The 104,167-nt window shown below is 41.2% G+C and overlaps 6 protein-coding genes across 10 annotated transcripts; 2 read left to right on the forward strand and 4 right to left on the reverse strand.

Moving 5' to 3' along the window:
- Positions 1 to 291: 291 nt before the first annotated feature.
- Positions 292 to 25,629, reverse strand: PCGF6 (polycomb group ring finger 6). 2 transcript variants are annotated; one of them, XM_081006221.1, is made up of 10 exons: positions 25,172 to 25,627; positions 23,997 to 24,096; positions 22,428 to 22,524; positions 21,840 to 21,895; positions 20,138 to 20,197; positions 18,471 to 18,579; positions 15,887 to 15,914; positions 14,891 to 14,989; positions 6,580 to 6,666; positions 292 to 3,690 (listed from the first exon to the last, which is right to left on the reverse strand). In XM_081006221.1, exons 1-10 carry the CDS (start codon positions 25,460 to 25,462, stop codon positions 3,622 to 3,624), a joined length of 996 nt encoding a protein of 331 aa, XP_080862347.1. In that variant the 5' UTR covers positions 25,463 to 25,627; the 3' UTR covers positions 292 to 3,621. The 2 variants fall into 2 exon arrangements, with proteins under 2 accessions (XP_080862347.1, XP_080862348.1); XM_081006222.1 differs by lacking the exon at positions 14,891 to 14,989 and having other exon boundaries at positions 25,172 to 25,629.
- Positions 25,630 to 26,567: 938 nt separating this feature from the next.
- On the forward strand, positions 26,568 to 39,880 carry TAF5 (TATA-box binding protein associated factor 5). The gene is made up of 11 exons (XM_081006162.1): positions 26,568 to 27,183; positions 28,281 to 28,515; positions 29,840 to 30,155; positions 30,823 to 30,986; positions 31,908 to 32,043; positions 33,098 to 33,218; positions 33,982 to 34,111; positions 35,410 to 35,574; positions 36,704 to 36,881; positions 37,301 to 37,478; positions 38,568 to 39,880. Exons 1-11 carry the CDS (start codon positions 26,610 to 26,612, stop codon positions 38,783 to 38,785), a joined length of 2,415 nt encoding a protein of 804 aa, XP_080862288.1. The 5' UTR covers positions 26,568 to 26,609; the 3' UTR covers positions 38,786 to 39,880.
- Positions 39,881 to 41,014: 1,134 nt separating this feature from the next.
- Positions 41,015 to 44,428, reverse strand: ATP5MK (ATP synthase membrane subunit k). 2 transcript variants are annotated; one of them, XM_081006239.1, is made up of 5 exons: positions 44,304 to 44,428; positions 43,585 to 43,652; positions 42,769 to 42,866; positions 42,201 to 42,298; positions 41,015 to 41,300 (listed from the first exon to the last, which is right to left on the reverse strand). In XM_081006239.1, exons 3-4 carry the CDS (start codon positions 42,853 to 42,855, stop codon positions 42,206 to 42,208), a joined length of 180 nt encoding a protein of 59 aa, XP_080862365.1. In that variant the 5' UTR covers positions 42,856 to 42,866; positions 43,585 to 43,652; positions 44,304 to 44,428; the 3' UTR covers positions 41,015 to 41,300; positions 42,201 to 42,205. The 2 variants fall into 2 exon arrangements, with proteins under 2 accessions (XP_080862365.1, XP_080862366.1); XM_081006240.1 differs by having other exon boundaries at positions 44,265 to 44,350.
- Positions 44,429 to 44,574: 146 nt separating this feature from the next.
- On the forward strand, positions 44,575 to 74,857 carry PDCD11 (programmed cell death 11). Of its 2 annotated transcripts, none has more exons than XM_081006138.1 (36): positions 44,575 to 44,668; positions 46,215 to 46,329; positions 47,191 to 47,322; positions 47,659 to 47,826; positions 49,426 to 49,587; positions 50,218 to 50,341; positions 50,755 to 50,936; positions 53,687 to 53,794; positions 54,006 to 54,212; positions 54,633 to 54,757; positions 55,438 to 55,498; positions 56,247 to 56,393; positions 57,573 to 57,824; positions 58,297 to 58,440; positions 59,293 to 59,487; positions 60,079 to 60,249; positions 61,113 to 61,332; positions 61,950 to 62,102; positions 62,405 to 62,520; positions 63,307 to 63,821; positions 64,316 to 64,378; positions 65,566 to 65,674; positions 66,006 to 66,095; positions 66,710 to 66,812; positions 67,968 to 68,145; positions 68,385 to 68,441; positions 69,088 to 69,210; positions 69,523 to 69,645; positions 69,998 to 70,148; positions 70,285 to 70,401; positions 70,499 to 70,639; positions 71,029 to 71,279; positions 71,585 to 71,753; positions 72,166 to 72,319; positions 72,930 to 73,095; positions 74,333 to 74,857. In XM_081006138.1, the coding sequence occupies exons 2-36, from the start codon at positions 46,225 to 46,227 to the stop codon at positions 74,496 to 74,498; spliced, it is 5,448 nt and encodes a 1,815-aa protein (XP_080862264.1). In that variant the 5' UTR covers positions 44,575 to 44,668; positions 46,215 to 46,224; the 3' UTR covers positions 74,499 to 74,857. The 2 variants fall into 2 exon arrangements, with proteins under 2 accessions (XP_080862264.1, XP_080862263.1); XM_081006137.1 differs by having other exon boundaries at positions 44,616 to 44,775.
- An 837-nt stretch (positions 74,858 to 75,694) lies between these two features.
- On the reverse strand, positions 75,695 to 85,092 carry CALHM2 (calcium homeostasis modulator family member 2). Of its 2 annotated transcripts, none has more exons than XM_081006227.1 (3): positions 84,869 to 85,092; positions 79,391 to 80,025; positions 75,695 to 77,968 (listed from the first exon to the last, which is right to left on the reverse strand). In XM_081006227.1, exons 2-3 carry the CDS (start codon positions 79,931 to 79,933, stop codon positions 77,552 to 77,554), a joined length of 960 nt encoding a protein of 319 aa, XP_080862353.1. In that variant the 5' UTR covers positions 79,934 to 80,025; positions 84,869 to 85,092; the 3' UTR covers positions 75,695 to 77,551. The 2 variants fall into 2 exon arrangements, with proteins under 2 accessions (XP_080862353.1, XP_080862354.1); XM_081006228.1 differs by lacking the exon at positions 84,869 to 85,092 and adding an exon at positions 80,895 to 81,403.
- Positions 85,093 to 94,807: 9,715 nt separating this feature from the next.
- Positions 94,808 to 97,705, reverse strand: CALHM1 (calcium homeostasis modulator 1). Its single transcript, XM_081005888.1, has 2 exons — positions 97,084 to 97,705; positions 94,808 to 95,318 (listed from the first exon to the last, which is right to left on the reverse strand). The coding sequence occupies exons 1-2, from the start codon at positions 97,630 to 97,632 to the stop codon at positions 94,860 to 94,862; spliced, it is 1,008 nt and encodes a 335-aa protein (XP_080862014.1). The 5' UTR covers positions 97,633 to 97,705; the 3' UTR covers positions 94,808 to 94,859.
- Between the last annotated feature and the right edge of the window lie 6,462 nt (positions 97,706 to 104,167).

Raw genomic sequence — 104,167 nt, forward strand, 5'->3', positions numbered from 1 at the left:
ATAATTTTCCTGAGAAATCAAGTGACATTGAAGAGCCAGTATAAAAAGACTCTCACATCTGCAGCCTCCCCTTAACACGGACAATTTATTGCTGAACAAAAACATGTGATCCTTCCTCTCTGCCACCAGACAATCAGCCTTAAAACAGTCTGACACAGGGTATGCTCAGCTGTCCTCAAGCCTGAGGGCCTCATGCATTACAATTTAGTCTTGAAAGAAATGTGAAAGAGAACTTTGGTTTCTTGACCATATATGAATGAAGTTTCATTCTACAATAAAAGAGAGTGGGAATTCAGGTGTTACCAATTTGTTTATTTTAAAATATTTTTAGCCTGCCCTTCATTACAAAGCAACCCCAGGTCAGGATATAACAGTTAATTAAAACCACAATTAAAAACAAAGATCATAAAACAGGAAGAACTACTATATCAGTGATAAACAAATCCAAAACTTAGCAGGGGCTATTAACATGCTACAAAGGCTCTTACATCTGCCATAATGATTATACCACTGTATGGTATACTCACATTGGAGGTAGCAGTATCAAATAGACAGAAACAGTTGGAAAGCACTAGAAAATTTCATTGCATTGTTGATTTGGGTGGGGGGAATTGTTTCACTATTTATTTTCCAGAAATAAATAAATACTGGTGTAAAGCTTTAGCAGCACTGGTACTTACAAAGGTGTACCTAGGGTCCCTTGTGTCTCTGGCAAGGAGCTCTATCGGTGCCCCCACTCACCCCCTCCCAAATCACTTTACCACAATAGCCACATTAGAAATTATGACATTTTATGGGACCCAATTACTTGAAGCATCCAGAATGAAGGCGAGGCAGAAGGATGAAAACAAATGCACTGGTTACCCATTTGTTTCCAGGTTCCTGTTAAAGTCCAGAGCAGCTGTTTCTAGGTTCAATTTAAAGCCCTTTTGGAGAAGCCATGTTGATTCTCTCTCAGCAAGGCATGTTCTTCTATGTTGCATAATAATAGCTCTAATATATTTAAGGCAATGGCCTTTCCTCTTAAACCCTTTTACAAATCAATGTTTCATTAGTTACCTTCCTGTCAGCTGAATTTTAAACAAATTTAATATTTTTGTTAGAAAATATTCAATTGGACCCAGTGATTTGTAGATAGTTCTACAACTTCAGTTTTCGTAACTTCTATTTAGCTTTGTTTCTCAGATACCCTTCTTGGGGTCAGTGGGGGAATCAGACATAGCACCTGCCCACCATCTTCCACACTGAAGTTCAAAGCAAATAATAGAATTAATTTCTCTACCTTTCTTTAGTAATCCTGTTTTACTGTATCTTTGCTATGTAATGATTCAAATATCACCCTGGCTATTTTCCTGTCTCTAATGTACTTCAGTGTTCTGTTCATTGTTTTGAGTGGGATTCAACTAACATGTCACACTAATGGAGGCCCCCACAAGTGGCTAGCTAGCAAAACAGGGCTTTTCTGCCTCTTCCACTGCCCCTCCAGCTGGCTCAGGGGGAGTGTTGGGAGAAACCCCAGAATAACATGCAGGGAAAAGATACGGGGTATTGTTCTGTCTGGCAAACTGAAATGTTTGTGCTGACAGAACTATTGCCATAGTGCTTTGTTGAATTCCTTCTTTTAGCAATATGCGCCTCAAATTCTTTTTCACTTGCCTGCTAGTTTTGCTTTTCCAGCATGTTTATTATACTTCCTCTTTTTTTTTTAGTTTTGGAAGGTTTCTACTTTTTAACACTTTAAATATTTCATCCCATAACACATTAGACAAAAATATTTACAAAAATAATTTTTTGTTCCATTCTGTTGTTTATAGAAATACTGAACACAAACTGGATATTTTGAATATAAAGCAGGTAGATATTTATGAATATCCCTACATCAAAAATTTATTGTAACAAAATTGAATTCATAAAGGCATTTTCAAAAGCAAAACCCTTCAACACACATTTGGTCTAAAAACTAGCTTTTCAGGTCACCATAAATGCACATCTAAGCCTCTTTAAGACTATGGAGTAGCAGTTCCACAATAGGACAGAATCTTTAAGTGCACAGGCAATGAATTAAGAATTTGCGAAAGAAAATCTGACACCTTCTATAGAGGCACGGGAGTTGCATCAGTAATGTGTCTTCCATCTATCCCTCCAATTGCATAAACTTTGTTTGCTGCCTATGTGATAATGGATTAAGCCATTGATCTTCAACTGGTGGTTTGGGAACCACTATCACAGGGGTGGGGAACTTGTGGCCCTCCAGATGTTGCTGGATTACAATTCCCACCATCCGTCTCCACTGGCCACATGGGCTGGGGCTGATAGGAGTTGGAGTCCAAGGTCATCTAAAGGGCCACGGATTTCTCACACTTGCACCATTATATCACAGCTTGGTCTAAGGGAGGTCACAACAGCAGCACTTCTAGATAAATTTTTGGTTAAAAACTATGAAATGGATCCCCAGGTGCATGTCTGGGTTAATGGTGGATTCTGCGTCTGCAAAAGTTGAAGACTAAGCATTGTATAGCAAGGTTTAATGAAATCTTTGTAATAAGACCACTGCTGTGGCTATGTTACAGGAAATGTTAAAAACGAACTCCTTCATTGTGTTGTTGTTTAACCAGAGCTTTTTTTATTGTTCACAGGGTAGTACTACTACTGGCTGGGAAACACAGGGCGTTGTCTCAAGCTCATATGCATGGAAGGGGACAGACATAGTCATTTTCTACAAAGGTGGCAAAACAAAAGCTGGGGGAGGGAGTAGAATATAGTGGAACATCTGCAAGAAGGGGAGCTATGACAGAGGCTGCAAGGGACAAAGGCAAACATGGTAGTGACTGCAAACCAGAAGAAGAAGTGGGCTTAAAGGAAAGTAGCAGGGGATAGAGAAAGGTTACTGCTGTTCTTCTGATAGATTTTCATAGAACAAAGTCTGGTTATTGTCTTCAATAGGAATATAATCAGTTGCATGATGCCTTCCAAAGGGACCTCAAAGGCAGCCCTGTGCAATCTACTGTCACATCCACGCTGTGTGAGTAGCATTGGTATTCTGGTGTCTAGTTAACATGCACACAATTTATCTCCAATTTTAACTAATTTATAGGATATTGCATATTTTAATGCTATTACTCACATAAACCATGAGATACAATGCTTGCGGTTTTTTTATTATCTCTCCCCCCCCCCCCCCATTTTAGGCACACAACTGAAAGGTTTCCCTTTCCTATTTTCAAACCAAGACCATTAGTGTACAATAAACGTCTCTGAGAAGAACACATCTTTTCCAATAAAACACCGCACACTGGAGATAATCCCTGAGAACACCAGTGAAACTGTCTTTCAGATAAATACTGGTTTCAAGCTTAAGTCCTGGGAGTCAGCTGGGAGTGCTGCCAATACACAAACCGCATTTAAGACAAATCCAGTCATCTTGACACATTTGCTTTTCCCCGAACTAGCTAGGTGTTAATGACATAATAGCACTGCAGTATTTATAGCTGTACTTACTGTACAGCATTCCTTTTTCAGATTCTAACTTACTATGCAGAGTGAAAACTGTGCATTAATGTTCATCATGCACTTCCCAGAATGAGGATCATTTGTTTCTTCAAAGCCCCTCCATGTTGGATTTTAACAAATCCTTGAAAGTGTGGGATCTCTGCTAAGAATCAGCCCATAGTGAAGTACAAGTAAGCCATCCTAGAAAGTAGGAAAGAAAAATCACACTTGTAAACAAGTCAAAATGAATGCAAAAACAAAGCCTTGCCACACCTAAGTTTCTTTATGCTACCTAATGAAAATTTGCTCTTGATTGTGAATAATAAAATGCAGGATCTCCCAGTGTGCTATTTAATGAACAGAGGATCAAGGGAGTCAACAGCTGAGTATGAAGCCCACTTGTAATTTCTTTGTGAGTACAGTCCCATTTAGAGGTGGTTTGAAAACAACTGAACAAGTCATTCAGTTGTTTGCCTGTGTCTGAACACTTTTAAAGAGAGGCTAACAGTCAGAATGCACAACCCATTGTTGAACTGTTCCACATCATATTGCAGCCACTTTGTCTTTTGACTCAGCTTCTCCATCAAGCCACAGTTATTGCAGAGACTCCTTAGGATCCAATCCTCCCTTCAGTAAGTTTGAGGGCTGCTTTGCACTTTACAAGGCAGTGTTTCCGGCAGTAAAACCAGTGTTTAGCTTAGCAAAAATGCCAAGTGTTAATGGCAGATGCATCACCCTGAACACCTATGTATGTATTGGAGAAACCTGACCATCTGCAGATTCCCGCTGTATGCACAGTACATTATATGCTTTTTTTGAAGACGACAAACACACTATGAGTCATTCTCAATAAGCAAGCTTCAGCTTTCGATCCCAGGACGAAGTGTTACAGAAGGCAATTTCCCTGAAACAAACTTCTGGAGTAAATGAAAAAGCAGGCACTGCTTTGGGCTTATATATAGGGTTGGTCCATACTTATTGGCAAGTCTTTACAAAAGCCATAGGGAGTTAACTGGCAACCTCCATTTGACTGCATAATTGAGCCATTGAAATCAGCCAAATCACAACAGTTTTATATGCAGCCCTAGCATGGAAGTTTGGATATACAGAAATGGTGCCTTATGATAGGTTTAGCCTTGCCATAAGTCTGTCACAATTTCTTGACAGGCTACTATTAGGTGTGAAAGGCAATGCTGTGATTGTGACTTCTTCTGACATATACTGTGTTCAAATGTTGGAGATGTGTTGGCTAGAAAAGATCTACAACATCAAACAAAACATCACCTATGAGCAAAATAAATTTTAAAAAATGTACTGCTGTATAACACCTTTCTCTACTGATTACACTTCATTCTGACACCTTGTCTAGAATGCAAAGTTAGCACTTATGCACCAAAGTGAGAAATGAACAAGTCAACCTGTAAAACAGGTTATTTTAATTCAGTAATTCAGCAAGCTATCCTTAGATTTGATTAAAAGAGCCACCAGATTATAAACTGTATCTTATTTTTTTATTTTCAATTGTCCTTATATTGTATGATTTTAAAAAGTGGTAAGAATTCTACATTACTGCTGTGATCAAGCAAAGACAATATGTGTGTAGAAAGAGGCTTCTACAATGACTGCTGTTCTAGATGTGACCAGAGTATGCAAAATAATCGTGCCCTACAATGGGCAGCGGTTGCACCCAGCACCTGCTATCACTATGTGCACAATACTCTTGAATGCTAAAGTACAAGATCAGCATTGTCAGTTCTGATTCCAGATGCACACTCTACCCACCACTGTCCTAACAAATGATTAGTGCATACAAAGCAGATAGAGGCAACCACCTGTTCAGCAGGGTTGATCTGTGAATGCAGAAGCACATGCTTAGCCTGCAGTATGCAAGGATGCCTAGATCACAGCACATTCACCAAGGATAGCAGAGTTGGTGAATTTTCCTTTTCCTCAACCTACTAGGAGATCCATGATATATCCTTTTGTGTCTTTAGACTGGGAGAGACTGCTTTCATTAAAAACAACAATGCTCTAAACCATAACAGCCTGAAATTTAGATTCAGGTAGGTAGCCGTGTTGGTCTGATGCAGTCAAAATATATTAAAAAATTAAAAAATTGTCCAGTAGCACCTTAGAGACCAACTAAGTTTGTTCTGGGTTTAAGCTTTCGTGTGCATGCACACTTCTTCAGATACCTGAAATTTGTTTATTTTTTTAAAGTAATGTGCTGGTAGAAGCCATTTAAACACTACATGAAGGCTCAGCTAGACTTAAGAAGCAGTCCTATACTTAAGTTCTGTTGGCTAAGATGCTATAGGATTTGGCTGAAGGTTTGCTATCCTGGCCAGCTTCTACGTATGCCAGCAGCACAACAGAATGCTGTCAGAGCAGATAAAATGGGGTGGAGTCATGGGCAAGCCAGACTGGTAGAGAGGAGGAGCACGCTTGCGCTGTATCCTATAGCCCTTCAATCAGACCTGGCCTAAGATTTCCCTCTGTGCTTAAGTCAGTGACCACTCTGTCCACATCAAAAGAGCATTAGATGCACTTGGCCTCAGAACACACATGGGAACCTGAACGCATTGCTAATGCTTCTTACCTCAGAATCCTAATACGTATCTCACCTCGGTACTCCGGACACATACTGTACATCCAGCCCCATTCCACTTCAACAACTACACCTCACACAGGTAAGCAAGAGAAGGAGAAACACATGCTATGATGTTTAACTGGTGCACCTGACACCTGTCTCTCTTCACCCCTTTTTGCTATACTTGAATACTCTTGTCCTGCCTCAACAGTGCTGCTGAAACATTCCTCCCCACAACAGTGGGGAGCAGTGTCTTCCACACAAAAGGGAGGTGCTCATCCATACACACAGGCAAACTTGCTGTTGGTAAAAGCCAGACGCTCCACTTCAGCCTTTGCCACTGCTGGCAATGCAGACTCATGCACACTTTTGCCTTAAAGGTTCACAACTCAGAAGCTTTCCCGGCAAATGCAGTGCTTGGCTATATCCCCAAGGGGTGTATGGGAGGCAGAGGCAGGAGCACCAGGGGCAATTCCCTTGCAGCAGTGGCATCAACTTACCTGCACTGCACTCTCCCCTAGAGCTCGCTGGATTTCCCTCAAAGTCTGATAGTGTTCCAGCAGGTGATCACCACATATTATGTCTACCTAGAAATAAACAGAAAAAAGTATCAAAATGTGTTTTCTTTAGCTGCAACAAGCTAGGGGCTTTAAAGTTTTAATTCAAAGGCTGTTTGAGAACACATTTTATGTATCTATTTCATCTCCAGAAATGCTCTCCAGGACCTCAAAACTACTCTTTTGTAGTCCCAATTTCAAAAGGCAATTTGAGGATTTGGCAAGGGATCTCTTCAAAACACAAGTTGTTATTGCTATCAAGAACCCACTGCCTGCAATAGCACTGTAAAGTAACAAGCCGCTATGAACATGTAAAGGACACTCCTAAACAGATTGAGTTCATTTGAAGACAGCACCCCGTCCCAGCTTCGTAAGACTTATTGCTTCTCTGTTAACTACTTTAAATATCCTTTTCCTGTCTTATTAACTCCAATGACTTTGGACTTTGTTCAAATATTAACTTCATTTTGTACTGTTCAGTGGATGTGTCAATAAATATCTCAAGAAATTCCACGTTCAAAGCAAATATCCCTTCAGAACAGGTGTGGTTAAACTTGTTAACATGAGCAGGTGTCCAAGTATCATTTTAATTAAATAACGCAGGAGCTCCTGGGTGCCAGTTCTCTGTGGACACTGTGTACATGCCATTTGCAATCTGTATCTCATTTGACACTAACAAGTCCCAGAGATCATTGGCAACTCTCTGAATGATTCTTTAAAACTAAACAGAGGTGCACAGTCCATTCATGTAAGAATTGCATGCAACTATTGCATGATATTGCTTAAGTCATCCGCACCATCAGCAAACAGAAATCTCAAGTGATGCAACTGAAACAAAGATAGGATCAACAAGTCACAATCATGTCCATGTTTAATATCCAAGTCAATAGAGTTTAGCCTTTCTAGTGTCAATGAATTGTTTCTGTGTTGATCAATGTGCTGTGATTTTGTTACCTACAAAACACTTTTGCACTACAGGGGACTTGGATTGTGTTCTAGGGTACAATTTTAACTCCTGCAGTTTCAGGAGTTTGCAAGAAGGTTTGCAAGAAGCAAGTGGCAGCAGCAGACCAGTTGTCTTTAGGTTGTTTTGTTTTTGTTTTATTATGCATTTTGTGTTTTCATTTTGTATTTTTATGTTGTGAACTGCCCTGAGATCTGTGGATATTAAATAAATAAATAAATAAATAAATAAATAATTTTTTTACTGACAATTTCACCATCAATCCTTGACAAAAGCTTCCTCAGTGTGAAAATAGCCGTCTGGGTTCTTAACAATGAGTTGTGCATCTTTGACTTATCTCTGGTGCTCTTCTATGGTGGGTAATAATCTGTTCTGAATAACAGGAGGCAAATTATACTCAAGATGTTTCTGGATATTTTCAGAACCACCTCTCCCAGTCAGCAGATGATTTTTTTGAAAAAATAATCAACAAAAACAAAACACAAGCTGAAAACCTATAGGGAGTTAGATATACCTTCACTGTTTGAAATGTTAGTTCTGTTTCCTTCACTGGGGGATTGCATTGACTTAGTCTGCTAGAGGATGTTCGCCTTCCTAGGTTTCATAATTAGGATTTTTAGGAGGAAGGCCTCTGGTATAACACCTATGCTTTACACCACGGAATTAACTTTCTTTTAAGGCTAGAAATTATGACATGTGCTCCTCCCATATGAACAGAAATGAAGTTCCTTGTCTTGTATTGAAGAGCATGTAGCAGTGTTGGTATTCTCCAATAACTCAATACGCTACAGGTGTGGGAGAGGAGACCTTGAAATTTAAGATTCAGCTGGGTAGCTGTGTTGATCTGACGCAGTCGAAATAAATAAAAAAATTTAAAAGTTGTCCAGTAGCACCTTAGAAACCAACTAAGTTTGTTCTGGGTATAAGCTTTCGTGTGCATGCATGAAGAAAGCTTATACCCAGAACCAACTTAGTTGGTCTCTAAGGTGCTACTGGACAATCTTGAAATTTGTGATAGTCTGTTTTAGTCAAAAATAGCATCTAGGGGCAGAATTTATCATATTTAGACCTACCAGGCATACATTTCCAAATTATCTGCCCGGCTTGCTCAGTATTTATTCCTACATATTTCCCCTTTATCACGCTAAATTACTACAAACATTTTTACAGTAGTAGAAATCTCAAGAATCTTTAGAGGAGTCAACAAAGTTGGCCACGTTTGGCAGAAGCAGAAAAACATCTGATTGCTAGGGAAGCAGAAATCCTAACAGACATTTCAGGTACATCTTTTGAACAGCCTGTCTCCTGTTTGTCAGAGTGGATTACTGCCCTTTATCTAATGACACTAGAGATAACAGCAAGGACCTTGGATTTAGATAAAACAGAAAGAGGGAGCTAGTAAGAAAAGAAAGGCAAAACAGAATATGATCAAGTGAAATGTCCTAAGTCCAGTCCATAAGAAACGAGACATTAGAGCTGCATTTATTTCTATGTATTTCCCCCACTTCCCCCTCTTTATCTTCCTAACTTATTACAAACATTAAAAAATGGCAAATTAGCATCTAATTGAAACACCAAGGTGCAAACACACACATTTTATCTGCATTTCAGGCCACCTGCCTGTTTCCTATGGGCAGAATCCGAGGCTGTGCTCACTTTTCTCTCCTTTCCACTGCAGTCCTGTGTGGCCTCAAAATCTGCTCTGCAGAGCCCAACCCTCCAGAGCACATTTTGAGGGTGCATGGAAGGCTACAGAGGACGATGAAGTCCCTCTGCACAAGTGGAAGCCTGTTCTGCGCATACAGACAACACTAGATACAACTCTATGTATCCACACCATTAAATGCCACAAATTATGATCAGATGGAACTTATTCCAGTTTATTAACACTGGAAGCAAAATGTTAACCAATTCCATTGCTGTAAAACAATTCTTCACAGTCCTGAGATAATTCAAAAGTGACTGCCTAGAGATATCCTGATGTGACCTTCGCTGCTGCAGTTCTAGACTTCAGATATTAAATGTTTCAGTGGCTTTAAATAAATGATTGCAAAGCTGCTTCCCCTCTACCTCAAAGTGCTTGGAATATTAAATGCCTAATTCTGCTACTTCAGTGCTAAGTTCTAAAGCTTCAATACTAATTGTTCGGGTGGGATTCAGGTGATAGCTGTAAAACTCAAGGGAATAGAAATACAAAGAAAAGAAGCAATTTGTTCTCAACCACCCTTTTAAGAAGCGTCTGTAGCATTTGTGATTATATCCATTAATCCCTGTGATGTAAGGAAATATATTACAGATAAGGGGGTGGGAATCCCATCTGCCAGCAGTGTTCTAAATCTATTTTAGACTTTTAAGTTTGGAATCAAATCAGTGTTACACTAGTGTTGCAACAATGAATATAACTGATTTGACCCTTCCTGGAAACAGGAAGATCATTATATTGCTGTAAATATTCCCCTAATGAACACACTAAAGTCTAGTTAAAGCAAGAGAAAGAAACCTTTCTGATGTTTTTAAAGAATTACATGCCTTGATTGGGTGCATGCCAGTTATTTCCCTGACACCCCAATCCAATACATATGTTTCTCAGACGTTCCACAAAGTTCTATGCAGCTTACTCCCAAGTAAGCATGCCTAGAATTGGAAGGAAAAATAGATGAAAATGAGACATAAGGGATGCAACTTGTGCATTAAGCACTGGATCTGTCCAGAGTTTTTGTCAGGCTCCAACACCTTGCCCTCCTGACCACCCGGCAGCATCTTTGGCAAGAGTTGCACACTAACTTATGTTATACTGAAGTGTCATCCCGGTTGCATTACAAGCTCCACCAGCTGACACTGTACCGCATTAGATGACTAAGGGGATGAATGCAACTCTATCTGGCTCTATAAAGTCTCAGCCTCAGGGCCTGTTCTTCAGTCTGAGAAACTTTGTCTCCTTGTAAGCAGATCCTGTCAGGCTGACCTCCTACTCACCAACTGCCCTTGCTGGAACTTTTGTCCGCCTGAGACCATGATGCTTTTCTTTGGCTCCCTGCCTTGCAAACAATTTGTTCTTTCTTGTTTTGGGGGTTCTGATACTGGTTCCACTTCAGATGCTGAGCATTAACTTTAGATATACAGTGGTACCTCGGGTTACAGACGCTTCAGGTTACAGACTCCACTAACCCAGAAATAGTACCTCGGGTTATGAACTTTGCTTCAGGATGAGAACAGAAATCACGCAGCGGCAGCGGGAGGCCCCATTAGCTAAAGTGGTACCTCAGGTTAAGAACAGTTTCAGGTTAAGAATGGACCTCCAGAACGAATTAAGTTCTTAAACCGAGATACCACTGTACAGTGGTACCTCTGGATGCGAACGGGATCCGTTCCGGAGCCCTGTTCGCATCATGAGCAGAACGCGACCCGCGTCTGCACGTCCCGCGATTCTCCACATCTGCGCATGCATGTGACATCATTCTGAGCGTCTGCGCATGTGGCGAAACCCAGAAGTAACCTGCTCCATTACTTCTGGGTCGCCGTGGGACACAACCTGAAAAGATTTAACCTGAAGCGACTTTAACCCGCGGTATGACTGTACACGGTAAACACAGCTACTGAGGAGCCAGTTGAAAAACTGCATGGGCTATTTATACAAATTTTGACCCCAATCCTCCCTTTGTTTATAAATTGCTCTCATTGTGCCTTTACCATGCACCAGATATTATATTGGGCCCAATCACACTCTGATTTCTAGCAGAATATGCATCAAACCCATGCTACTTCTAATTATCTCCCCAAAGCCCGTCTTCATTTACAATAAACACTTTCATCTAAGAGATTCCTCTGACAAGGGAACACTTCTGTAAGCTATATTAGTACATCTAAAGCAGTGAAATAGCAAATTCCTTTATAACTGTCGCTCTCTCCCCACACTAATTCTCACTCAAAAGGCAGGCAGAAAGCAGCTTTTGGATGTCCTGATATTAGGATGGCAAGGCACTTACTATTTCAAAAAGATATTTTTCAGACATTACTACAACAGTCTTATCAAGTCTTATCAACAGCAGCTCACAGGCTGATTTCAATAAGAATATGTGAGTCCAGGGGGCAAGATGGCAACTAAAGTGTTGGGAAGATGTGGTTTATTCAACATTTTAAATTTTTTTTTTGCAAATACTTAATGTAACACTTCTCAGTCTGAAGACTTTTAGACTGCCTCAGCAGATGTCTAAAACAACAGCAGTCATAAAAACTTTAAAACCAGGATAGCTGGGACTACAGAATGTAAGCCTAAAAAGAAAAGAACGTAGTCTAAAAGGCATGAGCACATAAGGTCTTTACCTGGTGTTGAAAGGACATCTAAGCTGGCACCAATAGCAGCCAAGGCCCTACCCCTAATAATAATGGGGCTCATAAATTTACACCGAAAAGCATGGGTGGCCAACCACTTTTGGTCCAAAGGCTGCAATTACCTTTGGCCAACCACTTGGGGCAGGTCACCCGCCCCCCCCCCCAAAAAAAACACCAACCCCATCCTCAGTGATCTATGCAGATGAGAAGGGAGAAGATTGGAATCTCCACTGTAGTGCTGGGAAGAGAGGTTTAAACTTATCTTGCCAGCCTAGTATTCTGGTGCAGATGCAAATCATTCCTTTCCTGCTCATCCAATTTGTCTGATGAGCAGGGACAGGGTGATTTGGACCTCCAATGAAGTGCTTCTCCCAGCCCAGCACCATAACTCCTTTTTTCTTTTGCCATTGCCAGAATCAGTGTGGTTGGAAGGACAGCACACAGAAGAAACTATTTGACAGGCTGTGTCAGGCCCTCAGGGTAGGGGCTTCCTGCAGTACAGCAAAACTGAAGAGGGATATGAGAATAGTAACATCAACAATATGTTCTGACAAGTAGTTACTGAAACTGGACATTTCAGATATACTTCATTGCAATTAGTGAGCAAACATGTATGAAAAGGAGAAATATTGTTTTCGAATTGACCATGTTAAAATTAAATAACACCTGATAACATTCAAAAATCATGTTGCAATTATGGCTCTTTGCTGCAGGCATAAAACTAATCATTCCCTCAGTGACCAAGACCAGGACTTTCATGCATCAATAACAATAATAAACAAACTGCCAGCCTATGGGAAGAGAGAAAATCAAGGCTCTCTAGTGCCGTGTCCTAGCAAAGAACTCCTTTGGACTCAACCACAATTAAGTAGGGAATCCTTAGGGGCCTACTTCCAAGTAATATATCTAGGAAACAAGTGCAACATCAACTTTTATGTTCAACTGAAGTCTGTGGCAAACAAGGCTTTTAAAGAGAGTGCTGCATGTTATAGTAACAACGACAGAAGATGGAAGTTTTGCAGTTACTCTTTTAGCATGGGATGGGGTTTAAATATGCATTGTCATATCTTCTGTCTGCAAATTAATCTAGGCACACTTTGAAAATGAACAGAAGGTATATCAACAGAAACAAATAAACCTGAACAATCAAAGGCATTTGCAGACACAGTTGAAAACACATCACAACATATCACAAAATCAGTTCTGTAGGTTTTACAAATGTGCCCAATGAATTCACTTAGTGTACATTTTCATTACAAGAGAGCAACAAAACACACACTGGAGTCTTAACACATCAGACCATTTGGGCAGATTAATGTTTTTAAAAGGCAGAATCAGAAACCTTTCTTTTAATTAGATGTGCAAATGCATCATGTGTATTAATGCAACTACAAGGACACATAATCCTTGAATCCTTTTCATCTTGCACATAATTGCCATTAAATCCTGTATTTTATAAAATGTGAAATTCAATATCAAGTTGTACCTGCTGAACAGCTGCACAATTTGGCAGAAGCCATGCTACACTCTCAGAACAAAAAATATGCCACCACCACGATGACAGATGTACCAGTGCAATTTTTCTGCCAGTGAAGATGGACGGAGTCATCAGTGGCATAAGGGAAGAACATCAGTACTTACATAGTCTTATAATCTTAAAATATCATGACCACACCCCCATTTATGGTGAAGTTTTAGACTAGACCTAGAGCTGTTGACACAGAATTTCCTTTCTATTGACCTTCCAGACTACAACAGAGCATAAGGTATGGTGTGATCAATCACAGCATAGAACTACCAGTATATAAACCCTGGACAGGGAGACCATAACTCAGACAGACAAGATGCAGGCCTGGGGTTGTACAGAGAGAGTTCCACCTCATTAGCAACAGCAGTGATGAGGCTCCTCCTAGCTGTTCCTCTGTAAGAATATCAACCTATTTGTTCCAGGCATGGCTGCTGTATCTTTTGTTCCTACCATGGAACAGAGTGCCATCATGGACACTGCAGCTGATATTCAGCTACATTTCAAGCAATGGCCCACTGTACAAGAGTTCTGGTGGGCTGTTGGAAACCCTAAACATGTGTACTTCTTCAGAATTGCCTCCATTTTGGAGGCTGTTCAATAAAGGGTTATGACTTTGCCACATTGGTTGCTATGGTGTGGTAGATGGGGATCCCTTTCTCACACTCTAGAAGGCTATGGCTTCATTTGGCTTTGGAATGACACTATAAGGTGGGAAGATGGTGTCAATATGCTTGATGGGCTCAGGACAGTGGTCACATCTCACTACTCATTCAGGTTCCCTGGACTGAGACGGAAGCAGGATTTTCAAGGTACACAAGTGCATAGCTGTTGCCACCAGGATGTTAGAGGGAGGGATGCTGAAGGGGAGAAGGGCCAAATCTGAGTGGCTACATGGCAACATGACACCTTCACGTTGCCTATGTGATCCTGAAATGGATTGCCATAGAAGGAAGCTATTTTGTTTTTAAAAATGGTGCTAAAGCTGCAAATCAGAGACAGCAAACAGCACATGTAAAAGGTAAACAAAAATATATGTTGTTGAACATTTCACTGAAAACTCTGTTTTGCCCCTCAAAACATCACAGAGAGAAATACGGCAAAGTGCTATTAAAAATCTATGTGGAGGAGTGGAAATAACTTTAAAACTCTTATAATCCAACACATTGGCTTGCCCTCTTACATTTGACTTTTCTTCCTTGGTTTCTTCTTCTGTGCTTGCTTGCTATTGCCTCAGTGTGTGTTACATAAATTCTTTGATGCAACAAGTGTGGCTTTTCCAAGTTACATAATGCCTTGTGAAATGCACTGCATGCAGAACGGTAAAAACCTCACTCGCATACTTGCTGCCAGGAAGCAGACTTTCAGTGTGAGCAAGAGAGTAGAGGAGTGTCATAGCCAACGATATGGTGCGAACAATTAGCACAGCATACCTGGCAGCCAGGATCAAGGTCCATCTTTCTTCTAAGAAATTTCTCCACATGTCCAATTGTTGCCTCTCCTGAAACCCGTACAAACTTCTTTTCCAGTGGCTGGAAGGAGGAAACAGATTTCACACTGTAAGGCTGTTCAGTAATGAAGGGGGCAATTCTAATCAGGTTCTTTAACAAGGACTTTATCCCATATTGTTGTTGTTATTATTATTATATGAAACCAGTAAGTCATTTTCACAAATTTCCCCCTTAAACACCTTTTTTCAGCAGTAAGATGATGTTGTTCAGCTGCAACCCACAGTTCCACTATTTTTCCTCTTCCACCCACAATCTCACTGCACATGTATCTTGTGTATTTAGTTCTTAGCTAAAGGAGGCATAGATGGTTCTCCCTGTTCCATGTTATCCTCACCACAATGCTGTGAGTTAGGCTAGGCTGAGAGCTAGCAATAGGTTCAAGGGTCCCAGTGAGCTTCATGGCTGAGTGGTAATTTGAAGCTGGGTTGTCTCAGTCTGAGGTGGTAATCACTACACCACATTGGCTCTCAAACACATATATGTACCATTTTTATTTATTTCTTTACAAATTTCTACCCTTCACAGATAACTCACAGACATAATTAAAAACATGATGTTCTGGGCATTGTTTAATCACTAGCCCATTTCTATAGAATACAGTCTAGTTGTTCACGCTTTAAAACAGGAGCGACTAACCTCTAACTCTTCAGATGTTGTTTGACTGGAGCAGCTGAAAGGCTACAGGCTGGCCACCATGCTTCAGAGGCAGTCATAATGTCCAGTGTGCCTGGTCCCTCAAACTAAAATATTACATCCCTGCCTTTGCAACATTCCTTTATCTTTATAAATTACGGATTTGCAAAAAAGCAGTATATACTCCATGACAGAATCATTAGCTTTCTCAATGCAACATTTAGTTTTACTTATGCATGTCATAACAATGAACCAAAGGAAAATAAATTTAAGCAGTATTTGTACCTTAAATTTCCCAGACAGGTCATTAGCTCTGAAAGAAAAAGAGAATTAACATAATAAATATGTCTGAGCTACATCTGGATTTGCAGGCTCAAACTGCTAAATCAATACAATGCCATTAGTTACAGAGTTTTTCTGTGATATATGTGTGTGTAATTTATATGCTTATCAGGTCCTTGGATTATGCTTGGAAGCTTAGAATATTACCAGTTATCGTCATTATCATAATCTCCTGTTAAAGGCAGGCAGCAGCACTCACCACAAGTTGTAGCTATTATACAGGCTTCAAAAGTAGTGAAAGGAAAAACTGCAGTAGTTGATTCAAGTAGTTCCTAAAGCATGCACCACAGGGGTAAGTTTCCTAGCTTCAAGGAAGAGGAAACATTTTCTGAATCAGATGCAACCCATAAGAAAAGCTATCATCACAGAAGTTCCTTAGACTGGATTCAGGAACAACCCTAATTAACAAGGCTTCTTAGAGAGTGTGGATGACCCTACCAGGAAGAGCCAAGGTCACCTCATTTAAGTCAAGCAGGTCGTTAATCACCACCATTTCAATTCCATCTGCACTCCATAGTTAATCCTCATCCAGTCTGGTACAGCATTTAGATACTGCTTTACACTTGCTATTGCTGCTCTGCTGAGAATGCATATTGGTGTAATTAGAATACTGATAACACCATTCCTCAAGTTTGAGATTATTTCACCACATATTTCATATATATTTTAGATCAGCGCACTATGAGAATTGGTCTCAAGAGAAGACAATGGCCCAGTTCAGACAAACATATATTGGCTTCATAAGCACAAATATGCAGTTTAATATCCTGGCTTGCTTTGATCCAGGTAGGCACAAGCTTCCTGGTTCAGGAGCAAGTGGAAACTATTGAACTAGGCCAGTGTATTTAAAATATACATGCATATTTTTAAAAGCTTCAATGACAAACTGCTTTCTTTATACTGACACAGAAACAAATAGAATTGCAGCCACTGTATTACCTTTATATTGAAGAATTCTGTATTAGGAAAAACAGTGAGCTTGACTTTAGTAGAACTAACCATGTAATTTAAGTCTACCTTTAGACATCAATCTAAAAGGTATATAGTGTGCAAGATTGGGTGCTGAGCAGAACAATCATATGCACAATCAGCTGTCAAATTGCATTTCAGAGGACTGACTGCTTTTCCTTTAGATACATGGAGACAAATTCACTTGCAGACAAGAATTTTATCTTTCAAAAAAATGTAAGTCAACTCTTTATCTTCATGAATGTCTAAAAGGTTAACAAAGACAGATGGAAAAACCATGTTATTTCCAAGGCAGAAGATATCACAGTTTTTCCATTCCCAGGATTGGGGTCTCTGATACCCTTTTACTACCATAGGAAGGACTGGACCATTTCAAGATATAAATTGAATGACATGGAAGAGGTAATAAACAAAATTGCTCCCGGAAAATGACAAAATGTAAAACAAAACAAAACATGTAACAGATATACATATACTACTACTACTACTACAACAACCATTGGTAATTAAATTTGTAAACAACCCTTCCTCTGTAGATCTCAGGGCAGTTCACAACATTAAAAGTTGCTCATTAAAACTACTGTTAACTGGCACACACACCATTACAAACAGCAATTCTGAACCAGGGTGATGCTGGATTAAGGCCCATTGAGACCCACGATCAGCACAGTTGCTCCCTGAGCCAGTCACAATCTCTCAGCCTAACCTACCTCAGAGGATTGTTGTAAGAATAAAATGGGGGAGGGACCTAAGGAGAACCACCTATAGTATTCAAAATGATTTTTGACTTATTGGGGGGGGGGGAATTATAAGTGCTAAAACTAAGGTTGCAATAGTTCATACTAAGCATTACAAGTGTCTCTTTAAAAAAAAAGGGGGGGAGTGCAGATCATCATTCTTTTAGATGACAGTATCCAACATGACGCCCTCAAGAAGTCTGCAGCCGACCTCTACCATTGATCAGGCAACTTTGCAAAACAGATATGTTAAATTAGAGAAAAACTATTACTGCACATGTCCAGAAACACATTGGCTTGTCTTTTAGCAATAATCACTTCAGTGTTTGTCAGTTGTCACTGCCACCTAGTGGTTAAAAACAGGCAAAGACGGTTAGGCACCCCAAGTTACAGAACGCTTGGTCGGGCACGGTTTGATTAAACAGAACTGTCTTTATACATACTGTACACTTCATCGGAAAAGGTATAATGAGGGTTCTACATGTGCCTACTATAGAAAATCGCAGTCTGTTTCTGCAAGAACTGAACTTTTATTCAATAAATCAATCTGTAGAGATAAGAAAACCTTTCAGAACAGTGCAGAAATTCAAGATGAATCTACATCAATGGGGAAAGGAGAGATGGTTTTTGTAAGCCAAGAGTTCTACAAATAGAATTGCTAATCTGAATGTCTTCCATTAGCTCTCGATCTAATTACTGAAACAAAAAAAAAGCTAATGTTGCAACTGAATGCCAAGGCCAACAGATCCTTTTACGTCCATGTCTTTAAAACACTACTTGTAAGTTAAAACTCAATCTACTAAAAGTCTGCTTTTACTTACCCAATGAACTCGAGGAGTAGTGACATGTCAAGCTCTGGAGGGATACGGAAAACTGAGCCTACAACTTTACGGGGCCTCCCCCTGGCTATAGCAATTGGCTGTGGAACAGCTAGGATAGTAGAAGAAAAACAAAACTAGAAAGCAAAGAATCTATTTCCCACCTATAAGTATACATGATGAAATAACAAGTTACACAGATTCGTATCTTAGTTCAGAAATGCACCACCTAATTGCTATTGGGGCTATTTAAATGTTTTTCCTAACTCAAGAGGGACAACACTGTTTTTTCTCTGATTAATGTAGCATTTTGTTACAATTTTTTAACCCACATTTTCTTTCAACCCACTGGCCTGGTTCACATGACATGGTAAGCCAAACCATGCTTACATGGATTACAATTATTACATGAGCTGCTGGAGAAAGGAGCTTGCAACCACTTTGTTCCTTCCCAATCTTTTTTACTTCTGTGCTATGCTGAGCTAAGCCAAGGTTTGGCTTAGCATGTCATCAAAACTGGGCCTTTTGTTTTAGATCTTATCTTACTAAACCACAAGCTATAGCCAAGAACCTATAGTTAACACAATGCAAGTAGCTGTTACAAGGAAGATGGAGTGAGCTTGCTTTCTTCTGCTCCGGAGGCTAGGACCTGAACCAATGGATTCAAATTACAAGAAAGGAGATTCCGACTAAACATCAGGAAGAACTTTCTGCCAGTAAGACCTGTTTGACAGTGGAACAGTCTTTCTTGGAACTCTCCTTCCTTGGAGGTTTTTTAACAGAGGTTGGCTGGCCATCCACCTGTCATGGATGCTTTAGTTGAGATTCCTGTATTACAGGGAGTTGGACTAGACTCTCAGGGTCCCTTCCAACTCTACAATTCTGATTCTATGATACAGCATGAGCACAGTTCTCTGCCATTTTAACAAGAATCACTGTTAACTTAGTAACTGGATGCAAGTATTCTCCTATATTAGATGAATTTGGACAGGCCTTGATGTTATCATAAATGCACAGGAAGCGTTCATAAGCAATGGATATCCCAAATTCCCAAAAGGTGCCACAGACAAGAAAGTGGCCACAATTGCTATGATGGTCTGATCTTATCATATTTATTGTGCTGTGCATGCATGATCTAGTAACATCCCTTCTCTACTCTTCACTCTATTTTGAGCCTTAAAAACCCTAGCTGTCTTTCACAGACATGAACAAAATCACTACAGAATTCTTCCTAGCAAAAAATGCTGACTACATAATTCATTTGTGAATATCACAACTCTAAACTGCCCTGCTGTCTTATAGCACATTAATAAGAGAATCTTTAAGCTAGTTGATTAAGCTTAATAATTCTCTTGTGGGGCAGATAAGTTACTATTATTTTCATCTGAGGGGGAGAGAGAAAACATTAAACAGCTTAATCAGGTTCAATGAACAATGAGAATTCTATCAGTCAATCATCTGTCATCCTTCTAAATACTGTACCAATTACACTGTCCAACTTGGAACATGTTTCATGATTGTACCCATGGAACATCCCCTAGCATCAGCCTGACCATATCTGTGGTTAGAAAGCTGAACTATCTGATCCACTGGAATAAAGTGGCATGACACTTCTTACACACATATTTTTAAATAGCAATGCTGCTACTATAGTTGTTATAAAAACTTACCAGGCTTAGGTATTTCCAAACCTCTCTCTCGGTAGAAATCATGCATTTGCTTTTTCTCTCCTAAAAATATGCAATACAAAATATTTGGGTTTGCTCCACATAGAAAATACAATGCATAGATGTGTGCAGAATCCGTGGCTCTCAGTATGTTATTGGGCTCCAACCCCCTCCGGCTCCAGCCAGGAAGGCGAACTATCAGGGATGATGGGAGTTGTAGTTCAACAACAGCTGGAGAGCACAGGTTCCCCCAACCCCAGTATAGATATATTTTCCTCAAACTAGTTGGTTAGAGATACAAAACATGCTAACTAAAGAAACCACCATTATCATTCAGCAGGATTTTTAATACATTTATAGTATTGTGTCATCTAAAGAGTCTTAAGTCAGCAAAAAGAGAGGAAAAGTCTTAAAACAGCAGCAGTTAAGATACATAAGGTAAAGGTAAAGGGACCCCTGACTGTTAGGTCCAGTTGTGGACGACTTTGGGGTTGCAGCACTCATCTCGCTTTACTGGCCAAGGGAGCCGGTGTACAGCTTCCGGGTCATGTGGCCAGCATGACTAAGCCGCTTCTGGCGAACCAGAGCAGCACATGGAAATGCCATTTACCTTCCCGCTGGAGCAGTACCTATTTATCTACGTGCACTTTGACGTGCTATCGAACTGCTAGGTTGGCAAGAGCAGGGACCGAGCAATGGGAGGTCACCCCATTGCAGAGATTTGAACCGCCGACCTTCTGATCGGCAAGCCCTAGGCTCTGTGGTTTAATATGAGATCTGAAATGCCCAATGCATTCTTCAAGGTAATTACATCTTAAAATGTATATTAACACAATTCTAAGGCTTTGATTTTCCCCATCATCAACACCTCTTAGCTTATTGGTGCTATCCCTCTCCCTTTCTGCATTCAAAAGACAAGAGTTTTGTATTGCACAAAGCACTATTTGGCATTCATAAATTTAACTTGTCCCACTGGCACTGATTATGGTAGCCAAGCTGTGAGCACACTGGTCTACAAATGGCAGGTACAGTATGCATTAATGAATTCAGTGAGAAGTTTTAGGGCCTTAAAAATATTAAAAAGATTCAGCAAGCCTTGACTTGATCCAGAGCTGACATTAAAAAAAGGATATAAATATTACACTTTAATGAAACTGAAACTTATTATGCAAGTGATCCCCCCTCCCCCCCCCCAGCTTTTCTGTTTCTTAAATGTATTATTTTCAAGGCATGTGGAATGTTTTGACAAAGACTTTGAGGAAGGAAAAAACAAAAAGTATGGAAATAGAGACTACATGGGCTCTAGAAAGCAGCCACTAAATGACAGTGACCAGTAGGGGCAAATGGAAAGGAAGAGTGAAAAGGAAGGAGTCCCTGGTGGAAAAGGAACTATGCAGGTCAAAGAAACCAGCACTAGTAGGAATCAGACTCCTTTGTCCAGCCACTGTTCACAATATTTAAAGTTCTTCTCCACAACCAAAATGCCTACAAACCTTATAAAATGAGAGCTGAGGATCTCAGATGGTTGTATGACAAACTACATGGCAGGGTTCATGCTTCTGCAGTCACAGAAAACAGACACAGCCCTTATATCAAGAACCAAGGCAATTTAGGAATTATCACCTAATTCACAGCTAACACATTCTCTGGTGAATCTTATCTTTAATTTTTATAAATAGCACTAGGCTCAAAATAAAAGACTTACTTTCTTCCAAGCTAACAACTAATTTATACACTATGTCTTGCAACTGTCGATCCAGCCTGTGGAAGTAGAATAAAAAGATTAATTAAATTAGTGATTGAATATGGGTTGTGGTAGTGAACTGGTGAAGAAGAGCCACAGGAGAAGAACTAGAAGCTATTTTCAATGGCATACCTAGATTTGCAGGTTTCCCTATCTTGGGAAAGATTTGAGGTTCAAGCCAAAATATCTCAATTACAAAAGCAACTTTACAACTATCTTTGGAGCAAAGCACTGGTGCACCAGAGGAGATAAGAAGTCTCAAACAACCCTTGTGTGGGAAGGTTTCAAGACCAGGGAAGCAAATGTTTTGGATATGCAAAACTTTTGTTGGTAAAGAATAAAGGGAATTAAGAATTGTGTGAGGTGCTAGACCTTTTATGAGACAGCAACGTTTCCCTCCAGTGCATATAGCAAGTTAGAAGTATTTTTCAAGTTCCAATAATATATTTTAGTCAAAAATAGAAATATCAGTGTTATCTGAAAACCATTGCTTCTTTTACATACACACACACAAAATATAGATAAACAATTATAATTAAAATATATTACCTGATATTATAAAGGGGTTGCGTCTGATGTACTACAATGTTGCATTTTGGGCATCTGTTACTGTAGTAAAAATGTCTTACTATGCAGCTTTTACAGACTGTAGAAGATAAATTTTGCAGTTACAGGCCTATAATGTAGTAGTACACAAGTTCCAAAGATAATACAGAATATATAGCATGTGTCACCTAAAATGCGGAGCAACTGTAGAAATAAAATGTGTGTGTGTGGAGGATTAAAACTTCGCATACGTTTTTCAATCGATTTCTGCCCTACTTTTCAATACAAAATTTCAAAGGCTTACTAAAATCTTACTGAAAAAAGTTATTAAGAATAAGTCTTGAATAGCGGTATGCAATATGCATTTACTTGATATTAATCTCTCCCTTTTCATACTGAAGGATCCACAACATGTTTACATAAAATAATACAATTTTTATTAAGGCTGATTCTAGGTCAGGCATAGGCAAACTTGGCCCTCCAGATATTTTGGGACTACAATTCCCATCATCCCTGACCACTGATACCGTTAGCTAGGGATGATGGGAGTTGTAGTCCCAAAACATCTGGAGGGCTGAGTTTGCCTATGTTTGTTCTAGCTGCTCCAACTCCCAATGCTACTCTGAGGTGGTATATAACCCTCTCCCTCAAATTACTGCAACTCTTCCCACTGTCTTTTATCCCTCTTACTTTCCCAGCTGCTGCAAACGGAATGGACTGTTGCCTGGCTGGGCACTCCTTATTCCTTTCACTGTCAAAACGCAGATCATCTCACAGTCCAAGAACCGAAAGGGAGGAGCCAGGTGCAGCAGCTGCACCTAAAGCAAGCGACTTTGAGGTAGAACATGTGCTTTCGTGCAGAAAGCCCTGGGTTCAATCTTTTGCATCTATATTGTGTGTGTGTGTGTTTAGGATCAAATACCAGAGCATGTGAAACACCTCTACCAGAACTTAGAAAGCTGCTGTCAGGCAGAGTAGATAAACAAATACTCTGCCCCGATTAAAGGCAACTTCCTAGGTTCCTAACCAGCAGGCAATATGAAGACTCTGGGCTGGGCAAGTATGGAATAAATACAAGGAAAACTACTATTTCTTGGTCTGCACAGCAGTAACATCTGTGTGCGGTACCTCAGGCTTCAGCTGTCACCCAATGACTCCAGCGATTTTGGATTACAGAACACACTCCAGATCTGCATCTGGTCATCTACAGCCTAGCCATGACAATCAGGTTAAGGAGCAGCAGAAGCTGAGGTCAGGGTAGAAGTAGAAGAAAATGTGCTAAGATCTATTCAGGAAGCTGAATATGAAAGGCAAATAAAGGAATGGTTTATTTTAATTTATTTCAGAACATGATCATGGAGAATTTTGGGGTGGGGGTAGTATAATCCAAGACATACTGTAGATGGATTGTTTAAAATTTCCAGGACCCTCTTAAAGGCATCCACCTCCATGGAGTTACCACAATTAATACAACATTGTTTTACATAATCACCAAAATGTACTTAGGCTTGATATTTCTGCATAGATAACGTCAAAGCTTCTGTTGAGTAAGAAATTAATATTAGTACTTACATGTATGAAGGCACTCTGTGATGGTTGTGGCATCTATGAAGTACCCTTTGCAGATAGAACACATTATATATGGTGTCAGCTCAGAGAGGTTAATCATGCGCTGCAAACGTGAAAAAAGGAGGGAAATAGCAATTTTTAAAGTTTTGCTTGTTACCAATACAATGATGTTTATTGTTTGATTAAAACACAGTATTAGAAGTGAAGTGGGGATTTTCCTGAACATGGTCTTTTTAATTTTGTTGTGAACTGCTTTGGGAACCATTTGAGTGAAAGCATATGTAAACATATAGAATAAATAAAATTAAGAGCATAAGAAGAGCTTCCTGGAACAGGCCAATGGCTCATCTTGTCCAGTATCCTGTTATCACAGATGCTCATGGGAAACCTGCAAGCAGAACCTGAGCATCAGAACATTCTCCCTTCTTGCAGTTTCCTGCAACTGGTATTCAGAAACATGGTCTCTAGCCATGGGAGATGGTGAGGAATATTTCACTGGGGACACACAAAAGATGTCACATTGTGAGAAAACACAGAGCAAGCAAAACGTATATAGGAAAGGGTCATAAACTCTGCGGTAGGTCATCTGCTTTGCATGCAGAAAATCACAGTTCAATCCTCGGCATCTCTAGGGAGACCATTGCTCGAAACTCTGAAGAGTTGCTGCCAGTCAGTGTGCACAATATTGAGCTAAATGCACCAATGGTCTGACTTGGTATAAGGAAGCTTCCTATGTTCCTGATCCCACCTTTCCCAAGGAACTCACAGGGGAAGTTTAGGTAAGAGAAAGAAGCCCAAGGAAAGTCAAAGCTGAGCAAGCATCTGAATCTGAAATCCCTACCCAGCTCTCCAGCCACTGCACCACATTGGCTATATTTGGCACAGGGCATCATAGGAAGCAGTGTTTACATATTTATATCCCCATCCTTTCATCAGTGAGTTCCAGGAAAAAGTATATGTGTTGCCTGCTCCCACTTTCATCTTCACAACAAGCCTGCGAGGTAGGCTAGGCTGATAGATGGTGATCGATCCAGGGCCACGCAACGAGCTTCCCAGCGGAGGGAGGATTTGAACCTGCTTCTTCTCCATCCTAGTCCGACGGAATCTCACCCCATGGTGTCTGCTTCACCCAAGGGTGCCCCTGTGCTCCCTCTTAAGCGCACTGCCTCTTGTTTTACCTCATCCTCATCTTCGCCTTCCTCCATCCCAAAACCCCCGAAGGGGTCCGTGGACCCCCCTCCTAGAGCTGCTGCTGCTGCTGCTTCTTCCTCCACCTCTTCTTCCTCTTCCTCTTCCTCCTCCTCCTCCATCTCTTCGTTGCTGGACTCTGAGCGGCTTCCCGCTTCGAAGCGGGAGTTTTCCCCGGAGCAGCCCGGGGCTTCCAGACCCGCTATCGCTGCTTCATCGTCGACGTCCTCCTGCTCTCCCTCGCCCAGCCCCTCACCGGTCGCCTCCACCTCTTCGCTCATCGCCGCGCCTTTGAGGGAAACAAATGCACGGGCCGCTTCGACCGACAAGGAGCAACCGAGGAAGTGCCTGGGGGGCGGCGAGGGCGAACGCAGTTCACACCCAAAGGAGCTATTCCTGTCCTTTCTTTCCTATCTCTATGATCCTTCCCTAAACGTGACTACAGCTTCAAGGCGCGTGCGCAAAGCCCTATTGGCGCGCACGCTTCTAGGGCATCTGCCTCGTTCACATACAACCCCTATGTACTCTGGGAAACTGAGTTTTTTCTCTCTCTCGCAACGGTGAGCCAGTACTCAAGGTGGTTTTTTTATCTGTAAGCCGCCTTGAGTTCCAGTTACGGGAAAAGGCGGGGTACAAATAAATATATAACAACGACATCAATACAGCAGCACTTGGTCTTAAAACTGAATTTTGATTCCTATTGTAATAAAATACATAAAATGGTTTTCTTAAACTTAACGCTGGCTACTGCTTAATAGCAGTTTTGATTAGACAATTGAAATGGGTGCATAGTGAAATCATTCTGATGCCGGTGTTGGTGAAAGGGTCACTATTTAGTGCTTGTACAAATCATTATTGTTACATATTTGACTTTTTGGTCACTCGCTACGAAAAATCTATGCAATTTACAGAAGGGGATTATATAATATCCCGAGGTTCAGCTAAATAAATTTTAAAATAGCCAACACGTTGTTTAGAATTGGCTTTTAAGTGTGTGAGGGTGCAGAAGACAGAAATACACCACCATTCGTGTGTCACAGAACTCTCTCAAAGACATCTCAGAATCCTGCTTACTGATGAGTTCACTGTCAACTTAAAATGTGGTATACGACACACTTTTCACCTGTTATATAGGATATATACAACTGGAGAATCGACCCCTCTGGGCAAGCCGCATCCATAACCTCTCATTTCGCAAACTTGTAAACGGTCGCAGAATCATCGGGAGCATTTACTTGCGCTAGCTAGTTCTCCTTTTATTTTACAGTATTTTATTTGAAATCATTTCCCTCCAGTGGAACAGGAAGTGCCGTAAAGCGCCGCCCTAATTGTCGCTAGCAGCCCTTGGCCTCACGGCTGGAGACCGTGCCCTCACTGTCGCAAAGCCGCGGGCTGCCTGAGTTGGAGGCGAGGCTGTCGGGTTCCATTATGGCGGCTCTGCCGGAGGAGCCGGCCGAAGCAGTCACAGTGAAGCCGGACCCCGACGCGGGAGCGCCGCCGGCGCCACCCCCTCCTCCTCCCGCTCTCCCTCAGTCGCCGGCAGCAGCAGCGGGAGCGACGGCGGCAGCGGGAGTCGCTGCCGCTCCCTCTGCCCCCTCGGCCGCCGCTCCTCTAGCGGAAGGGGGCGAGCCGTTGGCGGCAGGAGCCGACGCGAAGCCGCCGGTGGCGCCCAGCCCTGCGCCGCCAGCTTCGCAGCTGCCCACCGACCGGCAGACGCTGCTGGCTGTGCTGCAGTTCCTGAGGCGCAGCAACCTCCGCGAGTCCGAGGAGATCCTCCGCAGGGAGGCCCGGCTGCTCGCTGACGAGGTCGCGGCGGATCCCGGCTCCTCGGCGCCCGGAGTCCAGGCGTCCCATGGCGGGGAAGGGCAGGAGCCCGGCGGCGGCGCCCCCGGCTCTGGGGATGTGCTGCTCAGCTCGGTCACCTTTGGCCAGAGCGGGGCCACCATCTCTCCGGGCGCTGCCGCGGCGCCTCCCGCAGTGGCCTTGGGGCCACCTGGGAAAGGTGAGCGAGGGGGTCGCTCGCAGGAGGGACCTTTCATATTTGCACTGGCTGCTTTGTGACAGCTGAGGTCAAAATCCAGTTTTTAAATTCGCATGCTGTTCTATGTTGTGGTCACCTAGTGCTATTGCACAGGATTCGTTCTGCGAATGGTAATGACTTGACCAATTTATCTGTTTAGGGAAGCTTTTAATGTTTGACAGACTATTGTATTTTAATATTTTGTTGGAAGCCGTTCAGAGGGGCTGGGGAAACCCATCCAGATGGGCAGGGTATAAATAAATTATTTATTATTTATTATTATTATTATTATATTGGAGTACATATTACTGTGCGGGAGGCAACGGAAGACAGGAGTGCCTGGCATTCTCTGGTCCATGGGGTCATGAAGAGTCGGACACGACTAAATGACTAAACAACAACGACATATTACTGCATACATAAACTTTTTTTTTGTTAATCGGCTTGCTCTTTTGGGGCACACCTATAAAGCTGTTGTTTATATTTTTATTCTCCCAAGCAATCAAAGTTAAAGTCTACAATAAAACTAGATTTAAAACCACACATAATATGTACAAAGTGTAGGCTACAGCTTCGGTTTCAAAATAACTAGGTGAGAGACTTAGTTATCACCTTTTATAACTACATTTTGGGAAGTAGTATAATAGGAGGAATTGACGCCACTAATAGAATATTCTGTAGAGCAGAACTCCCATCAGCCTTAACTAGCATGACCAATGGCATGGGATGATAGGAGTGGTAGGTAAGGGGCTATACTGACTGCATAACCTGCTTATGAATGATATTTGATCCTGGATTGTAATAGTACAATTGAGCTTAGGGTATGATTGAATGATGTCAATTTTTCATGTAAACATTTAGTTGAAAAGAAATTTGTTGCAGCATGTTTCTTAGTCATTTTCTCCGTGTCATTACTTATTAAAAGTGATAAAAATAGCACTGTTGCTGTACATGAAAATTTATGCAGCAGTATAAAGGGGAAAGAGGTTATTGTCTCAAGAAGCTTACACAGTTTAGAGCTGAAATAGTTACACAGAGTGCAAACATTGATTTACCCTTTATATGTTAATGCCTTGCAGTTGGAGTCTTTGTGGAAGATCAGCCAGATGTAAGTGCAGTACTGTCTGCCTACAATCAGCAAGGAGACCCAGCGCTTTATGAAGAGTACTACAGTGGACTGAAACACTTCATTGAATGTGCTCTGGACTGTCATCGAGCTGAGTTATCGCAGCTTTTTTATCCTCTCTTTGTACATATGTACTTGGAGCTAGTCTACAATGGGCATGAAAATGAAGCAAAGTCCTTCTTTGAAAAGTAATACCATTTTGTTCATTTAGCCTCCATTTTCATGTCCTCACTATTAGCTAGATAAATCTATAAATTTGTTGGTTGCAGATGTTCACAGTTAAAGTGTGTGAACTGGAAGTAGAGTCTGTAACATTTACACTAAGGCAGGCATCCAGAGGAGGAACAAAATAATCCTGAGATGCTGAAAGATTTTTAAGCCCCTCTCCTGGCAGTTAGGTCTTTCCTGCAAGTGTGGGCTACTGGATGCCTGCAACCACAAAATGTATGCAGTATTTTAGGAGGATATTTATAGATGCCATATAACACGACTTAAGACATTCCCAGTTATTACATAGATTATTGCATTCCAATGATTAATTATTATTCTTATGAGGCAGCTTTTGTTTATGTGTGTGCTAATTTGTTTAATTATGAGGTTAAATGCCAGTTCTAGTGATGTCTGTAAAGTTCTGAAACTTCTAGGCCTGAACCATTTGATAACATTGCTCATTTCAATGACTTAAGGGAGTTGAACCAATGAAATATTCTGCATTGTCTCCTGTTATGGGCAGCAAGCGAATACATACATGGCCTCTTCAGAGGAAATTTACCTGTGCCCAAGGCTGGAAAATCCTAGGTATTTGGTACTTGAATTCCTAAACATTTATGTGGTTACTTAGGAATCTGAAATGTTTTTTCCAGCCTTGTCCATTCTGGTTTTATGAGCTAATACAAAAGGTTGCTGCTTGTAAAAGCTAGCTATTTCTCACAGCACCTGTGCTTCTGTGCTTTAGAATTGTGGCTTTCTTCTGGTATAATGAACTATGTTGTAAGGGTTTACCTTGAAAGTCAAGTAGTTTATTAAATTACTGCTATTTCAAGATGTTCTGCTAGACTGACTGCACCAGCAATTGATTGAGAAAGATCTGGGACATTAAGGGTGACGTAGAATGATGTCCGCTTGCTTGTGCAACAGGACTTAGTTTTTCTTCTCCTCAGCCTCCAGAGCAGATTTTGGAGGGGGGGGCGCGGAGAAGAGACAGGCAGATGTAGACGAGGAAGAAGCACCCACTTGCACTATGTTGGATCTCACCCTTAGATAATCAAAGAAATTACAAGATAAAAGCAGTTATGGGAGTGAAAAATTCAATTGAAATGAATTTTTAACATAACTGAACTATTGATAAAACATAATTTTTAGATACATTAAATATAAGATGGTGATAGTACATAGATGTCATGTGCAAATATAGAAAAATAAAAAATGTGTTCTGCTGAAGATCACAGAACTTAAGTTGTTTAGACAGTTGTCCCCCTATACATCTTTTGTATGATTCTAACCTTTTTCTAGGTTTCATGGAGATCAGGAGTGTTATTATCAAGATGACTTGCGTGTACTATCAAGTTTAACCAAAAAAGAGCACATGAGAGGGAATGAGACAATGCTGGATTTTCGAACGAGCAAGTTTGTGCTGCGAATTTCCCGAGATTCTTATCAGCTATTGAAGAGACACCTTCAGGAAAAACAGAACAATCAGATCTGGAATATTGTTCAGGAACATCTTTACATTGATATCTTTGATGGAATGCCTCGCAGTAAACAACAGATTGATGCTATGGTGGGAAGTTTGGCAGGAGAGGCAAAACGGGAGGCTAATAAAGCAAAGGTATGAGGTTAATAAATACGTAACATCATGAACATTTTGTCAGGGATGTATAGGTTGTCAGTTCTATGAGAGTTCTTGGCTTCTTTAGATCTGCAGTTGGTTAACAGTGTATGCTTCTGGATAAGGAAGAATTAGCTAAGCACTCTTATCATTACTCCTGACTGCAGCTCCTTGTGCTAAACTGGATGTTGTTCTGGATAGATCTCCAATTTTCCAAAGCAGTTTAAATTTATGTGCCCCTTACTTGCCAAAATGGCAAGTATCTCTCTGACCATTGTCTTGGCATTAGAGATGACTTACATTGGATGTTTTCATATATTCTGCCATTGTTCAATATACGATACAGAAAGGCTAAGGAGTTACATTTGTCACTGACATCTGTGACAGATTAGTGTTCCAGTTTACATGTCATTTTAAAGCACAGTTAAAACTTAACTGTTGTTCCCACCCCCCAATTACTTGAAAATAGCTGAGAATTTTGGTGGACCACTCTTCATGGAGATGTATGTCTTAAATGAAAGCGGTTGTGGTCCACAGAGAAACATTCATATTTTTAAAAGTAATTACATTGATCTAATAAAATTTATTATTCTGCTCTACCAGTTCTTTGTTTCATTAAACTTTCCTTTTTTTAATTACATGACTCTTTTCTTCTTTTGGCTTGTAGGTCTTTTTTGGCTTATTAAAAGAACCAGAAATTGAGTTGCCTTTGGATGATGAAGATGAAGAGGGGGAAAATGAGGAGGGCAAGCCAAAGAAGAAGAAGCCAAAAAAAGACAGCATGGGATCAAAAAGTAAAAAGCAAGATCCAAATGCTCCTCCACAGACTAGGTAATGCTGAAAGTAGAAACGTCTCAATTCATTTTCCATCTTGCTTTTTTAGTCTGCACCAGTTCAGACTGAAGTGGGCAGCTGACATTGCTGAATAGAAAACTAGATATCACAGAAAAGGTTTCTACCCCAGTCTTTTACCTGACATCTAGCTTTGTTTGTGGAAGGTTGGCTTTTTTTCCTTCTGCATGGAGGAGCATTCAGTCATGTGAGCCCTCATGCACTCTGATGTGATACAGAGCAAAGGAAAGTTTACCATCTAGGAACTAGACTATAGTCAATATTTTGATACGCATTTTCTCAGTTAATTTGATTCTTAAAAAACGTTTTGGAGGTTCTCTTTCTATTAGGATAGGGGTCAGCAAACTTTTTCAGCAGGGGGCCAGTCCACTGTCCCTCATACCTTGTGGGGGGCTGGACTATATTTTTTGTAGGGGTGGGATGAATGAATTCCTATGCCCCACAAATAACCCAGAGATGCATTTTAAATAAAAGCACACATTCTACTCATGTAAAAACATGCTGATTCCCAGACTGTCCGTGGGCCAGATTTAGAAGGTGATTGGGCTGGATCCGGCCCCTGGGCCTTAGTTTGCCTACCCATGTATTAGGAGATGCATTGCACTGATGTAAAAAGCTTGTATCATTTGAAGGAAAACCTTCCTCTATGAATATGGAGGTGTACGTAAAAGTAACTTCCCTTATATTGTAAAAGAATTGGTAGAGTTAGGATTTTCCTAATTTTGTCATCTTTTAGTTATTACTACTCAAGGAGCTTGTTCTCTGGGTTCTTTCCTCCCCAGACATTCAAAAGTTGAGTTCTTTTTCGGCCTCTGTTCAGTCAGTGTGCAGGTGTGATTTCCTGACATCAATGAATCTTTTGTTTAGTTTTTGGTTTTAAGTATGTTCTTCTGTATACAGAATCCCGCTTCCTGAGCTAAAGGATTCGGATAAGTTGGACAAAATAATGAATATGAAAGAAGCCACTAAACGTGTACGTCTTGGTCCAGACTGCCTGCCTTCCATTTGTTTCTACACATTCCTTAATGCATACCAGGTCAGTTGTGGGATTGGTAGTGATACCAAAGTATGACATTAGGCGGAGGGCAACTGGAGGTGGCTTTGCCAAAATGGCCTCAACCAAACGGGGGAGGCCTGGTGAGCTTAATTCTCCACTCCTTGTCTATAGCAGTGGCTCCCCAGTTTCAGACCATTCTCTCCCTGCCCTACCTGCAGATGTTGAGGGTTAAACTTGGCATGCAAAATATATTCTGTATAATCCAGCCCTTCCCAGATACCTGTTCTATCAAATCTTGGCAAAGTTTAAAAAATGGATTGTGCCCTGACTTTGAATGAGTGGGACGTTGCTTGCACGGTGCAGTTTTTCATCCTCTTTCCTCTGGCCCTCAGGACAGCTGTGGAACTAAGTGTTGTGGGCTGAAATGGGAGATGGAAGCATAAGAAATTGGACAGAGACAACTTGCCTAATGCAGAGCCGGAAGGCCACTCGTTGTAGTCAGGATACAACACATAATTAATACCAAAAATGTGGAAGTGCCTTGTGCAGGCTGCTTAAATAATAGGGGGCTGCAAATCTTTTACTTTTAATGATGGCTTGTGGTTGCCCCACATGAAGCAAGATTCCTTCCCTTCTCTGCTTTTCACTTATTGAACAAAACATGGGCAGGAAGGCTTTGTCTTACTTCAGGTTGGGAGGCAGAGATGGACAGCAAGGGAGTCTCACTATTTCGAGTGTCTCCAAATCCTGGTGTAAAGTGGAAAATTAACCTCTTCCCCTTCTTTCAAGTCCTCTGCATTTGCCAGAGGACTCAGGGGGGTTGGGTAAATGGTGACTACAAAAAATCAGTGCCAGCCAAAAGGTGGATCCTTTCTTTAAAAACAAAAAACTTCTGCCCCGGGTTAAGCAACATTTGCTTTGCATTTTTTTTTTTAATGGCTATACAGTATAGTTAATTTTGTAATATGGTAATTCTCACCTCTGTGTTCAAAACTAATGGTAGATGGCCAATTCTCGGGGAACAACACTGTGTGGTGATTACATTCTCAGCCCATATATAAAACTTCTTCAATGGTGATTTTTGCATGAACAGGGCCTTACAGCAGTGGACATTACAGATGACTCTAGCATGATCGTTGGAGGCTTTGCTGACTCCACTGTCAGAGTGTGGTCTGTGACACCCAAAAAGCTACGCAGTGTGAAATCAGCAGCAGGTAATCAGAATGAACTCTCGTCCTAATTTACACACTAACTGTTCAGATAGAGGATCGCATGGAGGAAGGTTGCTCAGTTTAAATCCTTCCTTTGGAATAGCAATCCTGAGCTAATGAAATGAAATTTAATGCATCACAGCTTTAGCATTCATATGTATTTAACTGCTGACAATAGAACCTACCCAAATTAAGACAAATTGTTTTTGCATATAACTACTGACATCAGGGGAAAAACTATACATAAGGATCAATGCTCTATTTAGGGAAGATGTTGTGATACTTTGGAAATGAGACAATGTTTATTTTGTGTTATTGTACTTCCTTATTGTAGAGTACTGTGTTTTTGCCAAGGAAGATATGCTAATGCAGAGATTTTAAAAATCAAGTGGTTCCAGGAATGGAGCAGAAAATACAATTGAAAGTGTTCAGGCCTGTCAGCCTAGCAAAATGGTTGCCAGTGGTACTCTGGTATAAGCATCACAGATTTCAGATTTCAGTGAAGGCCTTTCCCAACCAGATGCCCATCAGTTATTTGGGACTGTACCTTGCTTCAGGCATAGCCAGCACATCTCTGTTGGCTGGAGCTGATGGATGTTATAGACAAACACATTTTGAGGGCATCTTGATCTGTATCATTGAAATTGACAGAAAATCATGACTTAGGCCATGGTGGTATTCTGATACAATCAAAAAGGCATTTGCACTTTGGCAAGCACTACTAGCGATCTACATGAAGATAAACTTTAGGGTTTTTTCTTTTCAGATCTCAGTCTCATAGATAAAGAATCAGATGATGTTTTAGAAAGGATCATGGATGAGAGAACAGCAAGTGAGTTGAAGATTTTATATGGTCACAGTGGACCTGTCTATGGTACCAGCTTCAGTCCTGATAGGTAAAACAATAGTTATTTGTGGGGGGATCTCTTAATACAGTATTCTTTAAGCAGAGTATCCACACTTACAAAAAGTATTTTTCTGGAGACTTTTGTACAATTTGAGTGTACCACCTCAGGATAGATGAATGAGACCTGATCCCATGGACTATGTAATTTATGTTGAGCATCAGAAGGAACCTCATGAGCTAGAAGCCTCAAACTGCTACAGGCGGTGGCCATTTTAGGCATGTCCAGTTAACATGTGATTGCCGACATATGAGTCCTTTTGGACCTGGGAGAGAACGGAACGAGAGGTGTGGCATGCTTATGTACACTCAACCAAAGCATGCAGAGGCCAGGAACAGAACCCCCACACGAAATGTTCCGTCTGTACTAGCATATTTTTAATCTGAAGGTCCCATCCTTCAGCTGAGCTATGTACAATATCAAAAAGCTTAGAATTGAAACAGTACTGCACAATTGTTGTTTACAAAAGTGCAGTGGGTTAAGCCAATGTCCACTTAATATCTATGAATCTCAAACCCACCTCTAGCTATAGTCTCTGAAATGTTTTTGTGTTTTGGACAATGAAATATATACCTGTCAAAATAATGGTTTTATTTCTTCAAAGCATGATCAAGCTTTCTTAGATGCAGGAGGCTTTTCGCATATTTTAAACTAGTAAATTATATATGGGGCAATAGATCTTCACATGCACATGAATAGATGAGTGTTCCATATTTCATATTATATCACTGTTTAAAAAATATTGTATGGAAAACATGAATATGAAATAACTTCTAAGAAACAAGGGGGATAACATTCTGAGGAGCATGTTTTAAAGTGGGCAGCATCCCATGTTGCTTGAGTGGACTTGAGCTCATGTAATTGGGCTTCAGCTACCTTACCCTTCCCTCCAAAACCCCTCCATCATCTCTGGACAATCCTGTAATTCTCCAGAGCAGTTTGAGGGTGTGTGGAGGGTGGGGGCTACAGGCAATGTTGGATACAACCTAGTAGTTTATAATTTTGAGGTTATATTGTTAAATTTTAATTCTTAAAAACAAATCAGGTGTCAGCCAAGCATCAAACAGTAACCAATCAGTGTGATGGCTAAGAGGATGTAAACATAAGAAATCCTTAGTTCCTGTGTCATCTCAGCTGTGATCTTATTCTTTTAGCTTCTTAAATGCAAAATGGGGATAATACTCTCCTGAAGTGTATTAAAAGCTTTGATGTCTTGAAATGTGTTATTGAGAGGTTTAAGATTGAGTATAGCTTAAAAAATACCTTTTCTGATTTATTTTTTCTGTCAGGAACTACTTGCTATCATCTTCAGAGGATGGCACTATCAGACTGTGGAGCCTCTTAACCTTTTCTTGTCTAGTCGGATACAAAGGACACAACTACCCTATATGGGATACACAGTTCTCTCCCTATGGATATTACTTTATATCTGGAGGTCATGACAGAGTGGCTCGGTAAGAGTCAGCATGAGTTTCCCATCTCAATGTAAATCTGCAGTTCTGTCTTGTCAGTTGGTGACATCTCCTTGTTGCTGTCTGCTATATTTTAGGGCAAGGGTAGGGAACCTCTAACCCAAAGGCCAATCTTGGCCTGCAAGGTCCTTTCCCCCGAACAACACCCACTTGTATCTCAACCGATATCAGTGGGTGATGTCAGCTGATGAAGGGGGGGCAGGGTTCAATCCTGCAAGGATCTGTTTTGCCACCGTGTTCCCTGTGGGGAACATGCTGGTGAAGCAGACTCCTTCAGCCAGTAGGACTGAACTCTTTGCTTATCAGCTGGTGAATGGAGAGTTCAGTCCTTATAGTTGTTGCTTTGCCAGTGTGTTCCCAGCAGAATGGCACTGGTGAAGGAGACCCCTCCCCCTGCCTCAGATTAACTTTGATAGGTGAACCCACCTATCAGTCACCTGACATTAGATGATTGATGCCAAAGTTAACTTATTTTGTATATGGTATACGACCCTTCTCTTGCCAACCTAGCAGTTCGGAAGCACATCAAAGTGCAAGTAGATAAATAGGTACTACTCCGGTGGGAAGGTAAACGGTGTTTCCGTGCACTGCTCTGATTTGCCAGAAGCGGCTTAGTCATGCTTGCCACATGACCCAGAAGCTGTACGCCGGCTCCCTTGGCCAATAAAGCAAGATGAGCGCCGCAACCCCAGAGTTGGTCACGACTGGACCTAACGGTCAGGGGTCCCTTTACCTTTGCCTATACAACCCTTATATAAGACAACCCCTACTTTTTAAAACCCAAAATTAAGACATCAGGTTTTGGGGAGGACAACATGCAAAAACACACACCCCATTGCATGTCTGGCCTGCTGTGCCAAAAAGGTACCTCATCCCTGTTCTAGGATATATCCTATAAGACATTTGACTAAAAATAGTACTAATTGCCATTTAGGGTTTTTTATACTAGAGGGAGAATTAAATTTGCCCCCCCACCCCCTATCTCTCTTGACTCTTCAGCTTAGTTTGGAGGCACTTGTGAAGCACACATTCCCTTGCCGTCAGGACATCAGCAGTCTTGTTATGTATTTCTTGTTTCACATTTTTGAAATGTTCTTTGTACTGGTTTAAGCTTGTGGGCTACGGATCACTACCAGCCTTTGCGGATCTTTGCTGGCCATCTTGCTGATGTCACATCGACGCGTTTTCACCCAAACTCCAACTACGTTGCTACAGGCTCAGCAGATAGGACTGTGCGGCTGTGGGATGTCCTGAATGGGAATTGTGTCAGAATTTTCACAGGACATAAGGTAAATTAATCTGAGATTAACACTGAAATACATTAGTTGCACAAAAATGGTAACAGGAGATGGCTGAAACCTTTGCACACAGTACTAGAAATTAGTTAAAAACTGACCTGTTGTTCAAAGTTTCCTTTTGAATAGATACTGTTTCTCCATAGGACCACAACCTATCTTTTAACTTCCCACTGGGAAGTAAGAGGTCACCTCAGAAGAGGTGGTGCAGAGTGCTCTGAAATGACATTATTTATTTGAAGGGTGCTTGCTAAGTAAAACAAGGCATACTGTTGACGGTTTTGTTTTTGGATTTTATATATAGGATTTTCTGTAGCTTTGAATTGTTATCATTTCTAGTGTAATTTACCTTGAGGCTTCTTGTAGAAGGTGATGCATAAGTGTTGTTGTTAATAGGCTTATTTTTGTTCCAGGGACCAGTTCATTCATTGGCATTTTCTCCTAACGGAAGATTCTTGGCAACTGGGGCAACAGATGGAAGAGTGCTTTTGTGGGATATTGGGCATGGTTTGATGGTTGGAGAATTAAAAGGACACACAGACACAGTCTACACACTCAGATTCAGTAGAGATGGAGAGATCTTAGCATCAGGTATTGAAGTCAATTTTGCTCTGTTTAGTGGAACAATACTATCATCTGGAATCATAGACTTGTCTCTATTTTGACATCTCAGTCTTCCATTTAGTGAGCAATTGTTAAAGCATATTCATTTAATACTTTAATTTGCTAGCATTGTCTGTTAACTTGAAAAACTGAACCTAAAGGACAAGATGGTGCCACACCCAACTTTCCATGTATAGAAGCAGACATGACTTGCAAATGGTGAGGGGAGGTATCGTGTACTGCACCTGTGGGAAGCCAGATAGCTTGGGGGCTGCAGGAGAGGCCGCATGGCGCACAGCTTTGTCCATAAACACGCTGCTTCTACACTGCATCCCCCAGCATCCACCACCTGAGGCTAATAGGCCAGGCCCAAACTTCATTTTATGCAATTATATACCTTTTGAAGCAAAGGTACTATTTATGTATTTACCAAAGTGGGCATGCTAAATTCGAGCAGGCTTTGCAGAATACCTTAAATATTTTCCCCCTCAGAATTTGGCTTTTTTTTTTTAACCTATTATGAACAAGGTGTGGGTCTTTTTGAAAAAGTAAATGGGTTTAGAAGTTTTGCCTTCCTGCTTATTCATGCTCCCCCACTGTAATTTTATTAGCATCAGCCCCCAATCTATCCAGTGAAGGGATTTCATACTACAGAATACAAATATAACTTAATTATAATTCCATTTATTTTTTACTATTACGAGGGTTTCAGCTTGTATCTTTTAAACTATAAATTGTGAGAGTGGGACCTGCATTTTCTGTCCTGTTACCAGAATTTTAGAAACATTGGGTCATATTCTACATAGTCCATGCATGAGTGAAATGGGTTCCGACTCATGCATTGGGACTTCCTCTCCTCCCTGCAAGCAGGTTGAAGGATCTTTAAAAAGGCTTTATCTTTGAAAGGCTATTAACTACTACAGAGTACTTAGCAGTGAATATAAGAAGTGATTAGTAGTTTTGTAGATCCTCAGCTTGACGAATGGGTTGTGGTGTAATAGCAGAAGTTTTTTCTTTATATTCAGAATTAAATGTTATGTCCTGTTAAATTAGAAGAGTTGTTTTCATTTTTCCTAGGTTCCATGGATAACACGGTAAAGCTATGGGATGCAGTGAAAGCCTTTGAGGACTTAGAAACAGATGATTTTACCACAGCCACTGGACATATAAACCTGCCTGAAAGCTCTCAAGACTTGCTGTTGGGTACATACATGTCCAAATCGACCCCTGTCACACATCTTCATTTTACTCGCAGAAATTTGCTTCTTGCCGCTGGAGCATACAGTCCTCAGTGAACTACCAAACTACAAGACTTGATTGTACAAGTCTCATGTATATCTTAGAATAACTTGAATTAATGAAGACCACAATGTACATATTATACAAATGAACTGAACTTGTCTGCCAGAACAAATGGTGCAAACTGATGATGATTCAAGCCACACCTTCAGAAACTGCTATTTTAAACCCCACCCCAACCCCAGTGTTAGTGCTGAGACATTGACATCATAAAAATAGGGGAAGAAACATATAATGTGGTATGGCTTTTTAAAAGAAGTAAACAGTATGTGGGAATACCTTGCTTAACCTTGTCCACAAAATGACAACAGGCACTACAAAACTGTAGTGCCAGTTGCATAAAGCAAAGTTGTTTGAACAACAATTTAAAAGCACTTAGTTTGGCATTAACACAGGTTTAATAAGTACCCAAAATTTTCTTTCGGAATAGGTTTGTTCATATAAGTTCTTCAAGAGTGGAATTTGTCTCTATGGAGCTGTTACTTCTTTATAAAACTGTGAAGAGGCCTAAGTAGTTATCTGACTTATGTGAGTAACCTAGTTTCTTCAAAGCTGAAAAGCACAAATTGAACAAGATTGAACAGTTCTAAAACTTCAATTACCAGTAAGCGGCATTTTAGGAAACGCAAACAATACTTGAAACCTTTAAAACTGAATTTTTGCGTTCCTAACTATTTTGGATACAAAAAGTAGACCAACCTCCCACCACAAGAATCTTGATTCACCCCCCCCCCTTAAGTATTTGCCAGGGGGAGAAATACTTTTTGAGCCCTTTCTATAATGACAAAGCATAAGTGTCATTTATGCTTTCTGTGAAAAATTGTGCCACAGCTATACACAATTTGTTGAAAACTAGTATGGATCCATTAGTTTAAAAACATACTGCCATGGTTTTGCATTATGTACAGTTTTATACTTTTGATATTTTATAATAAAATCTATTTTGTGCCTGTCTTTCAGTTTCATTTGCTCACAAGGGCCTTGTTTTTACCAGTCTGAACCTATATTCTGTAGTTCCAGCAAAAGCAGCCCTTGTACTACAAGCTTTTATCTTCAAAGACAAAGCAAATGAGAGAATCATGATTTTAAAGGGGGGAAAAGTGAGGCTGTTAAATATTTCTTGTGGAAGATTTCCACTTACATAATTCCAGAAATGGTGTAATGCTTTGTCAAGTTTACAACTGGATTTTTAAAAGGGTTGTATGTATAGAAATCAGTGTTTCAGGGAAGCCAGTTAGTCACATCTTTAAAATGGGGGTGGGGAACCACAGGCCTGAAAGCCAAATGCAGTCATCTGGGCCTCTCTGCTTGCCCTTTGCAAGTCCTCTCAGGCCACAAGCCTACCACAGCCATATTCTAGTGGCTGTGCTTTGTACTCTTGAACAATGCCTCTTTTTATTCCCTGGATGGAGGCTAGAGGGATGTGTGTAGAAATTAGCAAACTGTACAAAAGTAAAAATTGCATTCTTTGACCCTGCTCACTACTAGCCTCTAGGTGACTGATCAGAACATTTGTCCATCAGAAGGGGCCTGCAGGTCACTGGAAGTACATCATCTGGGATGAAATGTATATGCAGCATCATAAAGGGTGTTTCCTAAGAGGCAAACGGCAGAAAGTGGTGGAATTTAGGCCTGGTTTGAGTCTCAACACTAAATTATGTTTTTGCATTACATAAATAAGCAAGCCACTTCCTGCAGGACTGCAAGATTAGAAGCTTCCCTTTCTAGTTTCAATTTAATTACATGTACTGTTACATTTGAAGTCTAAACAGTAGTTAATCTTTGCTATGGATTGGTGAATGACCAGTTCATAAACCATAGTTAAGACTGCCCATTTTGTCTGCATTTGGACATAATAAACCACAATTGGTTAAAAGCAAGTGAAAGCTTTGTTATCCCACAATGGATGCAACCCACGATCCCAATTACCTATCTGCATTTCACTTTGGGTTGAATTAAGGCTGTGCAGAGTGGTGCAGACACATATTTGCTCAGAAATAAGATCAGTCAAGTAGTCTTAACACCTATCATTCAGCATTATCCTCAATGTAAAAGCAGCCCTGCCAGATCATTGAATTCCGTATGTTGACGAATGCCTGTAGATTAAACAGGTTATATTAACATGTAGTATTATGCCATACTCTGCTCAGCACCATCCACATGTTTAAGACACAGGAAATAGGATCATGTTTGTTCCTCTCTTACTACAAATGGAACACAAATGGTTGTAATGAAAGCCATAATTTACTTTTGGAACAGAATGCAGTGTAACATTTATCCCAGAGATACAGTAATGCCTAAGGATGTATCCATCATTTCTCAGCACAGATTGAAAGGGCTCCTTAACTGAATTGTACACACTAGAACTCTGCACACTGTTTATATGTAGGACCGTCACTTCTGTAGTGGCAATGTGTACAGATGACAAACTTCATCACTGTTCATGATTTATTGAAGTGTACATCAACTTCTAGTTATATTATGTGCATGGTCCAGTGTCAACATGTCAACCTGTCAAAAAAATAAACATTCAGTTACTACATCTTGCACAACTTCTATTTATTAACACACAGTGGCAGTATTTTGCCCAAACCAGGAAAAATCATATACTGGCTTGTTCTGAAGCCATTAACCAGTTTCCTGGCTCATACAAAATGGGAAATTACAGTTAACAGAAGACTTCCTGGTTGGTTTGCTGGCTCACACATTTAAGGCCTATTAAGCAGATATATGATCATACAAATGGGGATACACTGCTGACATGAAATAACATGCTATTTAGTTGGGCAGACTAAATATGCAGACTAGGTATGCTCACAACTGGATGTCAAGAGGATATGAAAGCAACCACTTCCCCTTATTTCTGCATTTAGAAACTCTTGCCATGCCACTCAGTGAAGAACTGAGTGACATAAAATAGGATAAAAATGCACATGCTGAGCAATTGCTGCTATCTGAACTATCAACTTTTCCTTAGTCAACTCTATTAAGACATCTATGAAATTTAAACTCATGGCAAACATCCCAGGTTTCAAAAACAAGCAAATTAACCTTGCATATCCTGTATCAAAATTCTGGTACTATGCATCTGCTCCTGGTGTTTGATTAGCTGAAGAACAGAGTGTTACACAAATTCAAGATCACTACACTTTGTTATGCCATTTAAGAAAGCCCTTCTATGTTCAAGTTGAGATTAGAGAGACAGCAACATATGATAACATTCCTGGTAAGAAATAACTTCATTCATGTTGTAATCTGCTTAAAGCCCTATGAAATGATTTACTCATAACAATACAAGTGCTTAAGATCCTAAACTTGCATTTGACATTTCATGTACAGATACAGAGATTTACCTGGATCTCTGGAGGTTTTAAGCCCTACTGGCATCAGTAAAATATGGCAGACACTTACCCATCTTATTTCTGTGTCACGGCTGGAGTTTGCTTCTTAGGCCTCAGTTTAAAATACAGGATGATAGTTGCAATCGTTGTATATGTAGCTATAACATACTAAAGACAGAAAAGGATATTATTCCTCAGATAAAACACATTTCAAAGGGTTGTTTTTCTGTTATTTAAGTGCAGGAAAGAGAGAAATGGATTATTAAAAGTACCTGAGTTTATTAAAGCCCAAATCTGACAGGAAGGCAGGGCTGTCCACCTGTCAAATCACCTAATGTAATAATGTTGTCAGGTGACACCACCTTGGGTGCTAAGACATCACCTTCTGAAGTGTGTTCCAAGGAGATTTCATTTAAACTTCTTAGAAACGCATTTCAAAGTGAAGGCCACACCACAGGATACCAGAGGCAGGGCAAGTGGTTTGTGGAATAGAGCCTTGCAAACCAAATTAGGATCCCTGCCAAGCCTAATTCGGTCTGTGTGCCAGAGGTTCCCACCCCACACATTCCCAAATCAATTCAGGAACTTTTGAGAATCAACTTCTTTGTTTCTTAGCAGTTATTTAACTGGACACTTACATTTCTTCTGCCTGTTATGGTGTAGGCATTGAAGTATTTATGAAACCCTGTGAATTGGTGTTGTGACCCAGCATCGTGTCCTGCCATCACTATTAGTCCTAGATTTTAAAAAAGGAAGTTAGTACTGAATCTTTTTTAAAAAATCTACAGTATCTTCCAGCCAAAGTAGACCAACTTCATTCCAATTATTTACATTTGAGCATGAAAGCATTAGCTACTAAAACTAAAACTACATAGGAGGATCTACTCAAAGCTGTTATTCTGAATTGTTTGCTACATCTAATACCAATATATTTTACAGTGCTGACCTTCAAACAATAATGGTTACTTCTGAAGTTAAGAGCGATGCTTCAAGAAACGTAATATGGGCTTGTAAATAACGAATTATTTAGCCACCTGAGCCTCCATAGAGCAGGTTACAGATTTGCCACTATTCACATGCATGGGTAATAATAATAATAGATAACCTAATAAGAGTTGCATGTCCTATTTGTAAGAATGATGTAATCCATAGTTTTAACTGACATTAGAATACTTCATGCAGTAAATTTATCTTATTGTTCCAGACTACAACTCCTGTACCACCTATACCTGGTTGAGTCAATGACCAACAACTGTAGTTTCCCACCCCAAGGAGTCAGGCCATCAATGTCATAGCTAAAGGCATAAGTCTGGGCAGAAAGCAAGCACTTTCAAACAGACCTTCAATCACTGTTGTTCAGCAAGAAGTGGAAGGGAATAGGCACCAACCACTGAAACATTCAAATCAATTCACTGAGGAATACTAGTTAGATCTAGTATAGGAGACCAACTTACCAAATGTTTCTCAACTGTGATTAACACAGGTATCTCCTCAACAGGTGGATTGATTTTACACTGCAAATCTGGAAAACAAGGAAAGAGACGGCTCATCCTCTTGCAGATACAGGGACACTACGGAGTCATAAGCAAAGCCAACCAGTCTGGTGCTATGCATAACCCCAGAACTTCAGAAAAAGGAAACCACTCCGTTTTGCATATTCCCATTGGGATATTTCACTAACCAGAAAGTTATTTTATGCATCATTGAAATAATAGCCTTTAAACAGTTCAAACTGCTCAGTACTTTTCAATCAACATAACAGAAGCTCCTTTAGACCTCGGCTACCTATTACCATTGAACTAACTTTAGTTATTTCATATGAACAGCAACATGCGTATAAAGAGTATCAAACGCTAAATTACTCTATGTACCAACCAATGACATTCATATCGAGTTTTGAAGACAACACAAAGAATAGAAAATGACAGCCTGGATCCCTCGGCCCGGTCGGAAACAGCAGCACAAAAATGCTGACCCTTTGGACCTATGCAGGAGCTATTGGCTTACGAAACTGAATTTCAATTGCCATAGCAATCCTTGAAGGTTACTCCTACCAGGGTCTGTGTGTCACAAGACACTAACAGGACCTCTACCCTTTTTACAGATGCTACTCAAACTTCCCAACAAAATTAACCTTCTGCCGAGCCAAGTCAGCGCCCGCCGCAGTTATTACCCGCTTTCTCCTCCCGATAACAACCATTCAATGCCCTTCGCGTGCAAGATGGCGTCGCTCAAACAGCCGTCCTTTCCGCTTGCCTCTGATTGGCTGAGGCGCGCCGCCCTGACGAGTAAGGCGGCACCGCCTCAGAAAGCTATGGTGTGATTGGGCAATTTGCGTGTTTGTCAAAGTTACCGGATTCCTTGCGCTCTGTGACGACTAATAAACCGTCCCGCGAGTTCTACCACGGTCCGGTTTCCGTAAAGCCCACTTCCGGTTCTCCTTTGCTGGCCTTCGAATTCGTTTCCGGGTTACGGAGCAGATGGCGGCTCTCACGCCCGAGGCGTGCCAGTGAGTTGAAGAAGCGTGGGGGACATAAGGTACATAAGCTGAGCTCTCTGGAAAAGAGGGATAATGACGGAAAGGAGGGTGGCCTAAGGAGAGGGGGCCGAGTCCGGGTAAGCTGAGGATTGAGAAATACGGCAAGGTGGGTTGCACGTGTAGAACTAGCGTGGCTGTGTGAGTGCCTTGCGGGTTCGCCGCCGGAGTGCTTGCTGTGACGCGCCTCCGCTCTTCTGTTTGCAGGATCTCTCACAGAAGACATGGAAGGGGGGCTGTGTGGCTTGATTTAACTTCCGTGCAGAAAATTGAATAGTCTGTAACCCTAGAAATCAGGGTGTGGGGTGATCATACCGCTTCCCACCCTCAAACTCTGTTTTGCTAAGGGGTTGGGGGACGGTGGAGTGTGAAGTATGGAGTATGGACGACCGTCAGGACCCCACTTTCTTCCCACTAAAGCCATTCATCCCGTTTTTGTAATATTTTTTTTAAATATTGAAAGCTGCTTTATGGACATAAAGGCAGAGTGAAAATAGTGCTCTTATCTGCCTCAGCTTCCACTTTGTGCCTTCTGAGCTATATAAAAATGTTTATATTTTAAAACTAGTAAAAGATTGCTAGATTTTTCTGAATGTATGTGGGGGAAATGATTAAAATACTGGTATGGTTATGAAGCAAAGTCATTTAGAATAGTGCATATTGTTCATATTGTTTGTGAAATGCTCTTTTTAGTTTGTCATATTTTAAAATACAAAGTTTCTGGGTTTATAATAGCTGCACAACAGCCAGAAATCAACAGGTGAGTTTTTTTCTTGGCTGAGAGATAGAATCATAGACTTGGAAGAGGACCCAATCATAGAGTTGGAAGGGACCCTGAGGATCATCTAGTCCAACCCCTGGGATGCACCCATGCAGGGATCAAACCTGTGACCTTGGTGTTATTGGCGCCACGCTCTAACCAACTGAGCTAATGGTAGAAAAAACTATTTATTGATCTCCACTTATGTAGGCATTGAATACAGTGGTACCTCAGGTTAAGTACTTAATTCGTTCCGGAGGTCCGTACTTAACCTGAAACTATTCTTAACCTGAAGCACCACTTTAGCTAATGGGGCCTCCTGCTGCTGCCGCGCCGCCGGAGCACACTTTCTGTTCTCATCCTGAAGCAAAGTACTTAACCCGAGGTACTATTTCTGGGTTAGCGGAGTCTGTAACCTGAAGCGTCTGTAACCTGAGGTACCACTGTACTTAGGATCTTGGTTCATGAAATAACTCTTTGTGACTTAAGAACAAAGGAAGGACTAGCTTATTTTTGCATCTCTACCAGTAGACATTCAGTTTGAGTAGGTGTGGTACAGTGTTTGCACATCATAGATTAACAATATTTATGAGCTCTTGGTGTCCTGATACTCTCATGAGTGTTGTCTTGTTTTAGAGAATGAATCATCTTCAAAAGCACAACAATTACTTTATTCCTGTTATTTTAAAGTCTGTCCTCATTCTTTGCATATAAGAAAATGTTTGTGTTGGTTTTGCCCTTTTGAACACAATTTGTATATGCAAATAACTTTGTTGCTTCCATTGCAGAAAGATAACCATGTCATCTGTAGAAGAGAATTTCCCTCGAGGTGGCCCACAAAGGAAAAGTCAAGAAGAAAAAGCGGCCAGACAGTCAGCAGTAGAGCAGGATAATTTATTCAAAGTATGCAAACTGTGAACATATTAAGTTGCCTTCTACTAAGTCAGATCATAGGTTCATCTTGTCGCTTATTATTGCCTATTCTGCTTGGTAGCAATTCTCTAACTGCTTACAGAGGTGTTTCTCAAACCCTATTTCCTGTAGCAATTTTAACTGGAGTTGCCAAGGATTCAGCCCAGATTCTTCAGCATTCAATGCATATGCTTTATCACTGTGCTATAGCCCCAGATTGATGCACTGACATTGTTCTTAACACAATAAGTGGTTCTGGGAACTCTTCAGGATAGAAGAGAAATGCCTGTGCTGTATAAACAAGTTTCCTGCCGATTAAACTGTAGCTTCTGATTTTGGCTCATTTCAATAAGCCAGAGTTTGGCCTGGTTTGGGCATAGCAACAAATTGTGGTTAGTTTAGTTTAAACTCGGAAGTGAATGCTTCAAAATTCTTCCTTTGATGTGTGCCAGAGGAAGAGAGAGGAGGTGGAAGACTTCAGCCTCAATTTTGAGCTCACTTGCTTCCATAACACTAAACTGGGTTAGTGCAGGAACTTGTCGATCTCAAGATGTTGTTGGTTTCCAACTCCCACCAGCCCTAGCTATCATGGCCATTGGTTAGAAATGATGGAAGTTGTAATCCAGCAGTATCGGGAAGGTAACAGCATCTCCATTCTTGTTTAACTTTAGATCTGTACAGCTCCTTTGAGTTTCAGACCAGGCCTTCCTTAAGATTAAACTCTCTTAAACATGCTTTCCTGCAGGTTACGTTCATGGGTCCCTTTGCAGCTCTAAAACTAAACTATTGTTTTAGGGAAGCAACTGTCTTTTCAAAATCTTGAAATGTCTTTCTTTTTTTTAACTGTCTTAGACGCAACATGAAGAAGTGACCAAGAAAAGAAAGAAAAACCATCAAGATGAAACAAAGCCAAAAAAACTCAAGATTGAGAAGAAAGCCGTTGTAAAAATCGGTGTTAAACATTTTGAATTTCTAACAGTTGAGGTTGGTCTATAATTTGTATTATGGCTTATTTTCACACTGTGGCAAATAACTACACAATAATAAGTAGTACCACTTCAAATAGTAGCATATGAGACAGGAGTAGATTGTACATCATTGTGGTATTGAGAGATAATTCATAGCATGCAGAAGGCAGTGGTGTAATTTTCCCCTTCCGCTTTTCTTTGGATTTTTTTAGGTCTTGTTAAAAAGGGGACTTACAGCTTTTATTAACATTATACCTTTTTCCCCTGTGGGGGACAGTCCAGTTGTGTAGAACACAGGAGAAAAAAAGTGATTCTGAAAGTTGCTTATTACCTGTCCTTGTTTTTTAAACAGTCCCTCACTGCAGGGGTACTGCTCTTAGGATGCGTGAAAGAGTCTAATCAGTTTGAGCTGGTGATCAGCTTGCCCAATGGGCTCACTGGATTTGTGCAAGTGACACGTATAAGTGATGCCTACAATGAGATGCTGAATGAACAGGTGGCTACAGATGAGCACTTAGAGGTAAGACAAGGTGTGTGTGTTACGTAGTTGTTTGGTGGGTTCTGCAAGTACCACCAAGCAGCAGGTTTCTTCTGTTCAGGGCATTCTCTTGCCTCCTCTGTTTCCTGCTCTGTCCTGAAGAGGTCTACATTGTAGAAGACCATTTAGAGCTGCCTACAACACCTGACTTGCTTTGGTGCCAAGATGGGGAACTTGAGGCCATCCAGATGTTGTTAGCCATCCGCAACAGCTACAGCTAGAGTTGATGTGAGTTGTAGTCCAACATCAGGAGTGCCCTGCCTAGTGTTTTGCACACTGCAAGAATGGGAGGATGTGCATTGAAATTAATATCTTTGGAATTGAATAAAAACGAAAGAAGGTAGACCTTTTTTAAAAAGCACTTCTAGATTTTGATTGACACATCCCATTCCAGTCTGGAACAACATATGCTGTGGTGTTTGCCCATTCTTTGGGGATATGTTTGTATTGAGGGAGAGAAAGGGTTAATAGGTTGACCAATAAGAAAGTCCGGAGGCAGAGCCTACCTGATTTTGAGGCTCAGCCCAGAGGTTTTGACAGTTAGTTCGCTTGGTTCTTTTTTTGGGCAGGGGGGATAGAGGAGTCAGAGACGGGGACAAGACTGCGAGGCAATAGAGTGACAGCGTTTCGAATATATTTTAAAACTTGTTTGTGTTTGAAATAAACTTTAATCTTCATTGTTAACTCTACCTGACTGAAACTTAATACTTCACCGGGGAACCCTGGGTTTCCTCCCCACAAAATTGGTGGCAGTGGAAGAATAAAGTAGTGGTGTACAGGTCAATAGTCGGTGAAATGACCGGGGGCTCTGTACGAATGCCACAAAATTGGTGGCAGAGGTGTGATGAATACATCGTGAGGGGAAAGGTAAATCTGGGAATGATTACCTTATCCTGGGTGTGAAGACATATTGGTGTAGTTGTGGAAAAACCCAGTGTATGAGGCGAAGCCAACGTTATAAATTGAAAAGAGAACTTGAAGCTATTCTGGCAGAGGTTTTAGACTTGTGGTTGGGTGAAGGGATCTTGCAGGGTCGGTGTGGAGACCCAGTGCAGACTGTGGGGACAGAGTCTAAAAGGGAACCTAGCCAGAGGGAATAGCAGTGAGAAAAATTTCTTATCTGACTCTGTTTTGCTGTCAAATCACACTTGACATGCCACCCAAAAAGCCAAGAAATCCTGTTAGGGAAACAACATATGAAAAGTCTGAAGGAGAGGGAAATGGGAATCCTCAGGGAGAAGGGCAGAATTTAGAGGAAATATTAGAAATTCCCTCTGGCTAGTTCCCTTTTAGACTCTGGCCCCGAATTCCTGCATTGGGTCTCCACACAGCCAGTAACATGAATTTCTTTTGGCTTGCCATCTGTATTTTGGAGGAAATAAGCTTTGAATAGTTAAATGGCTGTATCACAACCCCTTCAGTAATCAACATCCTCCGTAGCATGTTCAAAAATTCAGTTGTATTGCTTACAGCAGAACATTTTGTTTGGCCAAAGTTTCAGAGTCAGTGACTAGATATTGCTGTTGCCGTTTTGATATGTTTCTTATTTTAGTCTTTATCCATTAAACTATCTTTTTGCAGGATCTGAATTCTCTCTCAGATCTCTTTACCCCAGGAATGCTGGTCAGATGTGCTGTGGTTGGTGTGGAGAAGACTACTACAGGTCGTCAGAGTATACAGCTAACAATCAACCCCAAAGATGTCAACAAGGCTTTGAATGCTGCCACTCTGAGACCAGGCATGGTATGAAACATATGAATTATCTGTTTACGCCTGCCTTTTCAAAATTATGTCATGTTGCTTACAAAAAATAAAATATAATAAAGCAAAATAAAAAGCACAAAACTACAACAATTAATAACACTTTAGCAGATAAATAGCTTTGAAATGTAAAGTAACAATTGAAAGAAGCAGTAATAAAAACTCAGTGTGATGAATTAAGATGTCTGGATAAATAAAAATGCCTTTACTTGGTGCCAGAAAGTCATCCATGTAGGTGCCAGGTATACAGACCTAGAGAGGGGTTTCCATGGAAAAGAACCTCTCTGGTATCATCACATACCCTAACCTCAGTAGCTGGGGAACCTGGCAATGGGCATCATCAGATGAGCTCAAAACATATCATCTGTTAATTTTTTGTGATTTGATATGGGAAAATGTTCTTGTGCCTTTTATAAGAATGCAGGGAATAGAATTTCAGCAGGTGCAGGTGCAGATATCTTGTCCTAATATTGCTGTGAAGGGTATAGGTCTCATTTGTGGAAGCCCAAAGTCCTGTTTCTTTTCAGGGAAACTTGAGTGCTTGAGGAGGGAGGAACAACAACAAGGAGTCTGATAAAATTTCCTTTAAGCTTACACTTCTTCTCCAAACAGCTGCTCTCTGGCTGCATCTCTAGTGTGGAAGATCACGGCTACCTTATTGACATAGGCATCCAAGCAACAAAAGCATTTATTCCTCGTCAGAAAGCCAAGGCCTACTTGCAGTCAGCCAGCAAAGGTATAACTATACTTAGGAGTACTGGGTTTAAGGCAGGGGGAGAAGCAAATGGGTGGTTTAGAGAACTGTAAAATCTTAGATTTGGGAGTTACCAGAGGCAGAATTTACTGCCCAATGTTTGTGTGTGTGTGTGTGTGTCTGTGTCTGTGTGTGTTTGAGAGAGAGAGATTCTTGAGTACATATCATTGTACAGTAACTTATAAGTGGCCAGCTGTTGCCTGGCTTCTCTTGTTTAGGAAGCTTTTTATGCAAGGTGGAGTATTTCAGTCTAGGATGAAAAGCCTTTTAATGTGATGAACATGTGAAAGGATTTCAGAAGTAGCTGGTGCCAGGAAATAATGGCCATAGTGATAGAAAGGTAATGTCAAAGCTTTGCTGATAAGTGATGATAGTTGCATGTGTTGGTCTCTTAGGGACTGAGCTGAAGATAGGCCAGTACTTCAACTGCCTTATTGAAGAAGTAAAGAATGGTGGGCGGATAATCCGCATGGCCATTGATCAGTCGGAGGTTGCTGCAGCTATTGCCACAGAAGAACAAAACTGGTCCCTTGGCAATTTGCTACCTGGGCTGGTGGTGAAAGCCCAGATTCAGGAGGTAAGCTGTTTTTTACGAATTAATTTACTAATCTTATTTTCTTCTCTCTTGGAAAAGTACAGTGAAATTAATAAATTCTCTAACACATCTGCATTATTTTTTTTAAAATGATATTTATTGAATTTTTTTTTTAGAATTACAAAAAAAAGACAAAACAGAAAAATAAAAAATAAAAATCCATCATTCTCAAATTTTCAACTTTCATTACCTTCTTTCTTTGACCTCCTCCTCCTCCCCTTTTTTGTATCCTAATTAATAATTATCGCAGCAAATCCTTTCCATAATTCATAATATTCTGTCATTACATTACCTTAATCTATTTTCATCTTATCTTATAGAAAACCTTAAAACTTAAAACTTAAATCTTATTTTTACCAACTTCTCATAACCATAATATTCTTACCTAATTCTTTAAACATTTTTGCTAGAGCCAAGTAATTTCATTTCAACATCTTTCCAACATTCATCAATTTTATAAAACAATCCTAATGACAAAAAATAATAAAAAAAAATAAAAACAATCCAATCTTCATCCAGCGTCCCTTCCTCCTGGTCCCGGGTTTTGTCAGTCCTTTTTCCCATTGATCTAGCGCATTAACCTGGTAACCTTATATCCGAGGCCCTTAAGTCTCTTCCATGTCCCTTCCGCGGCTCTTCTTCATATTTTCCTTTCCCTCGTGGGAACTCCAGTTTGGTAATGTTTTTGACCCTTTTCAACAAATCAGCCCCTTTAAACTCCATATGGTATTTAAGAACATGTTTCAGAATCCCTCCAAAATTGAGAGCCCCCACAGCTCCAAACATCTCACGGCCCATTGCCAGACTCGGAAAGTCCAAACATCCCTTCATAGGGGGGTCAATCCAACCCCCCATTTCCAAACCAATCCAAACTTTATCTTTCCAAATCTGGTTTTTTCCAAGTTCATTTGTCAAATCCAAAAGCTCATGTTCCTGCAGGGCCACAGCTCCCTCCATCTCTGGCGCCCAAGATTCAGCAACGTCCTCTCATCTGTTCTGTCAGGGCACACTCCTGATTTAGTTCCTGGGTGGGCTCCATATAGTTTCCCACTGCCTGTTCAAAAGTTCTGACCGCATTAGTCATCAAATCCGTCTTCTCATTTAACTGAACCAGTAGGGCATTTGTTTTACAGAGAGCACGCAACAGAGCTTCTGAATACATTGTCCTACAAGGTCACAAGTCTATTCCCACGATTGTAATCTGTGACAGCTGCAAGCTCCCTGGAATTAGTTACAGTTTCACAGTCTCCCTCTAGGGGGAAAACTTCTATTTGTTCTTTCTTTTAAGGACAAATTTAGCAACAAAGTCTCTTTTTTAAGATATTTTGTCAATATTTATTCCTTTAAAATGTGAAAGGAAACAGTGGAATCACTATGTTACTCTTCTTTTAGCTATCTGTCAAAAGCATTTGTCTCTGGTCAATGAGCTTCAAACATCAGTCCTGACACCCCGCTCCAGGATCAGGACGGTGGAAAGTTACTTTACTTTAAACCCACTTCTGCAGGTTTAAACAGTCCAAAAAAGATCCCCCTTCTTCTCCTGCTACCGAAGGGGGGGGGTTCAACAATTTTAAATGATGAAAGCCAATCCTTTAGAAGAGATTTTCTGAGCTCTAGTTTACGTTGTCTTTGCTTTATTCTGTTTACAAAGAAACGGAAGGCTGACTTCCTGTTTAGACCTTCCCGTTTCAGTACCAAATTGAAGTAAATTTTTAAGTCCAATTCCTTTCTACTTGCCAGTCCTTATTTAAAGTCCAATTGTTCAAAGTTTAAGTACTCACGGGTGATTATTTTAGATGCCAAATTGTCCCAGGAAAAAGGCAGCGCTCTCCGGCAACGGCTATGCGGCTTCGCTCCACGGAAAAAGCAGTTGACTCACAGCACCGCGCCACTTCCCCCTCTTCGCTTCGGAGCCCGTTAATGGGTTCCTTTGCGGGTTGGGGGGCGCCAAGGGTGCCCGCCGAGTCCCATGGTCACAGGCTTCATCCGCCTGTGATTTCTAAAAGGGTCCCCGCTTCGCCGTAGCGGAAAAGACCCGTTTCGCGCGGAGCTGGTCCCGCCAGTTCAGAGGGAGTCCGCCATTGCCGATGGCGCCACCCCGGAAGTCGGGCCACATCTGCATTTTAAACAGAAGATGCACCCGCTTTTTCACAGCTTTGAATTGTTCCAGTCTGACTACTGAGGTTGGTTAAAATATAAGGATAATTGCAAATGTAGAGGCTTTTTGTTGGAAACATCTATGACCCTGTGTCTGAACCATATGAGGTTTTTGGTTTGTTTTTTCTTCTAGCTTAACCTAGATTTTAAAAAATCTCTATAGGGTGATATTCAACATTAGCCCTACTCAAGCCACCCCATTGAAGTTAATGGACATGACTTAGGTTCATTAATTTCAATGTGTCTACTCTGAGTAGGACTTGGTTGATTACCACCCTAAAATGTTATTAAATCTAGTGATTTACAGCACTAGAAGACATAATTTGGAGCCACTAGCAAATTATGTCTTCTAGTGCTGTAAATCACTAGAAGACACAATTTGGAGCCACTAGCAAAAGAATCATTAATATTGTATACGTATAAGAATATAATACATATAAACCATAAAACACATTTACATTTCATGACAGCCACATTAGAACTCAATATTCATTTAATATTCAGATCTGTCAGAGAAATTCTGTTTAATTTTACATCTTGCAGGGCAATTTTTGTTTCCTTTTGAATATTTCCAGGTGACTCCTTTTGGAATTTCTCTCAGTTTTCTGTCTTCCTTCTCTGGACTTGTGGACTACATGCATATGACTTCTACAAAAACAAGAAACTACTCACCAGGTCAGACGGTAAGTGATTTTATAGCAAGGCTTAAATTGTGTTAAGGTGGTGCTGCAGGACTTGGTTAAGATATGAATTGAACAAGTGCATCTCTCTATGGTTTCGCCATAGTCATGGAGGCTAGAATGTTTAAGAGAAGTAAAGTACCATTCTCAGCACATTCCCTATTTTTCCTACAAACTTAACATCTCACCCCCCCTTTTGTGTTTTCCCCTCCAGGTGAAAGCATGCATTCTCTTCAACAATCCTACCTCCAAGGCAATACGCCTATCTCTGCGCCCAGTTTTCCTCCAGCCTGGCACTCAACTTGGCAAGCTGTCTAGTGATCAGATTGGCAGGGTAGTTCCAGACTCCACAGTTGAGACCTTTCTCAAAAAGACTGGTGCCATCTTCAAGCTGGATGGTGGCTGCCTAGCTTTTGCACATGTAAGTAACTCGATGCTGATTGCACCTTGTAGGAAGGTAGACCCTTTCAACCATCATGGCTGATGTTTGGAGAGCAGTACATCAGCATTTTGCCCGTTACCGATTCAATACATAGATGTGTCTTGGCATCTGTTTGTGAATGTGTTATATGATGTCTTAATTTGTCCTGGAGAAGAGCCCAGAGTCTGAAGGTAGCAAAGAGCTTTTCTAGATTCCTTTGTTGTTTGCTCACCCTTGTTAGATGCAATCATAACCTCTGTTGTCACATTGTAATTCATATTGGAAGGTAGAATCAGATAGATGCAGAAACTAGGCTTTGCTTTGCTTTCTGGATTACAGCAGGGTTAATCTTAAACTAGAAAACTGTCCGGATTTATAATTTAATCTTCATTTTCTGCACTACCTTTATACCTCTTTCAGATAAAACATCTTTCAGATACTGCCAAATCTTTCAAACCTGCAGCATTCAAGCCTGGAAGCAAACATAAATGCCGAATTATTGAGTACAGCCCAATGGATGATGTGGTGGTGGTGTCTCTCAAACAGTAAGCTTTAGAGTGCAATTTGAGTGAACCAATCTGTGACGTGTCTTTATATACTCATGTTTCAAGCATATCTCCATGTCTTAAATTCTATGCATAGATGGAACTTCCTTATGCCTAACAGATAATCAATACATTTCAGTTGGGTCATAAGTCCCATTGCTTTCAGAACAACTGAGATGGCTACATTATGCACACCTGTGCAGTGGATTGCATTTGCACATTTTAAAAATTGGTTCCATAGGTATCCAAACTTTCTGCCTTCAGGTGATGTTTTGCTACTTAAGTTACAAATGAAATTCTGTTGAGGTCCTTTCTAGCATCTGATGAATTTCTGTCCAGGCACAGCCATTAACCCACCCCATGTACACCAAGGCTAGATCATGGCACACAATGTGAATGATATTTAGCCCAATGATACCCTACCTCATTTAGATCATATATACCAAGTTTCATACTGACAGCACAGATATAAAAAGAGCCAGTATGGTATACAGTGGCAGGACAGGAACGTAGGAGACCAGGGTTCATATCTCCACTTGGCCATGAAGCTCACTTGGTGACCTGTTTAGAAGGGCAGGAGGAAGAATTGGAGGTGGGGGAGAATCAGTTCTCTTTACTCTTTCATCTGTTTCTCTTCCACCACACAGATCAATTTTCACTTCCCTTCTTTTTGTTTGCAGACACATTATTGAGGCTCCATTCCTGAGATACCATGATATTCATCCTGGACAGGTGGTGGAAGTAAGTTCAAGGAGAGAAAAAAATGTCCTTGGAATCTTGTTTATCTTGCTGAACAAACCTGAGGCGAGGGCTTTGGTCCAATTTTGTCCTTGTGTGCTAATCTGTGTGCTTAATGCATCTTTGAACCTAAATCCTGCTGTGTGACATTAATGGAACACTATTAATTTCACTGTAGCCTAGCAAAGCCGTTGCATTAGTTGTACAGAAATCAGTCTGGTTTCTGCTACATTTCACAAAGTTACGTGCAGTGGATTTGCCTATCTTTTAGTCTGTGTAATCATGCTTTGTTTAGATACTTATATGCTGATTTTTAGGCAAACCTTGCCAGGCAGTCTAGATCAAAAGATTTAAATAATGAGCATCAATTAAACTGTATGATAAAACAATAAACATGAGCTTCAAGGGGAAATGTAATTATTGAAAGCTAGATCTCTCTTCCCTTCAAAATGGTTCTTAAGTAACACTGTAGTAGCAGCTGAGGTGAGAGGGACGCTTAGGGGCTGGGGTAGCCAATGTGATGCCCTCCAGATGGCTGCCCAATTTATATCCCAACCTTCCCCCCAAATGAGTTGTTGGACTGCAGCTCCCATCACCTCTGACTGTTTGTCACGCTGGCTGAGGCTGATGGGAGTTGGAGTCAAACATTTGGAATGCCCCACATTCACTACCTCAAAGTTAGATGGAGGGCATCTCCTCTTTCTGTACTAGTTTTTCTTGCTTTCTGATCCCTCGTTCTTTTGGACTTTAGGGCACGGTGTTAGCTCTGAAGCCCTTTGGCATGCAAGTAAAGGTGACTGAGCACATCAAGGGCCTGGTTCCCCAACTGCATCTGGCAGATGTGCTTCTGAAACAGCCAGAGAAGAAATACAGTGTGGGAAGCACTGTCCGGTGTCGGGTAAGAACTCTCTGTAAGGGACCGCTTTGCCCTGATTTATCGATTTCTCTAGCAAGGAGAGACCAAGGGGGCTTTCTCCATGCAATAATCTGCCTTTATAATGAGAGCTGCTGTGGTTCTGTGGGTAACATTAGGTTGGATGTGCAAAACCTAGGTTCAGAATCCCTCTCAGCCATTGTGTTTACTGTGTAATCCTTGGATTAGTTACTATCTCTCAATCTAGTTTATTCAGAGTTGTAGTGAATCTAAAATGGGGACAATGACATGTGTTCTTAATTTCTAATATTTCTATTTTACCTACTCAGAAGTCAGGCTCGCTGAGTTCTGTGGGACTTGCTGGCAGGTGTGTAGGATTACAGCCCCACAGGATGAGATGTAGACAGTGTTTCCGTCTAGGCAGGAGTTTGCGGCAGAATTCTGGGGCCCCACTCAGCAAAATGAGCAGGAGAGCCCCCCAATTCAGTTAAGCTGGCTTGCTACGTATTTAACAAAGTGAAGTAATAAACATTACCAATTAAAGAGAGGATCCCACAGTAGGACCTTTAAGAGTCTAAAATTACAATCCTTTCTTCCTTTGCACTGACTTCAGCACTGACGTCCTTGACTTTAGCACAGACTGCAAGCCCTGCTTTTGGTAGGCAACTTCTGAGTGCAACTTCTTCCAGCAGGGCTTGAAGTCTGCACCAATCAGATGATTGCTGCTAACTTTAGAAGGGATTGGCTCCACTTGGTATTTTAAAGGTGCTGAATGCAAGCCCTGCTTGCCTCGGAACAGCTGAGAGCACACTTTAAGGCTCTGAATTGCTCCTTTACAAATATGTCTTTACCCTTCCCACATCTGATATCATCTGACATCAAGTGTTGGGCAGGTGGGTGTGCCTTGGGAAAATGACATTGTCAGCCACATTAGGACCCATGTAGTGGCCTATTTAGCTTGCAGATCAGAGATTCCCCATGCCTATTTTGAATAGTTAAAGAAGTGTTATTCAGGTCCTGTTACAGGATGAGCTCTGTCTCTGACAGCTACCTCCTAACCTTTTGTAGCCCTTATTTTTCTAAGCTGTATTAGGACTGATCCCATGAGTTCCAAGCTGACATTTTGGACGTTCCTTCATTTTGGTTCAATTGTAGTTTCCTGCCAGTTGGCATACATAATTCCAGTTTCTTCTTCTCCTCCAGGTGCTTTCCTGCAATCCTGAAGCAAGGAAACTCGCTCTGACGCTTAAGAGAACACTTGTCAATTCCCAACTCCCTGCCCTTTCCAGTTACGAAGATGCAAAGCCAGGCTTGATCACCCATGGTTTTGTTGCCTGTGCTAGGGAGTTTGGCTGCATTGTGAAATTCTACAACGACATAAAGGGCCTTGTCCCCAAAAATGAGCTCGGCGGGGCACCTTCAATTGTTCCTCAAGAAACATTTTATGCAGGCCAGGTAAAAGCTGGGTAAAAGTAAAAAAGTCTGATTGTCCTTGATATAATTTTTTTAGTTAATAGCTGTACACATTTGCATAACAGATTTGCATAACATCTTTAATGCACATACATTTGTTTAGTGATAGAAGATGAATGGCAGATTATTGTTACTGAATTCGCAGGACCCTTGATATGCTTATGTAGTAGGACATAGCAGTAGTCTCTCTTCCTCTCTTGAAAAACATTTAAATAAAAGTTTTTGAACTACTAGTAAAATGACTTACATTTGTTACTTTAACACAGAGAGATGCATAAAGCCAGTGGAAAGTTACAGAACTTCCATGTTTTATCCAGCTAAAGTGGAGGGAAATGGGTTAGGACCCAGATAGGATGCAGTAGAGGGATATCTGGGGACACATTCAGGTGGTCCTGTTTTTGAAGTGAGAGTGAACATGCCTGCAATATGAAGATTCTTTTGTTTTGCCAATCAGGTGGTCAAAGTGATTGTCTTAAAATGTGAGCCTGAGCAGGAGAGACTGCTGCTGTCATTCAAGCTGACAAATGAAGCACAAGCTGAGGATGGTGGAGAAAAAAAGACTTCAAAGAAGCGAGAAGTAACATACGAAACCGGACGGGTAATTTATTCTAAAAGATGTCCCTTCCCTTTCCCTGTTGACATTCCCCTGAGGATGCTAGGAGCAAAGACAGGAATTTATGATATTTCTAACTTGGGTTTTATTTCATACAAAATGATCAGATTATCAGATCATATATCTTAAGAAGGACTGTGCTATGGGGTCCCAATTATAGTACTACTTCATGCAAACATGGAGCATTTCTGTTGGATTTAAACCATTTATTCTAACTTGAAGTGTTCTGCACATCAGAATAAATGCTTGATCTGGTTGGTCTAGATTTAAATTTAAACATAAATTATTATCTTCACTTTGAACTCCCCTCCCGTGTTCATCAGTATACCAACACTTTATATTGTTTCATTGATAATCTAAGTAAAAATGACTATTGCACTTACTTAATCTAAGCACAACCAGAAGGGCAGCTGATTAGGCATTTAGCGATGCGATGATGAATGTTATCTGTCAACTATATTCTATCCTGTTCCCCACCTCCTTTTAAAAAAGAAATTCACAAACCAAGAACTTATACAATGACCATTAATAATGAACTATTTGTTGTAGATATTGCTGCAGATTTATTATGCTATTTTTGTTATATTCAAATAAGAACTGGTTTATTTATTTATATTGATTATTATTTCTATGATCCTTGTTTATAAAACCCAATAAAAAGTTATTACAAAAAATAAAAAATGCTCCTAGACTTTAACTTTGATTGTTGAGATTATTTCTTTCTTTTATCTTTTAAGTTGCTTGCATTTTGAGAAACCTTGTTATCCTGGGAATATTGCATTTTAGGTGGTGGTCTTCCACGTATTAAAAAAGTGTTGCCTTTTTTCTCTTGCTCAGATTGTTGATGTAAAAATTCTGAGGAAAAAAGAAGATGGCCTTGAAGTTACAATCTTGCCGGACAATGTTTTTGCCTACCTTTCCACAAATCATCTCTCTGACTATGTGTCTAATAGCAAGTTGTGGTGGTCCTGCCTTAAAGCAGATGATATTCTCCACAGAGTGTTATGCCTCCATGACAAGGGAGGTCATGTTGTATCCTTGTAAAGTCCAGCCAAGCTTGGTGAAATCATTTAGCCATTTTATGTTGTACAACAGCATTAACTTGCATTGCATTGCATTGCATATATTGTCTCTCAGACAAGTGACCTTCAAAGATTCTGTGTCAGTTTTACCTCTCTGTGTCTATGCAGTCTGAAGGAAAGAAATTGTCTTAGAAGATTTTTTAGATGGAGGGAGAGTAGAAGTGAGCAAAGGTTTTTGTAGCCTTTAGTATCTTCACCACCTTGGTTTTTGGATGAAGCAATTATTCCCTTTGCTTTCTTCAGTTTTTTTTTTTTTTTTAAATGGCTGCCTGCGAATTGGGATCCCGTGGAATCTTGTTGCTGACAGAACGTTTTATTCCCCCCCCCCCTGCAGAATCTGAATGGAATCAGGAGGTTGGTTGCAACATGATCTTACTTTTTGGCACTATTATGTCCTACATCCCCTGTGTTATAACAGTCTGCCTACCTCCCCCTTTATGTTGATAGGCTTTGGTGAAATGCTTGTTTTGTGGCTGCCAAATAAAACCAAACTACCAGTACGCTTCTTCTCCCCAATTTTATTCCTTGACCCATTGTTTAGACCCTGAGCAGAAAGCCATCGGTTATTTCAGCAATTGAGGAGGAACGGGTGGTGAAGAGCTTTTCAGACATCCAGCCTGGATTGCTGCTGACTGGCTTTGTGAGAAACGTCATGCCTTATGGTGTGTTTGTGGAGTTTCCATATGGTCTGACAGGGCTGGCACCCAAGTCGGTAAGGCATGTTGCATTGTCCCTACTAAAATAGGTTTATTCGCAGATGTTGAGGAAGGGGTGCTTTCTAGTTGAAATAATCTCTTAGGCTGCACTACTCAAGGATAAAAGTTCCTGATGAGATGAGTTCTCTAGATGGATTTGGAAGTAAGGGCACAAAATAATACATAGGAATTTCCTGCTTGCAAGTGGTGTGAGAGAAGCTGTTTCCTAGTGGTATGTTTTGAAATGCAGGCACTCAAGATGGCCCCCATCCATAGGCAAAGGTAAAGGACCCCTTGGATGGTTAAGTCCAGTCAAAGGTGACTATGGGGTACAGCGCTCATCTCGCTTCAGGCCGAGGGAGCCTGCATTGCTCCGCACACAGCTTTCCGGGTCATGTGACCAGCATGACTAAACCGCTTCTGGCACAACCATCCATAGCCATGCCCCCAAAGAGCATTCAAGCACTTGTGCTGATCCATATATACACTTGTCGCATTCCCCAAAGAGCAGTAGTACATGGCACAGTTCCCAATTTATTAGCATCAGCTGACTGTCAAAGAATAGAGGTTTATAGAACAAATTCGACTTTTAAAACACATTGAACGTTATCCAAAGATCTTCAGCTAGCTGAAAATGCAACCTTTGGTCTTTACTTAGAAAGGCAAACAATCTAGCGATGAAATGTTAATTAGACTGCTAGCATGAGTAGCTAATAGAGCTGTCTCTAACTCAGCCTAGGTAAAAGGTTTCTTGTCTGGAACTGTTTTGATTGCATTCCTTCCTTTCTGGAAGTCTTGAGGCTGGTGGTGTTGATAGCTCTCTTGCAAAGGCACTCTTAAGGAACAGTATTAATTGGTTCTTATCTCCTAATTGCTATAGGCAATGAGTGACAAGTTTGTGACAGACACCAAAGACCATTATGTGGTAGGTCAGACTGTAGTTGCCAAAGTGACCAGCATTGACGAGGAGAAGCAACGCATCCTGCTGTCCCTGAAGGTGTCTGAGTGCTCCTCCGAGGATTCTGTTTCTGAGAGTTTCTGTTTGCTGCACAAATACTTCAAGGAGCTGCAGGAGATCAAGAGTATCACGAGTGGAAGAGGTAAAGGCTGTCATGTTGATAAAAGATGGCCCATGGAAACCTTGTGTTGGCCACATACACACAGTGGATGCATGTGAGCGTCCTGGTTTTGGGGAACAGGCTTGGAGCACCTTTTCTCAACATTTTGTCTGAATTCAGGAGGCCTAGGAACTTTTCAAACTTTTATTTAAAGAGAGGTTCAAAGATTCAGTTTCAGGTAAAACATCTAGTCACTTGGGGTGGTTTTCTGCTATATGTGATTGCCAAGTGGGTTTTGCTTAACTTGCAGTTGGAGAAAGATTACATTTCTTTGACTGGCACTTTATTTCTGGGTGACTGGCTCATTTGCTATGAGCTTAAAAGACCCCATTTTCCCCTTCCATTTTCATATTGACTTAAAGATACAGTAAGAAAGTTACTTTCAGGCACCAGAGCATAATTCCTCAAAATAAGGGAATCCACTCATTTTTAATAGTTAATCCTTCTTATACTTACTCTGACTTTCTATAGTTCAGCGATGAAACATCAAGCTGCAAATGGGACTTAGTTCTTTCTTTATCCTCAGATGATGTTGGTGTGATAGTTCAGCGATGAAACATCAAGCTGCAAATGGGACTTAGTTCTTTCTTTATCCTCAGATGATGTTGGTGTGGTTCAAAAAGTCTGTGAATTAAAACCTGGGCAGAGGCTGATGCTAACGGCTCGCAAAGTCAACACTGATGGTTCAGCACTATTTGATAGCACCTCTGTTTCTGGCTTAACTATAATGGCTACTCATAGTCACCTTGGAGGTAGGACATACTTTGTGGTCTTTCCCCCCTTGTCTACTTTGTCCTGATATACTATATTTTGCTCTTTGGGTTGGAAACAAATAATTGATTGCAAAAAGTGGAGTCTTTTTGAACAGTCTGAGCAGCAGAAGTGTGTCTGAGACCTGAGTGAATTCTTGGTTTTTCTCCTGACTCAGCTATCAGTGATGTAATGTAAATAAATAAATAGTGTCTCTTACTGAAATACTGAAATGCAGTTGCTTCATTTTGCCCCAGTTATATCAAGCAATAATCTTATGGTGCATGTTTGTTTGTTTTTAAAGGCAAAAACATTGCCCAGGGTGAAAAAACAAGAGCTGTGGTTCTCTGCATTGATTCCCTAGAATCAAAGGTCTATGTGTCGCTTAGAGAGGAGTTGCTGTCCCCCAAGCCTAAGAAGGTATGATTAGCCTGAATTGGCTTTTATGCTGGATACTAACCTGTGTAGCTGGTTAATAACAGAGTCATAGAAGAGAGGTTCATAGAATACCATAGAAATGAGCAACATATGAAGAGATTTCAATGGAATAACTAAGCCAGGGGTGGTTGACCCACCCGCCAGAGAGCTGTTTTTGCTTCCTAGTCAAATTTTTCTGCCTCCAGCAGCAGCAAAGAGAAAGTCAAAGTAGACACAGTGTGGGGAGGAGAGATATCGGTATGTCTGTACAAGAGTGATGTATAGCCTTGATTACCACTTGCATATGACCCCTGGAGGACTGGGCAAAGGTGAATACAGTCCTTGGGACCAAAACAATTGGTTAGCTTATATTCAAATGTCAGGGGGCCATAATGAGGAGGAGGAAGCAGCTTTCCCTTCCTGTGTCCTAGAAGGAATAACTGGGTTTAAGCTGCAACTTCTTCAATATTATTTGATCCTTAGGAAAAATTGATCACCTGTTAGGCACACATCTGAGAAAACCCCAGGGAGTGTTGGCGTTTTCTGCTTTTGCCTAGGAATTCAGCTGGGGCCTAAAAACGAAAAAATGTTGTGTCCTGAGAATTTCCTGGAAATTCCCTGGAAAGTGCATTGCTGGAGTTTTTCTGATGAGGGTAAAACATCTGTCAGGAATGCTTTTAAATAATCGATTTAAGCCTTGGGCCAAAATGGCTGCTGAAGTCTGTACCAGGTTTTGTGTGTGTGTGTGAGTGAGTGACTTTCTCTGGATGTTATTTCTGTGTTTTCCAGTTAAAACAGAACTCTCAGCACCAAGCCATCGTGCAGCATGTGGCTACAGAGCATGCAGTTGTTTCACTGGTAGGAAATGGTCAGCTGGTTGCCATACCTGTGGCTTCCCACTTCAATGACACTTTCCGCTTTGATTCTGAAAAACTGAAAGTGGGACAGTCGGTCCTAGTGGTTCTGAAAACTCTCCAGCCAGGTGACTGTGGGCTCTTACTTGCTGTTCAAGATCAGAAGAAGAGAAAGGCTGTAATCAGGTCACGGCGTGAATCTGAAACACTTGGGGAAACTTCGGCCATTGTGAATCACTCGCTGTGCTTGGGAGATGTGGTCAAAGGAACTGTCAAGTCAATCAAGCCTACTCATGTCCTAGTGGCAATTAATGATCAGCTGATCGGCTCCATTCATGCATCCCAAATCCTGGATAAAGTTTCCATAGGCACCTTTCCAACATCAGTGCTAAGAGTTGGACAGCAGTTGACTGCTCGGGTGATTGGGGGCAAAGACATTAAAAATCACAGGTAAGATCCCCCCAAGCTTCTGAGTGCCTTTTCTGAGTTTTAGCCAATTATCAAATTTTAGTTCAATGTTCTAGCAGGCACAGAACTTTCCAGATCTGTGTCCTAAGTGCAAGTGTTGTCCTCATGCATTTATTGCCCTGTTACTAATTTTCAGTCCAATTAAAGCATAGTCACTTGGCTCTCTTCCTACCTGGATATAGACCCATTTCCATCTACAGCTGACGAGGAGGCAACTTGCAATTCTCTGTTGGAGAGAGGTTACCCAGAGTGGCTTTTCTCCTCCCACTCACTCTAGAAGCAGGACTTAGGCAAATTAAGGAAACACTCACTTTTGTGTGGAAAAGACTCCTTCCAGTTTTAGTCCTGCATGCTCAGAGAGTGATTATTTCCCCCACTAGAGCAGATAAAGAGGGAACTTTGAAAAACTATCAAATGCTGAAGGGCCACTTACAACTGGAGTAAGGATGATGTGCTAATCTGCTCTTAATTTTTAGGTATTTGCCCATCACCCATCCCCATTTTACCCGTACCTGCCCAGAGCTCAGCATCCGACCAAGGTAAGATAGCCTTTAGATACTTTGTTTGATGAGGTTTTACAACATGTTAAATGCTAACAGATACACCTATCCAAGCGTCTCCTGGTCTGAATGTTAGTCAGTGACAGAGTAGGGGTTCTCTACATAAAATTCTGCATCTTGGAACATATTGCACAAATATGTTAGACACAAGTGACAATTTGCTTAATTGTAATGATTCTGGCATTTAATAATAATAATAATAATAATAATAATAATAATAATAAATAATATTATACCCCACCCATCCAGCTGGGTTTCCCCAGCACTCTGGGTGGCTCCCAACAGATTAAAAGCCGAATAAAACATTCAAGTCTTGAAGACAAGAGAAGTTCTTGGTGGGTGCTAGGATTGTAGTATACATTGAGGGGAGGCAGCCTAGAGTTTTACAGATAGGAAATATTGGATTGGTTGGCAAATGCTTGGACCTAGAAATATTGGAAGGGAGCAGGGAGTGGATCTCAAGCTGTTCGCCCTCTAAGGATACATGGATCTATAGAGACTGCCTAGAACATGTCTGGTGATCAAGCTATTTTAGAATGATGGCTTTAATTTTAAGTTGCTCCTCTTTTTTCCAGATAAGATAGTAGGCAGTTCCCACCACTTTCCCCTCTCTATCTTCAACCCCCCAACCATATCCCACAGCATTCCCAAGGGTCCTCCAATGCCCACAAGCAATTTCCTTGGGGTGGGAGTTCATTGAGCTGCAGTAGGAGACATGCAAAAACTTGTTCTGTGAACTCTCTTTTACTCAGAGCCAATTCATTCTAAATCATGGGAAATGTCTGTATATCTCCAGCATCCTTGCTGAGAATTTACCAGTCCTGTAATAGACATCCTGGTATGTGTCTTGTGCACTATGTCCCTTGCTTTTGATTGCCAACCTAAAATTGGGAGTCCTGTATTCTACATGAGCTTGGATAGGAGATACTTTGATCAGGGACAGGGGAAATAATGACATGTCAAAGCAAAGAAGCTAAGGGCATAACTGGTGTGTGTGTGTGTGTGTGTGCGTGCGCGCTATTGGGCTGTTGTTTTTATTTTTATTATGTATTTTGTGATTTTATATCTTGATTTTATTCTGTGAACCGCCCTGGGACCCCTGGGTATAGGGCGGTATATAAATTCAATAAATAAATATAAATAAATAAATCTCCACTTACAATCAGTGAGCTGTCTGGAGAAAGCAAAACTGCCCTGGGTCCAGAAGATGGCAATCCGGAAGAAATACTGAAACCCTTTAAGCCTGGGCAGACGGTGACATGCTTTGTTAAGAAGGTGAGGCCTAAGACTTCTCTACCTTTGCGTGGCAAGGGTTTTCCCCTCCCCCTTCATTTTAAAAAGTTGGGCCAGTCTTCACTGTAGATTTGGGAAGCATGACATGCTTCAGAATACTATGGGTTGATGCAATTTCCCAATGGGGTATAGTGTCCAAAATGTGTGGTTGTATGTGTGTCCATAAGCTCTTGTTTCACTTGGGTTGGGGGGGTTGATGTGGAAATTCTGGAATAATTTATAGGATCTATTACCAGGGAATGCATGGTAAAAACTGGACTCTCTTTTCTAGTGAAGAGTTTTTTTATTTTCTCCTGTTTGCTTCTATTCTTAGTACGCTGCAGCAAATAAATGGCTGGAGGTGGAGGTCACCCCTAACATTAGAGGGAGAGTTCAACAGCTGCTACTTTCCCTTCGACCCACGGTAAGTAATTGCCAAGGAATGAAGGGCACAGGACTCTTGCAGGAAGCTACGCTCAATAACATGAAAATCTGCAGTAAAGAAACAGAAGCATTAAAATGTTAGAAATGTGTTGTTCTGGCTATTACCAGAGACACAGCCATGTTAGTCAAACAAAGTCTGAAAGCATTTTTTAAAAGGCTAACCAATTTATTATGACATAACCTCTATATGCCATAATAAATTTGTTAGTCTTTACAAAGCCAAAAGGATACATCCTTGGGATTGTTATTTTTTGTCCAAGTTAAGCTTTAAGAATTCTACAGCCACATAAAAGCCTATTTACATAGTCAATAGCAGTCACAGCAAGGGTTGCTTCTTTCAGGATAAGAGGAGTACAAGGCTTTTTTTGTTCAGATTTTCACTGGAAAGGTGTAGGAAATGTTCTGGTCTCTCTCAGGGCATTTCCCAAATAAGTACACAATTTGAAACCTTAACTATTTCAAAATGGTTTTTATGAAGAGCTAAACACTAGCCCAGTTTCCCCCCCCCCCCATGCATACCACTGTGGGGAATTCTTCACAGGCACAATTAAGTGGTTGGATGATGGTAATGATCAGGTCATTCTCTCACAACAGGTCTTAAAACACGCAGGGAAACACTTCAGAAATGGACAAGCTTTGGCTGCGACGGTGACCGGCTCTGATGTCACTGAAACTAAGCTCCACCTGTCACTTACAGGTATGATGAGAAGAGAGTGCCACAACATTAAGATCCCAGAAAGAGACAGCCAATGACGGTCACCCTCCATCTAGTCATCAGAGGCTTATAAACCCAATTCTATATGCTCACAATAACTCTGATCCTGTAGTTCCTTGTATGTGAAAAGCTTCAGATGTGTCATGGAATTCTTGAGCATGAAAGGGCTTTCCATTTACTCCAGTGTTGTCTCTCTCTCACACACACAGCCCCATGTTCTTATCCACATTGTACGCATGTAAATACCTCTGTGGCATTGGAGCTCCATACACGTTAATATGCTTGCAGAAAGCGGGGCCAGGATGTATGCCAGTCAAAGTGAATGGATGAGTAATCATTTTGTAGCTCTTGATGATGATGCCTTTAGTAGTAGGGGCTTGTTTACATCAGGAAAGTGGCACAACTAGAGGATGAGCAACCAAATGCTGAGCAGTGGCTGTTGGTCATAGGACTTACCTTTATACCAAGTCAGACCAACTGTCCATTTAGCTCAGCATCGTCTACATGGACTGGCAGTGGCTCTCCAGGGTTTCAGGCAGCTGTACCTAATGATGCCAGAACTTGAACCTGAGACCGTCTGTGTGCAAAGCACTTGTTCTCTACCACTGAACTACAACCCTTTCCATGTTGGTTGGGAGCTACCTCCAGCGCTGGAGACAGTATTCCTGCAGTTCCCAGCTGCTGGGAGAAACAAGCAAGAGAATGTTGTTGTATTCATATCCTGCTTGCAAGCTTCCCTTAGGCACCTGGCTCACCACTGTGGGGAATGGGATACTGGACTACGTAGAGGCTTTCATCTGATCTGACAAGGCTGCTCTTCTTGTTCTGTTTTTGTCTCTCCTGGTGGTTCTGACAAAGTTTGAAAGACAGTGTTTATGTGCAAGGCAGCGAGAGTATATTTCCTTGTTACTATTAGAAGTTGAATTATAGTCCTTCCCTGTGTGCCAGTAAAGTTCCTGGTGCAATTTGTACTAGGGACTGGATTAGGTCCTCCGTATGTGGGAATTGATTGTAGATGCACTTGGGGTTCAGGATCCAGCCTGACAACCTTTAAGTGTACTGTATAAGTAGGCCATAGGGGAGTGGGGTATTATAATATCTGACTTGATCTCTTTGAACCTCCTCACCCCTGAACAGGAGTTTACTCTCTGGAGAAAGGAACCATCACGCTAGGCTATGTGAGCAAGGTGATTCCGCATGTTGGCCTGAATGTTGAGCTTCCCTTTGAAAGGAAGGGGAAAGTCAGCCTTTTCCACCTGAGTGATTCATATGCTGAGCAGCCACTAGAAATGTTCAGCATTGGGAAAATTGTCAGGTAAGAGTCTTATGCAAAATCATGTCTGTAGACAAGCTGAGGGAATTTTATTTGACAGTCATTTAACCCTAAATCCTTCCTTGTCTAGAGCTTCATTGGTTCTCTTAGATCCTTAATGCCCTCATGAAGCCCATGACCAAGAGCAGTTATCACATAACTAATTTAATCCCAATATTTTCTGTGGGGAGGGTCTTTTCGAAACGTTCAAAAGTTCCATGTTTTCTTTTTCCTGCATACAGGTGCTATATCCTTTCCAGTGAAGGTAAAAAAATGGAAGTGTCCCTTCGACAATCCAGGTAAGGATCTACACTCTAAATTTAGATGGGGAGAAGATTAAATAATAATGATGATGATAATAATTAATAATAGAAAATACTCTATATCCTATTGCACAGGTTTTCAAAATTAGCATAAATTGCCCTGCTATTTGGGACATAGGAAGAGGGAACCTAACATTTGGGCCTAAAGTGCAACTACAAAATTTTGGATGGATTCTGCAAAGCAGATAAATGGATTCTGCAAAGCAGATAAATATGTGTCCTTTGATTCGTTTGCTAAAGTTGCTTGCTGTTTTTGAGTTCTTGAATTTTTTTTAGAATACTGTGGTTTCTTGTTTGTTCTTGACTTTTTTGTGTCCAGTTCTTAAGAACAGGGGAAGTAAAGAAATCCCACTAGGACTTCTACTTCGTTCATTGCTTTCTAAGCTCTAAGCTTTTTGAGGGCAGCTAGAGCTCTACTTTTCTTTATTAACAAAGTGGAGATAGAAGTTGTCAGCATTTTAAAACCCTCGCATATGTTGCAATAGTTTCTGTACTATGGATATGGAGATCTTTTTACTATATTGTCAGGATTTTCCGCTTTGCAGTCACCAGAAGTGTCCTTTCTAATAAAGAAGCCTATCCAGAAATAGGGCATTTCACTACTTCTCCATTTTTGTTATAGGATAAATCCCAAGAGCCATTGTAAAGTGGAAGACCCTGAAATCACATCCCTCGATGATCTTCAGAATGGTCAGCTTGTCAGAGGCTATGTCAAATCCATCACTCCATCAGGCATCTTCTTTGGGTAAGTTTCCCTTGCTGACCATAAAAAAGCGAATTCCACATTGTGAATTTTTGTTGGAATGGTGTCTAAATAAATTGTAAAGCAGTTTGGAGCCTATAGTTCTGGAAGTCAGGAATGGCCAATTGTTCCATCTCGGAGCAACTTTACCTAACCCTGAACAATCTGAATAAATTTTAATCAATGAGGGGTGGGGTTGAGTTTGTCCACCATTTCACTTATAACATTTTTCTTTTAAGAAATAAAGCTGGTCTGCAATAGGAGCAAAATAAACCTGTGTTACTATATGCCACTATCTTTTTTCCCCCTTGGCAGGTTGTCTGACTCGGTTGTGGGTCAAATCCCACCACAATTTATCTCTCCTCTCTTCATCTCGGATAATTCATTGTGTGCAAAATACATACATGCCGGCCAGTTTCTTACTGCCAAGGTTTTCAGGTAGGTGTGATGTTTCCTAATAGAGGGGTGAATCTGGGGTGGAAAATATTGCGGAGACACATGAGGACATTATGGTTCACAGGACAACAGAGACCAGAGTTCAGATATCACAACAGTTGTGGGCTAACAGGTGGTATTGGGGAAAGCATTTCTATATTTTCCTCTGCTCGCTGTCTTATGAAATGGAAATTATAATGACTACCATAGAGTGCTGGTGTGATGCTCAACAAGTTGAATAATGTTAAAGCCTGTGTTACTATTAAGAAAGTACTGTGTAGGTTTAATGTTTATAGCAGTTCCTTATCTCTCCTGCCACTTTCTTTCTGCCCCTTCTCTTTTACTCATTCTGCAGTATAAATAAAGAAAAGAACCTTGCAGAGCTCTCTCTCCTTCCTGAAGACACTGGGAAGCCAAGCATTATCCCAGAGTCCCTGGAACTGCCAGTTGGTGAAAAGGACGTGCAGCCAAGAAAGCGAAAAAGGGGAAACTCTGAAAGTGAGCAGGTATTTATCCTGGAAAAGGGGGTTTTAACCCCACTGTTGATGTGAACAGTTATCCAACGATGCAAACAAACTACACACACAAAATGTTAATTATTTTTTTAAAAAAATTAAGCTGCAGTACCTGAACTTTTTTTAGGAGGTTAAAGCACGAAAGAAGAAAACTCGTTGCCCTGAAGATGATGATAGTGGTGTTGAGGTCTACTATCGGGAAGAAGAGGAGGGAGAAGAGAAGAAGTGTGCAACAAAATCTAAGGTAAAAGACTGCCTGGAGCATTGTTCGTGCTTTGTGTGGGATGCTTGCTGTGTGTGTTTCTAAATAGAGGCTTTTTTCTTGATTGTGTTTTCTGCAGGAAAAGAAAGTTCCAAGGCTGCAGGTTTCAGCCAGCTTTACATGGGAGGAAGGCTTAAGTGTGCTGGATACGACCATGTTGAACCAGAGGGAGCAAAGCTCTGACAGCGAAGAAGACGACGACGATGTTACAGAGTCCACGGTAGAGTATCTCAATGTATTTTGCTTTGCATAGTGCTTGGTATGCAATCCTGTTTACTTAGGCCTCTTAAGAGAAGTACTATCTTGCTGGCCTAGAAAGTACAAAGGCAGTGTTTTGCTTCTAAAATTAGCCTAGCTCTATGTCAGGAATTAATTTGTGCAAAAGGCCTTTTGTGTTTTAGGCTTGCATCTGGGATTCATTGATCACTTATTTATATATACCTATGTCTATAGAGACTATCCGTATAAAGTTCCTTTTCTCTAAATGTGTTGCTCTGAAAAGAATGTTTTTGTATATGCAGCTGAATTTTGAGCCATGCCCCTACTCGCAAAACTCTCTATCCTTTTCAACTAATTGGCTTCCTCTCCTGTCTTGGCCCTCTGTTTAAGACCAAGAAGCAGACAAAGAAAAAAAAAGAGCTCGAGAAGCAGAAGGCAGAGAAGGAACTCTCCAAACTTGAAGCTGCCCTGATGGATCCCAGCCGGCAACCTCAGACAGCCGACGACTTTGACCGATTGCTCCTTGGCAACCCAGACAGCTCCATCCTCTGGTTGCAGTACATGGCTTTTCACCTTCAGGCTACGGAGATAGAGAAAGCAAGAGCTGTGGCAGAAAGGGCACTCAAAACCATCTCCTTTAGGTGAACTGCTTCCCCTTATCATCCATAAAACCATCTCCTTTAGGTGAACTGCTTCCCCTTATCATCCATTTTTAGCTTTTAGTTGATGAGCTGCTATTGCCCATGCATGCTTAGCTTGGCTTTATCTCGTGGGAGGGGCACCTGCAGAACAAAGTGGGCAATTCTGTTACTTTCTCTCCCCTCCCTTCACAGACGTTGTCCAGTCAGATCTCCTGCTTTCTCTTCCAGGTGGATTTGTTGAGCAAAAGGCTAGCGTTGAGCCATGTGTAGGTAGGGTGGTTATTTGTGGTCCCTCTTTCTTTCAGAGAGGAGCAAGAGAAGCTGAATGTGTGGGTTGCACTGCTGAACCTGGAGAACATGTATGGCACCGAGGAAGCTCTAATGAAAGTCTTCGAAAGAGCCATCCAGTACAACGAGCCTCTGAAGGTCTTCCAGCAGCTGGCAGACATCTACAGTGGCTCTGAGAAATATAAGGTGAGGCTGGGTTTACAGTGTTGCCGAGAGAAAGATCACTTCTGCTCACTGAGTCTGGCAGGGAAATTGCTTGTTCATTCTGTTCTTGGGAAGAGCCCACCGTGGTTGATCCACCTGGATCCTGCGCTTCCATCTACCCTGTGGATTTATCATGCTGTGGATTTTTCCTTCATTTTGGACAAGCATCAGGCTGATTTCCCTACGTTCCTCTTTTTCATCTAAGCAGTACCACCACATTGCCTCTTGCTCTAGCTTGTTGGCAGCATAATATTCTCTGGGGCCCATGAGTTGGGTTCTGTACTCCAAGATACATACAGTTGTGAATAGCGTACAAAGGCAAGGGAGAACCACAGGATTTAAAGTGTGTTTCCATGGTTTGAACGATCTTCTCTCCTATGATTTTTATTTTCAGCAAGCTGATGACTTGTACAACACAATGCTGAAGCGCTTTCGTCAAGAAAAGTCTGTGTGGGTGAAGTACGCCACTTTTCTCCTGAAAAGAGGCTTGGTGGAGGCAGCTCATAAGCTCCTCCCACGTGCACTGAAGTGCCTGCCAGTCAAAGAACGTAAGAACCACTTCGCTCTTCTTTCCTATGATTAGCATCTAAACATCATGTTGGTTATTTATGCAGTACACAGGTAATATCTAGGAAATGCAGTATGTGCTGTGAATCTAAAAATATCCGTAGCCATTGTTAGCAAATTCTCTTTCAATAATTTTATTGGTACTTTCCTTTAAAAAAAAATACTTTTCAAAGTTAATCAGTTAGGGATTGGGGCATGGGGAGATTTCAAAGTTAATATAAAGGACTGTATATTCCTGGATGCTGCAGTTTTACCAATGGCTTGAGAAATTCAGACAGGATTTTCATGGCCTAGATTGAATGCAAAATACCCTTTTGCATTGATTGCATAATTTCATTTCTTTCCCTCCCGATGCACTGAAGCAAACCCAAACAATAAAAAAATTGCCAACACAATGAACAATGCACATTTTATGAAACACGGGGTCGGGTGTTTCATAATTTTAGCTTTGTTGCCTACTCTGGGAATTTGGTAGCATGGAACCCCAATTCCTTGCTAATATTATTGCCAAAGTAACTACAGCATCCTTGAACTCTAAGCAGAGGCAGTGATGACTAGCCAGAAGAACACTTCTAAAATGCACTTTTGCAGATCTGGATCTGATATCAAAGCTGGCGCAGCTGGAGTTCCAGTTTGGTGATCTGGAGTATGGCAAGACCGTTTTTGAGAATACCCTGAGCACCTACCCGAAGCGTACAGACATCTGGTCAGTGTACATAGACATGATGATCAAACATGGCAGCCAAAAGGAAGTACGGTGAGTACTAGCATGGGAAAGTGGGCTGGTACTTCTGAACTTCCTAGGAAATGATGTAAATACAACATAAGGGATGCTTCTTGGCCTTAAATCCAGGGAAGCTGGGAAGCTTGATTTCATGTGAGCAAATATTTACAACTCTGAAAGGTGCCGCAGGAAGTGAAGCATTAGGAACCTGTATTAGGCCTGCTATTTACTAGAGGAACCCATTGGCTTTCTTTCTCAATACTTTCCCTTCTCTCAGCCTGGAAGCTGAGAGTCTAGCATGAGAACCTTCATACTCATAGGCCATGATTCCCAGTTTTCAGAAAAGGCACAAAATGTATGTAAATTTTAATTGCAATCTGGTAAAAAAAAATATTGTTCCATAGCACAGAAATTTAAAGAACTTGCTGGTATGAAAACGGGGGTGTGGGGCATGTGGCTTCAGAGCAACACCATATGATTTTTGTTAACAATCAAGGGAATTGCAGAGAGCCTGTCCTTGAAGCATGACTGATTATACCTTTCTGCTCTCTCTCCCAAGTTTCTAGAAATTTATTTCCCTTTTCAGTAGCAAGACAGCCCTTAGAAGGCTCCAACACTACTTACTCTCTAACAAGAGAAGAAGCAAAGGATTTGTGTCTCTTACCAATTCTAGTAAATCAGTTTTGCGTCATAACATCCTAGCTGAGTTTACATGTAATGGGAATTCATAGAACTCCACTATGTGGGTGAGCCTTAGCTTGTTCTCTTAGCAGAAAACCATAGTTTTCTGTTACATGTGAACTGAGCCCCGGTTGCTGCAGGCGTGCTCTTAGACTAGAAATATTCTCACTTCTCAGGCTAGGGGGCCCCTGCCATGCTTGTAAAGAGCAACTGAGATGTGCTTGACATTTGACAGAGCAAGATTTCTCAATGAGGGTGATATACCCCTCCAAGCATGTGTGTACTGAACACTGAAGGAAAATGCACAAGTGAAACTTGTTCTAGTTTCAGAAGCTCTTTGAACAGATCCTTGTAGATGCTAGGAATCTGAAAGCTCTGTGATTGAACACAATGTCTGAATTTTCTGGAAACACATGTGGTAGTCACTTCCTGTCTTCTAGGCATCATTTTGATAAAGCGCTTATGATGGGCAAGAAAGATTTGTACCCACAGGATCAGCTAACTCCTAGGCCCATGCTTTTTCTGTTGCTTGTTTGTTACCTGTTTGATTGCATAATAAAAAAGAGTTTTCTTTCTTTTTGTTTTGCAGGGATATTTTTGAACGTGTAATACACCTAAGCCTAGCAGCGAAGAAGATGAAGTTTTTCTTTAAGCGCTATCTGGAATACGAGAAGAAGTATGGCACAGCAGAAACAGTCCAGGCTGTGAAGGCAGCAGCACTGGAATACGTGGAATCCAAGAGCAGTCTTGCTTGAGGGCTAACTTCTAGAGCAGTCAGGCTTTTTTTGTTCTCACTTGCAGTGCAAGATGCAGCAGGGACAGAGAAGCAGACCATAGCTGCAAGGAGGAGAGTGTTTCTGCCTGCTCCATTTCCTGATCTCAAAAGCAGATTGGGTTAGCCCGGACCAAATTACTATGCTTTATCGAGAACTGTGTGAGAGCATAGTTTCTGTAGATGTTTATACCTATTGAACCTTACAAAAACTTTTGAATATGAGAATTATAGTTGGAGCTTTATTTAAATTTATTTTGGAGTATAAAAATAGCAGAAAGTCACCCACTACTTTGTGCTTTCCTGTTGCTCTGCTCATTAAATGAACCAGGGTTTTTTAAAGCTTCCTTTTTCTTCTGTTCATTTTCAAAGGTGCAAGGAATACTTCTGGTGTCTGTCTTCTGCCAGTATTCTAGGGTGTGTTTCCTGGCTTGTCTCATTAGATTCATTCTCACATACATACAGTCTATCATAAATCTGACTTAAGAGAGGACTATTGGTTATGCCAATATGCAAGAGTTGGAGTTACTCACTGATGCCGTACTTTATGAATATATACCTAGAAAATTATGCCAGAGCTGTTTTCTAGCCCTTATTTTAAAATGGCACATATACTTAACACCTAAACACAATGTAAAAATAGCAGGTGAAAATGGTCCTCTGATATCTGATTTGTCATTCAGCCATGACCCAAATTAGAAACACTTTCCAAGGCAAAACTCCTATATCTGCAATGCACAGAATCCAGAGAATGTAATTTATTTAACTGGTGAACAGAAAAAGTCCTAGCCGCCTAGTGAATAATGTAGGGGTAATGTCTCACATCCATTCTCTTAACATTTAGCAGCTGTACATCTTGGTCCCTTCTCTTTTACATCCCATTTATTACTGCTTCTATGCCCTTTGTGCCTACTTGATCCTTATCAAAATTTCCAATAATACAATTGGGATAAGCAGAATATATTTTACAAACAACACAGAACTGATGTAAAATCATCAGATCACCTGATTAATTCAAGGGGCAAGATCTCTTCTGATCATTTACACCGAACTGACCTGGAAAAGCAGGCATAACTCATCCCTTTATATGCATTCCAGCAGTGGGGTATAGTAAGCCAGGGAGAGTGAGTTGCAATGCCTATAGATTTTGGTACGTGACAGACACATGTGAGACTAATGTTAGATTTCTTCACAGAACCGTAATGGTTTAATGTTACAATTCCACATAAATCTTGTGAATGTCTTGAATGCCCAAGAAAACTAGAGATGCAGATGTTAAGTCACTTGAAAGGTGACTGTTGCAGCATTTACTGGAACCATGAAAAATGACAAAACATACATTGGATCATGTTGTTTATACAGTCCATGTGGTCTGTGCCATATTTGAATAAGGAAGACCATAAAAGCCATGAGAAATTATAACAGCGTTTAGAAAGAGCCGTGGAGTGAAAAAACACAAAATCAAATTAAAGTACATGATACCGGACTTCTTATAGGGTCCCTCAGCCAGGAAAAGGAAGGTCTTCTGTTCATCTTAGTGTGGCTCAAAACTCCAAGCAGGCATCAAATTCTGATTATGGTTTTTGCTGAGGATACTAAATGTTCATACCTTGCCAAAGGTAGAATATGTCATGGATAGGGAACCTGTGCGCCTCTAGATATTGTTAGACTGTACTCCCATAATCTGCCCATTGGCCATGCTGGCTAGAGCTGATTGGAACTGGAGTCCAATATCTGGAGGCCACCTATTAGCCATCCTGGAAATAAATAGAAGTGCTTTTCTGTATAGCAGCAATTCAGGTAATTAGATAAAATCCCTGATTTAATAATTTGGGGAGTCACCCTTTGGACAACAGACCCTTGAAGCAGGAACCTTTACAATACTCTTCAACTCTCACCCACAAACTTTTATTAAGAAAGGATAGTCCCCAAACTAAGATGAACCTTGCGACATTTTTGGTAAAGGATATGAAGATAATTGTAATAAATGGGGGGAAGGCAATAGTAGCTCTTTGCTGGTAGACAGTTATTCAGAGACAATTGTGCTATCATCTGAAGTCCAGTACATGGGAAGGCATGTACAACAGTCATAATGAGAAACGGGATCATAAAAGTGCAAACTGCAGAGTCTTGTCCATTAAATAAAATAATCCAGTCTAGGTCAGTTAGGTGTTTGTTTTTTTAATCCTGTGGAGGAAATACAGGGCAGATGCCACTCACAAAAACAGAATTCAGCCAATCCTATGGGTCCTAGCCCTGAATCTTGATAGGGAAGTAGGTTTCTGAGAGATTCCGCTGATAATTTCCTGTACTAGCAATCAGAAATTTGTTGCCTACTACATGTTTCCAGCCTACAGCATGCATCATCCCCTGATCATTGGCCATGCTGTGTGGGGTTGATGTCAGGTGGAGTTCAGCAGCCTCTGGGAGGACCACAGGTTCCCCACCCACCCATACACACACACACATATATATATATATATGTATGTTTGAGCCCTCCTGGAGGAAGTCAAACAAAAGTAAGTTAAGGCACAGCTGCATGATGGCATTATATTGTCTTCAAAATGAGGAGGAAAATAATCAGCAATTTTTGAGTAAGCAGAGCATCTAGTTCATTTCCTCTTCTTTCCATTGTATGTGAGAATACATCAGTGAGAGGCCTCTGGGTATCAGACCAGCTGTCCCAATCCAAGAGATTAGCTGCAATGTTTTCTTTTAGATTTATTATTCTCTTTGACTCACAGTCCTGTGGTCTTAGTTTAGTAGTCCACAGTTCCAGACATTCTGCTGCTCCTTCAATTTCTGTTTCGAAATGTAGTCTTTTGGATGACCACTCACATCAAATCCATTAGCCATATCTTTTGCTGAGAGCTTAGGTTAACAGATAAAATGAAGGTATACAGCACAGATGTACCAAGAACGGGGGTCACTCTTATAGTCCAGTTCATTCTATGCATGTATACTCAGAAGTAAACCCTATTGAGTTCAATGGGACTTACTCCCAACAGGGAAATGTGTTTAAGTCCGCAGCTTCTGCTAGGTAGCTAAGAAGGCCATTTCCTGGCTGTCAGGACCTAAGCTGTTTCCTGTCACACCTTTGGCCCATTTATGGAGACGGCTATAGAGGGGGAAGCCGTTCTTCTCCCGATAGATATAGACCCCTGTGATGGCATCCCATTGTGGCCTGGGCTGAAGGGTTTCGACAGCAAATTCCTGCACCAACTCCTTCTCCTCCTTATCCAGACACACAAAGCCAAAGAAGTTTTTGACGTTGTTTGCAGCCACAACCTTCGAGTGTATCTCAGCAGTGCGCTGGAAGAGTTTGGCCTCGCTGGAGCGGTACAGATTCCAGTAGTCCTCCTGGCGGTAGCTGAGTGGTGAGCAGCAGTGTTTGAGGCACTTGGTGATGAACACAAGAACTGCAACCGCACCAATGAGCATCCACCCAAACAGCTGAAGAGAAAGACAAATAAACCAATTAAAATTTGCATTCCCTTTAGGAGAAAGTAGGGTTCAAAAGGATATCCTTGGCTACCACACATTGATTTGTATATAAATAGAAAAATTCCCACAGTTGGTAAAACTGGAAATTGCAAAAACCTAGTTCATATACATGGAAAAATACAATATATCCTGGAACAGGGACCCACAACCTTTCTGGATGGGGGCACATTTGGGACTCTGAAACTGTCCTGGGCAGCGAAAAACAAGTCACAAAAGGAAAAAGTGGTGCTTTCCCAACATCCCCTAGAACAGGCATGTCCAACCAGTAGATCGCGATCTACCAGAAGATCCCTGGCTGATCCTGGTAGATCACGGGACCCCTATCGATCATGGGATTAAGAAACAGTTTACCAAAAGTTAACAAATAAAAGCTGAAGAACTTCGGGCAATCCTCCGCAAAAAAAGCTGAAGAACTTCGGGCAATCCACCCACCCCATGCATGCTCCCCCTCCAATGACTGGGTAGATCACTGCCAATTTTTTTATACTGGGAGTAGATCAGTCTCTTGGGAGTTGTACATGCCTGCCCTAAAACAAGCAAAGCACCTATAACACACACACCCCTGCCAAATCAGACAACCCTCCTCACAACAGGTATCCTTTCGAACCAAACAAATACCCCAAAACAAAAACAAACAATGGGGAGCAGCAGGGGGCCTTTGTGAATGTCAAGGAGTGTCTGAGGGTGCTATGTTGAGCGCCCCAGTTGTAGAGAAATATAAGAGGATTTAGTTTCCAGTGGCCAGACAGAGGCTGAAAATGAAGCAAAAGAGAGGACAGTTCAGTAGATTGTTGACCATTTAAGGTTGCAATCCAATGTTTTCTTACTGTGGGGTGAGCTTCACTGCATTGAGTGTAGCTGCTTCAAGTAATCATGCAAAGAACTGGGTTGCAAGGGTTTGTAGATCAGCCCCCACTGGGGCAGCCACAGAATAAACTGAACGTCTAAGCCTTGCCCAGAACAGCAAATGGGTGCAGAATCACATAGATCTAAAGAAAGCCCAGGGGCATGCTATCATACTATGATATCCTGAAAACCCAAAGTTCATACCATGATATGAATAATAACAGTAACTATGTACAATGATAATGGAGTAAAAGAAAAAGCAAACTCACTAGCAGAAAAGGAAAATAGTAATCAAGGGAATTACCATTAGTTAATCGTATTAGTTGATGGAGGGGAAGTTAATAAAGACTCTAAAATGAACCTGTTTTAGGAATTTACAGCTTATCAGGTATGTGTCATATCCTAATATACCAAAAGCACACATTTTGGAATGGAAAAATATGTTCTAAGCCCTTAATTATTCTTATTCCAAGCAGGAGGCAGCACTCCTCTGCTTCAGACGAACAAGTAAGTAAAATGCAATACCTGAGACTCATACTTTAATCGTCTTATAACCTCATCCTGAAATCTTGTCAAGTTTTGCGGCACGTCTTTACAAGGGAACCTGGCCATGGTTTCTGCTCCGTAGCCAGGTGGAAACTTATCCAGAGACGTAGGTTCTATGAATTCACTCAAGGCACAGACATAAGCCTCTCCACGAAGCAGTGAGATCACGGACCATGTAACAGGAGCAACTGCAGCCCGTCCCATGACAGAGCCAAAGATCAAGAAGTTGGCTGCTGCTGAAAAGTTCTTGGTTCCTCGTTTGTGGCATTCAGCTACCAAGTTCCAAGTGTGATTGTTCCAGATGACACCAATGACAAACAGGGCCAGAGCTGGTACACCAATGGCAGCCAGACCATAGATGTAGTTCCTGGCTGGGGAGCATGGACAATGGAAAGCAACCACAGAGAAAAGTTCTTGGCTTCCAACAGTGCCCAGAGCCACCAGGCCATTGAAAATCATCACATCTTTGCTCTTGAAGAAAAGTGAAAGGAAGCGGAAGTTTTCAGCAATGAAGGCAGCCATTTTGCTTTTCTGTATCCAGTTCAGACTTCAGTGTTCTGATGTGGAGTTGTCTGCAGCATCACGGAGTCTTGTTCTTCTCACCTTTCCATGGGCTGCAAAACAGAATAGTTACTAAACATTGGGAACTAAGCATTATCACGGTTGCTAAAGGTCAAGAGATACAATAATACATACTCTTATCTACTTAATAGCTACAATAATAATCCCATGCACACTATATTGTTTGCAATGTCTGCTGGATTTTGGTATACTTTTGGTATTTTCTTTATCTAGTACTATAAATTACATACCAAGTGTACCTGGTTGGTAGGTAGAATACTGTCTTATTTGAGCAGTGAATCTCTACTTCTAGCATTATTTTGAGATGTAATATCCTAAAAACAGTGTTTTAGGACAGAAACGTGTGTCAATTAAAACATGGGAATTTATGTTGCTTCATTACAAAATGTGCTGTCCACTACTAGTACTATTCATTTTGATGATGACATTTAATAGAATCTTGGGGAAGTCATATTTCATTAGACTTAATGTAATTTTATTTATTTATGGCACAAATGTATATACTGCTTAACATAAAAACACCATAGTGGTGCACAACATAAAAGCACAATATACCATAAACAGCATAAAAAATCAGTATAAACAGAAAGGTTTTAAGCAAGCGTCTAAAACTGAACACTGTTGATACTTGTCTGAAATCAGTAGGGAGTTCCACAAAGCACTGAATCTTCCTTGAAGTGTACCTATTTATCTGTCAAAGTATAAAGGATGTATAATAAATGAGACAACTTTCTTCTGATCAGTCTGCCACTGTACCGGCTGCTTCCATTAATAATACTAAAAGATTAGAAAGGACTAGGCAGTCATGTACTTTAGTGAACAATCTGGCACTCCATTGCCTTTGAATCCGTAGCTGGACTTTTTATCTCACCGTACAAGAGAACACTCAAGCATGGCTTACCTTCACTTCTATGAGGCTTTAATGACCGACTGGAGTTTGAATTTTCAGTGAAGAAACACCATTATCAGAATAGAAAATGTGCTGCTGTTAATCTTAGGTTCTGTCCATGTGTTACTTTGCTACCAAATTTTCTGTGTGATCTTGAGACAGATGAATCCTCAGTTTTGTTGTACTTCCATTCACTAGTTCTGACCAGACTGTTGTTATGAACACAGGAGTAGTTACATGAGTTTACTGTATTAGTGTGAACAGGTTGGACCAAATGAATGGCACTTGATGGATGGAATAATGAGGAACAAATAGTCATTGCCTGACTAATTTGAATCAATGGGAGGTACACGGAGTAATGAATTAATGGGAGCAACAATTCATTACCTTAGGTGACACAGCTGCATATCCTAGCAATTATGGCCACTCAGCAATGTGAATAATATATCTCCAAGCACCATCTAGTGATAGGTTTACTAATTGCACATTTGGGGCATTATACTTGTATGTATAAAAGTTTAATCCAGCATGTGCTTGAATGCCTCCTGCAAGTTAGGGCTGGGCTGGAGGTACCCTAGGAATAGCAGGGTCTCAGACAGAGACCTTTCCTATCATCTGCTACCTGAGCTACTTAAATTATGGGCTGGCTCTACCATTAGGCAAAGTGAGGCAACTGCCTAAGGTGGCAGATGGAGGATGCCAGCAGCAGCTTCCTGGCTGTGCCTCATAAGGCCCCCGGCCAGTTCCTTCTGTCAGGAGGACAGAATTGTGTGTGCTACAAGGCCTGACATGGCCCTCCTAAGTTAGCCTTCTGAGATTTAGTGGAGTGTGCTATTCCATGACCAGCCTTGTGGTAAGATTTGGCTCTCAGTCCAGTTGGCTTCTGTACATAGAAATGGCAGGAGGTGCTTGCTTAAGGCAGCAAATGTCTTGGGTTGGCCCTGCATAAACTGGAGGTGCCAGGGATTGATCTTAAAACCACCTGTATTCAAATCATCTGCTCTACTGCTGTACTATTGCCCCTTCCCACCATGAACATAATTAGTAATGATTTTTTCCTATGGACCCCAATATAAGGTTGCCATATGACTGGAATTTCCCAGACATACCAGAGATTTGGATGTCAGAAACTGTGTCCAGGCAGAAATCGCTTGAACGTCCAGGAAAATACAGATGTATGGCAACCCATGTCGTAAGTGTAGAATTTCCTTAAAAACCTCTCAAAAAACTCAACAACATTGCCCCCTCCCCAAAAAACCAAAAAACCAAACAAAAAATCAACAACTTTTGTGCCTGGATTTTTGAAATATGGCAACCCTGCCCCAATCTCTCTTTCTATGACAGTTACAGCCAATTCAGTTCCCAACACTCTGCAGGCCTGAAGCCTGATCCCTCATTCTTTTCCTCACCATCCATAAATGCAGCTTAGGGCCAGGAGCAACAAATAAATAAAAAAAGGTACCCCACAAGTAACCATCTCTGTTATCCCTTCAGTCCTCCAAATGAATAATTCTAGATTCTCCTTCAAACTATGGTAGGATTTGTTTTGTTCCAATATGCGTCACTTTGTATTTACATTGAATAATATCTGCTATTCTGTTGCTCATTTATTCAGAGGTGTCCCCCACCCGTGAGTTGTTCTCACTCTGGTCTGGATTGCAGCATTTTGAAAAATTAATAATTTGAAGTCATTTCTAAACTAGGTTACTACCCTCTTCACCTTGAACTTCATATCATTTATAGTTAAACACTAGATCACTTTTCAACACAGATTCTTAGGGGATGCGACTGTTTACTTCCCTCCACCATAACAATTCTCAGTCCATTGTATGTGTTTACTGATTTTTAGTGTGTTACAAATCCACAAAGGACATGGCTTTTTATCCATGCCTGATAAATTTTATTAAAATAAATCCCCTGTGTTCCTTAAGTATTATTTTGACACATTTCTGTTATCTAACACCCCCAGTGTCATCCTAGTTTCTTCACAGAATTTTATTGAGTTTTTAAATTTTTTTTGTAATATTCTCCTCAAGTTCTTTATTTGCTTGACTTACACACAGCTTGCCTGTGTGCTCCCCCGCCCCCCGCCAGAGGGCAAGACTTCCACTTTTTAAAGGAAGCTTTCTTGCCTTTTATAGCTTCCTTGACTCTGCTATTTTTAACCATTCTGTGTTCCGTTTGGACTTGTTTGTACATTGTCTAAGCTGTGGTATTGGTTCCATTTGAGGAGACTCTGTTAAAGTGCTTTGTTCTGACATAACCTCCAAGCTTCCTGAAAAGATATGGCACTTATAACAGTACCCTTTGGGTTTCTTTTACCAGTCCTCTTATTTGGGAAGCGTGTGATAAAATTAACTGAATGTGCTGTATTTTCTGATGTTTTTTTAAAAAACAAATACATATATGCTGCATTTCATAGGATTATGTTCCCTGTTCCCAAATAGCTTGACCGTGCTTCTGTTTTGCATCAAATAATAATAATAAGCAGGGTTATTTTTTCAGCTAGAACTCACTGGCACTCAGTTCCAGCACCTCTCACGTGGGTGCCATTATAAGAGAACAAGGGAGGTGTTCATGATGAGTCCCGACACCTCTTTTACTAGAAAAACAGCATTGATAATAAGCATTAAGTCAAACTGCCAGAGGAGGAAAGATGAGGTAGATGTATGGTCTTCCAAGTCATGGACAGTCTCCCATCATGCCTTAGGTACAGCTAAAACCAATCTGGGGCTGTAGCTTATGTTTTTAAAAATCTTGTAGGCATTTTTAGGTTGCTGTCCTATACCACATACCTGGGGGTAGGCCGTGCTGAATTCAATGGAGCTTACTTTGTGGTCATTGCAGCACATGGTGCCGTCCAGCTAAATATAATTTTCTCCTATGGATTTTAATTGGGCCTCATCAATGCAAGTCAACTAACATCTTAGTTTGCAAGTCTTTTCAATTAAAGGATGTTTGTGGGCTTCCCATATGATTATGGTTGGCCACTGTGAAAACAGGATGTTGAACTTTGGGCAGGGCTTTTCTTATGTAAATGCTTTATGCATCTTCAGCCTGAGTACTTGCAGTACAGAAGATAGCAGAAATTAAAAATGATTATACAAGTGAGAGGAAGAACCAGGAAATTCCTTTCCATCTACTCATACACGTGCTTGAGTCATGCACTCTCGGGACTGAAGGACTGAATCTACATTAATACTCTGAACTGAACTTCTATGCAGCAATTTTGGCACCTTAAATCTCTAATATATCTGGGAAAAGGCAGGTTGGGGTAGGGAAGTAAACAGGCATTCCCATTCCTTCTCTTTCCCTCCCTCCATTATAATCTTCAGGAAAATATAAAAACACCATTAACCTCCTGTTAATGCTGATGGAATCTATTACTCTTATACTTTATAGTGTAAGGTCACTTGCAACATAAATGCAAAAAATATATAAGTCTGGCATCTCACATGTCATCCTTGTGCCTGAGAGCCACACCCTTAGACCAAGGCCTGAATGTCAGAAACAGCCACGCACATTTCAGTACATACACAGACCAACTACTCCACCCAGAGATTTGTAGATTCTTTTAACGTTCTTGTGCAGGGGTTGTTGAAATCGAAACAAAACAAAAGCACCACTTGAAATTGAAATATTGATAGAAGATGTGAAAGAACTGCTCACATAGCATAGCAAAGGACTATATTGCGTGTAAGCTATTGTGTGTAAACCAGCTGGGCTTGCTGCCAGTTTGCTATCGCTGCACAAAAATAGTTTGAGAACTTTTTACGGAGGAAGCAAACAGGCGGCAAAACTGATCTTTTCTACTTCTCTAGCTCTGACATCTGGCAGCCCAGCAAACGTCTTTCTTGCTAATAATAGGAGAGGGGGGTTGCTGGGATCACAAGTAGATATATTTAGTGCATGTATTTGTTTTCAGAAAGCTCCAGGTTTCCCAAAATCAAAATGAAACTTGATGAGAGAGAAAAAAAGTTACTTACTTCTGCAGATCCCCGAGCCTCTTTTTAGCTGGCCACGTGGGTTTTGAATCTATTCCAGGAACATCTGGCTGCCCTGCACATGAGGATAGAGAATGGGATCTGATGCAGAAATTGCCGCTGACAGAAGAAAGAGTTAAAAAGTGTGAGTGTGCTGCTATCCAGCAGCTTCCTTTTGCTTGCAAAGGGCCTGGGTGGTGTGTGTTTTTGGGTTTTTTTGCTTAATTTTCATGTTCAAAGGGAGGGGAGAGGCTTCCGTCTGGGTGGGGATTGTAGAGGGAGGGAGGGAGGGAGAAAGAATTGGCCAGATTCATCCTCTTGCTGTCACGCACAACACTGTGCCTTTAAGGAAAGGAAAAAAGTGTAGGGAAATGATAGGAAAAAAATGGTAGGGAAATTACAGGAAAAAATGAAACTCTTCATAACCAGATCAAGATGACTCATTCACAGAATGGAAAACAAAAAAAACTGTCTGGGCCGTGAAAATAGGCATTGCAGTTTCTTCTCTAGCCCCCAAAATAATGCTTGCTCAAGAACAAAGGGTTTTTGCCTTTACAAGATGGGGAAGTTGGCAATATAGGTGCTGTTATTGTTACTTCACCATATTTTATAAGCTTTTGCCTAGTAAAGTTCACGCTGCTCTAAGTAAGTACTGTAATTATGGTGAGATAAAACGCCACTGTCTTTAAAGCAAAGGGTGACTAATAATCCATAATGCTGAGTGATGTCAGAAAGACAAGCAAGTGCTACACTCCTGCCTGGTGTTTTCGTTTGTTGTTGCTGCTGTTTGCTGTGGTGACATTGATTACATGAGCATCACTGGACCCCTTTTGGATCATGCCTGTCATTACCTCCTTTTGTTGAGTCCCCAACGGCTAACTCTCAAGCCCACAGGCATCTACTAGGGAGCAGGCCTTTTTCAGTTGAGGGGACAACTTCATGGAATGCCTTCTCCAAGGAGGACCATATCAGTTTGGGCCTTCAGTCACCAAGACAAATCCTGGCTCTTTGTTCCTGTTTGGTTTGTTTTTGTCCCATTGTCTTGTTTTATGAACTCCTGCTGCAATGTGGTGATACCATAATGATGTGGTATATTTGCTTCACTGTTGTTTTTGAAGGTTTTTTGTGTGTGGCCATTTGGGGTTTTTATTGTATATGTATCAGCCATCATGGGCTGTGCAAGATCCAGCTGCAAAGTCCCACTCTCTGGTGTCAGAAAATCTCAATGGGAGGCATTGTCTGGCAGCTGCCAAATGGCAGCAAGGGAGGACTTGCCTTCATCCTGGGCTTGCATGATGACACTAAGGACGACCGATGCCAGGTGGCAGGAAATGCCACTGAATAATGTGTCGGCACAGGGACATTTCTGTTTCTGATACTACATTCGGATATCATTTTATTGTGAGAATTTTTTGTAAGACTACGTGAGCACCTTTCAGGGCTAAAAAGTGGGCTGTAAGGCTTCTTATGCTCCTGCAACAGGACTCTCCTCCCTCCTCTCCCTCTTGCATGTACCACCCCCAAATCTGCCCCAAAACAAACTTGGACGCACAGAGGGAAGAGAGGGGAGGAAGGCCTTGTGCTGATAGGACAGCTTCCTAGCACTACATTGGATAAAATTCTAAGTATTCCAAATAAATGATAGATTTTGATGTTTCATGTAAGCCTCTTTGGGTTCATTTCTTTTAAAAAGAAAATCAGGATATAACATGCATTTTAAAATACATATCCATCCCCAACCTAGCTACCTGTATACTACATTTTCTCTTCTTTTCTCTCTTGCTTTCTATTCTTGATTCTGTATCTTCGTGGGTTTCTACATATAGTTCTGATATTTATTTATTTTTACAATGCAGACTTCTAATAGGAAGGTTTTCCATTGGGAGTAAGGCTAGTCCCCTGCCCCTTCTATTAATTGGGGACAGGAGTATCATCCACAGCAGATGGTTAGCCATCTGCAGTGTTAAAGCTACCAGAAACCACCACCTGTCCGAAAGGACTATTTACCTTCCTTGTGGCAACAGACTAACATGGCTACTCTTCTGGAATTTTATTTTAATGGATTGCCTATTATTTCAGCTGGTGTACACAACTTTGCCATAGGCAGGAAGCCCTGCTCTATAAATAGAGGGAACTTTGTAATGGCATAACTGCGTAAGAAATATTCAGAAGTCACATACACTTACAATGCACATCTGAGTTCTGAAGTGCAGAAGAGTTAGGAAATGTCATTCTTCCAGTCTCTAGCATGAATTCAAGCCCCAAGGAAACCAAATAGTTCATCCCAATTTAGCATGGGCTTTAAGTGTTTCCAGGTTTGACTGCTTGGGCAGGCTACATGGTTCTCAGCCTTTGTGCTCTCTGATAATTCTAATTCAAAGTGTTGGTACTGACCTTTTAAGCCCTAAACGGCCTTGGTCCTGTATACCTGAAGGAGCATCTCCACCCCCATCATTCAGCCCAGACACTGAGGTCCAGCACCAAGGGCCTTCTGGAGGTTCTCTCACTGTGAGATTTGGGACTCAAGCAGTCATCTAGTCCAGGGATGTCCAACTGGTCGACCCCGCAGTGGAGTTAAAGTCTTCACCCCCTGCTGTCGTCACTCTTTCCTCTGTCCTCTGTTGGGTCAAATGCTTATGTAGTCGGCACGTTAGAAAATGGAAGCAGCTGTTACTGCAGTGTTGTTGTTGTAATAAGTGTGCGATGTTGTCCCCCCCCCCCCAAATAAAGCTAAAAATGCTAGATTAGCTTTTCCTCCCTAAAAAAAGCTCAACAACTTTGGCTTTGCCCCCTCTAAAATGTTCAACAACTTTGACTCCCCCCTCTCTCTTGGGAGCTGGACGTGCCTGATAGTCCAACTCCCTGCAATGTGTGTTTGGGGACTGTTTACCTGGCCACAACCTCTGCTGAATCAGGTCTTGGTTCCAGTTCTTAGTATTTATAGCCCTGATCTGACTGCTTGTCTGGTTCTGAACCCTGACATACCTTTATGTATGTCTCAAGTGCCATCTGCAGACTCACTTCAGCTTTGCACCCAGCTCCTGTCCTTATTCTGGAGTTTCAGCTCTTGTGTCCTTCGCTGTAGTCCAGTGTTGACAGTGAATAGCAGGGCCCATAGGACAATTGGGTACGCCTACTGGGACTGATGGGAATTGTAGTCCAGCAACATCTGGAGAGCCACATGTCCCCCATCCCTCATTTAGTTGATCTGCTGCACTGTGCCCCGGTGTTGAATTCCTGTTTACCCTTCAAAATGTACTTAAATATAATCCCTCGCGGTGGCTCCTTTTATAACTGAACTAACCAGTTTTCAGATTTCATATGCACAGCTCTCATGCTTGATGCCCATCTCTTCATGTTGCTTATGCTCTTCCCTCTTTCTTTTCTTAGCCACTAATATCCACGTGGCAAGCTTTGAGCCTACAAGTGCAGGAAACAGACAGGATGTGCATAGTCAAATCTATTAGTGAGTAGTTGCCAGAGTGAGCTGTTGGAAGGGAGAAGCTGGCACTGAGAGGACCCACTATTAAGGTTGTATTCTGGAGACAGAGCATGATGAAGCACAAAACATAACAGAGCTGGCCATACCTTTAGGCAGTTAAAGGCAGCCACTCCAGACAGATGGATTAATGAATCATGAAAGAACAGCAATTGCCATGTTTGAAGTTTTGGCTTTTGCTTACTGTCATAGTACTTGTGGGTATTAAGCACTGTGACTAAGGATCGGCAAATCTGTCAGTTTCCTTTTATCTCCATTTATCTCTCTCCCCCCCCCCCATCTTAAGTTCAGTTCTCCACATTTCCACATCCATGTGTGATTTTTTTTTAAGGTCCTCATGAAAATTCATCAGCATTTTAGTGTAAATTCCTCCTAATATTTCTGTGTGCAATTTTGCCTATTATGCACATTTTTTCAAAGCAATTCTCCCCAATGAAATGCTTTTTGAAATTTATTTTCACTAATACATATGTTTTTATGCTCACTTTATGTTAGTGTAGGTACACATTTTTGCACATAAAATCTGACTGGAGATGCATTGCAAAATTTGGAGAAGTGTGGATGTTAAGGAGTGGCAGTGTTTCATATTGTTTCAGAAAGTGCAAATTAGGTGGGTTCAGCTTTAAATGTGAACTGAATGTGATTTCTCCCCTATCTCCAAATGTTACTTGGGACAGATACCATTTGGTGTTCCGCTACAGGCAGCAAAATCTCTTGAGCTGGGCCTGAAGCATTGTAACAGGGAATGAAGGGAGTATGAAGGATGCAGTGTGGAGATGGGCAACATCCACTGTGATGGAAAAAGATGAAATAAAGGGTTGTTCCAGGCCTGTGTGTCTCATAAGAAGGACAGGTCTAATTAATTGTTGGCAGTTAGCAGTTAATCTCCATTTGTGACAAAGGAAGCACATAGTAAAAGAAAAGGAAATGGTGAGTAAGAAGTGGTTTCAACTAAATTTAACAGTGCTTACTGAATGGAATCTGGAGTTATTCTCTAAACTGTATTTATTTTTCTTTTAAGTATCTGTGCCAGGGCACATTCTGCTTGCTCCTGAGTGGGGAGGTGTACAGGGAACTCGAGCTGTTCCAGCCATTCAAGTGCAGAACATGCATACATAGGCAGGGGGGCTTCAGGGTCTGCCCTTGAGTCCTAGTCACATTCTTTTCAGTGTCTGAAAGGGACTATTTGTGTGTACAATTGAGACCCCTGTCTCCATCAGCTAAGCACAATTGTTCTACATAAACAGACGTACTGAAAAGACATCAATGATTTTGGTTTGAAAGAGAGGTTTGCACTACCCTCCAAAACATGTGCTTTCCAGTTCTACAAGTCGCACCATTTTATTGTTCCTGTCTGTATTTCCCATGGCAGCAACTGACAACCAGAGAGAGAACCAAGCACTGTAACAATCAAAGACACTGAGATCCCAAGGACAGAGGGATACAATGCTGCAGACAGGATTTACAGTGGTGATGGGGAACCTGTGGTTCTCCAGGCATTGTTTGATGACAGCTCCCAGCATTCCTAACTGTTGACCATCTTGGCTGGGGCTGATAAGAGTTGGGAGTCCAACAACCTCTGGAAGGTCATAGGGTCTCTGTCCCTGATATACAGGCTCCAGAACATATGGGAATAAATAAGGAAGGCTTTTGGTCTTCAGTTTCAGAGAAAAACTGATACTGGTTCCCAGGGGCAGGGAATCATGTGTAAAGGACTCCCCTCTCCTCACTTGTATATAATTAATATGCATATTTGCCAAACGGGTGACTAGCTATAAATATAAATCAGATAGTAAGCAGAAGTGTAAAGGACCTATACAAAGGGAACTAGCAGCACAATTGTTGTGTTGTGTGCCACCCCAATCTCTCAGCAGTGCAAGATTCCAGGGGTTCCAGACACTTACCCAGGATTCGTGTTTCCTTTTGGAAATGAGGCACATTGGGGACTGTAGTGTCTTTATGATATATGGTTTAATTACACATATATACAACCTGAGTCTACAATGGAGGGGTTCACAGTATTAACACTCCAAAAGGGTCTTGTTTCTCCTGTAGCCACAGCCTTAGATTTAAACAGGCATCAAACATTGCTCTGTCTCAGTCTTCTCCCAGCTTGCTGCTTTACATCTGGCCCTCATCCCTGCAATTTTTCACTCTTTCCAATTATCAAGTTGAGGGAGGGGCCTCGCCCATTTGCCCTCTCCCACAGAGCTCCTTCCTTTGTTCTCCTTACACCTTCCAGGAGGCTAGCCTCGCTATTCCAGGAATTAGAAGGCTTGATTTGATTTTAACACTTGCTGGATCCAGAGATTAGAGGGTTCCGGCATACAGTTCAACACCCCAAACTCATAACACTATACAAATCCTATTCAGACAAATTCATGGGTAAGTGAGCACAGGATTGCAGCCTAAAAGAAAACAAAGAACACCTATCAATTCTCCATTATTATTATTTTTTGAAACAGGCAAAATATTTATTTATTTAATTAAGTTTATACCCCACCCTTCTTCCCTTAGGAGCCCAGATATTGGGAGGAAGAATGTGCTATCACAGCTGCCAAAACTGATGCCTGGTTACCACATGGGGAGCCAACCAGGCAGCAACTGGCACAAATTACTTCCATTGCAAACAGGAAGAACAGGTTTTCCTAAAACTTGATATTTAACTTAAAGTTATACACCTAAGCAGAATGCCGTGAATATGCTTCACAGTGAAATCACTATTTAAATTTATGTATGTTAGGATGTACAGTAAATAACAACATGCTGCATTTTTTCTATTATATGGACTTGTAGTTTGTTAGTGTGTTTTGGGTATTGTGGGTGCCACCTAAAAAAATAATAATTAATTTTTAAAATTTTTTAAACCCGTATAAGTTTAAGATTAAAACATTTAGAAGTTTTTTTTAATTAAAAAATATTAAAAACAAACTACTGAGATGCCAAAATTTCAAAAGCTATTATGGTTAAATTGATATAATTTAGTTTTGCTTGGTAAGTAAAATTTGGTAAGTAAAATGTTAGCATTACCTGACATTTTCAGAAGGTAAAATTAAAATTCTTTGTTTTTCTGAAAACAGTTTATGTGCTTCTTTATCAAACATAGATTTACCAAGCTAGATATTGGCCAATCACAACAATAATGGATTTGGATTCCGCACACCCAAAAACATAATTAGGACCCCACATTGGATTCACCCTACTGTGAGGGCTTCCATATCTACATATTGTCACTTGAAGCTGCAGTCACACATTCTAAATGTGCATACGTAAACTCACCTTCCTGTGCTTTGTGCTTTCCTGTAGTACCTGCTGAACCTGTACAAGTGTAAGCTAGTAGGTCATTATAAAGAGTACAGCTCTTGATAGTCCCAGAACAAAGGAATACACTATCCCATCTGGAAGCCAGAGGAGCTAGGGCAGAGCCAGCCATGTGGCCCTGTTGTATGATTAGCCTTGACAAGTGAGGCAGAGTGCAGCAATGACCTCAGGTGGCAGATACTAGCGGGGGCGGGGAGAGGAGCATCCCTCTAGCCATTCCACTCTGTTGGAGATTAGAACTATGTGTGTCACAGGGTTGTACAATCGCTAAACAAGCCATCTGTCCTCCGTGCATGTGGGGATGTTATCCCATTGCCAGTGTTGACTGTTCAAGTGCCAGAACAGTCAACTTCTGTACTTTGAATGGGATGGGGCAGAAATTTGGTCTGATCCACATTAAGATCCACTCTTTCTGAAACAATATGTGAACCAAAACGCAGCTATACCCTGAAATTCACACTTCTTCAAATTTTGCGATGCAATTCTCCAAACCAAAATGTGTACAAAAGTACACATATTAGGGAATAGTGTGTATAACAATGCATATTTTAGTGGAAACAGGGGAAACAGCATACAAAAGTGCACTATATTGCTTGCAAAAATGTATGTAGTAGCCAAAATTGCAGACAAAAATGTGTATGTTAGCATTTTAGTGCACATTCCTCCTATCTGATTTTCATGAAGACTATTATATTTTTTAAAATGCAAAATAATACAAACTGAATTTGAGAGTGAAAAAAAATGAGACATTGAGAGAAACTGAAATTAACAGGTTCATCCATCCCTAGATGGATGCATCATTCTGTATTTTGCCTCAGGCAGCAACACGTCTTGGGAGCAGCTCTGGCGATGAGGCAGCCGTGAAATTGATCAGAAGAGCAGCAGGAGAGGGCATACTTAATCTCTTCAACCAGCCTGGGGTTGGGGTATATGTGGTCCTTTTAGCTTATTCCATACCAAGAAAACGTCACCTCGGGGAGGTCAGTTTTAATTGGAAAGGGAGGCTATACTGAATGAGTTAAATACCTCATCTCCCCACCATTGCACTGATCAAAATTGCAACCTCTAGCAGCTATATTAAAGTAAAACCAAAAACTGTCAGGAGACTTCTTATATTCCTCCAGTATCTTACTTAGTTTGACACTCACTGAGATGATAAATCTGTACTACGTAAAAACAGAAGAAAAGAAAGCAAAACTAGATGTCTCTCTCAGGTCTACATTAAAAACAGAGATGTCTAGAAGATGGCAAGGTTATTGCTCTTCTTCCTGATACCTAGTGTTCTGTGTCCAGGGATTTATTATTAAATCCCCCCCTTTTCCATTCAAAGTTAGAGCTGGCCTAAAGCATTTTGCTGCCTGAGGTGGAGCAGTAAAGGGCATATACATCCACCCCACCAGTCCAGGTGCATAATATCCAGGGCTGGTGAAATTATTTTGGCACACGCGGCAGAAAAATCTCACCTCTCCTTGGCAGGAAAAATACAACAACACTAAATTAGAAATAGCAGTTTGCTGTCATCTCAGAAACAGCTGCCTTGCTGTGCTTGACGATAGGGCTGGCCTTGCTGAATTCTTACAGCTAAGGAACTTACAGTGAGAAGTAAGCCTATGTCCTATCTAGATGATGGAGATTAGCAGGGTGCAAAGTGTGTACAATAGTAGTTAAATAAGCAAGAGCTGCAACCATTTCCCCGAGAGTCTAGGCTTTTACCTCTTTCCTCCACCACTACTGGTCACAACAAAAACATCATTCATCATCAAGCTAAAGAAAACTTGCTTTGCAAAGGCTACACTGAGCGACACATGACTTGACAAAGCAGGAAGCACATAAATATAGACATGCCAGTGATGTCTGACATGTTGGATAGCCCTGCCTTGCATCCTCCTCATTCCGATGCCAAGAGTAAGACTACTTTTTGTGGAATCCATTGAAGCTTCCACTGAACACTAGTTGAGAACATCACGAATGGGCACACTGGACCAGCTTGCACATCACATTAAACTGTACTTAAAAACAAACTATGGTTTTTAATGTGAAGTGCAAACTGGATCATTAATTGGTCATATGATGCAGAGGGCTCTCTTGTCTATGAAAGCTAAGGTATCACAAGACTCTGAATTATTTTTGCTGCAACATGGCTACCACTCTGAAAAATTTAATTGGTTTCTTAAATGGTTCAGAAGAACCATTCAGGTTAATGCAGCTGATGTTCTATGCTTATTAAAGGACCAGACACCTTGAAATTACCCCAGATCCGCTGCCAGTTCATTTAGTTATGGGGCAGATAGTTATGCTTAATTTGTAATATTTGAATGTGGCTCTTCCTTCTTTCAGTTAGTGGATTTATAATACTGTCCTTAAAACATACTCGTTCATCTCTACTTCAGCATACCCTTCAACATATTTTCTTATTCTAAACAGATTTTGTCAGAGCATGTTGTACAAGTCAAAGCTAAACAAGTCTTACTTATATGATAAGGAGATAAGGGAAGAAACAGAGCCTTATAGCTGCTATGGTCAGGTATTGCTAGTTTATGGCGCCCTCTGGTGTATTTGAAATACTGCCTTTGTGCTTTTGGTTTGTGCCTAAAACATTCCTGCAAGTCTTGAAAACGTTGGTTTTGTTTTACTACCAACAGAAATGTACCCCTGTACAGATAGTATTACCTGTTTTTAGTCTTTCCTTTACAATAAAATGAAACATCTGTTTTGTGCCTTTCACATACAATGAAGACTTAGCAGGTGGTTTTCATCTGAAGAAATTGGTAGAGATTTTTCAAATCAAAATGTGATGTTACTTGCCTCTGAGACAAATGGTCTATCCTTTAGAGTTTAGCAGGGAATAAATATCTTATTCAAACCAACAATGAACCACTTCATAGTTTTGTTATATTATTTGTATCATAGCAGTCATCCAATTTAAGGTGCCATCACCATTTTGTCTTTCTGACATCTCTTTTCTCCTTGACAAAATCAACAGGTGAGCATTGTCAGTGTTTATTTGTTCTGTTCCATGCTAGTGCCCACAGAAAAGCTGGGGGGGGGGGAGACTTTTGGACTGGTGTTCTGGATGCTCTCACAATGAATAGTTGAAGGATCTCCTTGATAAATGTGTGGTCCCAAGCCGTGATCTAAAGGGATATGTGCTTTCTGATTACTTCCACTCCGTCCTCAGACTTTGCTGTAATAGGTAGCATACTCTCTTTTAGGCGGCTGAGGGTGTGCGATTTCTCCTGCCCAACAATTCCCATTCTGGATCACCTCTTGGCTGAGGCACAAAGGGGGCTTACATTTGTGCCAGTTCTTCAGAATTTTGTTCATGGTCCCTTGATCCATGATGCCCAGCAATTTTTCCTTCTCTTCTCCTGTTTCGGAAGGTGTCTTTTCCACAAAGGTTGCATGACCCATGCTTAGGTCCTTATTCGTGCCCTCAAAAAACTGCTGGATGCAAACCTTGGCAAAGCTTTTAGCGTGTTCCGTGCAGGTCTCATCAAAGAGCTTGCGTTCGATGTCGATATAGTGAGACCAATACTTGCTCTTCAGGAATGCGGCTTGAGTAAAGCAGGGACGTAAGGAACGAACAAGGAATGCCAACAAGGTCATCAACAGCACAAAGGTCCAGCCCATTGCCTGAACGGGAAAACCAAACATCATACTATTATTAGGGAGGTGGTTGTGGGAGTGGGATAGAGAAATCTATGCAGTACACAATTGCAGTCATGATTATCAGTGGTCTTCCAGAATCTGTGGATCTTGGGACTAGCAACCTCAAAAGATTGTGGGGCTGCTAGGCTCATGTCTCATCCATCAATGAGTGGATGATCCAGTTGTGTGAACTAACATCACAATCTACCGCATTGTACAATGGCAGTGATGTTTCCATATTTGTTTGCCAGATATGAATCCAATGAAAGCCCTGTGCTGTTGTATTTGAAGGTCTTGAAGTTGGGGGATCAAATGGAACCTGAACCAAAATCTAGACCAAATCTTTTAGTTTTCCTCAACCAGAACACAGTTCAATCCATTTTAACAGGGATGTGTTGGGGAGCAACTACACCAGGAATAAGGAATCTGTAACCTTCCTGATGTTGTTTGCCACAACTCCCATCAGCCCAACATGGCCAGTAGTTAGGGATAATGAGAGTCATGGTCCAACAACATCTAGAGGTCCACAGGTTCTCTATCCCTAAACCACAACACAGCATCTCTTATATTGCAGCAGTTACCTATGACTTTGGTCTGTCTGGATAATAATTTTCTAAAATTTATTGCATAAACAAATTATTTCCCCACTCCTAAATCCAGTATTTTTCCTCTTGGCTTTCATTATTTTTTTAAAGGAGCACATTTTTGTCTCATGCTGAAACTGGCATGCCATTTCACTAATACTAAGTAGAACCATTCAAATACAAAAGTATTTAGAATTGGGTTTTTTAATAGAATGAATTGATTATCTATAATGCCAAATTTAAAAACCGCAACAGTGCAACAAATATTGCTTGATTAAAGAAAGCTCTGATTAAAGAAAGATCTGAATATTTATTCCAATACATTCTTAATGTTCAATGCTAAGAAAAGCAGTGGTTATCCAACTAATACACAGCAGAGGAAGGGCTAACATTGCCGAGCAATGCCAAGGGGAAACAGAACAGTGGCAGCATCAGATTGGTGAGAACACAAGTGATCAAATCAGATTTTTAAAATGACTTTGACGTTGTTCCCAGGTGAAAACCTAGAGGGAATTTGCATCCTATTTAAGATGCAGAGAACAAATGCAGACTGAACACAGTAAACAACAGGAAAGGACTGTATTGACCTGCCTGTTTTAGGTTGGGATCACTGGATATATTTGCCTGTATTTGCATTGCAAATGGAATATTTGGAAGCAGGGGAAGTTTAATCATAGGAATTCATCCCTTCTTCTCTCACTTCCTTCTATAATCCATACTTCTTACCAAAAATGATGCATGGAATTATTACAGTAAGGAATCAGGCACTCTGTTTTGCAGGATGCACCCTACATAAGCCCACTCTTTGAATGTGGAACTAGCACACATTGCAGCTCCAAATGTGTGCACACTTACCTGTGATTAAGGCTCACAATTTATGCTGTAAAAAGAATAAACTGCAATTGTAGCGTGAGGAGTATATCCATTACATCACATTTTAAACATGTTTTCTATGAAGTGGGACCTCAAGAGAAGGAGGAAAAGTGTTGTGTTTCTTACCAGTAATAAAGAACTGCAGAATGCTGAAAAATGCTCAGAGTGCTTGCAGTGTATAGGAAATGATAGCATGATAAGTCATATAAAAAGCCTGCCAGCTTTATAAGGGGTCTCTCCCATTCTCTACACCAAATTAGCTTAAGCAAATCCTGCAATCACTTTTTGCTTACCTGTGATATACAGCGCAGATACCTGGTTGCCACCTCTTTGGCAATAAGTTCCTGCCCCTTGTAGATGTCTGTGCAGGGAATCCGGGCCAGAATTCTCCTCAGTTCCTTCTCAGGTAGTTGGGTATAGCTCTGGTTCCCCAACTTATCTACAGGCACAGAGGTGCTGAAGGCACATATAAAGCACTCTCCATGCAGCAGTGTGACTGAAATCCAAACAGCAGGAGCAATCATAGCCCGCTGTGCCATGGAGCAGAACATGTACCGCAGGACAGCCGGGTCTTTCTGCCGCTTCCCTGTGGGTCTTTTCCACTCTTCAGCCAACATGGAGACATTGTTATTCATCACAAAGCCCAGTAGAAACAAGACCAGGGGTGGCACAAACAGGATACCCATCCCATAGGCCAGGTTATAACCTGGAAGACATGGGCAGTTGAAGTCAAAAGCCACGTACATCTGTGCACTGGCAAGAGCCATGATGCCACATATGCCATTCATGAATGATTCCTGGTTGGACTGGAGGAACTGGAAGATCATACGGAATTTATCCATCGTTGTCACTTTACGCACACTCGCTTGCCCGAATGCAATCAGAAATTTGTTGCCCTTTTCATGGGGCAGAATTTAAAAACAACAACAACAAAAACCCTAATGCGTCTTGCCAATGTCACTTACTTTTTCAGTTTCTGCTCTTACACCAGCTTTTCAATTGCTCAGGCAAAGTGTCCCCCTCCCCCATTTATTCCTTGCCACTTCAGTACATTGACTTTGTTATCTTTACCTTATGAGTGAATCTCTACTCCTCCCAGGTTGACTTGGTGTGTATTGTATTCCCTCTTCTGAAGAGTTAATTGTGTGCCATTGTCAGGTATGTCATGGCTTAATACAGCGAACACTTCTTTCTTTGTGGGAGCCATCACATCTCTTATTTAGAAAACTCTTAAATCCCTGAGGTTGCCTATTTGTGGAGGCATGATTTCTTCTGAGGAGTTACTTGGAATCTGTTCTAGGCACTCTTTATTCATGGCAGGAAAAGGATTCCTCTGGCTTCTGTTCATGTGCCTGCAAATGCCACATGCTCCTCCCACTGCCCTTAGAAAAACAAGGGAAAGCTGTGCCCCACCTTTGTAGGTTTACCGGGGGGGGGGGGGAGAGAAAGGAGAGTACCTATGCAAATATCACTGTGTGGGGTAGGACTGGAGGAGCAAGTCAATTCAGTTCACATTTAATGTTTATTTTATTAATACAAGTTTTTCATGGCCGTTGGCTAGAACAATAAACTTATGAACTGAAGTGAACATTTAAAGTTGAGCCTACCTCATTCCCACTTTCCAAAACAATACACACAAAACACAGCCAGCCTTCAAAATTCACACTGCTCTGAATTTTGCAATGTGTTTTCCAGTCAAATATATAATGTGTATAAAAATGCATATTCTAGGGTAAAGTGTGCCTAAAATGCACACCTTAGCAAAATAACCTACATGTGTTATATTAGAGGAAATTGCATTCAGAATGTGTGTATTAGGATAAATCGCCACTAAAATGGTGAGGAATAATTAGGACAGCTTAGCAAGAAACTGATGTGGAAAAATGAACTTAAGGCTGGAAAAACAGAAATTGAGAAGAAGTGAAATTGAGAGATTTGCTCATTCTCAGTATAAGATCCATTATAAGGGTAGGGATTTGGGTAAGAGAAATATAACTCCTGTGTTTTTCCAGCTTCTCTCTTCTTTTGCTGTTCTTTTTGAAATTCTGGAATCCTTCACTGCTTTATACTCTGGGTGGAGCTGTAACATGAATCAGAAGCAGCAGCAATCTTTTCTTTCTATATAATGTTCTATATCTATGCAGAACACTGCTACTCCCTCTTATTTTGTCCTGCAACAAGCAGCATTTCCTGTTACTGTATATTTCTCCCATGTAAAGGTGATCTGATGGGCAGAAGTCTGTAAAGAGATTTTGGTTCAACAGAACCCCTTAAACTAGCCACTTGCAATCTCTCATCATCCATTTCTCTTCCGCAGGATGATAATTTTTGGTCTCCTTTTTGGAAGTTGAGAAGGCTTGCAAATAATAATTTAGGAAACTGCCTTCTGTTAGGTCTGATGTTTTATCTATCTAACATTGTATTTTCTGATGGGCAGCAACTCTCCGGGATCTCAGGCAGAGAACTGTCCTATTGTCAGTTAAACCTTTAACTGGAAATGCTGGAGGCCAGTCTTGGGATTTTCTACCAAAGCATGTCCTCTAACTCTGATCCATGCTTGAAAACAATTAATGGCGATGTGCTGCTAATATAAATGTTGACATATTTGTTAGTTGTTTTAATGCGAAGAAACAGAGAGAACAGAACATGGGATATACTGGGTGAGATCCTGAGAAATGTGAGCAGAGTTATTAATGTGAAGTGGGGCTTCCCTACCACTTCCTTCCTGCTGAAGCCCCTTGCGCTCCTGAAAGTCTAATCTCAAGGATCAAGAGACTCTCTGAAATGGCTGGGGATGTGGTGTGAGGAAGCTGGGCTGGAGGAAAGGGGCAGAAATCAAAATCAAGGGGATCTTTCCTCTTTTGTGAGAGTGGAAGTATCCTTCACTTGTCCAAGAGGATGAAGAAGAGATTCGAAAAGCAACATCTGATCCTTCTAATCTAAACCCTAAAATGTAAAATGTACAAGTGGAGGCACTCTGGTTTAGATTTTAGCTTCATAGTCAAAACTCCAAGGTTTTGTCTGACAGTTGGCATTATCATGAGCTGACAGTAAAATTGTTTTATTTGTTCTTCAATGGTATGTTCACATTAGGAACTCAATATGCATCAAGTGGTCATTTCCCATCACTGCATTTCAGGCACATTAACATGGTGTTGTACAAATCAGAGAAGGCCTGGGGATGTCTTCACCCAACACACATGACCTTTTTGGTTTCCCTGCCCCCACAACAACACCCCCTGCCTGGAACTCCTATTCATGAAGCTACCATATGTCAATGTACATGCGTGATGACTGTCTCAAATGTACACACCTTTCTTAAGTATAAAGTAAAGTAAAGTAAAGGGACCCTGACCTTTAGGTCCATTTGTGGCCGACTCTGGGGTTGCAGCGCTCATCTCGCTTCATTGGCTGAGGGAGCCGGCGTACAGCTTCCAGGTCATGTGGCCAGCATGACTAAGCCGCTTCTGGCGAACCAGAGCAGCGCACAGAAACACCATTTACCTTCCTGCTGGAGCGGTACCTATTTATCTACTTGCACTTTGACGTGCTTTCAAACTGCTAGGTTGGCAGGAGCAGGGACCGAGCAACGGGAGCTCACCCTGTCACGGGGATTCGAACCGCCGACCTTCTGATCGGCAAGTCCTAGGCTCTGCGGTTTAACCCACAGCGCCACCTGCGTCCCAAATATAAAGTAAATGTTGCTTATTTTTTGGGGTCAGGTTGAAGCTGGTTTGAGAAAAAACCCATCAGACAACAATATTTCTCAACAAACTACAGTCGTACCTCGGGTTAAGAACTTAGTTCATTCGGGTTAAGAACTTAACTCATTCTGGAGATACGTTCTTAACCTGAAACTGTTCTTAACCTGAGGTACCGCTTTAGCTAATGTGGCCTCCTGCTGCTGCCGCCACGCGATTTCTGTTCTCATCCTGAAGCAAAGTTCTTAACCCGAGGTACTATTTCTGGGTTAGCGGAGTCTGTAACCTGAAGTGTCTGTAACCTGAAGCGTATGTAATCCGAGGTACCACTGTACAAGATCAGTATGGATTGTGGCTATTGGTGTGTGCACGTGGCTCTAACAGCAGGCGCTCACTGGATGTGGAGTAAGTGGTAATGTGAACATACCCTCCTTTTGGAATACACCTGTTAAGCATTAACTGGCACTCCAAATCCCCATTCAGTGGACCTCCAGAGCAACATGCTTGGATACTGCTGAGGTCACTTTCTTAATCACATCACCTTGTTGAAAGAGTTACATGATCACCGAAGCTTGGAATGGGGAGGGGAGACCACAGAGATCAACTTCCAGTGAATTGAGGCTAAGCAATGATCTGTGGGCTGGTGATATTAAAGGAGAACTCACATCAAAGGCTTGAGAAAAGGGAACATGTAGTGAAAAGCTTTATGGATATTTGTAGAGAGCTTTTTAATCTGCCGGGGAAAGTTCTGTGTTACCACATTGAATGCAGGCTAACCATTTAACAGAATGAGACAGCCACCTGTCTTTGGCTGTCTTGAAAGCAAATAGTTACTTATTTATTTTTTTATTATGGAATTTTTTGCTGTCAGAAAGGCGTGGGGAATCCTTGTGGGATTTTCTTCTTCGGGTTCCAAAATAATTTGTCTGACTTTGGATACCATGCACTTTAATTGGGGTTGGGGGACCATTTGCTGCTGCCCCTCAGCAAAATGCCTTGGTCTGGACCTGTAGCCAGGGATTGTGTCGTGTTCCATACAGTGAGAGCAGGCAGAAGCTTGACTGGGGTCAACTGTCTTATCTCTAGTTGGTTTGCAAGTAGATTGGCACGGGTTTCTGACTCCTAATAGTTTAACAATGGTGCAGTGATCACTTTGCCACAGTGGCCTTGTAAGGGAGGCCAGCTGTCCACGGTATGTTCTTTTTTGTGTCACCACTCCCCCTTTCCTCTAACTCTTGGCCAAAGAGAGGACTAGAGCTATGAGCTGGATATCTTGCTGGAAAGGTGGTGGACAGCTAGCTCCCTCCCATCTTCATGGGCCGCTGAGCAGTATGCTTTCTTTGTACTTTCCCTCAGGCACAAGTAGAAAGCATAATGGCAAGCAGCTAAGCAGGTGAGGGAAACACAATCCCTTGGGCGTGTCTCAGAACTGCTCCAAACCCCAGTGCCAAATTAAAGAAAGTTTTGTCTTTGTGTGCAGGTTTTTTTTGGTGTGTGTTTTTGTAGAGGAAGAGCTAAGAGACAAAGGGAAAGCAGCCTGGTACTTTAATACAAAATAAAAGACTAACCGATGGAGGACTGTTGGAAAGAGTCTCAATACTCACATACACACAAGGTCACACAATGTAGATTCAGCATGCAGTGACCTTGGATGGTCAAAAGTTGGGACAAAGGAATGGGTCTCCATATTCCATGTTTATGTCATTTGAGTCCAGCTGGCCTTGAGTGACAGGGCAACAACAAGCCCAATCAGCTGACTTGCACAGAACTAGGCACCTGTTGGAGCCTAGGCTGGATGAGTGCTGCTCCTGGTGGCCTACTCCTGGCAGATAGGACTTATCAAATGAGTTATCAGATTGTGTGCTCGGAAGTGGCAGAAGTTATGTGGCTGGGGTCTTGGGAAGAAGGGTGGCTAGAGATGTTGTAGTTGCAAAAGACACATACCCTGGCAGGGCAGGCCTATGCCACAAACAGCAAGTAAAATAATAAAAATAATCAGCTACAGCATACTAATTGCTTACCCCTCAGCCACAGCATTCCTTCTGCATAAAATATAAATATTAAATGATTGCCTTTGAGCCATCGCTGTCAACTTTTCCCTTTTTTTAAAGGAAATTCCCTTATTCCGAATAGGATTCCTTCCAAGAAAAGGGAAAAGTTGACAGCTATGCTTTGAGCAACTCCACTGGTCATTTTTAGTGTTTTATATAAAGAGTTCCTAATCAGTAGTAACCCAGATGTGTCTTTGTACTTTGGTATGCAGCCTGCAAGTAGGTATTTGGCTCTGCCCACTAAGCTAACCTTTTGTATCTGGCCCTGCCCTCCAATGGCAGGATTCTAGAGAAAAGCAAAGCAGATCCCACAAGTTGTCTGCTGACTTCTGATGTACAGTACCAAGCATGTTGTTGGGGCTTCTGTAACTAACTGCTGGGTCTAGGCTTGCACTGTTAATTGTTAACAATACAGTGGTACCTTGCGTTAAAAACGCTTCGGGTTACAAACGTTTCAGGTTACAGACTCCACTAACCCGGAAGTAGTACCTCGGGTTAAGAACTTTACTTCAGGATGAGAACAGAATCGCACGGTGGCGGCAGCGGGAGGTCCCATTAGCTAAAGTGGTACCTCAGGTTAACAACAGTTTCAGGTTAAGACCGGACCTCCGGAACGAATTAAGTTCTTAAACAGAAGTACCACTGTATTAACTCAAGGAGGGAGTCAGCCAGAACTATAGGTGCTCCTGGGAAACAATCATCTGTAGCCTGAAAGAAGGGGGGAAGTATCGGGATATGGTTTCCTTGCCCTTCCTAACTGGCACCTAGGGTATTGCCCTGGTTCAGGCAGAACTGGTTTTGAGAGATACTGTTTCAAATATAAATGGACTTTAAGGCAGGCAGGAATGAGCTGCTGCGCCATCAAAACATGATGTGAGTTTCTAACAAAATATGTAATCCAAATTCATCACTGAGGTTAGAGTACCAGAATAACACTAAAGGAGGTAATGCAAAACATAATGGGCTGCTTTCATCACTGCATACATAGCAGCTTCATCAGCTTGTTATACAAGACAAACAAATAATATAACCAAAGGCATGAAAACGCGATGCTTCCAATGATAGCAGCGTCATTGTCAGAAATTGATGCCCAGGCACATAGCTTACTTAGTAATCACACTGTCTTTTCCTTCCTTTGCATTTGTATATTCCTGCTGCGTCTAAAATGCTTTAAAAATACCCTTCCATGAAAATCAGTATGCAAAGTAGATATCCACCCCGTTCATTCCTCAGCAGCTTGCTAAGGCAAATAGTCAATTTGATTAAAACACATGGCAAATATGGAAGGTCAGATATTTAATCTCTTGAGTGTGTCTGCTTAAAATTAAATTAGAGCAGGTCTCTAATATGTGAAGGAGACCAAACATAAATACTCACAGAGGCTTCTATTTAGAAGCCCAGGACTCTGCTGTAATTACATGCCTGGCTCTCTCATCTTTTCTTGTAGCCTGAAAATGAATTAATAATGTTATGTACTGAGTTGAATAGGATCCAAACTGCAGCAGTCTGATTGGTCCTAGAACAATAGGATCCAAAATGCAGCAGTCTGATTGGTCCTAGAACAATAGGATTCAGAATGCAGCAGTCTGATTGGTCCTAGAACAATGCAGCAGTATGATTGGTTG

The sequence above is a fragment of the Podarcis pityusensis genome (genome assembly GCF_964106645.2).
Source record: "Podarcis pityusensis genome assembly, chromosome: 5".
Taxonomy (NCBI): Eukaryota; Metazoa; Chordata; class Lepidosauria; order Squamata; family Lacertidae; genus Podarcis; species Podarcis pityusensis.

Coding starts and splice junctions, on each gene's coding strand:
- ATP5MK (XM_081006239.1), bottom strand. CDS start 42,855: ATGGCAGGACACGATGCTGGGTCACAACACCAATTCACAGGGTTTCAT. Junction 42,299..42,768: donor CCATAACAGGCAGAAGAAAT/GTAAGTGTCCAG, acceptor TTCTGTCTTTAG/TATGTTATAGCTACATATAC.
- CALHM2 (XM_081006227.1), bottom strand. CDS start 79,933: ATGGCTGCCTTCATTGCTGAAAACTTCCGCTTCCTTTCACTTTTCTTC. Junction 77,969..79,390: donor GATTAAAGTATGAGTCTCAG/GTATTGCATTTT, acceptor CTTTCTCTTCAG/CTGTTTGGGTGGATGCTCAT.
- TAF5 (XM_081006162.1), top strand. CDS start 26,610: ATGGCGGCTCTGCCGGAGGAGCCGGCCGAAGCAGTCACAGTGAAGCCG. Junction 30,987..31,907: donor AATGCTCCTCCACAGACTAG/GTAATGCTGAAA, acceptor TTCTGTATACAG/AATCCCGCTTCCTGAGCTAA. Junction 35,575..36,703: donor GGTCATGACAGAGTGGCTCG/GTAAGAGTCAGC, acceptor TACTGGTTTAAG/CTTGTGGGCTACGGATCACT.
- PCGF6 (XM_081006221.1), bottom strand. CDS start 25,462: ATGAGCGAAGAGGTGGAGGCGACCGGTGAGGGGCTGGGCGAGGGAGAG. Junction 20,198..21,839: donor AGTTGTTAGCTTGGAAGAAA/GTAAGTCTTTTA, acceptor GCATATTTTTAG/GAGAGAAAAAGCAAATGCAT. Junction 14,990..15,886: donor ACCTGTCTGGGAAATTTAAG/GTACAAATACTG, acceptor TCCTCCTTCCAG/CCACTGGAAAAGAAGTTTGT.
- PDCD11 (XM_081006138.1), top strand. CDS start 46,225: ATGTCATCTGTAGAAGAGAATTTCCCTCGAGGTGGCCCACAAAGGAAA. Junction 60,250..61,112: donor CAGGGCTGGCACCCAAGTCG/GTAAGGCATGTT, acceptor TAATTGCTATAG/GCAATGAGTGACAAGTTTGT. Junction 70,640..71,028: donor ACGATGTTACAGAGTCCACG/GTAGAGTATCTC, acceptor CCTCTGTTTAAG/ACCAAGAAGCAGACAAAGAA.
- CALHM1 (XM_081005888.1), bottom strand. CDS start 97,632: ATGGATAAATTCCGTATGATCTTCCAGTTCCTCCAGTCCAACCAGGAA. Junction 95,319..97,083: donor ATCTGCGCTGTATATCACAG/GTAAGCAAAAAG, acceptor TTTCCCGTTCAG/GCAATGGGCTGGACCTTTGT.